We start from the raw sequence: 144,179 nt of genomic DNA on the forward strand, positions 1-144,179 counted from the left end.
TGCTCAGAGAGACAGAGAGAGAGACGGGGGCGGTGGGGCTCACCCGGACCTGTTGACCCGGAGCCATGTGCAGAAAATAGAAATTCATTATCTATTATCCACTGCGCTTTAGACCGACCATCGTCATGGTGGAGCGTCTTTAATTTATTCCGATAAGCAGTCACATGACATGGACCATATATTTTAAACACCGTGCGCACCGCATAGTTAATAACCTCGTTAAATCATTAACTGCTATCACAGTGAACGTAATCGTAATAATCTGTGCTGTTTCTGTGTGTTTGGACACAAACTGTCAGGATTTTTCGATGATTATCATGTTTACTTTAAAGTTCTTTCTCCCCCTTTTTTCATTTCTCAACAAACAAATCTGAAGCTGAAAGCCTCACATTGAATGAAATCAGTGATAGATTAAGGTATCTGTGCAAAGACGCAATCCTTTCGTCTTCACGTTGAGATCAGTTTTCTTTTATCTGCCACATCTGATTGCATTCCGGTCATTTTTTTGTCGTGATAATTCTTCTGATAACACAGAATAAAAGCAACAGTTAATAGGGAGAACACATGTGGCTTTCTCTTACCTTTTCAGACATCAAAGAGCGTGTCTACAGTTGTTCAGGAGAAGAAAAAGCCCAGTAATCCGTAAATCAAAGCTCTACTTTCCAAATTCTTTCCCCCCTCCTCTTTGCTCCCTGTAACTCCGAGCGATTGCCCTCAAACCCAAATCAAATATCCGTCCAGGAGCATTCCTGTGTTCAAAGCACTCCAGCTGAATGTCTTCTTATCCGGTTTGTGTTTTCTGGTTGCCACCGAAAAACAAGAAAAAATGTATACGATAGTTTAATCACTGCAAGAGGGAGAGGAAATTTACTGATGAAATGGACACCTGCGCGCATCAAAACCGGATTCGACGGTGCGCCTCAGGAAACCCACTCGTCTTTCATCTCTTCTCTCTTGCCCAGTCTTATTTTCCCCCGCTCCTGTGATCACCGAAACGGAGAGATCAACACTGATGAAGGGCCCCCAGATCGTGTCCAAGTTGAGCAGGAGAGCAGTAACGCTTCCATCAGTGCAGACTAACGCGCTGCGCCCTGAAAACTGGAGAGGTTAAAGGCTGTGATCAGTGCCGCCGCACCGGGAAATATCCGAAACCTTTAACAGGAGTAAAGACGGACTACAAGACATGACGGAGCAGCTCCTGATAACCCCCCCCCGTGTGTGCTCACACCATTTCCACTTCCAATTCCCGCACGACCCCGCCACGAGCCTCTTCACAATGATGTCCTCTGATGAATTCCAGGCAAAGCAGCGAACCCCCCCCCCCCCCCCCCGACGACTCTTGGGTTTAATCTGCCGTCTCCCTGCGGGACTCGTCTCTCCAAACTCGGGGAATTCCTCAACTGAGGCGCAGAAAAAAAAAAACTACAAAAAAACAAACAAAAACAAAAAACTGGGAGCCAGTTTAACCTTGTCGCACAAGAGAGCGCAGCAGAGACTCGAACCTGCCTGGTGCGACTGTTCGGTGGGTCCCCCGTGCAGATTTTTAAAGCCGTGGGGGTTTCACAGTTTGCTCAGGCCATGTCTGAGCGTACGCACATACAACATCGGCGGGCTCGTGGTTGATTTTTTCTCAAGCAAAAGAAATGAAAACCCTTCAATGAGACTGACAGCTTCTAAAGCCGGGCACCGCTTTCCTGTGATTCATGTGTGATCGGGAGGAAAGCAGAGCCTTGTTTTTTCTCCACATGTTAACGAACAGATGTTCCATCTCAGAGTCTCTTGCTTTAATACAATAAAGTTGGAATATATATGTATATATATATATATAGTTGTAATGTGGTTTTGCTTGTGTTTGTCCGCGCCAGTGTTTTCGCTGAAAGATACAGGTGGAAACCACAAAGAAGGAAAAAAAACAACAACTGGGGGCCTTTGAGGTGTCGCAAATGAATATTTTAAAGGGGGCGTGTGTGCGCGTGCGTGGCAGAGACAGCGAGACACAGCGAGAGAGAGGGAGACGTGGGAATCAAGCTGCGTGTTTTTGCGCGCAACAGTGAGAAGGTGAGTGACAAAGAAGGGTGGAAGTGAGCGCAGAGTCGCAGATTGGAAGATCAGCACCAAAGACAGCGACGGGTTAAAACGATGTTGTGCCAAAAAGTGATTCCCGATGTTTTTATATATTTTTTAATGGCTATTATTTTTGCTTATACTAGTAAAAAGAATTTACAAATTTATGAATGGGTTATGTATAGAATAAAGAAATGGCATATTCTGCACTTATCTTTGTGACTCCCTGTTACTGCATTTTTTTGGTACTTAAAATGTCTTTATTGAACTGTAATGTATTTTTTTCAATCTCTGCTGTCATCTTGCCTCAGTCTCTCTTGAAAAACACATTTTTAACGTAAGTGATACTTTTTGAATGGCTAAATAAACTAAATATAACTGTCACTTTGCCAAAAACCAATAACAGCTTCTACCTTGTCACGGGGATGCCCTTTCTGGCTCAAAATAACCTGATATCCTACATGAGAGGTTTATTTGACCCATTTTTGACAGATTATAGGTCAACAGCTAATTTATAACAGGTCTAATCCCAGCAATTACTTTTTTGGCACCAGCACTCTGGCTTTACTGATTCACTCCCCTTTGATTCCCTAAAATATGTGTAAGAAGACCATCTTGCCTGTCGGATTGTTTACTGATGTTAATCAGTAACCAACAAGCAATAAAACACACTACAAAGGGCTAATTTCTTTGAGGAGATTGGAAGCTGGTGGTAAAGGTCACAGTTAGGAGAGAAAAGATCAAACCATCTGTCACTCTTTGTGCCATTTCTAATGAGCAGATCACTTGATTTTTCACATCTGAGATGATTTCTGTAGAAATCCTTTCAAACTGCTCCATTACTGTCCAAGTCAGATAGATACTGACCATCAGCAGACAGACGTAGACAAATGAGAGTAAAAAGCTCAGGGATTACTTTATGCTATCAAAAATGTTGCATTGAAAATTGATTTGTGAGCAGTGTATGATGTGAAGATTTATGATTGTCCTGAGATGCTTTCGATGTCAAAGATGCCTTTTACATAATAAATGCACATCTCCTTTATTTTAATGCTAAGTATAAGCAAAAGCAATGGCAAGAACTCTTGCACTTTGTTTGTAATTCATTTCTTGCAGGTTGTTTTTAAAAGCTGCAGTGAGAGTACCGACTGGGATTAGAAAGAGAGAGCATATTTCTCCCGCACTGTCTTCTCTTTGTTGCTAAACCCATATCAAATTTAAAATCCTGATCCTCACATACAAGGTTTTGAATAATCAGGCCCCATCTTATCCTAATGACATTGTAGTACCATATCACCCCAACAGAGCTCTTCATTCTCAGACAATGGTCTTACTTGTAAATCCTAAAGTATTTAAAAGTAGATGGGAGGCAGAGCCTTCAGCTTTCAGGGGCCTCGTCTGTACAACAAGCTCGTTGTTTGGATTCAGAAACCTGCTCTGCTTTTAAGATTAGGCTTGAAAATATACTTTTTGGTTAAGTTTATAGTTAGGGCCGGATCAGGTGACCCAGAACCCTCCCATCATTAGTTATTACTAATCTCTGACTCTCTTCCATAGTGTGTCTTTTGTCCTGTCTTCCTCCTCTCACCCCCAACCGGTCAGCAGATAGATGCTCCCCCCTGAGCCTGGCTCTGCTGGAGCTTTCTTCCTGGTAAATGGGAGTTTTTCCATCCCACTGTTGCCTCGCTTTTTTCTTTTTATCATTTCAGGACATTTGCTTTGCAGTATAGTATCTTGAGGTGACTGTTGTTGTGATTTTGCACCCGATACAATGAATTGAATAAAATGAATGAACTGAAGTGAAGTAAAGTGAATTGAAATGAACTGAATTTTCCACTGATACTGCTGCTGGTGGTACTGGTGTGGTGATCGAGGCTACATTTGGACAGAATAAGAACTGGACTTCTTTCAAATCAAAAGTTTGGGTAATCATAACAAGCAAATACTGATGGCACAAACAATCTGTAGGCTGCATCATGAATCATCAGTGATTGTCTTACAGTAGCTCCTCCACTATTGACATCAGTGGTTCAGACTTGAGGCCCAGAAATGTTTCAGTGACGCTGCATAAAAGGGTAACAGCAGAAACGATGCTCCTGCTGTTATCTTCTTCTGATGTTTCGTTATGGTTTCTGACTGTTTGTGAGACTTTTCCTTGTTGACTCTGCCTCGTGATCATGTGCGTTAAATACGAGCTTGCATCACTACAGGTTGTTTCGAGGCGGTGGGAATGGTGCACGCAACAATATTGTCACACTGCAGGCAGTTATTTCCTTAATGAAATTTTTTAATGTCCTTTGTGCTTGTCTGTGTGATCTGAGGTGTTTTTGCTCTGTTCTTCTCTTGTGGCAGTGGTGGTAAAAATTGTAATTAAGCTAATAAGCTAAGAAAATGATTTCTTTCTAGTTGAAAATTCAGTTGCCAACCACCGCTGAATGGTAAAGCTACCTCGCAAAGTGACTGCAGCAACACTCCTTTATTTGGCAGAAATTTATCATATACTAATACGGGCTGTTGTAGACATTATGATCCTGTCTAACACTTGACAATGTACAACTTTGCACTCTGGAACAGAAAACCTGTTTAATGTCCCCTATAGGACAAAGGCTTGGCTGAGGATGTGCCCGATTTCCTGATAAATAACCCGGACATTTAATTCACAAGGTGCTGAGGTTTTTGTCTTTCGAAATTAAGTTTCTCTGTTTTCAGACTAAAACTGCCAACTTCTCAGTATTTCAAGAGATGCCTCATCTTGTCCCTGCCTACTTGCATTTTAAGCTGTTCAGTAACGAATGACACTGAGTTATGAGTAAATGCAGGGAGTCAAAACACATTACACTCCGCTGCCAGTAAAGCCGATGGCACGTCTGGGGATCGTGCCAGAGATCTGTCTTTTGTTGCAGAGGCTCATAGAACGACAGCACTGTACAGAAGACTTGCTAACAAATGTGTAGGTCTTGCTGATTTAATCAGATTTTAACATTACTCTTTTTGTTTTGCAGTATTGAGATAAATGTGCACCTGAAGTCCACAAGAAATACATTTTGGTGATTGTGCACAGCAAATATGAAGCTGTTAGCTTAGTTTAGCCCAAAGACTAGCAATGGGGAGAAAAGCCTGAAGTACCACCTGCAATCTTGCTTTGTATATAAGTGCATCACATTTTGTTACCCTTTTCTTGATCTGTCAAAGTTCTGGGCTAACTAAAGGCATCAAAGAACAGGAGAAATGCATGCTACACATCGATGCAGAGATGCTGGGACAACCAAGTGTTGGGTATTATATTTTTTTTGAAGGCTCCCAGCCTTTTGTCCTAAAAAAAAAGTAATTAAGTAATAGTTAAACAATTAAATGATAACAAGGTTCCTATTTTCAACCACTTACCAAAACAAAATATTTTTACAGTAACACTTTATAACCGCGAATAAGGCACAAGTACCCTGTACTTACATGCAATTTGCAGGCAACAAGTCAGGTTTTTGCAAGAAACAATGAAACAAGTACACTGTAAGTACCCTGTACTTTCTGGGGCATGGGTCATGTTAAGGAGTGACTAAGGTGCAAGTACCCTCTACTTATGTACAATTTGCAGGAAAGTATAGGGTACAAAAGATGTAAGATGGTGAAATTTTGTTTGTTTTTCCAGATATTTATCATGAAATAACCCAGTATTTGAAATTATGTAATTTAATTTAATGTAATTATTTTATTGTTTCCTGCAAAAACCTGACTTGGTAAACAAAATTACAGGTAATTACAGGCTACTTGTGCCTTATTTGCCGGTCGTGTGTTACCCATCAGGAAAGCATAGATCATGTGAGCAGAAGGATCGTCTCTTTATAACCTGTGATACAATTTGATGCTTTTCTTACAACCGAAGGAGTTGCCCCCTGCTGGCAACTGGGAATAATGCACAATTAATGCACTTTCATATACAGTCTATAGAAGCTGCAACTAAGCAAATAATTCTAGATGAAAATGTCTCTGGCACTTTACATCTTTCCATTGGCTGTTTCCCAATGGCTGGTTGACTGTTTTCCAGTTGGTTATGGAAAGATGAGATATATTTAAAAAGATACAGAACCTGATAATATAATATATTTTAATCTTAGCTGCAGAAAATTCTGCTTACAGCAAAAAGTTTGAGGTCTGAACCTCTTGGTTATGGCTCTGTGTGGGCTTTAAATGTCTGCAGTGAGCCTGTAGATGCTCCAGGGTCTTTCCAATGCCCAAGACATGCATATCAGATTAGGCAGTTAAGGAAATTGATGTGTGTATGGATACCAAAATCTAGGAGATTTTCTTTTTCCCCACAGCAGGCATTGAGCTCTCTTTACCAGCACACATCTTTCTTTATCTCACACGCAGCTGCTCTCAGAAACCCACAGTGAAGCTCAGCACAGGTGGCAGCGTGGTTTATCAAGCTCATATTGGATTTCACCTTGTCCCTCGCTACTGCAAACACAACAAGGAAGGTCAAGTGGCCTCCAAGACAATGGACCATAATTCTACCTCTGGAGGCAAAGCAGTCGTTGTGCATCTCAGTCACGTTCATGCTCTCAGCTTAATGTCCACTTGTCTCTTTTTACAGTCAGGTCTGCATGCATAAATGTGAGGTGACCAGAATGAGGTGACACTGAAATATGGTAAGCAGCACGAAGATTCGCTCAAATTGATTTTTCTTTTAGGCATTCTGCACATGATTGTCTACAGCAGGCTTACAACAGGAGGAACAGAAGAATAATCTAAAAGCAGCTGTTGGCAAGACTAATTAAATTTTACTGACAACAACCAGAAAAAAACCCGGATGTCACAAAACACGGTTATTGTTTTCAGGCTGAATGGTCATCTGTATGTTTGACTTGCTCTCATCTTGCCAAACTCTGATTGGTCGGTGTTATTTTTATAAGAAGAAGAGCACTATGCCGACAACCTTCCTTAGTTATGGTGTGTGTTTGCGTATGCGGTCCTGTGTGTTGTTTGTGATCTTACACGCCCTCCTTCATCCCTTCTGTTTTCCCTCACCCTCCAACTGGTAGCATCAGATGGCTGCCCCTCCCTAAGCTCGGTTCTGCCGGAGGTCTTCCTGTTAAATCGTCTGATCGTTGGAGTTCTACACTGAATATTTTAGGCCCTATCTCACAATATAAAGGACTGAACTGTTGTTCTGAACTGGTGCCATATAAAATGAAAAAATGATTTGAACTGAAATGGGAGTGTGGAAATGTAAATTTTGATTCAGTGTTGGACTTATTGACACAGTGTCAAAGTAGCCATCGGGCGCTGAATTTAGTTAAAAATGAAATAACATTTCACCAGTTTGCATTGACAGCTCCAACATCAACAGCAGCTGTCAGAGCGAGCTTGATGTGAAGCCTCCTGTTTCATCAAAGCAGAAAATGGCATCATAATAAATATTCAGTTCAATTCAATTTTATTTAGATTGCAACAAATCACAATGCTTTATATTGTGAGGTAAAGACCCTATGACAATACATATTCTAGAATAACACTATCAACTGAGTTCATGGTCTAACTCCACTTTGTTTTGCACACATATACAGTTCCTGTATGATAAGTGCTTTTCTCACATAATGAAAATCCATAAAAGGTGTCACAATCGGGCGAATTACACACAGTAATTCGGCGTGCCCGTGTGGCGTGCTGGTTAGACCCAAACGCGGTGAAGGCTAGCGGTGGGTTGGAACAGACACGCAGTTATTCCAGTAATGATCAGTGCACGAAGCGTGGCTTCGGAACTGGCGTTACAGACGGAGAGCGAGTGGAGCCGGGATGAGAAAAAGGATCGAAGGGAAAAACACTCACAGTTGCTGAATCAGGCGGAGACTGACATCGGCAAAGTTTCGGAGCTCCTGACACGAAGAGAACGATGTCTGAGCGGCGAACAGGTGGGTGGCATCTCTTTTAAACCCGGCCCTGTGATCAGCTGATCACGGGCCCTTCAAAGGGCGAGAGACCGGTGGCAGAAGAGACGTGAAGGTTATGAGACAGCTCAGCCCACAACAGGTAACGAGGCCAAGGCGACGGTTGGGCGGAGATGAAGCACCTCAAGAAGCGCCCCAACTGTTGATTGGTCCGTTCAACCTGCCCATTGGTCTGAGGGTGATAGCCGGACGAGAGGCTGGGAGACGCTCCAATCAGGTGGCAAAAGGCTTTCCAGAACCTGGCGGTGAACTGGGGCCCCCTGTCGGAGACTATGTCCTTGGGGAACCCGTGAAGCCGGACGACATGGTCCAAGAGGAGCTCGGCTGTCCGTTTGGCGGAAGGGAGACCGGGAGAGGATGGTGTCAAGACCGTCCACGGATGGGAGGCCGGTAACAAAGTCAAAGCCGACATGGGACCAGGGACGTCCTGGCACGGGGAGAGGGCGAAGGTCGCCAGCAGGAGGCTGAGTGGAGGACTTGGCCCGAGCACAGGTGTCACAGGCAGAAACGAATTCACGGACGTCCCGAGTCATGGAGGGCCACCAGAAGGCACGACAGAGGAGTTGGAGGGTCCTGTCAGGCCCCGGGTGACCAGAGAGCGGGGATGAGTGAGCCCAGAGCAAGGCCTCCCGACGGCACCGGGATGGTACATAGAGCCTCCCAGCAGGGGTGTCAGGCGGAGGTGGTTCGGCGGTCAGGGCATCCCGGATAGAGTCCTCCAAGGGCCACCGAAGGGGGGCAGCGAAGCAATGAGAAGGTAGGATAGGTCCAGGGTCTGACGTGAGGCCATCCTGGGCGAACTGTCTGGAGAGAGCGTCCGCCTTAGCGTTCTTGGAACCAGGGCGGTAGGCGAGGTGGAAATTGTAAGGCTCAAAGAATAAGGCCCAACGGGCCTGCCTTGGGTTGAGCTGCTTGGCAGAACGAATATGGATCAGGTTCTGATGATCAGTCCAGATCAGAAAAGGTTCTTTCGCTCCCAGGAGCCAATGCCGCCACTCTTCTAAGGCCCACTTGATGGCCAGGAGTTCTCGGTCTCCGACACCGTGCCGTTGCTGCGTGGGAGAAAATTTACTTGAGAAATAGCAGCATGGGTGAAGTTTTCCATCCGGGCCGTGTTGAGAAAGCACGGCGCCAGCGCCAACATCGGAGGCATCCACCTCCACCACAAAATCTCTGGCAGGATCAGGGTGGAGCAGGACGGGGGCCGTAGTGAATCGGTGGATAAGGTCTTGGAATACCTGTTTTGCACCTGGGGAGAGGCAGAAGTGCTTAGGCAGGTTAGCTGGTTTAGTGAGGGATGTCAGTGGGGCGACAACGGTGCTGAAGTTACGGATAAAGCGCAGATAGAAATTGGCAAAGGCCAGGAAGCTCTGTAGCTGCTTAAGGCTGGAGGGCTGAGGCCACTGGGTCACAGCTTGGACCTTTTGCGGGTCCATGGTCAGGCCATCGGAGGAGATGGTGAAGCCTAGGAAGGTGGTGGACCGCTGATGGAAAGCACACTTCTCCAGTTTGCAGAACAGCTGGTACTCAAGCAGCCTGCTCAGCACAGCCCTCACATGGCGAATATGGTCCACTTCAGTGCGGGAGTAGATCAAGATGTCGTCTAGATAAGCAAACACCCATCGGCCTAGCATATCCCGCAAGACATCGTTGATCAGATGTTGGAAGACAGCAGGGCTGTTACAGAGGCCGAAGGGCATCACCAGGTACTCCCAGTGCCCGTTAGGGGTGATGAAGGCCGTCTTCCATTCATCCCCTTCCCTAATGCGCACCAAATTGTAGGCGCTGCGTAGATCTAGTTTGGTGAAGATGCAGGCCTGGGAGAGGGAATCGAGTGTGGTGGATAGCAGAGGAAGAGGATGGCGGTTCTTGACAGTGACTTTATTCAAGCCCCGATAATCTATGCATCCCGCCATCTTTCTTCTTGACAAAGAAGAATCCAGCAGCAGCAGGAGAGGTAGAAGGGTGAATAAAGCCCTGTTGGAGAGCCTTAGCAACGTACTCCTCCGTGGCCTTATTCTCTGCGGGTGACAGAGAGAACAGGCGACCACGAGGAGGGACCGCTCCCGGGAGGAGCTCGATGGCCATGTCGTAGGAGCGAGGAGGAGGTAGAGTAGAGGCTCGCCTCTTACTGAAGACCTCAGATAGATCGTGGTAAGCTGGAGGGATCTTATCCAGATCAATGGGCTCCGGGGGTGAGGCCTCTCCTGACTTTGAGTTCTTTTGGGTCCGAGAGAGAAGACAAAGGCGTGGACACTGGGGACCCCAATCCAGGATCTGGCAGGAAGACCAGGAGATGTGGGGGTCATGTTGACGGAACCAGGGGTATCCAAGGATGAGAGGAGAGGACGTGGCCGAGACTACTAGAAACCGGACCTCCTCCTGATGATCTCCAATAGACATGCGAACCGGCTGGGTCTGGAACTGGATCGGGTAGGGTTGGAGGGGTCGCCCGTCTATTGAGGTCACCGGGAGAAATCGATCAACGGAAGTTAACGGAATGCGAAGTCGAGAGGCTAGCTTTTGGTCGATGAAGTTCTCAGCGGCTCCGGTGTCCAGGAGGGCTTCAGATGAGAACTGTTGGTGTTTCAGGTGAAATATTACTGGTAACAGAAAACGAGAGGGGTCAGAGGAGTGGGAAGGGCCAGGTGGGACTCACCCGCAGTCTACCTGGCGTCGTCGTTTCCCGGACGTAGCGGCCACTGGGGACGACGGTGTCGAGCTGATCCACAGTAGGCGCAGAGACCCTCACGCCAGCGTCTCTCTCTCCTCTTTGGAGAGTCTACCCAGCTGCATGGGCTCCTCGCTGGATGTACTGCTTGGGCTAGCAGCGGCTCCTTCAGAGGGGGGAGGAGGCTGCGAAGATGTGGCCCTCTGAGACTGGAAGGGTTTGAAGGCCCGAGGGGTGTGGCGAGGCCGCGACATCCCTCGTTGGTCAATCTTCAGGGCGAGGTCCACGGCCTCATCCAGAGTTTTTGGGGCCTCACGGCCGGTCATCTCATCTCAGATGTAATCAGCCAGTCCCTCCAGAAAAATGGAGCGTAGAGAAGCGTCTCCCCACTTTAGCTTAGCGGCCAGGGTACGGAATTGGGAGGCAAAGTGACAGACGGGTCGACTACCCTGGTGTAAATGAAGCAGCTGTGACTCCACTTCCACTTCACTGCTCGGGGGAACAAACGTCTTTTTTAATTCCTCCACAAACAGGGCATAGTCATTGCAAGCTGCAGATTTATTGTTGTAGAGAGCCGCGGCCCATTCCTGAGCCTGGCCAGACAAGAGAGAGGTTAACATTGCAACTTTTGCATGGGCGGTGGCGTATTTAGTGGGCTGACATTCAAACAGCATGTCTAAAGTGGCGAGCAAACCATCAGGCCGGCCATCAACTCCGTTCCACTTATCTGGTAGTCCGCTCTGGGGCTCCGCGCTCACTGGCGCTGGCTGACGTTGCAGCGAGGTGACGGAAGTGGAAAGTTGGAGGACAGTTATGGTGAGAGACTCCATTTTTGTGCTCATCCGATCCACCACACCGCGAAGATATAGTACTTCGGCTTTCAGCTGTTCGAATTCCGCTGGGTCTATATGAGGCTCAGACATCCTGTCACGATCGGGTGAATTACACACAGTAATTTGGCGTGTCCGTGTGGCCCAAACGCGGCGAAGGCTAGCGGTGGGTTGGAACAGACACGCAGTTATTCCAGTAACGATCAGTGCACGAAGCGTGGCTTCGGAACTGGCGTTACAGACGGAGAGCGAGTGGAGCCGGGATGAGAAAAAGGATCGAAGGGAAAAACACTCACAGTTGCTGAATCAGGCGGAGACTGACGTCGGCAAAGTTTCGGAGCTCCTAACACGAAGAGAACGATGTCTGAGCAGCGAACAGGTGGGTGGCGTCTCTTTTAAACCCGGCCCCGTGATCAGCTGATCACCAGCTGACAAAAGGACATGTCCTTATCGGAGACTAGCTGTGTCTTTGCTGTCTATTGGGTCACCCGTTCACCCAGTGACCACACCCTTTCATCGTGAAATCTCAAACAGACGAGTGTTTTAAGACTGCATCAGCTTGACTCACGTATATTGAGGCAAAGTATCTGTTCAATAGTTCTTCTAGTCACTACTGTAGCTACTAAAGCTCAGTGGTTACAGAGTCTATCTGTCTATTTAGTTTCTGTCTCTTTTTAACGCTCTTTTCTACATGACTGTCTTCTACCACATTTAAGCCATTAACTAAAGGATTTTCATCAAGGAAGCTGTTGTACATTAACTTTGGTCTTATTACACTGTGGTCAGTGTGGCCTTACAAGTTAGCAGGACCACCATTAGTAAGACATTGTCAAGTCTGTTCCTATGTAACAAATCGCATAGCTGTTACCAGTGCCCAAGGCCAGCGAGAGAAGATCTACTCCAGAGATGTTCAGCGAGAGCAATAACACCCACAGTAAATGTTTCTGACATCATGGTGGAAGATGGGAGAAAATTCGTATCAAGTTAAAATCTGAAAAGTTCTCTGCAACCTTGGAGGAAGCAGATTTGTAAATAAACAAGTGAGTTATAAAACCAACATGTGAAAGAATGAAACATGTATGACTACTGCTGCTACTATAACTACAGAATATGGTCATTTTGAATAAGACATGAATTTGTGCTTAATAATGTCAAATAAAGAAATAATGTACTAATATGCGTGAAAAAGACAGTTAATTGTACATATATATTTATATATAAATGTGAGGTTGGGGCTCTTGAAGGGTGAGAAACTATGTTGACAGATGCAGGATGTAGACAGCCTGATGGACCATTGAGCAGCCTCAGCAGGAGGATCTTTTTGAATTGAATGAGCCTGTTCCTGTCCCAACCCACTCGTGGTTCCGCCTCAGTTGCAGTGACCTTGCTGCTCATGTATCCTCAAGAACGAGATCTATTCATACAGCAACAGAAGAAAGAAAGCAAAAAAGAAAGAAAAAGAAAGAAAAAGGTGGCATACAGTCACGGTTCAAAGACTGCACATAAGGGGGATTTAGGACATCTATTCAGGTGGGCTCGTGTATGCCGTCAAATCCTGTATCAAAAAGTTACTTGCTTGTACTTTGACCTTTGTAAAATGAACATATTGTTCCAGAGCTACTTTTGCATTCAAGACCACAGAGAATGATTTTTTAGACACAGTACAAATGAAGATCAGTCAAAAAATAGACTTTCATCAATGCAATTCTGACTGAAAAATCAATGACAGTCACAAGGACAGTTAAAAACATTACTTGTTTTTAAGGTCAGTTTTCACTCAAAATCTTCCCTCAAAACACAGCGTAGCTATGCACTATTCCAGAAACACGAGATTATGTTGTAACACATCTTCAGATGGGTTCGAGTGCAGCTTCTTTTTGTTTTTGTTGCTTGCTCTTGGTTGTGTCCACTTGTACTGTGTGCTCTGTGATTTGAGCTCAAAGGTCAGTGGGAACAAGCTGACATAACTTTTTTCTGTGAAGAATGAAGAATAGTTGGGTCTCCTGATAACACAGTAGCAGTTTTTTTCTATCTACTACAGATTCCTGCCTAGAAATCTGTAGTAGATGTTTCTAGTAATTTTAATTTTTTTTTAAAATACAGGGAGTGCATAATTATTAGGCAACTTCCTTTCCTTTGGCAAAATGGGTCAAAAGAAGGACTTGACAGGCTCAGAAAAGTCAAAAATAGTGAGATATCTTGCAGAGGGATGCAGCAGTCTCAAAATTGCAAAGCTTCTGAAGCGTGATCATCGAACAATCAAGCGTTTTATTCAAAATAGTCAACAGGGTCGCAAGAAGCGTGTGGAAAAACCAAGGCGCAAAATAACTGCCCATGAACTGAGAAAAGTCAAGCGTGCAGCTGCCAAGATGCCACTTGCCACCAGTTTGGCCATATTTCAGAGCTGCAACATCACTGGAGTGCCCAAAAGCACAAGGTGTGCAATACTCAGAGACATGGCCAAGGTAAGAAAGGCTGAAAGACGACCACCACTGAATAAGACACACAAGCTGAAACGTCAAGACTGGGCCAAGAAATATCTCAAGACTGGTTTTTCTAAGGTTTTATGGACTGATGAAATGAGAGTGAGTCTTGATGGGCCAGATGGATGGGCCCGTGGCTGGATTGGTAAAGGGCAGAGAGCTCCAGTCCGACTCAGACGCCAGCAAGGTGGAGGTGGAGTACTGGTTTGGGCTGGTATCATCAAAGATGAGCTCGTGGGGCCTTTTCGGGTTGAGGATGGAGTCAAGCTCAACTCCCAGTCCTACTGCCAGTTTCTGGAAGACACCTTCTTCAAGCAGTGGTACAGGAAGAAGTCTGCATCCTTCAAGAAAAACATGATTTCCATGCAGGACAATGCTCCATCACACACGTCCAAGTACTCCACAGTGTGGCTGGCAAGAAAGGGTATAAAAGAAGAAAAACTAATGGCATGGCCTCCTTGTTCACCTGATCTGAACCCCATTGAGAACCTGTGGTCCATCATCAAATGTGAGATTTACAAGGAGGGAAAACAGTGCACCTCTCTGAACAGTGTCTGGGAGGCTGTGGTTGCTGCTGCACGCAATGTTGATGGTGAACAGATCAAAACACTGACAGAATCCATGGATGGCAGGCTTTTGAGTGTCCTTGCAAAGAAAGGTGGCTATATTGGTCGCTGATTTGTTTTTGTTTTGTTTTTGAATGTCAGAAATGTATATTTGTGAATGTGGAGATGTTATATTGGTTTCACTGGTAAAAATAAATAATTGAAATGGGTATATATTTGTTTTTTGTTAAGTTGCCTAATAATTATGCACAGTAATAGTCACCTGCACACACAGATATCCCCCTAAAATAGCTAAAACTAAAAACAAACTAAAAACTACTTCCAAAAACATTCAGCTTTGATATTAATGAGTTTTTTGGGTTCATTGAGAACATGGTTGTTGTTCAATAATAAAATTATTCCTCAAAAATACAACTTGCTTAATAATTCTGCACTCCCTGTATATGCTTTTTCACCTTGAATTTCTTGCCCCGGTTGATACTGCCAACACTGAGTTCTACAGCAGTCTGAATTACCTGGTGTGTTGGAGGTGCGTTGTTGTGGCAATGGATGCAGTGCTTATTGCAAACTTTTGAAAACACTGTTTTCACTTGTGCTTTAAGTGGTCGATAAAACTAAAACAGTATCAAACATTCATCAGCACTTTCTACTATTAACGTTTTTAAGTGCTTGCAAACATATATGTCTAATCAGCCAAACACCTGACCACAACTCATTGCAAACCTGGTCAAGACAACCTGCTGAAGTTCAAAGTGATCAATGGGAGGAAAAAGATACCAGGCGGACTGGTCTGAGTAATTCAGGAACTGTTTTCCTTCAACCATCTCAAGAGTTTACAGAGAAGGGTCTGAAAAAGCGAAAATATCAGGTAAGCAGCAGTTCTCTAGTGAAAATGCCTTGTTGATGCCACAGGTCAGAGGAGAATGGCTGGACTGCTTTGAGCTGATAGGAAGGCGACAGTAATTCAACAAAGTAATTAATTTAACATTCAACTTTAAAGAACTGTATGTGCAATCCCTACTATTAAAATCAACATTAATATATTCCTTCCATGGGGACAAATTCATCCAAACACAAGCATCGGCTCCAGCTAATAAAATAGATTAAACTTTGGGTTTAGCGCACCTTTGTTCAGCTGAATTCATTACATCTCCACCATAAAGAGGCAAAAACCTGAAACTCGTTCCTCTTCTCAAGACTGTCAGTTTCTGCTGCTCTGTCCCTTCTGTTCTAATGACACTACACTGAGATCATTGGGTAGATAATTAAATGTGAGCCTCATTCATCCCCTTGGTGCTCTCCAGGCCCTGATGGTACATTTGTGTCTGCGTCTGGTCTTTGTCCATCTGTCTCTCTGGTTGTTCTTTCTTGCAGCAGGGGAGGGGATGACTCCTAGCTGTACAAGCCCCAACACACCTATGGCTTAAAACAGCTTCTCATGAGAGTGAAAGAGACAACACAAAATGACTAGACACTTAGTTTTTCTGTGCAGTTTAATGATTGTGAGAGGTATATGTACAGTTTTTGCCTCAAAAGCCGATCTCCACACGAAGAAAGAAGGGTTGCATTTCAGTACAGTTCAGAAGTTTCATTATTGAGCTTTTAACTAGTGTGCTGCACAGCAAGCTTATAGCTATTGTTAATTCCTGAACCTTGTCCTTTGTTGTGCTTTTACAGTCACAATGCAAAAATAACATTTACAACTTTCAATCACATAAAACCATCATAAACTATGAATACAAAACTACAAGAAATACACAGCGTAAAATACAGCATGAGACTGACAGACAGAGAATTTATAATGATTAATAATTAGAATGACTGCAGCTCTGATTTACCTTTAACCAACCTTTGACCTTTACTGTAAAGGTCTCTTACATAATCAATGTAATCATTGTGATTTTAATTGATGTCAAGGCTTCATGGAAAATGCTGATTTTCCAAATTTAAATCTACAACGTAGATGTGGTAGGTTGTTGTTCCTCTGGCTTAAAACACCTAGAAGACACGTTTCTGTTCAAATTTGGACAAAAACTGAGAACATCAGCAAAATGAAAGTTACATGAATATGTCATTAGCATTATAAATGTTACCTCTAGCTGTATTCCTCTATACTTGACCTTAAAAAGTTTGTTCCCCCTCCCTTGAATTAAGCCACAGGTTTGATCACAACTCTTCCATCATGTTCGACCTCGACAGATTTTTGCAGTGCTGTCCGGTTGCTTTGTGGTTGGAAAATTGATGTTTAAAATCAGCTCTATGAGTTTTTAGCCTTCAGATACAAGATATTTGCATTTGAATATGTGTTCCCAAAGGTCTGTGTCAGTGATTTGTGCGAGATGGGGAAACTGCAGTCCCATTCACAGTGGGCAGGAGCTTGGATAAGAGAATGATTTGCTAACATGAAGCACAGCTATTGTTGTTTGCTGCTCTGATAATATTTTACGGCAGATAATCATTTCTCCAACATCAAGAACACAGTTACTTAAATCATACATTGTTTTTGTTGTTGTTGTTGTTTTATATGAGTGAGATGGATTAGCATGCTGCTGTCCTTGTGACATCTTATAATTCTTGTTATCAGCTTCTATGTTCACACAGATAGATCAACAAGACACCCTCAGAACACTATGATGTTTGAATGGACACTTGTTTTAAATTTTGCCCACACACATACACCACGTGTACAGAAGCTTAAAGCCCAGCCAACTGCAGACTCATCGACACCTACAGACTTGGCCTACCTGAAGCAGTGCACACGGAATGTGTGCATCAACACACACACACACACACACACACACACACACACACACACACACACACACACACACACACACACACACACACACACACACACGGTTAAATGGTGCTTTGCAGTAATGCTGGCAGGCCAAGTGTTGAGGTTGCTCTGTACTCAGCAGTACTGCATTTTTTTCCCCACTGCCAGCCAAAGCTCGACACTTCTGTCCTTAGGTGTGTGTGTGTGTGTGTGTGTGTGTGTGTGTGTGTGTGTGTGTGTGTGTGTGTGTGTGTGTGTGTGTGTGTGTGAGAGAGGGATACAGATAACTCTTGCCTTTGTCTCTGAACATCTGGCAACACACACTTTACAGTAAACACCTGCATGCTGACACATATTTTATTCATCATGTCACATATACAGGGTATCATAAAGGGAAAACACACATATGTTAATAGCTACATTAGTATGCACAATGCTTCTTTGTCCAATTTGGAGGAAATGGACGTGTTCCAAGGTCTGCTACTCGGCTGTGTAGCCCAGATTAGTGGCCTCTGACTGGGCTGCAATGGCAGAGAGAGCTGCCTCATCACCCAGGAGCTCCAGGGGAGCTGCAGGCCTCTGAGCTTCCCTAAAAAAACTCATCCTGTATAGGAGAGTGTCTGTCTTTCCACTGGCAAGTGAGGAGACTGATGCTCTTTTGTGCTTGTGATGATACTTTAATGGCCAATTATAACAAGTGCGCAGGGTTTTGGCCTGATTTGCTGAGACATCTTGGCGGGCACACAACTCCATGTTCACTGTGCATATCTATCGTCCTGTCTTTCTGCTCTGCTGTAAATCCTGAACTTGAACTGACGGCCTATATGCCGAAGCTCTGCCAGCATTCAGTACACACCAAGATCGTGGCAGCAGCTTTACTTTTGTAGCAAATCATATGAATTTATAAAGTAGAGTACGATATCGTCAGGGTTTAACAATTTATAAAGTCATTACGGGTCAGACAGCAACTTCTGTACTTAAAAAAATATTAACAATGTCTATAACTGTTTTTAAGACAGAAAAAAATTGTTCTATATAGATAAACTAGTTTGTCTTCAGATAGTTTTGCTGCTCTCAGAATTCAGACGGCACTGAGTAAACGCTCTCTCCAGCCCTTCAGTTCATTTTTAGCACAAATGAGCAGCAAACAGCTGGACTAAGCATGTGCATGCTGCAGGCACTTTCTTGATTGCACATTAGAGGATTCTGGTTGGGCATTTACTTCTTATTGCCATTTTGGACCAAATATATTGGTTTTGTCCATGTGGCTTTGTTCGCTGTTTACATACCCAAAGCCAGCATTTTTTTCCCTTGAGTGAAAAATACTGTGTAATTCCCACTCCCACTTTTTCATTGACCCTTTTTCTTTTTATTCTTTCTTCTTTTTCTTTTCTTTCTGCAGCTTCTCTCCAGTGGTTGTTGTTGTTTTTGTTGTTGTTTTTTAAATAACTGTCTGCTTTCCCCTATCCACAGAAATTAACTCTATTTATCTACTCTAACCTTTTACTCTCTTCGTTCTTTGCCTTCTCCTTCCCTGGACTCACAGTGCTGTAAATGAGCTGACAGAGAGAGCTCGAAGGAGAGGGACTAAGCTCCAAGCGCCAATCTGGTCTCAGCTCAAATGTCAACCAGTCTAAAACACACATGCACACACACACAAACAGAAACTTTTCCTCCCACCCTCTTCTACCTCCGTCCTGCCTGTCTATTCTTTTTTCATATTCTCTCCCCTCCCCACACTCCTCCTCTTTTTTAAGCTCTCCCTCTCCCACCCCTGCTATTCTGTCTCTCTTGACATTTAACAGTCTGCACTCATCTGCTCTCTAATTTCTTGTCATCTCCTGCAATCTAGCTATCTAAAGGGAGGTTAAGGATGAGCGTTAAAATAGACAGGACGGGGTCGAGACAAGTGATGCTGACATTTGCTGGCGTGTTCAGAGCTGCTTCGGCGGGTGTAAATGGAGCTGATGATTTGACGCAGCTGAGCGATCATTATGGGACCAACAAGTCTTCCAGCTGAATGATGGCATAGGGAGATATTAACGTGATTCCACTTTTTAGGAGTGAGAAAGTGTAGGTATGGTGATGACACAAATAACCAACGCTAAACACATGTTAGAAAGCTCCATTTTGGAGGTTACCACTATGCAAAGGAGGACAGTTCCATGGGGTTAAACTTTGATGACAAAGGCTTTTATAAACACAGATTGGAGCTCTGAATTCTTCCAGATATCTAGATCCCTGGAGCACTGGACATTAAATGGTCCTTAATGGAGCTGCCTGCTCCCCATAGTGTTGTCCTAGTGGACCCCTGTGAGAACGGGGCAGTTAAGTTTCTCTTCACACTCTAACCAGGCACCTGTATCGCCAAAAGTATTCCCAGTAGAACACTTCTGTGTTGTACAATATCCCAGTTTGATTCTCCCAAAATGTTGTGTAGTTCATGTCTGAAAGACATGCAAAATATTAATGGGCATGTCAAGTCTGTGTGAGGCTGACAAAGAAAGTCCAAAAAGGTTAAAGCCATCAGAAACCTCCACTCTGTTTCAGCAACTCAGATACTCACAGTCAGCATAAATCATTTTGCCTTACTCTGGAGCTGTTAAGATTGTTAAGGCCTAAAGGCCTAAAGATCAATCAGCATCCTCCTAGCAACATCTGGTCGCTAAATGTGTGTTCCCCAACCAGTTGGTAAGTGGTTGCAGGAAGTTGCCTGATATCTCTAGGTGAAAATGGTCACTGCACTAAAAACCTTTTTGTAGTTTGCATGAAAGACTTGTCTGAAAACATTTGCTAATTAACCACCGAGTGGTAGTGAAACTTTCGAAGTAAAGTCTTAAATAATCAGGCTCTATCATATCTTCAAGATGTCATACCACCATATTATTCTAATACAGAACATCACACTCAGGCACGCTCAGCAAAAATGGAGGCAGACGCTTCAGCTGTCAGGCCTCTCTCCTGTGTAATGCTAATGTTGTTGACTAATTGTTTTTGTGAAAACTATGATGATAACTAAAAAAAACTAATGCATGAGGACAAGAACTATGATGAAATGTACTGATACCTTCATCAAAGAAAAATAACCAGATGAAAATGTTTTCACTTCCTGTTAAAAGGGAGTTTTTTCCTTTCCACGATCACAAAGTCCTTCTTGTTGGGGTTTTCTTCCAAATACGGTATGGTTTCCCTCACAGTGTAAATCACCTTAAGGTGACTGTTTAGTGATTTGGCGCTCTATAAATAAACCTGAATTGAGTTGATTTAAAAATGAAGCCTTACTGCTGAAACCAACATGTTGCAAAAGGCAGCTTTAGCTCTTACTGCTTACTGAGTACTTGCTGAGTGTTTGCAGACAAGTCAGCATCTTCCATACAAACTGCTGCAATAAGCTAGCAACCAAAGCAATTAAAAGTTGGGTTTTACCTCAGCACTGCAAACCTTCCATCAGCATTCTGAACCTCCAACTGGTTCGGGAATCCTAATTTTTCCATAGCAACTGGTGACAGCCAGGCAGTCGCCAACCAGTCTTCACAGACAAGTTTGTTTAAATCACTGTTTAATAGGTCAGCTTCATCTCAGTCATGAGGAGGGGTGAACATTTCCAGGGTTTAAATACAGAACTTCTAGGATACTAATGTGTTTTGTGTATTCAATAAAATAAGTGGGCCAGATCTACACATAAGTCTAAAAATCTAAGACCATTTAAATGTTCTGCTCCTCTCTTAAAAATACAATGACTTAAAAAATCAATAGTTGATCTCACTTGGCTGAAATATATGTAGTGATAATAATAAATGCACATTTTGTAGTGAAGCATATTGTGGAGGCATTTTTGTCTGTGACTTTTCACATTTCTTCTTTTTTTTAACACAACGTATTCCAAACATTACATTGTGCATTTACAGGACTTGGTCTAAAACACCCATGTGACTATGTTTACATTCAGCAATGTGCTTTTACAGCGAGTTTTAAGTGCGGTGGCATTGTGGAGCAGGGTGCTTCTTGGGGTGGGCATCGGTGCTGTGCGATGGGGGGATGGAGGCCCTCTAGGCAGGCCAACTCATGTGGACGTGCCATCTGGTGCCCCTGGCAAACAAGGGCAACAGCATGACCTGGACTGTACAGACGGACATATTAAGCATGGAAAGCTCAACACACAGAACAAACACAGTGATCAGCGGTTTTTAGAGTGGTAAAAATCATATTAACAATGACTTAGTTTTGATTTTCATCATGTGTGTCGTTCTACAATTCTTTCTAACAAACAGATTTGTAAAAAATATTTCACCAAACTTCACCACTGACAACCAAAGAGTCTCGAATGGACTGGGTAGTTTAGCACAGCAACACCTCTTGACTTCTTCAGTGGTGGTTCAGTAGCTGCCTCTCAAGTGACCAAACTGTGATAGTGAAAAGTGTGTGTGTATATGTGTGTTTGTCTGAGAGTCAGAAAGAAGAGCGATAGAGTGTGAATTGATCAAGGACCTCGATGTGTACGTGTGTGTGTTTGAATCAGGGGCACTCCTTCAAGGCTGGTGGCTGTTAGGTGCGCAGCAGCGTGCCCAGCGGTGTGACATCATTACCCTGTCGAGCATGATGGACAGGCTGGCCTCTGTGTTTGTGTTTTCCCCTCTACCAGAGTGCTGATTGAAAGCCTGTTTCACACATCTCTGACTTTTGAGCTCCAGCGCTCCACTGACCCCTGCTGATCAGTGCCAGTAACGTCGCAAAGCTGTGCCGCCCCCTCAGAATTCATCACTTATACACAATGTCTGATAGTATTCCCCGATATTATCTTCACCACTGCCTATATTAAATAAATAAAATGTTATTTTATATATTTAAATAATAGTTTTAAGTTAGTTTGCTTAAATTTATATATCTCCTGCCATCACTTCTACATCCAAAGACATCCAAAGCTACAGGGATCAGCTGAACTTGTGCCATTCAAGTGTGCAACTCGGAGACAAAAGAAGTTTTGACAATTTGAAGGATTTCATTCCCTCAAAATTGGATAATATTATGCCAGTAGGGAAGTCTGTGGGCACCTCTTTGACATTCATTTGTTCTCTCAGTGTGATGTGGGTGGAAAGGAGGGAAATGGTTTCAACTATCATCAGAGAACTTTTCCCCCTGCATGATGTGCTCTCTTGCTGCTATTTACAGAAGTCTTTCATTTGGGCAAAGAGGGAAAAGTGTGTCACAAATTGTAGAAAATTGGAGCTCTTTTCCTCTGCAGCCCCATTGTTAAAAACAATTTTGGCTAAAAATGTGCTTTACATGCAACACTTGCATGCTGCAAATTAAGCCACGGGCTAAACCTACTCACACGTTTAATGACTGTGAGGCTGTCTAAAAAAGGGGCTCATTTTTCAATATTTCTTCCAACAGGTGTTCAAAAACCTCTTCCTCCTCAAAAGGAAGCCACGTATAGTACAGTCTGCAGGAAACTTACAACCACTACTGCTACCAGTACTGCTAATAATAATAATGATAATGATCCAATAAAGTGTATATAGTATTTAGTTCTGCAAAATCTCACCACAGTCTTTTACACAGAGCACAGAAGTAGTCTGTTGGGGGGTTTCCCATAATGCACTGAGTATTTCTTCTTCACTATTCTCTTCTCCCTCACTATGTGTTTATACACCACTATGCATTTAATTATTATTTATTATATTTCTATGGCTCTTTTCCACAGTGTCTGTTGTCCTGTCTTCCTCCCCTCCCTGAGCCTTTTTCTGACAGATGTTTTTTTTGTTTTGTTAGAAAGGAGTTTTTCCTTCCCACTGTCACCAGCTGCTTGCTTGCAGGAAGTTGTTTGATTGCTCAGGTTTTCTCCTTACAATATAAGATGCCTCAAGACAGCTGTTGTTGTGATTTGTGACTGAATTGAATAAGTGGCCGACCAATATTATGTGTTAACATGTAACAGCACCTGTCAGGCTGTAATAACCATGTCAGGGGAGCTATTAGATGTCACCTGATCACATCCTGCAGGGATGATAGCCTGATCTGTGCCTTCTTTTCCATTTGCCAGTCAAATAAACAAACAAACCGAGAAATAAGATGAGCAAAAACCCAACTTGTCACCAGACTATAATCACTGGTTTCTATATGACGTGAAACAGTATAAAAATACTGATGACAGGAAGTTCAGTTCCACTGATCTTTCAGAGACGGTCGGTTCACATTAATAAACCTCCACCCTTATGTCAGCACACTGGTAAGTGAAAACAATTACAGCTGAGCAAAGCAAAGCTGTAATTGCACTGAAAAAAATAATAATGCCAGGTTGTGCTCGACTTTTGTCAATGCTGCTGGCCAACTTTGATGTGCAGCACAGACATCACCTATAGGCCAGCTTCCATTACATTTTGCTAATGTACCGCTTCATTATTTTTTACAGTTCCATTGTAATGAGCATTAAATTGTACTGAAAGAAGACACTTATTCACTTGTTGGAGAGTCAATCAGGCTTAATTTACTTTTGCACATCTATGTACACATTGGGGTTTTTTTCACTGTTAAATAAACCAATTTGATTTAGCTGTACCTGACTCTTTATTCCTTTGAAATTTACATCAGGAATGGCAAGAGCCATGGTCATTCTTAACACAAAAGCCCATTTCATACATTAATCAGGTGGCACTGAAGCTTTAGGGCCAAACACGTCCCAGGTCATTTACTTCTATAAAAGTGTAAAAGATTATCTTAGATTGGCCTGAGTGACATTAAACATGTATGACAACACAGCTCATCATTAAGCTGCACTTCTTGGTGGTAGATAAGTATCCAATGATGCTACAAAGCCTGGCAACCCCCCCCCTTAGCTGAGTTCAATGTCTATAAACAAAGGCCTGAAGATGTGCAGGCTTTTGGCCAGCGTCTAAAGAGACTTTAATGGGAGGGAAAGAGGAGAAAATGTTCTCTCTGTCACTGTGTGGGTATATCTGAATGACTTTAATTTACTAGATTATACAAGCAGACAGTGGTACATATGCATAAGTTATCCAATAACCCTTTTTGTCTTCCTTAAAAAGGTTTATGAGATGCTGAAATGTCATTCCCATTTTCATCTCTAATTAAATGAATTATTTTAATGCACTTTTTATTGAACTTCTAAAAAACTCTGCCTCACTCTACACTGGCACACAGTTTCAAAAATGGGTTTTAAAAGTGTTTAATGCTTTATGAAACCTGATTCACAACTGTATTTGAATGCACTGTTTTTAAACTCCACTGCGTTTTTTGTGTATTGTGTCTTTCTGCTGCTTCATTATCTGTCGCTGCTTGGTCTGCACAGTAATTTGATTTGTGAACACTGTTTTAGGAACCTTTATCACTGGCTTCTTGCCTTTAAGGCTTTTTTCTGCACAGTTGTATCTGTTCTGATCTGCGTCAACCTCAAGCTGCTCCGTTGGTCCCGTAGTCGCTCTGCACCAGTGTTTTGTTCTCATTTTGTTTTCTGTTTGTTTCATGCTCTCTTTGATTGCACTCTCAAAACCAATTTCCTCATCCCTGCCCCTACAGAAATACGTGCTTAACTGTGTTTGACAGCAAAAGACCAGTTTTTGTTTCTGCTTCATCGTTTTTGCTTTAAGAGTCAATTTTGAGTGATTGTGCAAACTGACCCTTAATAAATGCCTGATAGGTTATTAATGGACTGCTCGGTTAGTAGATGGCACAGTGATGTTTACACCCACTTCTGAAAAAAATAAAATAAAATGAGATTACATAATTGTGTTTCTCTGCTAAGAGCAAGAAACTCATTAGCCTCCCTCACTTCATCTTTTTACTTCATCTTCTTCTTGTCACTTCAATTTTCTGTCTCCATTTTCTCGCTTTCTCTGCTCTTGATCTCTTTCAGCTCCTTGTTATTCCCACTCCTTATCTGCATCTGTACAAACCATCAGCTGCTCTAACAAGTATTCAAATCACCCAAACACATCACATTGAGTCAGACGTGCTTGTGTGGGGCTGCTGTTCTGTACTGATGCAAAGTGGAAAACTTAAGACCTAATTAGATATTGTTCTTATTGTTTAGAGCTATAACTTTTTTTTTTCATCAATGTTGCTCCTCTGCCTGATCAAGAGCAGCGTTTATTGCCTTTCCATTGAAAAACAGATTTGTTCCGGTGCCTAAAAGGTGGCAGAAGTTGGATCTGCTGATGTCCATGGCTGTTACGTGGGCTCATTCTTACTCTACACATGAGCTGGCACGATAAGAAAAGACATTTTAGAAGATCTCCAGAGCAAGCCACCTCCCTGACCATACATGCACTGCCTGTGTCCTTAAACCCACTTATTCCTCTGTTGAAGTCTCAACTAGCCCTGTTAAAAACACGTAGCCCACATTGTTTTACTTAATTTACATCAGCACGGGCACTGCACTTCATTTTAATTGAATGCATGTAATATCTGACTCGTGTAGTGGAGTGGAGTATTTCTAAATGACCCATCAATCAATTAGCTTATCCAGCCAGGATGTGGTGGGGCTCAAGCTCCAGCTGTCACCAAGGTGAGTTGATCACACATATAGGACCAACACGGAGACGCAGTAAGCATCTACAACCAAAAGCTTTATCACATATGTTTTTGGCATTGGAAAAAGGCCACACAGGCACAGCGAGATCAGTAACATCAGTTCTATTTTGATCATTTTGATTTCATTTTTAATATGAAAACCTTCAAATTTCTAAATATAAATAATACTGATTATAATAATAATAGGTGAAATTAAACACAGGTTTATTTTTAACAGAGAAAACTGATTGTGAGAAAGACCACAGGAACACTCACGTTTCTCAAAATGTATTTCGTTATTAATATGAATTATTAATATGAGTTATTTCATTTTTAATATGAAAACCTTCAAATTTCTAAATATAAATAATACTGATTAACCATCAAGCCTTAAGCCAATTCTGATTGTCTTTCTTTCCTGTGACTTTTGGGATCACATCTGGTCTCAAATCACGGCGATGAACCCAATCCCCTCAGATGGTATATGACATGCTGAGCAGTTTAGTATTTCAGTATGGCACTGACAGTCCTCATTCTACAAATCACAGCTGTCAGTAGCACCTCTATTTCCCCTGGTGTGTGTGCTTAGGTGCTTTACTTATACAAGCCTACGTCTGTGTCTGCTGCGCTCCCCGGCACTCCATCATCCCCCTCCACTCACTCTGAATCAGCCTCTGTCTGCGTGTCACAGAGATGAGATGAATATGCATCATATTAAAATTAGGGCCATTTCCGCACTGGTTGCAATAGCCAGACCCATGTGGAAACTGTTGCCATGGTGACAAGCATATTAAAAATAACAAAAATAAAAACCTGCAAACATTAATAAAACCTATATGAAGGATTTGAACTTTAGAACAAAATCACTCAAGATTTGACTTATTAAGAAAAGAGTATATTTGACTTTGGTTCAGGAGAAGTCAGGTAGCATTACTGTTAAAAAGTACTAAAGACGCTCTTCAAGTTTCTGCACATCTGTCTCATGGACTGTTGGTGGTCTTGCCCCACAGCAACCATATATTTCAAAGCTGTTTAAACCCAAAGTATTAAAGTTTTTGAGTTTTTGATGTATGTGGGGGAAGGTGATGCTGACAGAGACAGACAGGTTCTCATCCATCATTATGTCCAGAATAATACCAGAACACTGAAGAGCAGCGGATGGACTCTTTATGAGGCAAAAATATAGGGATATTTTGCAGGAAGGTCAGGGTCAGCAAACACTGAGTGCCTCCCACTGTCTTGGAGGAGGTCCTAAATCTGAAGGACAATGTTGGCTGACAATGTTGGAGGGTAGGGGTTCAAGGTAAGTGTCAAAGAGGGAGTCAAGACAAAAGATTTGAAATAGTTTCTAAGTAACAATAATGGATTGAGTTTATATAGCGCTTTTTAAGGCACCCAAAGCGCTTTACAATGCCACTATTCATTCACTCTCACATTCACACACTGGTGGAGGCAAGCTACAGTTGCAGCCACAGCTGCCCTGGGGAAGACTGACAGAAGCGAGGCTGCCATATCGCGCCATCGGCACCTCTGGCCAACACCAGAGTGGGGTAAAGCGTCTTGCCCAGGACAGAGAGCATCGACCCGGGAATCGAACCAGCGACCTTCCGGTTACAGATGCGGTTCCCAACCCCCAGAGCCACGGTCGCCCGCAAAATGTAACAGAAACACCAAGAAACATTGATGGAAGAAAAAGAGAGCCTTAACACATACATAGCTGTGGTACAATGTCTACCCCCCAAGATGAGCCCGATCTGATATCGCGGTGGTGCTGTTCTCGCATCATTGTAATAATGATGGTCAGCCTCATAAGTCTTTACTTGTGATGGTTTAGAAGATCCTGCAATAGAGATCCCTGTTCAAAATTAAACTGAGTGGAGATGGCTTCTAAAAAAATGTCTGGGCGATAAGCTTCATTTCTTCAAGCCCCTCCTGTTTCTTGTCCTTTTGGAGAACCTGCACTGCAGGCATTTCAGTCATTTGAGCAACACTAATAAACAAATAAAAAGTGAAGCAGCAATGATTTCAATAAGCAATGCCACCACTGTCATGCTTACAGCAAAAAATATCAAAGGAAAGCATCATCGAGACATGCAACCAAAGACAGCCTGCAGTTTCTTATATACAATGACACTTTGCTAGGCAACACAGTGTTGCTGATGAGTTTATCCATCAGGGACTTTCTGTTTACTCACCTGCCTTGAGGCACATTTCCTCTCCTCATTCATTCTCAGTGCAAAATAAAACCATTCAGCCTCTCCCCATCCCTTATCACTTCACGCAGTTTGAGAAAACTTTTAAATAATGTGCTGTGCAGCCACAACAGTGACACCTATTAACCTACAGGGCAGCAATGAAATGGAAAATCATTTACTTACATCATTTGAGTTTCAATATAGTCTTTCTCATAAACAAGATTAGCATAGTAAAGATTATACACAGTTCAGAATTAATAACGAATAATTAGTGTTTTCCTCTCTCATAATAGGTTAGAGGAATAGAAACAACTAATATGTGTACATGCTACGGTGCTGCTTGATCTGTCCATGCTTTTGGTATGTTGTCCTCAATCATATTGAGAAAAGTAAAATAAAATATGTTTATCTGCTAAAAATGGCAATTTTTTGCCCACTGCTAGGCAACATGGTGATGTAAAAAAAACTGATATGGAGAATAACACTAAGGGGGGGATTTAGGTGTATCTGGATGTTATACTTCTCAGACAGTGTAATGTGTTGTTGATGATGTTTAGCAGAGCTTCTACTCTCCCTTTATGTTTATTTAGCCAATCAGTGGATGATCTTCTAGTTTACTGAACAGCAACAGAGCATCAAGTGTGTCAAACAGGCGCACATTTGGAGACTCCCAGTGCTGGAGAACAACAGAGTCCACAGACCAGGTGCAACTGTGACCTTTTATACACAGAAAATTTGTTTATAAGACCCAAGCTCGGTTGACACTGAGTACTTTTGATTTGATGATAAAAGTTGCATTTTTCAACAGAATAATGTATACTGGCGTTTCTTTTCCTAGCAGATTATGTTTGATGTCCCTTGATGTTTAACTAGCTGATGGCAGCAACTGTCCATTTAATGTCTGGGAGATGGTGCAAGTAATTCTGGTATAGGGCAAATCAAATATAGAGAGACTATATTGCCAAGACTGTGCAGTCAATGATCCAAATCATTGAACTCAGGTGTTCAAATGTCTTCCACGGCCACAGGTGTATAAAATCAAGCGTGGTACCGTGATAGGATGCTACCTGTGCAGAAAGTCCAGTCCTGAAATAGATATTCCACAGTCAGCTGTTAGTGGTATTGCAACAAACTGGAAGTGATTGGGAACAACAGCAACGACAACAGCAACGCATCCACAAAGTGGTAGATGACATAAAATTACCGAGGGGAGTTAGTGAATGCTGAGGCACATAGTGGGCAGAGATCACCAGCTTTCTGCAGAGTCAATCGCTGCAGACCTCCAAACTTCATGTTGCCTTTAGATTAGCTAAAGAACAGTGTGTAGAGAGGTGAATGGTATTGGTTTCCATGGCTGAGCAGGTGCATTCCAAGCTCTACATCACTATATCAAAGTTCAATGAAAAGGGCTGGATGCAGTGGTGTAAAGCGTGCTGCCCTATACTCCAGAGCAGTGAACATGTGTTCTTTTAAATAAAAGTCCACTTCTCCATCTTACAACTCTGGTTTTGGTGGTTGCTAGAACAATACTTGTCTGACTGCACTCTGCCAAGTGTAATGTTTGGTGTTGGGGGGATTATGGTGTGGGGTTGTGGGGGAGCTGTGGTTGATTCCTTAGTTTCAGTTCAAGGAACAGGACATTTTGGAAAAGTTTCATGTTCCCAACTTTGTGGGACCAGTTTGGAGATGGCCCCTTCCTGTTCTAGTATGACTACACAGCAGTGTACAAGTAAGATCCATAAAGACGGATGGGTGGATGGATTTGGTGTGGAAGAACTTGACTGGCCTGCAGAGTCCTGACCTTAACCCGATAGAGCACATTTGGGATGAATTAGAGCAGAAGCGAGCCAGGGCTTCTCGTCCAGCATCATTGCCTGACCTCATGAATGCGCTTCTGGAAGAATTGTCAAAAATTCCCATAAACACTCCTAAACCTTGAGGAAAGCCTTTGCAGAAGAGTTGAAGCTGTTAAAGCTGCAAAGGCGGGGCCAACATCATATTAAACCCTATTGATTAAGAATGGGATGTTACTCAAGTCCATATGGGTGTGAAGGAAGACGCATTAAAAAATACACGTCACTATTACGCCATCCTCATAGACAGATTCCAGAAACTTCCAGGCCTTAGTTGGGATTAGTTTTTTATTTCTGATCCATAACTTCTTGCTGATATAAAGCTTGACAAAAGATAACCATCACATACTAAAACAGAGCAATGGACTGCAAAGTTAAGTGATTTACCACCATGAGGCAAATAAAGGGTCCAATATTTTATCAGCCTCTTTTTATAAGAGCCCACTCATCATCCAAATCATCATTCATCACATTAAACTTTAATCATTTCAGAGGAGTCAATTCTTTCATGAAGATTTATGACGTTTAAATTGTAACAACAGGCTCCGATGTGCCATTTTTTGATTTTAAGCATGCATTAGAGATACTACCACGATTATTTCTGTTGTGTACAAGTTTCACTTAAGGGAACAGGAACTGTCAACAATCTGAATGTAAGAAGGAATTTTGTTGTGCTGAGACTAACTGATGGCCGTGCTGTTTTTAAATCCTGCTGGGACTCTTTTTGTTTTCAGGTTTTTTTTTTAGATTTCCAAGAAAACTGCTCATCAAAGCACTCAAAATCTTCCCTTTCTCCTCACTCTCTCCCCTCCTCCTCACAGAAGCCGAGGAGATTTAAGCGAGGTAAACTGAATGAAATGTGATGTGTGCTCACAGAATATTTATCATGCATCTCCGTCTCTCTGTCAAATACATTTATCTCTTCCTCTTCTAGGTGCGCTCACTCAGTCACCCTCCAGATTCTGAAGTACCTCAACACCTAAAAGATGCGACAGTCACCAAGCACGAATGCACACAGACACACACACACAGTCATGGGCATCATGCAGAGTTAACAGGCCCATTAATGCTGAATGGCAGCTCCACATTGAGCCATGTACAAGTCCTTTCCATCTTTGAAAACAGAGCTTTATGAGCTCTGTCATGAAACTAGATGGGATATTTCAGGGCCCAGGCCATTAAATGCAGTCAACAGTGTGTCGCACACACAAACAAATACATACACATGCAGGGACACACACTCCACCCACGCAAACACAATGCCTTATTACACCTGTACCCCCTTTGTTTTTCTTGATCCTGCATAATAAGCTGCAAAACAACAGATCCATGTACAGCTGCAGGTCACCTTGGAAACAGCTACCAAATGATTCTTTCGGCATTATAAAAATAAATAAATTAAAAAATCATGCACATAAGCATCTGCAAGGTTGCTTGGAGTCCATTTATCAGCCCCCTCATGGTAGGAATGCCGATTCTTTTTTCAGTTTTTTAAAACCACATTTTCTTTTCATTCTAGACGCAGGATGAAATCCCCGGCTAACACCACATGGGGATCTGAGCATCCATGGCAGGCCAACCACTGAGACCGACTGTGAATATCAGAGTGAGAGACAGAGACAGGAAAACCAACAGTGTGTTGGTGGCGGCAGAATCTGCTTGCTTTGGCCCTAGCTGCATTTCCATATCTACTCTACTTTAGCACTTTCTTTCTGTTAGGCTATCTGTACTGTCTGCCCTTCTCTTTGTAGCATACCAAGTGCTTTTAGTTGCAAATCACACACTTTAACTATACATTCACACAGTGCTGCAACCGCTTTATCTACCTCACATCCATGGCCTATTTACAATCACCAATTAACCTAAAATGGACATCTCTAGACAGAGGAAACAAACGTAGGCCGAGGAGAACGTGCAAAATCCAAACAGAAAGGCCTCAGCTGGGATTTGAACCAGGAGTCTTCTTACTGTGAGACAATTGTAATAACCATGCATAACTGTGCGCTCATTTTTGCATCAAGTTACCATCTCTCAGGCACCCTGGGACTTCTGTATGACCTCTGTATGCGCACCATATAAGATCTCTTTGTTTCACTCTTCCAGTGTTTGGAGATTTGACCCTTCTAAGAGCAGAAGACCCCTGTCTCTGCAGGAGCCTGGGCAAATGTGTTGAGATCACAAAATTAAAAATTCCCTTGAACTCTGTCACCACTTTTGGATTGAACAGTTTTAGTTTCAGATTCTTATTAAATCCATAGTTTCTATTGATTTGACCCACACTAGTGGCTCAAAAATCACCTGAATGGATAACTAAGCCATCTATCCAGGTTAATGTAAAATAAAAAAGCCTGAGGTTGTAAAAGTAGAAATCACCTGTACAAGATTATACATTTTTAAATGTATCCATTTTGGTGTTTTTTTAGTCACTTCAAGCTAAAAAAAAAAAAAAAAGAAGAAGAAGAAGAAAAAAAAGCTATTTTAAAAAAGCTATTCAAGGATTTTTATTTTGTTATTTTTTTACTGCTTTAAAAAATCATTAAAATTGGCAGCACAGTCGTTAGCACTGTTGCCTCACAGCAAGAAGGTCCTGAGATCACTTCCACCGCCAGGCCGAGGCCTTTCTGTGTAGAGTTTGCATGTTCTCTCTGGCTTCCTCCAGCGTTAGAAAGACATGGAGTTAGAAGGAAAAGGTTGGTTGGAAACTCTAAATTGCCCGTGGGTGTGAATGGTTGTCTTTGTCTATGCGTTAGCCCTGTGACAGACTGGCGAACTGTCCAGGGTGTACCCTGCCTCTCACCCTAAAACAGCTCAGATATACCTGGGACAACCAGCACAAAAAACAGTACATATGTGGTTACCATTTGAAGTATTCTGATGACTTTTATTGCAAAGTTCTTTTCTTCTCCCCAGCTTTTCCAATGAGTGCATTTCAGAGCTCCTAGCAGCAGCATGAGCTGATTTGGTAGCATCAGTCCTCTTTATTCTCTGACTCTTTGGCTCCGTCTTGTAGTTATTTGACATTTTATTGTCATTTCTATCAGACACCACGGTGGTGCCCTTTAAAAGGACAGAGACAAATCACTGCATCCATCAGTGCAGCGATTTCATGCCACTTGAGCTTGGCATCTTTGCTCTCACCAGCCAATCCAAGCGAATAAAAAGGTGGCCAGATAGCATCACAAGAGATATAATAGCAGCAGAACAGTGAGTGCCCCAGTGCTAAGGCACAGATTTTGTGCTTCAAGGATGGAAATGAAAAAGCTCAATCAGGCTGAATTGTATGCATATCTGTGACATCATACACCTGAAAACTATTCAGAATTTAACTTAATCTGCATCTAAGAAAGATACTGACATGTCAATTGTCATTGACAAATTTTCTCCTCCTACCTAATCCTACTCTCCTCTCATTCTTCCATATATGCAGTGAAATAACACAATATATTTTAGATAAATTATTTGGCTTGAAGTGAAAATTGGTAAATTGGGAGGCCTCTCTTGCCAGTAAATTGACTATTTTCTCATATTCTTATTACCTAAAATCATATTAAACGCAAATAAGCACAATAAAAATGATCTGGTTCATGATCTGCAGTGTCACTTTTTGTTTCTCTGAGTTTGTGTCTATAATGGTCTTTACTGATTTGAAAAACATCTCGACCTCCATGCGTTTTTTTCCTGAAGTCTGCTGCCACCATGTGGCAAACACAGAGCAACACTCAGTCTTTACATTTTGAAAACACATCCACTACAGATGTCGAAGAGGACCAAGAAAAGATTTCTATTATGCCACAGTATGGTCATCTCAGGCACACAGTTCTGGCTTAAAGGAAGGATGGTTTTAAAGAAAAGGAGAGGATAAACTAATTGACTTTACCAAAGCCCACCCTAAGGTAAAAGAGTTATTTGGAACTATGAATCATGCAAAGCTTCTAGAGTTGGTGCCTGTGACTGACTGGTTTTTTCGACAGCAGGACTTACAGCTTCACATTTTCAACATATGTCCACACTTCAGGAAGCAGAGGGAAGGGTGAGGCAGAAAGGATTTTCCCAAAATTGAAAATTGTGGAAGTGGAGGCAGACAGAGCTGTCAGCAGATGATGTGGAGGAAGGTGGTGGAAGCTCAGAGGAAGACATACCAGCTTCTGAGAAGCCATGGACAATGTGATGGCACCTGCCATCTGATTCCAGTATGGATAGAAAAATAGGAAAAACAATGTAATTTAGGCCTCTGAAGTTTTGCATAAGAAAAGAAATGTCAGAGCACACAAACCAGAGCATACTGCTCATCTCTGAAGGCAGCATTAAAACTGAAAACATTCTGGAGCATATATGTTCACACCATGACTCAGATAACCAAGATATCCCAGTTATACCCAAATCATTCTTCAAGATTATGTAGTCCATTAAGGCAACAAATGATCATGATGTCCCTAATAAGGTAGAAAAAATAAAGCCTTCTGTCAGCTATGTAAAGAGTGGTCAAGAGTGGAGCCACAAGGAATAATTCCACCAGGAGTAGACACAGTCGGAACACACAGCAAAACGATGACTCAAAGGACAAGGGGGCATGAAGGCAGTAAATATAAATGATAATAAGGCTAGGGGAAACAGATCAGGTATAACAAGACAAAGGAATATAAGGCACAGGTGAGAAAAAACTACCAATGTAAAACAGGAAGTATCTAAATGGAGATGACAAATTAAAACATACAAACCTGACACAGCGGGGCACAGAGGGAAACTAGGACAAACAACAACAGACTATACAAACATGCCAAACAAGAATAAACAATGAACATTAAAGATTAACAAAGGCTCTTTAATTATTGCACTTGTCACTCAGTTATTTCTCAGAGCTCACGTCTCCTGCCAAGTTCATTGTTATAGCATTGTCAGCTGGGAAACAAAATAATTTCACATGTAAATACAGTGAAACACATGCATGGTGTTTGTGAGAGCATCGGCTGCACCACAGCAGACGCTCCAGCTGTGGGGAAAAGTTCAAACCACAGTTCACCTGCTGGAGAAATGTTTAATAGATGCATCAGTGGAAAACTTGACAGAAGCTAAACTTCCCCTGTTGAGTTTGCAGCTGAGGTAGACTGATAAAATGTCAGTGCCTCTGTGGCTTTCTTTGATATACTAATATTGTTGATATGGTTCGATCTGCTACGGCAAAGTCTGCGACTAGTGATGTTTTTATTCTCTGATGGGTTAAGCATTTGATTTTCTTCTGCAAATCCCCGTCCTTTCTATTTGCACCTTTGTCAGATTGAAGTCAATGCTTTCATCTCTTTGTCATGTTTCTCTGTGAACACTGTGTATTTAGCGAATAGCTCTTAGCCAACAATCAACCACAATAATAAAAGCACCGGCAGATGAAGTGAATACTTCTGATCATCTTTTGAAGGACATAGTTCTGCGGGGGAACCCCTAACATTCATGTGGATGGTAGTTTAACAGGCACTGCCTACCTCAGCAATGCAGCCAAACAGCACACCTTTATGGGACATTCCACAGTCACAGGAGAGTGCACCCTACCAGGAAAACAAAGGCTAAAATCCAAGGATGTCATCTCATCTATCCAGCCTAACCACTATATACTCTGTATATCTTCTAATGTGCATTTTAGGACATGTTACCAACTTTTAGATCATACTGTCAGGGAGCTGGGTCCGTGACTCAGCATTTACAGTTAGGTTGTATTTTTGATTTCTTATGTTATATAGAAAGAATTTGAAGTTCTGGTGTTATTATTAGTTAGGGACTAGTTGAGTTTTAGTTTAGTCAGTGTTACCATCCATGCTCCCTGGTTTATTTGTCATGTTTCCTGTCCAGTCTGTCATGTGTTTCATGTGTGTGTGTGTCCATGTTGTCAAGCTTGTGTGTCATGTCTACGTTCTATTATGTTTCCTGTTATATTTTGAAAGTCTTGTGTTCCCATGGTCAGTGTGTTTAGGTCAGGTTTTGTTATTTGGCTTACATGTGCTGGAAGACTGAGTCAGCTGAGTGCCAGAGTTTCTTCTCAATCAAATACAATTCAAAAACGCATTAAAGAGCTCTGTCTGTGAAAAAGCATTTTTAAAGCAAACTATTCTGCATGCTAGGTGAAAAAAATGTGACAATTAATGTGACAGAAAATCCATTTTAATGTGACGGGGAATTTACCACTTAGACAGTCTGACCATTAGGGATTTTACAGGCTGAGGAAAAAAGGGGAAAAATACATAGTTTCAAGTTAATGCCAAAATACGCTTTATCAGAAATGTCATACAAATACCACAAACTGAGTAAAGACCTTGAATGAGGCTTACCAGGGCAACAGGGACCATAGAAGGGGGATTTGGCACATGCGCACAACACACACTAAAACCGAGCACCAAAGTACTGCATAATAAAGGTCAAGCTATTACTGGTCAACAGCAGGCAGTCCTGTTCAGCGAAGAGGAAAAATGAAAATGTGTAAAATTACTGTCAGCTGGATTTAGTTAATGTCAGCTTGGCTTAATATTCATGATACTCAACTATTATGATGAAAGCAACAAAAACACTTGGACTTCAACCAATATACAAGCTTGTTGGGGCCCTAACAAAACATCTGCAGGGGGCCTTCAGCATTGGTTGGTCCAACCATTGTTTAATGTAGAGGCTAAGCCTATGCTTGTAGCCACTGAAGTGTTTAGTGGCCAGTTTGACGCGATGCCACTGTTATGAATGAAAACCCAATAACTCAAGTGTTGCTTATCCTGTCAGCTTAAGCATGCATTGCTCACCATTGATTGCATTTGCTGTTCCACAGTTCACCTTAATATCCAACATTATCCAACATAAATCACAACAGTACAGCGGTCACAAACTGTTTGGTCCCTCCAAACAACAATAGAATAGAATAGAATAGCTTTTTATTGTCACTGTTACAAGAACAATGAAAGGCAGTTTGGCATTTCTCCACGTGTGTGAAGTACACAATAGCGTAAGTATTTACACAATAACAGACAAATTTACATTTACACAAGAAGATATGTACAAGTTATACATACACCTGCAAACATACACGCAGATACACAAATATATATATATGTGTGTATATATACATATATGCATCCGTACATGCCTACACACACACATATTTCCACATACACGCTTACATCTATATACATACACATACATGCCATCTAAGTAGCAGGTGCATTGAGAGGTGCAGTGTGATCAGTGAGTGTCCAGGGTGCGAGAGGTCTTTGATGATGATGCTGGCTTTCTGCTGAAGTCTGCCAGTATAGATGTCTCTGAGGGGGGTTAGTGAGGTGCCGATTGCCCGCTCTGCTGCCCTCATCACCCGCTGCAGTTTCCTCTTGTCCTCCACGGTGCAGCAGTTGAACCAGAGTATGCAGCAGTAATGTCAGAAGGCTCTCGATGGTGGAGCGGTAGAAGTTTACTAGCAGTCTTTGGGGTAATTGGGCCTGACGTAGTTTCCTGAGGAAGTACAGCCTTTGTTGTGCTTTCCCTACCTGGTGGGAGATGTTTGTGGACCAGGTAAGGTCGGCCGAGATGTGGACTCCGAGGAACTTAAAGCTTTCTACCTCCTCCCCATCAATGTAGAGGGTAGAGTGCTCAGATCGCTTTGTTCTTCTGCAGTCGATTACATCTCCTTGGTCTTGGCTGTGTTCAGATGCAGGTTGTTGTCATCACACCATTGCTTCAGATGCTGAACCTGCTCTCTGTAGGCTGAATCATCGTTGTTGTCGATCAGTCCTATGATGGTGGTGTCATCAGCAAATTTTATAATGGTGTTACTGGTGTGGATTGGTGAACAGTCATGGGTGAAAAGTGAGTATAATTACACCCTAATTAAATCGAATTAAATCTAATGAAATCACCCTAATTAAATCCTTAAATACAACCTTTACAAACACAAAAAGCAAAACTTAGCGACACACATAAGGTAATAAACAGACCATGTATAAAACACACATATACAAATATATTAAAAGTGTTGTTAGTCTGTCTTAGTTCCAGCTGTGTTCCCACCTATTGCCCATCCTCTCATTATCCTGTGTGTATTTTAGTCCTCAGTCTCTTTCCCTGGACTCTGTAGTTTCCATGTTATCTAGTTTCCAGTACCCAGTTTCTTCCTTGTTAGAGTTTTTACTTTATTTTATTTTTATTTAGTTTGAGTTTCCAAGTTGAGCAATAAAGCTGGCTTCTTAAGTTCATTCCCTTGTCTCAGAGGCCATATCTGACACCAAGTGCCACTAACCCATCCTCTCTTACCTGGCAGTCCTCAGGTCCATTGCTTGCTTGCCTGCCTTGTCTGGTGGAAAACCTCTGACATGAGAAACACAGAGAATCCACAAAATAAACTTGGCATACAATGACAAGCTGTGTAGATCCAAGGAGAAGCAGCAATGGCCACATTAAAAAAACAAAGCTGTTATTGTGCAAATTTCAAGTAGAACCAGACAAAACTAACTCTGCGTAATGAAGCAACCTGTGAAACCAGAGTGAGGAAAGAGTAACAAAGCAACACCAGCCAAAGAAAGACAAAATAAAAATGAAATACTTCTACTTCTTCTTCTACTTCTACACTACTGTGCTTAAAATGTCATGGGTGCAACCACAAGCCAGCCATAGTATGTCGGTGAACGCACTTGTTACAACACCTCAGGCACTTGTGACAGACAGAGACTTAAATAAATAAACAAATAACTTTATCACAGCTGAAGGGCTGCCTGTCTGCTTCAGCTGGGAAAAGGCCAGTGTTGTGCTTTTTTAACCTTATTTTTAGTCTTTGTTTATATAGGTAAACAGACTTTAGGCAACATGATTTATAGTTACATATAAAATAATGACCTACATATTTTATCTATATTATAATAAATCCAGTTGATTTTGACTGTTTGCAGTAACTTTATAGAATTATAATATTTTCTTTGCTGCGTTTTTTTTGCCCGACCTCTCCAAAAACCCCAGACATTTTAAATGTCAATGAGACATTTAGCCTAGAAAAATAAAGATATATAAAAGTCACTTGCCAAAAAGTGATTGCAGTATTTACTTTGTGATGGGAATATTTTTTCTGGCTGATCACAGGGAGCACACCAGCTCTGGGACAAGCAAATTAGGCGAATGAGTGAGGGAGGGGGAAACCTACCTGATTACAGCCCAGAGAAATGCTTCTCAGTAACTCACAGGTGAGCAAGCTCCAGCAAACAGTGAGGTGAACAAAATGGACATGTGACCTGATCAACTATGGTAAGTTAAAAAAAAAAGAAACTAAAAAAAAAACTAAAGAAGTCTTTCAAACATCCAGTAACTATAGATTTGATAGATTTGTTTTTGGTGACCATCTTTATTACCACTAAAGTCACATGGTGTGGGTAAAGGTTGAAGAGAGCTATTAATACTCAGCTGCAGCACAGATGAGCATTAATAAAGGAGCATTAAAATTCAGCTGTCGTACACTGACATGTCTTTCACTTTATATTGTTAATTGACGCCGAGCCTGAGCTCCTATCTGTTTGTTTGCATCTCTGCACTGTGTGTATTTCAGTGCGTGTGAGTGTATGCTGGCCAGAGGTGACAGTGTGTTTCCTGTGAACTGACAGGGAGTTCGTCATCTCTCTTTGTAAATTTGTCACTTCTCTTCGTAAGCCGCATGAACTCAGCTCTGTCTGGAGAACAGTACAAAGGCGGGTGAGTAAACCCAACATTTTTGGCTCTTTGATGAGGTACTTGACAGGTCGTCATTTTGAGTTATGGCCAGCTGCCCTTCTGTTTTCCAAGCAGCCGCATTGCTCCTGATTCTCTGAAGACACATTGCACAGCCCTTCAAATAACACTGTTTGTGTGTGTGTGTGTGTGTGTGTGTGGACAAAATTCAAGGTGAGAACTTGTGCTTTACGGGCACTTAAAGGATTTTGTTGTAGAGGTGCTAACACAGGTTGTGGTCTGGAAGGACGCAAGGGAAAAGACATAGCGACTGTCCTTGATTGAGTGGGGAATTATTCCGTCCATTAAGATACTAGAAGAGCACCAACTGATGTCAGTGCAATGTTTCTTTTGATTTTGACTTACACACGTCTGTTTTCCCAGCTCGTTAATCATTTCATCTGAACACACTGGAGTACTTCTAACCTTTTGTTTCTTCATCTCTTCTTAGGTTTGTCTACGATGGAGGCTACGGCCAAGTTTGACTTTGAAGCTAAAGCGGAGGATGACCTGAGCTTCAAAAGAGGAGACTGCTTGAAAGTAAGGATCACACACACACACAGACATGCAAACACTTCCTTGGTTTGTTTTTAGCAACATCGCTCTTCACAAAAGTCATAAAAAGTTGTCAGCATACAAAAACATTCAAATGACCGATTTTATATATATGTTGAGTATAAAGCAGAGTATTTCCATGTAGATTAGTGTTTTATCACTCTTGTGTAACAATGGTGCACTGTACTATTCACTGAAGCGCTCTTCAGTTCTCTGTGCAGCCAACCACGACTGCATCCTGCTGCTTAAGTCCGAGTTTCCTTCCTGTTTACATTGCCATTGCAACAAAATCTTTATATCTTCTTGACAGAATCACAAAGTAAAATCATATAGCAGAGGTGAACGCACAGATAACATCAAACTAGCAGACAAACAGCTACAATGACTCAACGCAGCTTTCACACATCGCTTTTGTTAACTCAGCACCTTGCTGAAGCATTAGTTCATGTATCTACACCTGCAAACTTAATTTGGGTGCTTTATTGTTATAATACGTTTCAAACTATGTGAACAATGGAAAAACATTTCGATGTTGTTCCGGTGTAAACCTCTCAGAAAAGCTGTTAAAAGTGAGGTCTCCTGTAAAAAGGTGTTGGGTTTTGTAACCCGCTGCAGGGCGAGCCAATTTTATTTGTGCACTGCAGCATTTAGCTCATGTAAATCCACTGCACCCGGCATTAAAACACTTCCATCGGTGTATTGGTGTATAGCAGGTGGATATACACAAAAGGTATACAAGGAAATGGATCAGCAAAAACTCAGCCTCTAAATAACTCTCACAAACACCCACAGCTATCTCACACAGGCAAACCACAACACACACACACACAGAACTAATCATAACTGAGAGAAAAAATATTCTCAGTTTCTACAGTGTAGGCCATCTGGTACTTTGGCCTAGAAAATGGCTTAAAAGGACCCATCTATATCTATATCTATATCTATATCTATAAACACTACTATAAAGCTTTACTGGAACACTTGAACATCACAGTAAAACACAAAGTCTCTACATAACCATGCATCTTCAGGGAAACTTAAAGCACGGTTAGTGCACGTGACAGTGACAACCAATACACTTGAAGAAGTAACAAGACAACCCCCAAATAAAATGGTTTTGCAGGCAATTTCTCCGTAGCTCCCCTGAATTTTCCTAGAGTTTTGCCTTTTTATTCGTTTCCTTGTCACTGCTGATAGCACCAGACAATACCTGCAGCACATTCAGGTTGTACATGTAGTCTGACTCTTACAGGAGGGAAGTGTTGCTGTGTCTTCCAGCACAGTCTCAGGAGTGTAGAAGGAGATACAAGGAGACAGGCTGTTACACGAGGACAGTGTTGGACAAGTTACTTGAAAAAAGTAATTAGTTACTAATTACTGATTACTTATCCAAGAGGGTAATCCTGTTACTTTACTGATTATTTATTTTCCAAAGTAATTAGTTACATTATTACTTAGTTACTTTAAAAAAACATGATACACAACCTGAACATTTTATAAAGCAATAGACCTTTCAGACCAATTCTATTTTTTCTATATAGTCCATGATATAAAATTGAATCAAATAAATGTCTCCTTTTAAAACTTTTTTATTAGTTTAATCTTTAAATTTTATGCACATTGCATCAAGCAATGTGCATAAAAATATGCATATAAATATTCCAGCATATAAGATAAAACAATGTTTTGTGTTTACACTCACTTTTTCCAACAGACTCAATTAAAACACAACAAAAAATAAACAAAATCGAAGATTCAGCCGCACTGAGTCCTGTTGCTCTTAAATCTATTTTCACCTGTTTAGCAGCAGTGGGGCGGGTGGAGGCTGCAGCGATCATGTCAGTGGGGGGATCTGGGGGTTTCTCTGGGAATTTCACATTCCCATGGCGGCTTGCTAGGTACTTGCTCTGATTTGAAGTTAAATTTTTTGCTGTAGAAAAGTTTTTTCCCACACAGAGTGTACAGCTAATGTTAATGTTTTTGTCACTTTTTACAGAATCAAACTCAAAGTAATGTCAGTACTTCCAAGCTTTAAACGCTGCATGGTCGTTCTCTCTCACACACTCCATATAATCCATTGTTGATCTGTTGCTGCCACAGACGTCACATGCTCGTATGTCATTTTCATGAGACACTCTCACAAACAAAATCATGATTAAGTAATGCATGCAATAGTAATCCCTTACTTTACTCGTTAATAAGATTACAGTTACTGCCCATCTCTGCACAGGAAGATCTGAATAGGGTCACAGAAGGGCATCAGCCCAGCAGCACGACCCTTATGTGCTCCTTTCTGTGAGGCGCAACAGGAGGACAGTAGTGTTTTTTTGATACGGGCAACATGGGCGGTTGCCCGGGGTGGCATCATGGGCGGCACCGATCGGTGTTCTCACTGCCATTTGCGCGGAGTAAGGACGCCCTCTGTTTGGGAGGTGCTGCTGAAGTCAAAGTAAACTTTATTGTCATCTCCGCTATATACAGTAAGTATATAGAGAGACGAGATGACGAGGCTTCAGTTACAGCAGTGCAAGTAAAGAAACAATAAATATAAGAAGACTAAGAAAATAAATATACACTTTAGGACCAGGGGTAAAGGGATCAATAAGAATTTAAAGTTTATAATTTACAGTTTGATGATTTAAAGTCTCACACACAACCTGTCGATAGGGGAGGGGGCCCGGCTGCTTCCAAATAGAGCACATTTCATTCATAATGTTGTAAATCCAAGCCCATTATGTATTCATGATTTGAATCCTGGGTTGTGCGAAATCCCAAAAATAAACCCTAGACAAAGTGAATCTGGGAACTAAGGTGTAGGTCCATTAGGTTATGTTGTGGTGATCCTCGGGTTGGGGGAAGGGTGTTCATACTGGATTGCAAAATTAAAACCAATGGAAGACGGAAAAGAAAAGTTCAAAGCCATCAGGTTTTCAGTTTAGAAAAAAGAGAAAAGAAGAGGAGGAGAAATTAGCAAAAGATACAGGTAAGCAGATGTGTCACTGGATAATGGCAGGTCATCCTGAAACAATCAGAATCATATTAAGAATATTTTATTAATCCCTAAGGAAATTATGTGGGTTACAGTTGCTCCAAGAAGAAATGGTAAAAATAGTAACAGTAACAGACTAAACTCCAAACAACACATTATGTTACAGATTTTACACATTTAAGAAATTAGCACTAATATATCAGATCACTCAATTATAAATATCAAGGATTAACAGAGGTGATTATAAATAAATATGAAGAAAATTGACAAGAATATTACGGAGTAGAAAAGCGCATGTGTGAAAAGGTTGTAACTACTGCAGTGTTTACAGTGTGTTAGATGGAGGTGTTGTACAGGGAGATGGCCACGGGCAGAAATGACTTCCTGTGTCATTCAGTGGTGCTTTTCGGTAATCTCAGTCTCTCACTGAACGTGCTCCTGTGAGTAGTCAGTACGTCATGGAGGGGGTGGGAATTGTTGATTTGTCCTATTCTCATTGTATAATGAATTATAATGCCTGTTTGTTAGCTGTTTGCATACTATGCATACTCTCTCTCTCTCTTCATATATATATATACCGCCACTGCAGGAGGAACACTGCCAATGAAATTACCTCCAGTGGGACACTCGAGTCCATATTTCTGCCACACTGTTAGGAGCAGAGCCCAGTGTCATTAAGTGAGAACCTGTGTTCACAGACCAGGACCATGCAACTTGATTGGCATTCACCAGAGATCAGTATAACTGTAGCTTGAGTGTCTGTGATATTATTTTCAGTTGTACTCCAAAATCTGCATTATGTATTGTCAGAGTTTAGTTGGCAGCACACAGGGATCTGCAAATAAGTGGAAAGCTGTGAGTATACACCAGTAAGTGACAACTTTAGCAAAACTGGCCTAATATAGTGGAGAACCCTCTTGTGGCACTGAACTAGAATTGTTCTATCGGCACATGGACACAAAACTGTTGTTCAAGACAGGATAACAGAGGATCCTTTGGGTCCTGTGGGTCGTGGGGTGGGTCCCACTTTGATCACGGTTATTTAGCTGAATCCCCTAGATGCCTGGATCATCTCCAGTTGAGCAGTTTTGGACTGTTGTCATTACTATGGAGGGTGTGGTTGGTTTGCAGCAGTGTATAATCAGGTGATAGGTAAACAAAATCCATTTGAATAAATGTCAACAACCAGTGTTTCCCAGCAGAATCATTAATGTTCACATCACCTGTCAGTGAATTTAAGCTTGTGGCTGATTGGTGGACATGTATGCATGCTGATGCACAGAGATCAGGCATTGCTCCGGGTGGGAGTGGCTGTTTCACCATTTTAACACACTTCATTTTGGCATAATTAGAGTTATTATTTTTTATTTTATATTATGTGGCTTTTGTATGTTTGTCATATTAATTTTATCATTAAGTAAATTAGTTTAAATGTTTAATAATAGATAATATGTGAAAATGTTTCTGATCACTTTTTTTATTTTTCCCCCAAAATACAAATTGTTCAAATTGTTATGTATTTAATGTACCTAATAAGGTCATAATAAAATAATGCGATATTTAGAATCCCTATATATTATTCCCTATTGCCTGTATGTTGTCAATACTAACAATGGCAGTAAAAAACATAGATTTCAACAGCTTTATGGAGAATTATTATTACTTTGACCTTCAGACCAATCTATTAACCTTAAAGGAAAGGTCAGAGGTCAAATGTGACATAAATCCTTATATCGTACTTTCTATATGTTGGCAATAAACACCACTTGTAATAATCATAGTGTTTTTAAGTAATAAGACTTTTTGTTTGTTTTTGACCAATAAATCATGATGCTGGCCTCACAGACAGATTTTAATGGATCGTTAACATGATCTGACTGTTTTCATGTATGTGTGTTGTGTGATTGTGTAAATTAGATTCTGCAAACATCTGGGAACTGGTACAGAGCAGAGCACAACGGAGCTATGGGCTTTGTCCCAAAAAACTATATCGACATTCACATCCCCAGGTAAAACCATGTTTTCATATGTTTTTTTTTTCCAAATTAACCTCCTTCTAGCTTCTGTATTTACGTATTTACACCTGTTAATAATTTCAAAGTACATTATGTAGCTGACTTACATTTACTTATTTTGCTTACTTACTTTGGCATGTGATCACTTTATCCTATATTGTTTCTTGCCAGCAAATTATGCATTTTTACCACCTCAGCTCCTTCAGCACCATCAGGTTTTGTGTCACTGCTTGAACTTTATGTTTCCTGCTCCCCATCTCCTACGTCTGTTCTCCCCTGTCTCCTTAATAACTCCAGCTGGTATCAGGAAAACACCAGTCGCACTGACGCCCAGGAGATACTGATGTCACAGCCCGTGGGGGCCTTTCTCATACGAAGCAGCCGAAAACCAGCTCCAGGCGACTTCTCCATCTCTGTCAGGTGCATTTAGCATGTTTGAGTTTGCAGGTTATCTTTACCCCACTAACTAAAAATCGTGTATTCAGACTGATTAATCTATGTGCCTAACAACTGCTAACAGCTAGACTATTAACATTTGCAATTCTGTGCCAACTCTACACGTTTGCTGTTCTTCCATTTCACAAACATTATATATATCTAACAGTGTGCAGTGTAGTTTAAAAGAGGCAAATGTTTCTTCAAATGGAGTCACACAGGGTCACTGTGAGGGGGAGCGTCGCCCACTGGTGGTGCCTTTCATGTAGGAATGTAGTGACTCAGCCTTTGTCTGGGGTTTCCACAGAGCTCCTATCTTTCCAGTTTTTGGAGAAATATCTCACATATTTAACATGCCTTCTCCCCTTTGCAAGACATGACATGTAGTCTTGTATTTAGGGTGAAGAAATTACAGTAGACATGAATGGCTCGCTTTTGTCTATAGTGGTTATCATGTTGGCTTCCAGTACAGCAATTTACACAGTGTGTGTGTGTGTGTTTATTTTTTGTCCCGCACCTTTATTTTGCTTTGCATGTTCACTGCTCACCATTTAAGTTTGTTCTTCTCGGAATTCTTTTTTTGTCGGTGTTTCTCACCGTCACACAGTTGTGGGCAAGAGTAAGTATGAATATGTGCTAATTAAGAGTCAACCACTTCCTTCAGACGATTCACTTTCGTTCTTTCTCTAAAACTTACCTGCTTGCAGCAGTCTGATATTGATGAGCTAATCTTTTAAGGTCCAGACCGATACTACTAAAATGATGAATACCTGAGGCATTCAAATTTTATATTGAAACAAAACTTGTCTTTAAGGTCTTTTTTGTATGCTTGCCATAGGTTGATCAATGTTTTCTCTTTTACTGCACTGTTGAGTGCTGATGCAATATAGTAGCAGCATATATTTGTGTGTGTGTGTGCGTGTCCGTGCGTGTGTGTGTGTGTGTGTGTGTGTGTGTGTGTGTGTGTGTGTGTGTGTGTGAGTGCGAGTGTGTCAGCGTGTGTGTGTGTGTGCATGCATGCATGTCTGTGCTCTAAATTGTTAATCAGACAACAGCGAACCCTCTGAGCAAATGATTGAATATTTAATTTTGAAATAAAAACTTTATGTAACTATTATAATTATAATTACAATTATAAAGATGTTTCATCTTTTAGATTTGCATACATTGTTTTATTCACCTCATCTACCTGTCTCCCTCTGTGTGGCTAGTTGCTGCAATGAGATAGTGGCTGTTTGTTTGAGGACAAAAGAAAAAAAACACTCTGGCCCAATTACAAAGTAGTAGTTTCCTTTATGTGTGAGGGACACTCAACAGCTGCTGGGTAAGTTTTAACTTGCTAATACCAGGCTGAAATTTTGCCTTCTGAATGGACAAAGTGTTGGAAACATTCAAAGTTTTTCATTACACTGACACAATAGCACAGTTGCTGTACATTTCTTGGCTGCACTTCCATGATGTGAATCTCCCTTTCCACCACTTGCCAAAGATGCTCTGCTAGGTTGAACTCTGATGACTGTGGAGGCCATTTGAGTACAGTGAACGCACTGTCATGTTCAAGAAACCAGTGCGTGATGATTTCATGGCGTGTTATTCTGCTTGAAGCACTCGTCAGAAAATGGGTACACTATGGTCATAAAAGGATGGATATGGTCAGGAACAATACTCAGACAGGCTGCCTGGTGTGGTCTTCTGCTGCTGTAGCCCATATGTTTCATGGTTTAATGACTTCTGTGCTCAGAGACATTCTGGTCATAAGTGGTTATTTGAGTTACCGTTGCCTTCCTAATAGCTTGGAGCTCCACTCCACCCAGAGAACAGCAGCTCACTGGATTCTTTCTCTTTTTCAGAACATTTTCTGTAAATGCTAGAGATGCACACCAACGATCATGCCATGTTCAAAGTGACATAAATCCCATTTCTTCCCCATTCTGATCCTCAGAACAGCAGCAGGTTGTTTTAATCATGTCTAATTGCTTAAATACTTTCTGCTGCGGCACTGTGATTGACTGAAAAGATACTTGTACTAATGAGCAGATGAATAGGAGTACCTAATAAAATGGCTGGTGAGGGTATAACAGCACAATGTCTCACATTTTTTTAAGGATGGAACAAACATAAGTAGTCATTGTAGTCATCAATGAAGTCATTGTAGTACATGGAATGAAATACGGAAATGCAGATAAAAAGGATCCTACTTTTCATCTTATACCCTTTTAGACATCCAGCAGATGTTCAGCACTTCAGGGTGATGCGTGACAGCAGAGGGCAGTACTACCTGTGGTCAGAAAAGTTTCCCTCACTCAATCAGCTGGTGGAATACTATAAAAAAAAATCCATCTCCAAACAGAGTCTACTATTGCTCAAAGAGACGCAAAAAGAGGTAAGGGCTAAAGATTGAAACCTGCCTGGAAACGTACACAGTCATTGTGTCATTATTAGTGCTGTCACTATCTGGTGCTGTCAGTGGATTTAACAGGAGTCACAGAATGACAAGGTAGCCATAAGGGAAACGCTAACGTGACTTGTTTATGCCCCAACAGGAAAGAGGAGACTCAAATAAGCTTCTACCTCCTCATCCTATTTTTCCACGTTCTGACCGTGCGCCTTCTCCAGCACCACGACAGGTACACAACTCTGTGCGTAAGTCTGTGGTTACACTGATGACTGTGGACTTGCGATCTGTGAAATGTGTGTAAGATGCAGTGTCTCCCTGTCCATATAGACTGTGTGACTGTACAGTTTCAGTTTCAGGCGTGCATGCACAACTTTTAGTCAGAGTAGTTAAGTCTTTGACCTTTGATTTGCTGTACACTTTTATGTAAATGCCAACTTCTAAGGAGCCTAGAATAACAATTATAATAAGCCCCAGTGGGCATTTTTAAATTACATTTGGCTCTTCTTTGCCCAAATTCAGACAGGTCTGTCTCTTTAAATCTCTGCACATAGTAAATAAAACTTTGAAAATTGGGCTGAAAATTAGCCAGTGACAGTGAGCTGATAACATATAGAGTACTGATAAGTTTCTATCTTCCTCTGTTGTATCTAGCGCAAAACCTCCCACACAACGCAGGTCAGAGCCATTTACGATTTCAAGGCAGAAGAGGCGGACGAGCTGGAGTTCAGTGCAGGGGATATCATTGAGGTTTTGGAGGTCTCTGACCAGACCTGGTGGAAAGGTCAGCTAAGGGGCAAAAAAGGCCTTTTCCCCTCCAACTACACCAAACCCATCTGAGAGGACGGCCCACAGGCAAACATCTGTAAAACTACTGCAACTTTTTTAGTCAAACATCTAATGCTGGTTTTGTTTGTGTTTTTGAGATTAAATTTCAAACTTAGAGCAACTCAAAACTGCTAGCAGGAAAAGGCTCACCAATACACCAAACATGAGAGTTTTTAATTTTCATCATGTCAAGGATAGCGTTCATGTTTGTCATTGACAAGACATAAAAAGCCCAAGTCAAGATAAAAACATGTTTTTTTCTGTTTTTTAATGAAAAAGTATTTCATGTATCGATCTGTCCTGCCCAGTGGTGATGTCTAATTCAGTGCTATTTGGAAAAGTATATAAGTTTCAATTGTAAGGTACCTAATGCTATTATTTCTGAAAGAAATCATCCATTTACAAATGCATTTTATGCATGATAAGTGTCACCGCATGAACGCTACTCTGTAAACTTTTTTTTGTCAGCCTTATGATTAAGTTTGTTGTACTTTTTGATCACATCGTGGTGTTGGATTCCTAACAAGGCCCACGTTTTAGTACTGTAATTTATGAACTTTTGAAGTTGTTGCTGATTGCTCAGACTCCACACAACAAAAAGGTATTGTGCAGACATATTATAAGTAAACCATCCAGAGGGTTCAGTCATGTGTGTGTCCATGTCTGAAAAGTAATAAAAGCATTTTAGGACACTCTGACGTCTAAAAGTAAAAGTTATTGTGTGTCATGTCCCATATACTAATAATAAAGCAGATCTGTATTTCAGTATTCGGTTGTGACCAGAGTATTTTAAGAACAACACAAATGTGTTTTAGACATTCTCAAAATAGCCCCTAGAAGTTGTTTCACTTTATTTAGGGCATATGACACTGCTTATCTTGTTTGGCCCACATATAAAGTGCGTGTTTGTTCGGTTTATTACCTGGGCTGACCTTATCAAGGCTGCTAAGAAAGAAAAGAAAACTCCCAATAGCTTCAGAGTACGTGTTTCTATAGCTCTCGGGACAAACGTGTGCTGCATTCAATGTCTGTGTGTAATTTGGTCAATCTGACTGAAAGCAGAAATCTTTTCAAATCAAATCAAATCAAATCACTTTTTATTGTCACATCACATGTGCAGGCACACTGGCACAGCACATGCGAGTGAAATTCTTGTGTGCGAGCCCCACAAGCAACAGAGATGTGCAAACACAACAACACAAACGAGCAAAATACAAGAATTCATCCTCACTTTTAAATTTAAAAATGTATATTATTAATCATATTCATTTCTAAGACTCTCTGGATGTGTTTTGGCATGATTTGGGCCTCCACAATGAAAATTCCAAAACGAAAGTTACACAAAGGTTTTCACAGACGTTAACGCCCATTGCAGTGCGTCGTCTTCGTCATTCCAATGGCAAGTGAAGAGTCCAAAGTCTCGGCTCAATCTCGGTGAGAATTCCGGTCAGGTGAGAAAAGTTTCCCAGTTTTATTGTAGTCTACCTGTATGTAGGTGTCACTCAGCAAACCCTGCTCGGGGTTAAGAAAGCTTCTGACCTTTATTGGTGCTAACCGCGAAAGCCACCATGGCCGAATCCCAGCTCACGGTGATGGAGGACGGGCGCATAGGAGTCAAAGTCCCGGAGACCAAGCCGGAGTTTTACTATAGTGAAGAGCAGCGAACCGCTGTAGAACTGCTGCTGAAGGAGGGCGATGGCGCCTTCAAAACAAGACTTAAAGAGGACAATACGAAGGACTTTCTGTCTGCCAGGGAAGTCAAGCTATTAACGAACACTTTCAGACCGTACGACTCAGGGGATGACAGCAAGGCATCCACCTCCGGGTCGGAGCAGGGCGCCACCGGCACCGATGCGGATTCAGGGGTCCACTCCACCTACTGGCCCCAGATGTCGGACACAGAGGTGCCGCCGCTGGATATCGGGTGGCCCAGCGGGGCTTATTTCAAAGGGGTGACCCGGGTTTCTGTGCACACACACCCGCCCAAAGACAACGGACCGCACATTAAGGAGGTGGTGCGACGGCTCATCCAAGAGGCTAGCAAGGTGAGGAGTGTGGGTCCGATTCAACCCGTTTAAAAGTTTATGGCTAATAACGGGCATCCTTATAAATTCATAACGATCATAGTCTTATGTCAGTCTATGATAGTACTTTAAATACAACCAGTAACATGGGCAATACTAAAAATGTGGAGTACATTTACGATAATTAATCACATTTCTGCTAATAGGTAGTTAGTCGGTAAAGATTAATTGCCTGTTAGAAGACGAGTGTCCAATGCTGCAAGTTTTGGTATCGATCAGATACCAGAATTTGGTAAGCCACAGGGCTGATCAATACTTGAACATTGAACATGTAGCGAAGAGCAATGTATAATTATGAGAGATGTCAGTTTTTTGGTTCTGTTTTAGATCTGGAAAAAGGAAAAAGAGGCAAGCAGGTTCAGAATGCAGAGCTCAAAAGGCTAGTTTGGTTATGGTTGTAGACATGATTTATTTTTTCTTTTAGTTAGTTTTTTCTTTTAAAAAGATAATTTGGCTTGCAAACTATGATCATACGAAAATACCCAAATGAGACTGAGAATAGGTGGAGGGCGGGAATAGTGCAGGTGATTGTTTGCTGTGATTGGCAGTAGCTAATGCAAAATTGACATTAATAATACATACACAAACATAGGTGGGTAGTAACTGTGTAACAAATGGATCCAGGGTGCTCTAACAACCTCCAGCACTTGTGTATGTTTTTCATCAGATAGACTGCAGGAATTTGTTCTAGTTAAACAGGCTCTGTGTGGGAAACTTTAAAGCTTTTATTTAAAATGAGGGCTCAGAATCATGAAACTCAAGCCCGGTAAAGAAATGTGAAACCACTGTCCACGCTCTTTTTTTGTAGTGTGATAAAACTACAAGGCTGCTGCTCTTTGCAGTGTCCCGTAGATCTAGCTCCACAGGGGTCAGGGAGGGGGGAACACCAGTTTGAGTGATTAATAGCTCCTCACATAGCAACTAAAGGCTTGAAGTGGGTCTTTAAATGTGAGTTGGTGATAGTCATGTTTACTCATAGGGTGCCGGATCTACGCTGAGTCATCTGTTCCGTGCTCAGTCTACAATGCAGTGACAGGCTTTGCTGTGCACTCGCTTCCTTAGTATTTCTCTTTAAAAGTGGGTCAGGGAGGGCTGCAGGAACATGTCACATAATCACCCTGGGTTTTGTGACTTGTGCAACTTTTCTCAGCTTTTCTTTGAAATTCCCGGTCTTTCCTTTTCACAACACCCCTTTCCTTCTTCCTGGGTACAGATCAGGTAGTGGAGGTAGTAAAAACAGGATCTCTGGCTCTTAACAGAATGACAAACTACCTTGTTTCCTGGTTGCCCTGCCTACTGTTCTTTCATTTGATAAAGTAAGACATTGTTTAGTAGTTCACTCCCTCTTTTCACAATTTGCCATACCGAGACCTTTGGGTGTTTTCCAAACTTGGCAGATCAAGAAGACAAACAGTTAAACAGTAGGTGCTTTAGGATTGGTGTACATGAGCAAAAAGTACATAAAAAAGACAAGCAAAAATAACACTCAAGATAGAATAGAATAGAATAGAATTCAACTTTATTGTCATTGCACATGCACAGGTACAGGGCAACGAAATGCAGTTTGCATCCATCCAGAAGTGCTTTAGTGATATAGATATATTACAATATATATTAGCAATAATATAGATATGTGAGTATATTACAGAAATGGGTCTATTATGGTATGTTATAATGTACACGGTATGAAGTATGTTGTGAATATTCTATAACTATAAGTATGTACAGGCTGTAGTGAGTACAAGCTATGTACAGGATATGAACAGGATATAAATATGAAAAACTATACAGAATATGAAATAAATAACTTTACAGAATCTGGGATATACAGCTATACAGAAATGGGAACTATGCAAGTTGTAAACAGTTGTAGGATTAAAGATTATCGAATGTACAGAATGATTATTTACACAGAGCTATACAGTAGTGCAGTTAAGATAAGTGAGGGTGTAGATAGTTTCTACAGAGGCTATATAAAGTGCTAGTGGTTGTGAGTGGTGGTTCAGTCCATGTTATTATTGTGTGTTTGAGGGTACAGTTGTCCATTGTGGGGGTGTGTATGTTCAGTGCATGAGTTTAACGTGGGTCAGATGTCAGGAGGCAGAGTTCAGGAGTCTGACAGCTGTGGGGAAGAAGCTGTTCCGGTACCTGGTGGTCTTAGTCCGGAGGCTCCTGTGGCGCCTCCCAGAGGGCAGGAGGGTGAAGAGTCCATGTGATGGGTGACTGGGGTCTTTGATGATTTTCCCAGCCCTTTTCAGACACCGCTTCCTGTAGATGTCTTTTATGGCAGGAAGTGGTGCTCCGGCGATGCGCTGGGCAGTTTTCACGACCCTCTGCAACGCCTTCCGGTCCGAGGCAGAGCAGTTCCCGTACCAGACTGTTATACAGTTGGTCAGGATGCTCTCGATGGTGCAGCGATAGAAGTTCACCAGGATGTCTGAGGACAGGTGGTTCTTCCTCAGAGTCCTCAAGAAGAAGAGGCGCTGGTGAGCCTTCTTGACCAGCTTGGAGCAGTTGGTCGTCCAGGTGAGATCCTGGGAGATGTGGACTCCCAGGAACTTGAAGCTGCTCACACGCTCCACAGCCGTCCCCTTAATGTGGATGGGTGGATGTGGGTCAGCATTCCTCCTGTAGTCCACGATGAGCTCCTTGGTCTTCTCGGTGTTAAGCAGCAGGTTGTTTCTGTCGCACCACTCAGCCAGACGATCCACCTCCTCCCTGTAGGCGGCCTCATCGTTGTCACTGATGAGGCCAATCACCGTGGTGTCATCTGCAAACTTAATGATGGTGTTGGAACCATCAGCAGGTCTGCAGTCGTGGGTGAAGAGGGAGTAGAGGAAAGGGCTCATCACACAGCCTTGTGGTACACCGGTGTTCATTGTGATGGTAGATGAGCAGCGGTTATCCAGCCGGACATGTTGGGGGCGGTTGGTCAGGAAGTCCAGTAACCATTTGCAGATGAGGGAACTGATACCCAGGTCTGTCAGTTTCCTGATGAGTTGTGAGGGGTGGATTGTATTGAATGCTGAACTGAAGTCTATAAACAGCATTCTGGCGTAGTGCATTGCGATGGAGACTGCATCCTCTGTGCTCCTGTTCCGGCGGTATGCGAATTAGTGGGGGTCCAGGGTGGGGGGGGACAGGATTTGAAGTGTGCTAGGACCAGTCGCTCTAAGCACTTAGTGATGATGGGATAACACATGTTGACCAACCAGTTCTTCAGATACTAACTTGTTTGCATGTGAACAGTGATTTAGTTTTTGGTTTTTATTTGTTTTAGTGATTCTTTCATTTTTCTTTCTGATGGGATGAAAGAAAAATGAAAACATACACAAGTGCTGGAGGTTGTTTGATTCCTAACTGTCCTCAAGTCTCAGCCTGTATCTCTGCTGTTGAGCTTTCAGGTTGGCTCAGCATTTTTCTGTAGTGAGACCATGAGTGGAAACACCAGGCCTTTTCTGTCTAACAGAGGAACATTTGTTGCAGATTTAAAGATACATTTTTTCCATGACTTTGCTTTTCAAGGACGACGAAACAGTCAAATAATAAACATTTCCATACTCTCCACCTCTGCCTTGCACGTAACATGTCCATTCATGTTTGAAAGGACCGTGTCTTGTTTTTTGCCCTCCCTTGGGCTGTGTGGACTTTACATAAAACTTGTGGTTTAGTATGGTGCCTTTATGTGTTTTTCTCATAAATCTGACTCAACAGGGATTATGTTGTACTGATTTATTCAGAGGCAGAATCAGAATTGGGTTTAATGGCCACGTTTGTGTACACATGCAAGAAATTAGGCTCCACTTTTTTTCTTGCTCTCAGTGTAAACAGAACAGGCAGGGCAGACAACAGCAACGTGACACAGGCATATTCATATATGCTGAATAAATTATGGAATAACGGCTATTGTATAATATACACGCAGATGTCTGGTTGCTTTGGTATACAGTGTTCTGTAGCACCTACAAGGGGGCAGGAGTTGGAACAGGTTGTGTACAGGGTGTGATGGGTCTGCAACCGAGGATTTGCAGGATCTAGTGTAGACCTACATTGATGGTATTGTCCACTGACCTGTTTGACTGGAAAGCAAACTGCAGAAGGTCGATTCCACTAGTTGACCTTCTGCAGATTGTGATGTCCTGCAGGTATGTTAACACCAGGGTGACAGCTCTACAGCATTTAACCAAGTTATAGGGGGTTTCTTGGAGACAGCGATGACTGGAGTACTTGAAACAGCAGGGGACTGCATATAGCTCCAGGGATCTGTTTAAGGTCAGTGTAAAGATGGGGGCTAGCTGGTCAGTGCAGACTTTGAGGCCAGAGGGAGACGCACAGTTTAGGGCTGGTGCCCTTCTGGTCTCATGAGTTGGTCAGGTGTTAGAAAGGATGGGTGAGGGGCTGGCACGGGGGAGTTGGTTGTGTGATGTGGCGGGAGAGGGTGAAGGGTGTAAAGGCAGGATTGTTACACCTGAATAAACACATGCAGGTCCCCTGTCATCTGTAGTTGGTGGTATCCTGGAGACCCACACCGACACAAGGTCATTGGCTGAAACCTGTGTTTGTTTTTTCTGTATATCATGTTCACGTCGATATAAATGTGAAATATACATGGTGTAATTATTTAGCCTTTTTTTCAATGAACTGTTAGTAGTTGGGTTTTTTTCTATTGTGGCACTCTGTCTTCCTTCTTTGTGTTTGAGTGTGTGCATTTTTCCTCCATTGAATTAAAATATGTTTAATGGGACAGTACCATTATAAAATAATAATGTATTCACTTTTCAGATGTTACTGATACTTACTCAACGTCATTTTTTTATTTTGCTCACTTCATCCAAATAGTGCACAGATGACAAAATCAGCTTCACAAATGTTCTTTACCAAAACAAGTTTTATCCGATAAGGGGAATATCATTTTCTGTTTTAATTATGGCCTAACAAGAAAATATTTTTTGAAAGGAAATTGTCCTTTTGATAACTGAGATCAAAGGTAAAACTTTATTGCAATCCTAAAATTAGTTTTAAAGTGTTTCGACACACTTCTGCAAACCATGATATGTACAACAATCACAATGTGTAATACGTCAAGGACTTTTATTGTGAAAAGAACTAACACAAACAAGAGGAAACCAGCAAATCTAAGGACCCCAAAGCGCTTTACACTACATTCAGTCATTCACCCATTCACACACACATTCACACACTGGTGGTGGCAAGCTACATTGTAGCCACAGCTGCCCTATTAGGGAAACTACCATCGAGAACATCTCTAAAAAAACAATTTTTGCTAGAAAATTATGAGTGTTGTGTAATGTGTCCCTTTTTTCTGTTTGTTCTGTCTCTGTGTGACAGCAACACTGTTCAAGTCTGCTTGCTACTAACCAGTTACCCACAACCCTCCACCATCTTCAACTGGAGTTTTTGTTAATCCACAATATGAGAAACTCGGCTTAGAGACGGCTGGTCCTTGTATTCTTTGTTGTTAAAGAGTATATGGGGAGAGCATGATTTATTAATGTACTTAAGAAGGTTTACATGCTCCTCCTTTCACAAGCACAGAAAAGTCAGGGTTGGATAAACACTGAGCACTCTGAAGCCGGAGCTCACAGTGATTATACTTGCACATACACAGACTTCAGTATTTTGGCTATGTTTTACATAAAAAGACACACTTTAATGATTGCTATGCAGATGTTAGGTGGCCTTTTGGTAACACCTTGTGCATCATAGGATGCATCATAGGAATTTAGCCTAAGAAAGACATTTCCAAATTGTGTTGAGCACAAAGCAATTAATTGTCTTAAGTGTCTTTTTCACTTTGATTCCTAGCTCAGCCTTAAGAATATGAATATATCTGTAAGCACAATGTCAGATTAAGTCACTGTGTCAACAGTTCATGCTGTGACCTGTCAGAGAAGATAATGCCCTCTGCACAGTATGCTAACTAGTTACAGCTTGTCGCCTAAACTATGTGGGCTGTATGTAAATATTAAGCTGCCAAGAATTTCACTGTCACACCCGCAACAACAACAACAACAACAATAAACACACAGTTAGTCCTGTCTTCATAGTCCTTTGCAGGCAACGTAAACCAAAAGCTTTCTATATCATGTCAAATGAATCAGTTGAAACAATTGCAAGGCAGTAGTAACCCCAATGCCCTCAGTGTAAAATGTTAATGGACACAATAATGAACATGGCACATAACAACAACATGTGACCATTGAATGTTGCTTGAAAACCATTAGAGAAACATAGAAACATTGTGCTATTAATAAATCCACTGGTCAGCTTGTTTTGTCTCTAAAACTATTTCCAGTTGAGGCGCACTCTGTCGCTGTGGGCAAACATGACAGGACGTGTTGAAGAACAAGACTTTTGTGATTCTGTACTAGTCACAAGGTGGTTTAGAGGATAGGTGTTCTGCCAGGATGTACCTCCTCGACTAATTCCAGCGTACTCACAGAACAGAAAGAGCTTTATGGGTCAGTGACAGACCTAAATTCCCCAGATGATCTTATTTTGTTGTTACAAGATTTTATCTGTGTGATCTGTCAGTCTGAGTGGAACACAGCCGGAGGATAACACAGTGGCTTCCCCCACTCTTATTGGACTAGCAGCTAAGACTCTTTCATAAGGCCCAGCAGTGCCTTCAAGGTTGGTGTATTAACAGGTGGCAAAGTGCTTCAGCTAGACAGATTAGCTTCACCTCATGGTTCCTTTGTTAGGTTTGTTGGAGTCATTCTGCCCTCAAGCAATGTACTGATTTTTGTCCCATCCTCCTATAGAGAGGTAACATGGAGGAGTAGCTGACAGTGAACTTAAGCGGAGATTCAGGTTTCTCAAATGTTGCAACATTTTTTTTTCTCTCTGTGTTGCTGACTTGTTGGTGCACCTTTGTTTCTGCCAAGGGGTTATTAATTTAAAGTGCTGTAAGGGGTTAAAAGAACGTGTGGCAGTCCATAACACAAAGAGACAGACAAATGTTCATGCTCACATTCACTCCTATAGCCAATTTAGAATCATCAGTTATCCTGACATACTTTGGAGAGTACTCCACACAGTCACGGGGAGAACCACCAATCTCCACACTGAAATGCCCCAGCCGGCCGGCCTTGGAATTGAACTCAGGCCCTTCGGGTGCTGGATATAAAATACTAATGCTTATTTCTCCTGCAGGTGATCGCCATAGTAATGGACATCCTCACAGACATCCACATCCTACAGGACCTGATGGATGCAGCGTCACGTCGCATGGTGCCTGTTTACATTTTGTTGGATGAGCAAGGTGTGCCGCACTTCTTGGACATGTGCTCCAGGCTGCAGATTGGCTCACAACACCTTCGGGTAAGACTATACTTTTAGACAGTATATCAGCGACGCAGAGAAAAATAATAACCTCATAATCTGAGCTTATTTTAAAGAGTTGCGTCTTCTAGTGTAGGTTCAGTTATTCAGAGGGTCATGGATTGTTTTATTGGTTTGTTTGTAACAGCACTATTGTTGCTTTTTTGCTTGTTTTTTTCTGGATAAATTAACTCAATAATTTGGTTCAACTCAATAATTCATGTCACAACCAATAACCGTTGTCAAATATTGCCTAAACTGAAAGGGCAGTCTTGTAATCCCACTTTACTTTGATATAAATGATGGCGACATCACAGAAAAATCTGATTTCATCACTGATGCAGAATTTCAAAGTGCATCAGTGCCGTCATTAAATAGTTAACTTTGTGAACGCAGGTACAAAATAACACACATCCTAGTAATGAAATGACCAAATCTGACATGCTATTTTCACCACTGTATTAAAGCAGTTATACATAGAAGTGTCCCATTAGTTAAATTATTAATTGTTTCCACTTATGTCTTGAACTCACACAAAATCAGTAACAGAATTGGAAAGGACACCTATTATAGAGCAATCAAGTGTATCCTTCTCCTCCATATTTAGCTGTAGGAGATTTTGGGGTTCAGGTGTAGCCAGGAGTTATCTCGAGAATGCACTTCGTTCAAGACGTAACTGGTTTCATGTGCTGATCAATAATTACTGTGTGATTATAAATGGAGATAAAATTTAAAAAGCTAACAAAAGGCTAAATCGTCACTCCCCAGTGGTTTTAAAATTAACTTTCAGCTGATGTGGCTCAATTGTCCTCTTCAGCTGATTGTATATCTGGATGTGGCCCAAGACCATCAAACTTGATTGGTCAAAAGTAGTAAAACGACTTGCTTAAAGATTGGACGATTGAATCAGTTGCTAGGATTGCTGAGCCACATATTTCGTAGGCAGCCAGTAGGAGGTTTGGGTGGACTGATTTTTAAGAGTATGGCTGTAAAAATCAAACTATGTGCTGCTTCCATCAAAAAGATTGTTAAACTGCCTGCGTCTTGACATTGTTGGTTATGTTCTCATCCTCATCCTGACCCTGTGTCGTTGCAGAACATCAGAGCCAGAACGCTTCAGGGAACTGGTTTCAATTTGTCGTTTGGCAGGCTGCCTGGTTCACTCTGTAATAAATACATGCTGGTAGATGGGGACAAAGTTGTGTTCGGTTCCTACAGGTGAGGAGGAAATATTGTGCAAAATGTTCCATTAAACGTAATAATCTGAGTTTAAGTAATTTTATCTGCCGCTGTGTATAAGATTAGAGACTGATAACTTGGGTTCCTTTTGTCAAATGATGTGAGTGAAAGACTCAGACTGTCTCTGAATACTTTCATCATTCTTGGATATAATTCTTCACTTTCTCTTTTAAGAGAGCAATAATCACTCTGATGCCATTTGTGTGTTAATTCTATTTTAAGACTTACTGTAAAGACATGCTTGTGTCTCTTAATTGGCAGTTGTAGCAGCATTCTTGTAACCATGCACGCTTAACATTTTAGTGGCTTCATTGTGCCATGACGTGCACTGAGTCATGTCGTACTGCATTAAAGTCTAACAAAGCACCAAGTGTAGCGCGATCTGGTCAGAAGAGACATGCAGCTAGATAAGTGGATAAGCAGGTGTTTATCCACTTATCTGAATACGGTTGATTTACTTTTGATTGTGTATACACACACACACACACACACACACACACACACACACACACACACACACACACACACACACACACACACACCTATCTATCTATCTATCTATCTATCTATCTATCTATCTATCTATCTATCTATCTATCTATCTATCTATCTATCTATCCAGCCAGCCAACCTAACTTGTCTGTCTTTGAGCTGTGATTCATGCCTCTGTAGATTATCTGCTGTGCTATTGTTCAGGCTGGTCTTTTCTAGCCTGAGTACAAAATGTAGCTTTCGTTTTATGACAGCCTCCATCAATAGCTCTGCTAAATTCTGTGTAGGATTGAGACATTAATTATTCTGTTTGTGTTTGGACTTTTGTAGATGATCTCTATAGGCAGCTTGTTATGCTAGCATGGGTGACCTCATTTTAGGGGAGTACATTTAGCGGTTGTTTAAATATTTTAACCTGGACAAAAAAGGTCATCAACTAACTTTGTTCTGGTAGCATGCTAATGATACTGCTAATGCTTTTAATCAGAAAAATGATGATCAAAGCCATAGGAATGTGGTTGTAGTCTGTTTGATACCTGCTTACTGTGCTAGAGACACGGAGATTTTCCATAGAGAATATGCTCGTTCCTAACTGTTAATGCTGTGTCCTCCCAGCTTCTCCTGGTGCACGTCTCGCATGGACCGAAACATGATCACTGTGATGACGGGACAGCCAGTCGACTTCTTTGACCGGGACTTCCGTGAGCTGTATGCCATCTCTGAGAAAATGAACCTCTACAAAGAGTTTCACGTCAGCCCTCCTGCTGCCCAGGTGGCCTCCACAGTTCGCTCTAAACCGAGTACCAAACGCCCGCCATTAGCAGCAACCACATCCCGCTTCCAGGTTAGCTTAGGGGATTCACGGAATAATGAAATCCAGGTCCCAGCACACAAATATTACAACCCTAAATACGCACTAGCGTTTGGGGATACTCCCCGTCCAACAGGATCTCTGCGCGAACCCAAGAGGGGTTCAGGTCTGGCTGAGGTTCCCGAGGAGGCAGATTCGGGGAGCCCACGGTTGGCCAGCAGCGAGAAGATGGATCGATTGAGTCCGCTGCCGGCAGAATCCCCAGGCGAAAGCTTCAAGAGGACAAATGGAGTCAAGTCAGACATAAAAAGCCGTCCCACACTAAGGCAGAGACTTTTTAAGAGGAAATCTCAGAATAAACTTCCTGTTAACACAGAACCTGTACCCCCAGAAACTAAACAGGATGAGGAGAATGAGGATAACTGCGAAGTGGTTGTGTTATCTCCATCCAAAGTTAGTAAGAAGCCGTCTAGACTGGGACGGAAGTCAATGTCTCAGCAAACTGTCAATGCCTCACATGACAATATGAGTAAGTCACGAATATTAGCTTGTATATGAAGATTTAATCTGCAATGAACACATTTTAATCCAATGAATTATAACCTGTAATCTAACCTGAGTGATGTGAAGAGGTTGAGGGTAATGTAATCATTTCTCTATTTTCTTTTTCCTGACAGGTTTAAAAAGTCAACATAAAGGAAGGTGTAAAGTGAGCTGAAGCTGCCCATCTCCACAGAAGACAAAATGACTTTAGTCACATGAACATTAACATCACGTTTGATTGTGCTGAAGAATTTTACCCAGCGTCTCACAGAGAGACAAGATAAAATCATTTTGTTGTTTGGTGCCAAATGTACAATAAATGCGTTTTAAGTTTTATATGATATGTTAGAATGCAGATTGGGTTAATAAGAGATTTTGTTATGAGCACTTTCATCGTGTTTTGCTTTGAACACTGTTAGCTTCCAGGTTCTTCTCTTCTGGACACTGAATGTACAGTTTTAAGGTGGATCAACGTGAGAAGCCTGTCTGTCAAAGAGTGAAAGAAATCATCTAAGCTGTCAAAAGTTGTCTTTACATTCCAAATGTAACACAGCGGGAAATTTAAATCCCACCAGATGTGGGGCTATTTGTCACTCTTAACCACACACATTCACCTCAGCCATGCACTACGAAGCGAGTTTAGCATAACCATGGTGTCTTTCCATTACATCCACTTACCCTTAAATCAGTAACCAAGATATGCTTTCACATGAACGTTTGCATGAAGGTGTTGGTGCTGACAGCATCTCACCAATCAGATGGATAAGTAATGGCAACACAGTTAAGCACATGATAGAGGCTCAAAGCAGCACAGCTGCTACAGACAAAGCAGCAGTGTGATCATGTGTTAAATGAAAAGCTGTGTGCAGTAGTTCAGTATTAAATGTTCTGTATGGACGTTTGTGTGCTTGAAATAGTTCAGTGTGAGTGGAAGAGAGCTGCAGTATTAATAAAGTTTAGCCTGTTTGAATCAAGGAAGGAAAACTGGCACCAGTGTGAGTTAACATACAAGTATCACAGCTCTCATTAGGTTAGTCTGAATAAATAAATATAAAATCAGAAGTCAAACTCAGACTTTGACTACATGCAGCGTCCACTACAAATAGGAAGCACAGTAAAATAGTTGTGAAAATGTTTGCAGCCAATAAAAAACAATCAAAAACCCCCCAAGGAATAAAGTTTTGTTTAATAATCTATATTTCTTACTGCGTTTTGGGGAAACGGAAAAACTTCAGACACTCCTACAGTCCATGCACAGACGCTCCACAGGATCTTCCAGGAATGGATATGGAATAAATTGGTCAGAAAGCGGTGATTTCATAGCTGTAATAAGCTCTAATCCAGCTGCAAGTTAGGTTAGGTTACTATGGCAGTATACCCCAATAAGAAGAGAAGCGTTTTCATAGTACAGAAAACCCAGGATGGACACTGAACCTATGAAATCCTGCTTCACAATGCAGGCCACAGTTCAGATTGATAGCCACTCATGGTCAGCCCAAAGCAGGATATTATTAGACAGTGAATGAGTTTAGGCCCGGATTACAGTTTAAATATTATACTACTTACATACTTTTTGTTTCATGTTGCAACTCTATAATAAATATTGCCTTTTATTCAGTTCTAGAAGTGAGGAAATTGTCATGTAAAAACAAATTGCAGCAATACAGAAAAAGCATAAAAATGTTCATAAGTAAAAGTCTCTGAACAGGCATAAATTTGAGTGCAGCTTCCTCTAGTGGTGATGCGCAGGTACTAGTCTATAATTTGTCCTTTCAAAGTCTCAACCGTGAAATAATTGCCAGAAAATTGTTTTTTATTTTTTTGCAAATGCAGAAAAATGAGTGTTTATTGAGCCTTTTGAAAAAAAATAAAAACATTTCCATACAATATTTTTGCTACATCTGCAATTTATTTTTAATTTTGTATACATATATCCATATACATCCATAAATTATTGCTGTTGTTGCAGTTTATGACTTATAAATGATGCAGAAGTTTGAAAAACTCACAAAAAGTCATCTACAAAATATGATACACTTGCTACAGGGTTAGGATGAGGGGCAAAAACTAGTGACTGTATTACATAAACCGTCCGCTGGGTGCCGCCATTGCTTCTCCCTCTGGTTCTCTTATCGGTTAGCGTTTGCTAACCACTCGGAAAGAAAAAGAGGAACCACAGGCCTGATGACAAACTCGGGGCTGAGTTGAGGGTAGTGTGAGGGAGGTTAGGCTCGGGCTGGGGGTGGGAGGGTTGATGGTTGGTGTAACACTAAAAGCAGTAAAACAGGAAGTCAAGGCTGCAGCAGGAAGAGGTGTTCTCACACACTTTGTGTTGCCAGTGCACAAGGATGAAAATACATTGTTTCCTGTCACTTGCATATTCATGCTTCCTTTAAAGCCCTTCGTGTTTATTTGTTTTCAACAGACATTTAGACACTTCAGTCCATTCAGGTGTGCAGATTTAGAGTACTGCTTTTGTGCATTTTGCCTTGAGCACGAGGCTGATGTTCATAGTTTGATGTAAACATAAATGTTTGATTTACTCAATACAAAGATTGAAGGGATGCACGTTATCATAACCATAACAACAAGTGTAAATATGACGTTCTGTATATTCATCATGTTATCTCAATTACTGATGAAGCAGTAACCATTAATTGTTGAGTTTTCTGCTATCATTAATGATCAGAATTAAAGACAAACTAATGATCATAATCACACCAAAATTCATTCCTGTCATTACTTAGCCTGCACTGTGAACCGAAGCCTTGGCTATGAAGTCAAAATGCACCTGTTGGTTTAAGCATATGAGTACAACACAAATAATATTATGTTGTAAACATAATAAACATTTCCACATTCTATAGGTATAATCTATATGTTAGCTTTTAATGATAAGTTTTAAGTACTAATCTGAATTGTTTCCAGTTTTACTCTGGACTATGATGCTCACAGACGATGCTGTGATCTGAAAGTGAGCGTAGGGAGCAGGTGGAATGGTAAATTTTTATATAACACCTTAATACTCAAAGCACTTTATACAACATGCCTTATTCACCCACTTTTTCATATGCTTAAGTTCTGGCTGTCTAACATTCATGCATATTCATACTCTGATGAATGCATCAGAGAGCAACTTTCAGTATCTTGCACAAGGATGCTTTGACATGCATACTGGAGCAGCCAGGGGTACTATTAGCAGATGACCTGCTTTACTTCCTGAGCTACAGCCACCCCAGAGCGAACCTGGTTGTATGCTGTGCAGAAAAAAGAAATGAAAGTCAGCAGACGTGAGACAGAATATGTGTGTGTGAGAAGACCTGGTGTAACAGTGAAGCTGCAAGGAGAAGCTGTAATGAAGAGAACAGGTTTAAATGCATTGGGTTGACCATTCAAATCAATGGACAGTGCCCAAGATAGGTGAAGAAGAGCGTGTAGGCAGGGTGGAATGGGTGGAGACAAGTGTCAGGGGTCATTTATGAAAGAAATATAGCAGCAAGGTTGAGTCGGTCACTCTGAAGCCAAGCTGGAGGTGGAAGAAATGAAGCTGTAAAAGAGCTTCGCTGGGAGTGACCAGGATGGACTAGATTAGAAATGAGCACATCAGAGGGACAGCTCATCTTGAGCAGTTTGGAGACAAAGTTAGAGGCATGGCTGAGAGGAAAAAAGTCTAAACAATTGATAGAATAGCTGCATGTTACAGGAGAGTCATTTACAAGTTTTATGGTTGTGAATCATCAAGCTTGTTCCTCATGATTTTTTTTTTTAAATCTGGGCCATGAAAAAGGATGGTTTTGACAAAATTCTCACACACACAAGCCTGCCACATCAAACCACAGAGGTGGTTTTAGGTGCTTCACCCAAGGATGTAAACCAAACATATCAGCATACAAAATAAATATGAGGAAGTAAGGTGTGGCTGAATGGTTTCAGTGCGTATTCAACCGAAAACACAGCTGTCAAGATCAAAGCATGAAAACAAAATCCTCCTTTTTAATACAAACGCATCGATAAACACTTTTTTTTTATTAAATAATCATTTCGTGAGAGCATAAAAAATAAAGTACTTACAGTGATCAAACATATGCAGTATACAGACTGACACAAAACACAATGAATGGTTAAATGATTTCAATTTACACAGTAAATTTGTTACAAAGCGGATATAAAATGCATGTTCCTATTGCACTGTCCTTTCAATTTACATGACAAAAACATATTAACATGCATTTGATGTGACTGTATAAGATCCAAACAACTGAAAAACATATTTACATACGTGAAAATGATTCTGTACAAACTAGACACTTCAACAGGTCACTGAGATAACACCATACCCACCAATGGATTTGCAGTAAAACTTAAAGCTGTCCACCAGAGAGAAATAAAATCACCCTATAAATGTCCGCTTCTGAGCACTATGAGAACTGAGTAAGACGCTGTGCCCTACGCGCGCCTTTTAATAGCATTCAAGGAACTGCTGAGACATCACATGTTTAATTTTTCTTCCTTAGCTGAGATACTTGGTTAGGTGAAAATCAAACCAAAAAAACCATCTTCTCACTGCAGAGAGGAAAACAAGTGCAGTAAACACACACACTGTCAAATGTGTTAACCTAAACCGAGATATCTCCTCGTGTGGGCCCAGAGAATTTGTTGCCAAGCGCTCCTTTGCCCGCCGTGCTGATGCCATGAACAACACAAATGAGTCATTTTTTCACCCCTGACACTGTGTTTCTCAGTCTATGAAAGGAGAAGTGGAAAGGGAAGTCTCTTTTTTAGTCTAAACCACCACCGTCAGTGTGTTTCTGAAGCCTCCATTGCCCTTTTGTTGCAGGGTGGTTAAAATGATTTTCAAAAGAAATTACAATCCACAGTGCACGGTGGAGTGAGCTGAACATTCACGAGGTCGGATCCTGCTCTCCTGAGTCCTGGGGAGTTTGGTGTATCACCTTTTTCTTACGGACTGAGACCAAGTCGTAGAACGGATCCTTGGTGATACTTGCCCTATTTGAAGATAGAAAAAAGGCTGACATTAGCTTATAGGAGGTTAACAAAAGCTCATATAACAATATACAGTTAAATAACAATACATAACTATGTATTGCTCTTGGCTTATTGAAGAACATATTTTCCATAGGCATTCGGATTAATCCTGGTATAGGCAGAAGTTTATTGTTTCATTGGTTTAAAGCAGTGTCCTCAGTGCTAATGCTGCTGTTCCAAAATGCACCAGGGTGCTGATTTCAAACTAAAGCTACATGAGTCAGACATAAAACGCTGGCACTAGTGAACAAAGACATGCATCTTCCATTAGAGAGACTCTCTCTGAAACTGCTGAAAACCAAAATATAGCTAAAAGAAGAGTCAGCAACAAGCATGACTGCAACCAAGTACTAGTGGTTAGAGTGGGAGACTGATCCAAATACCAGCAGAACTTTATAATAATGTCTATTTAGCGTTATTGAGGTATAAGCAAGTGCTTAATACATCAGTTATACATCATTGTTCCTCTTTAGTATGCCATTTATGAATATAGCTTTATTACTATGAGTAATGATTATGATTATTACTGGGAATAATAGCTGTACATAGTTACATGGTGTAACAATAACACATGGATAAATAAACAAATCTGTAATGACATACTAAGGAGGAGTAATGATATATAAATGACGAATTAAGCACTTGCTAATATCTTACTTACACCTTACAAATGCTTAATATTGAGACATTTTAACAAAGTGCTATGAAAACTGTCTGAAACATTTAATGTTGACTGTCAAATCTATTTTATTTACAGCCTACATGAAAACATGAAAAGCTGAAAAAGTGTGATTTCTTATCTTAATTATTATGAGAATTAAAAATCACAGTGACCTTATTGGTCGTTAAAATGTGTTCAGTTCAGAAATTGGTGATGATTCATCTCATAAGTCATACTGCACTCCTCTTGCCTACATAAGCTGCCTTCAGTGTTGCTCTTAGTATCGGCAATAGTGGCTCTCTAGATACTTGGTGTCAGATCAATAACAAAACTTCGCAGTATTGCACAGCATTGATACTAATCCTTTGTGTGCTTGTGTTGTACTTGCAGCGCTGCCTCTAAATAACCAGGAACCAAATGTGTGTTTTATCAACAACTTTGTTAGCAAATAATGAGATAAGACTGGCTGTTTTGTGAACATCCGGCGTGAATAGCATATTAAGCTTCATTGACCTAATTGAAAGAAGTGCGTGTAAGTGTGTGTGTGTGTGTGTGTGTGTGTGTGTGTGTGTGTGTGGTCTGACCTGATGGCCTCAATCCAGGAATCTCTCTCTTCTGCGCTGGAGGCACAGATTGTGTAGGACTGGTGCTTCCCCTCCACCACCCTGCCATCCGTCTCTGTCTTACATGCTTTGATCTTCTGCCCTCGACTGTTGGGGTTGTACAGCTCCAGACAGTACTACACGATGCAAGACCATCAACATGAAAGTCACTCTTAGAAACTATCAGTTTATCAACTTGCAGAATGTGTTTGTGTTCTGCTTGAACAGCTGACAAGATCTTACCGGTTTACGAGGGTAATGCACTTCTCTAACACAGAGATTCTCCAGGGGGATGATGCCTCGGGGCTCTTTATCCTACAGGCAGATCCAAAAGACATTTATTGATGAGTCAGGTGGGTAAAAAAACAAAAAAAAATGTAGAGATGAGAATAAAAAAAATGTTACCAATGTCAGAAAAAAAGGGAAGCAGAAAAGATAGGGATAGATACCTGATATAAGATTATTAAGTGACACTTTTACCGGAAATAACATCACATTTTGGTTTTCAAAGCCTGAGTAACACCACATAACTCACTGAGAATTTGGTCAATCTTCAAAGGTTAAAGACATTAATGTGTCATTTTTATCTGTAACATTAGGCAAGAAAAAAAAGCCACGTAATAAAACATGGGCGTTTTCAGCACAACCGTCTCTATGGTTACGTTCCAGTTAGGTTTTCATAACTACAACTTCGATGTCAGTGATATGTAAAAAAAAACTGATTAAACCCTACCACCTATGATGCCATTCACCTGATTCATCAAAAGAGCTTAGCAACAGCTAGAGAAGGACAAATATACAGTGACAGCATGATGAGTTTGACAGAGGCCTTACAGTGGTGTACTCGAAGTAGTAGAGGCAGTTGTCTGTCAGAATGAACCATCGCCTCTTCCACGTCTTAACTCGACCTCCTAAAATAGAGAGACAACAAAAATGTGGGCTGTTGGTTGGGGATATTATGTCACTTACGTGCAAGCACGCATGAGAATCTTCCAGTATTGGGTCATTCTCTCCGTGCTTCCTCTGTACTTTCCTGTTTGTGTAGCAAATTACTAAGATGTGATGCCACACAGCAGGGCAAAGCACGCTTAACATAAAAAAAAGTCCACTGTTTAAGCATGTTTTCTGGGTGGGATTTTACCAAGTTTGAGGAGCCATCCTTCTCTGTCGGGGTTGAAGAAGGTGTGAGTCAGATCATTCCCATCGTCCTCTGGGATTTTGAAGGGCTCGTTGCGTATGCTCTCGTACAGTTTCTGTGCGTAGAGAGAGTGAAATGAAATGCAACCATTAAATGAATTGCAGGTGAATATAAAATATGATCCTGAGCCTCCTGTAACCCGCTGACGGCCTCGACTGACCTGTGGGTGGAAGATTGGCATGAGAGAACCTGGATGTTTTCATGTCTGTGTGTGTTTCAGTTCCACATTAGTGGCGACTATGAAATACAGGTATTACTTTCTCGAGGAGGAAAGGAACTGTGTGGTTTTACTTTTTGTTACAAATACTGTAATAAATAATATTATTGTTAGCTTCTGTTTCATTTTGACGTTTACCAGTCAATGACTTAAAAAAAAACTTTTAACACAATCTCTTCTTGTTCACCTTCCTCTTATTATTCACAATATGAGCTAGCCGTTTCTTTTACATCACTAGGGAGCTGAAAATGTGTGGTGAATGTATGCAGAGGCTAAAATGTTAGCTGTGTGTCCATTTAGGTAATTGCTTCTTGGCGTCTACGTGGGCGCTGTGATTGTGTTTTTGAGAGGTTCTCACCGACAGCAGATCATTGGGTAGGTCCTCTCCATTGTTGATGCCTCTGTTCATGGAGATGAAACGCTCCAGAGTGGTTTTGTCCTTCACGTTGGGGTTGTGAAGGCTCGTGTTCAACATGATGATGGCAAAAGACAGGATGTAGCACGTGTCTGGGGTTAAGAGGAAGATGCACACGCACACAAAGAATAAGAGGAAGCCTGAACCAGTGTTTCACATATGCATTTTTGGTACTGAATAGAGAAATACAGAATCAGTGACAAGGAGAAAGCACAAAAAAAAGTAGAAAGGAAGACGTGAATATCAAAAATACAAAGATGGTGTGGTAATTAAAAAAAAACAACCTCCGCTCTCTCACACACAGTCTCAAACAGGAAGTATGAATATAGAATGCATATTGAAGCCCACCAGTTGACTGGAAGACATCGAGGTTGCAGTCGCAGTAGCGGGTGGCGAAGGCCTCCATCATACGGTCAATCTTCTGAGCTTCACCAGGCAGACGGAAACTCCACAGAAACTGTCTGTCACATACACACCGCAAAGGCAGAACACCTCAGTATGTTAACAATACACGTGAAGCTGTTTATCAGCAAGTAGACAGGAGACGCACTGTCTGTCTGTAGCAAGTCTCAAAGTCTGGACTTTATAGCTGCTTTTTGTGCTGAAGGACTGATTAACAGCAGATCGGTCAGTGTGACCTGTGGTGGAGTCATCTATACAGCATGTTAACATCAGCATACAAGGACAGGAAATGTTACATTTAATGTGAGAATCAAGTTTGGCTGTTCTGCTTGTGAAATTCTGACAAATTTCATCTTCAACACTTGGGTTGGAATTGCTTGGTCATCAGGGAAAGTTATTAATATACTCTAATTTTGCCAAGTTTGGTCATTATGAGTTGTGGCCATATGGGAAGGGCTCGTTACATGAGTTCAGAGAAGTGTTCTCCATCAAAATAGCTGTATGAAAATATAGTTTCACATTTGCATTGGTTATGTCCTCTTTTTAGGTTCATTTTACATGTCAGTTAAGTTTGTGTCATGGGTGCCTTTATACAGTCAGGCATTGAAGTAGATCAAATAACTAAAGGAATCAAGTCATTCACTGGCTTCTCCATGTGTCTGTGCCCTGCAAATAACACAGTAAGAACTCATTTCAGATGTATTGTATCTTTAGAACAATGTGGTTTAGAGCGGACCTGTGTCAGAAATAGCTGCTGTAAAATGAAAGGGTGAGACTCTAAGCACCGTGGTTCTTATTTCTCCTTTACTTTTTGTTTTAAAATTATTTGTCAGTTCCTTTTCAAGGTGAATTTTACTTGATCCTAACAAGGTCAAGGAAAGGAGGGATAACCAGACAGGATAACCCCGATGACATCACTGTTACTGTGCAACATTAGGTAGATTTTCTTTTTGACTTCTCAAAATGCCTGGAAGCATAATAAACAACAGTAAATAACTGTTTCCATCCTGAGTATTTATCACCAGGATGACTAACCTTATACATTTTTTTTGTTTTGGATAAAGGACATTTTAATTTGCTACACAATCTTAACATTTTTGATCAATACCCTTTTCTTTGGAAATCAAAATTTTACAAATATTTTTGGAATACTTTTTTTCCTCCATACCACCGTCGTCATTTGCAATCTAAATCTGCCTGTCTCTGTAGCAAAAGGTTTGGAGTAATTTTACTGCTCCTGATACCTCTGAGTGAACATTGGGCCTGTCCACACTGTGAACAAGTTATATATAGCTGCTTGTCTGATAACAGTTACAGTTTAGTGACTGTGGAAAGACTTTCTGATTACATATTACTCTTTTTCTCTGTTTTTGCTCATAAATAAGTGCAAATATTACAATGTAGGTACATTTAAACTTCAATTATGCCCTTCTATGGCCTTTTGTCTTTGTTTAGCAGTTAAAAGGTCAAGTCTGCAAGTCTACATTTAGTCAGGTTCCTATTGGTGTTATCCATTATACTATTACATATGTGTATGCAAACATCCTTGTAAAATGATCATGAAGAAAAATTGTGTTTATGACACAGCAGATGAAGAGGGGCTGACCTGAGAGCCTGGACCAGGTTGAGGTCGGAGAACTCGTGCAGCTCCACAAAAGCCTTCAGGGTCTGAAGGTGGAGTTCTTCCCTGTGGGGCGGAGTGTGAGGGAAAAGGCATGAAACAAAAGAAAAGTTTTCACCTTTTCCATACAAGACCTATCCTAACTTATCCTGTGTTTTAGCCTCCTCACGCTCTGATTCTACACCTTTTCATTTCCTTCACTCCCATCCTCATTGCCTCCCTTCTACTGCCGTCTGCACACTCCCTGGCCTCACTCACCTTTCTCCAAGGAATTCTCCAATGGCTGTCTTGTTGAGTCCTTCTTCCTTGTAGAGAAACTCAGCGATGGATTGAGCACTTCCATCCAGCAGCTTAATCTCCAACAAGTAGTTGATTCCCTGCAAGCAAGCAGATCATTTCACAGAAGTTCACATTTGGGCTCTATTTGTCCTCACCACTAAAACTGCACAGGTAAGGAGAATTTTTAGCTTCTGACATAGCACTTAAAATATGCACAGGAACACATGCGCTGCCTGCTGTGGCTAATGTGTGCTACTTTCACAATGATCTCATCTCATGCTGGTAAAACACAGCAAGTTCACAGCATCTGTAATCCTAATTCCTTAAATTCAGTTATCTCTTCCTCTTTCTCCTCGATACTGTGCTTGAAGAGGAAAACAATGTTTAGCATTTAGTTATTGCCTGCATGCAGCTACATGCTGCCTTAATTCTCTTCTGTGTAATCCAACGTTGATTACACATTGATTGTCATGTTTATATTACTTTAGACTGCCTATGGTTCAAAGTGGAACACTGTTATATAAGTGTGTCAAGTTATATTAAGTTGTAGTAAAGTTAAGCTAAACAAAAAAGAAAGTAAACCATGACAAGAATTATTCATTGTATCAGTAGTTGCAAACATTTGCACGCACAGCAGTCATAACTTTGACCTCCAAGCAAAACCACAGAAACTCTGGTGTGGGCCAGGGTGTCTGTTCTGTTCACAGACACGGCGGCCCCTTCAGTATGACACACATGAAAGTTAATACAAGCTGCTGTGCTGGAGGAAGGTGCTCAGCTGCAAAAGCTCAGACAGCGAAATGCAAAAAGGCTTTTTTGTTTGTTTGTTTTTTAATTCTTCATAACAAATGGTTATTCCTTGTCGAGTATGTTGATCCAGCTTACCTTTTTAGGGTCCATGTTGAATTTCTTCTTCCCATTTGCAAATTGTTTGTTTTTCTCTATTGCTTTGCTGAAAAATCAACAATAATGAGAAAAATGTCAGTCGTGGACAAAAGTCTTACACTTGTTCTTTTTCATTTTCTTTGCACACATGCTCGGTGCAAAACAACTGCACAGGATTGCATGTGTAGCCTTCTTGAAGGACATTTGAATGTTGGCTGTCTTTTTTTCCATTCTTTATCAAGATGATCCCAAACTGCTTTAATAATGTTGAGGTCCAGCCTCAGTGGAGGCCAATTCATGAATGATAGTGCTTCATTGTATATTTTGTCTATCCAGGTTTGTTTTACTGCACTGTCAGTTTGTTGGGATAATACACTTTCCAGATGGTATTGCATGGTGGATCAAAACCTGACAATACTTTTCTGCATTCATAATTCCTGCAGTTTTGAAAAGAATCCGTCACCCCTGTCTGAAATGCAGTCCTAAACCAGGTCAGAGCCTCCACTATAGCCGTAGAGACTCATTGTTGTGCCTCCTTTCTTATTTCCCGCATACATACTGACATTCAAACTTTAACCATGACCATGACCTGTTTTCACTGATTTTCAGTCCAGGTCTTTTCTCCTAGTTTCCCTTCCTTAAGAATGACTTCTTGACAGACACGCCTCCACAGAGACCATTTCTGAAGCAGCTTCACCAAAGAGTAGATAGTCGGTGTAGTCGATGTGTCAGTTGTGTTGTTTTTTTCCTATTTCTTAAGGACATGACAGTACTGTCATCTGCTGTAGATTGTCTTTCAGGCCTCAACTTCCTCTTTTTTCCTCGACTTTTTCAGTTTCCTCAAATTGCTTTAAGGATATGATGCATGCCATGCCGAGATCGTGACAGATGGCCGCCCCTCCCTGAGCCTGGTTCTTCCAGAGATTTATTCCTGTTAAAAGGGAATTTTTCCTTCACACTGTTGCCAAGTGCTTGCTCATAGAAGGTTCCCTGATTGTTGGGGTTCTCTTTGTATCATCTTATGGTCTTTACCTTACAATATAAAACACCTTGAGGCAACAGTTGTTGTGATTTTGCACTTTAAAGATAGAATAGAATAGAATTGAACTGAATTGAATTGAGATATGCCATGCTGTTGATGGGACAGGACAGAGAATAAGTGAAAAAGCAGCCAATTTCTAATGAAAAACTTTAAAAGACTTCAGAAAGCTCGGAGAACCACTGCAAAAGTTTGGCTCTTTGGAAGCAAAATATGACTAAATTACACCTGCCTCAAGCCTTTTGCACAGTACTGTAAAATTAACATCATTAGTCCATAATTATTTTTTTGGAAGTTGCACAATATGGCACATTTGATGCAATATATACATCCGAGACTCATTGGTTGCAACAGGTTTCATGCATCTCATTCTATTGACTATCAGCCTAGTTTGGATCAGTGATTGTAATTAGGGGGGAAGTGTTGCATAATTTTGCCCACAACTGTGAAACAAAAAACTGTTTTCTCATCAAAAAAAATAGCTAATCAATATGTTATAAGTGGAAAACTCTTTTCAAGTGTTAGTAATCATTGGAAGAAGAGAAACTTGTTTGAAAGGCACTGTGTCACTGAGTCATGTAAGACATTTACATGTTTTTTGTCAGTGGCATTGTGTAGGTGTTCTAAATACACGACAAAGAAACCTCCGTGCATGATGCAGGTGTAGGGTTTTTCCCATTTTGCACAAAAAAAACAAAAAGAGTCTACTTACTTTTCTTCTGCAGACTCAAAACTGAGTATTTCTGCCATCACATTGTCTATCTCCATTTTTAACTTCTGGAAAAGACAGAGAGAAAGAAAAGTATTTTATATTGTTTAAAAAAACGTGAAAAACACGAAAACACAAAAATAAGTGCAATGATTGTATAAACTTTTTTTTTATAAGAGTGCCATATTGATGGAAGATCACCCAGGGGCCCCAATCCTTCTCACCTTTTTTTTTTTTGAAACATTATGCTTCTTTTTTCACATTTTATTTTTTTAATAATGCAAGAATTGTTGTTATGGTGATCAGGTGTTCAAGCCTTAACAAAATTAACCTGCTTTTCATTTACACATGGAGTAAAATAACATAAAGATCTGCTGAAGATGCATCTCAGGTTCATTTGAAACTGGTGCTGCTACCATGAGGTGAAAAGACAAATGACACTTTATTAATTCTGTCTGTGGTGGTGGGAGCGAGGGGCCATATAAAATCTGCCCTAGGGCTGTTATTGGCCCCTGGACTGGACCTTGGACATGCCTGGTATATGTATACAGGTTACCTGGATATCATCCAGAAGGTCTTTTTTATATGTCTTGATGGTTTTGATCTCCATCTTCTCTTCTGGTGTAAAATCTGAGGAAACTAAACATACAGTGGAACAATATAATTCCAGCAATTCCAACAACAAGTTCTTCAAATACAACAATATCTACTGTAAAACAAATGTGCAGAACGGAGCTGTTCTTGAATAATTTGAATGATAATTTGCATATTGAAAATGTGGAGTATATTTAAAAACAACCACAACACAGGGAAGATGGCTTCTCTGGAAGATATGTGAGACAGGTGCTGTGGTTTTTTCATGAATGATTTCTGTCACCACAAAACAGTACTGTGAATATTTTTCTCGAAAACAGAGACACTCGCAAATCCATGATGAGTTTTCTCATATTTCCATTCCATTAAACAGAAACAGAGCCATAGCATGACTTTTTTTTTTTTTAATGATCATTAATTCTAAGGAAGAAAATAGTATTTGGAAATTTGCTCGGTTATAGATAATATTTTACCGTATTATGATTTTAGATTCAATTATCAGTTGCATGTGGTCATTGCGTCACAGGGGTTAGTTATCTTAATGACCCAGAGTTTCCTTCATCTTCACATTGTAGTGATAGACTGTTTTCCACTGGGGAAACTTGAGGGCCCCTTTTAGAGCAGCCCCCACACTTTTGCGCTTTGTCTGCACCTGTAGGAGAATTTCCAAACCAGGCTCTGGAGGAGAAAAAAGGCGCCTCCACTGGAAACAGCTGCTTCTGACTGTCTTTCAAATACCTCTGGGTATGGATCAGTACTGATCAGTTTTAAACTCAAACATGGCTATCAGTTTGCCATATAAACACACGTAATAAACAGCAAATCAACAACCACATTCATTTGCCTCACTCCTGTTCCATGTTACAAACTTGAATGTGACAGAAACATGAAGAAGCTGTGGCCAGCTTAGGCGGGGGTTATACTTTCTCACAGTCACAACTGTACGAGGGTCCTCTTGGGACTGAACAGCCCTTTTCCTACGCCCACAACTGAGCATAATTGAAACATTACTGCAAAGCCTCAGAAACAAAAAAGAGGCACCATTACTCTTACCATTTCTATAAATGTTCATGCCAACTCACAACTCTCTGCTGTAGAAACATGTCTAATGATAGCCAGTGTCACCCGCCTTCACATATTCAAGGGCCAGTGTTAATATCAAGGTAAGGTCAATTTTTAGTAAGGCGCAATTTATTTATTTTTTTAATTCTTTGTGCACTTTGAATTTTGTCTTTGTGGCTTTATTTGTAGCAGTGTCAGTTTGCAAAGCAGCTCCATTGCAGCTCACCGAAGTTGCATCATCTTAAAACAGCACTGACCTCCTGTTTGGCTTAAAAATGAATCATTAACGAAAGCGTCATACCATTTGGTGGTTTACCCAACATCCTCTCTCGGCAAATTCCATTTAATTTTCTCTGTATTTGTGTTTTACATGGATAAAGACAAAATTAAACACCTGTTCTTTAGATTTTAGAAAATGAAGAGACGTAACTTTAAAAAAACAACAACAACAGCAAAGCAACATATTTTTATCATCAGCATAGATGATGAGATGTTATGATAAGCAAAGCAAAGTGTATGCACTCTGGTTCCTCAGCAGCATTCAGGCCATACTGACCTTTTTTTTTTTTTTTTACATTGATCCTTTGAGAAAATAAATATTTTTTAGAATATTTAAAGCTAAAAGACTGCTAACTGCCAATACTTCCTGTAGAGATATGTTGTTTGCTGTTAATGATGTGACCACAGCGCTTCCACTTCCCCACCCTTCCTTTACACATCTTGTGCAACAAAGCTGACAGGCTTAAATCATTGGAGCCTTTGTTTAGGTAATTTAGATACCGAATTACCAATCTGAAAAATAACCGCTGACTTTAAGTTACGTTTTTAAGTAGTTTAGGCATCTTTGCAACTTCCTTTTTAATGTTACAGTCGGTGACGTGCATGTGAATGTGAGTCTCTTCCCCATTTCAGCTGCTAAGACCCACAATGTATGACCACAAGGTTAAACAGTGAGAAGTGGTATATGCTGAAGTGTACAACCATCACTAAAACGTTCCACCAGCTATTCTCAGCATGCATTGAAGGTTTGCACCAGTAATAGCAGTATTTATTTCTAATGATTTGTCTTCAAATTACAGCTGTTTAGTTAGAAACATGACAGTGTGAAACTTGAAGCTTCCCTATAAAACAGCTGGGTAACTTTTTAAGATCCAATTCATGTCATAAGGTCAAGCGTCTTTATAATAAGAGTATCACACATCAGGAGTATACTAAAAGACAATTATGAAGGTAAATTGCATGAAAGAGCCTTTTAATTTTAAATATCCAGTGACAGTCTCTGAAAATCACACCTACATTTAAATATCAATAATTTAAACGATCCCGTTCTCTGTAAATATGAACTAAATAAATACATATTAAAATCAGTAATAAAAAGGCAACTAAACCAAGTCTTACCCATTTGGCAATCAGTCATTTATATCCAAGGATAGAGGGGAAAAGAATCAGTACAAAAACAGCTAAACAAAGTCGATGTATCAAGGTACGCAGGCTGCCTTGGCACACAGTGAATTAACAGCTGAATGAAGTGGATGCTGTCTTTCAACTCCACCTCTTCCCCATCTGTCACAATACCACTCATACACGAGACCGCAAACAGGTCAGCCTTCAAAATAAAAGGGTTAATAAACGAATTTGTCAGAGATTTAATTTGATCAAAGAGGGTCTTTTTTTTTCATGTTTCATTTCAGGATGCAAGAAGTCAACTTTTCCATTTATGTTTTTAAACGCATATTAACAGAAACAGTCGGGGTAAAACACAGGTGTAAAAAAGAAAAGAAAAGAAAAAAACTCTTTTGCACAGGTTTGTGGACCTGAGATATCTGCAAATATCTTCCACTGTTATGTAGTTGAATCTTCGAGTGTTTTCTGTACGTCAAAGCTGAAAAAACTAGCTAGGAGACGAGTTTGGAAAGCATTACTATCATGTTATCATATGATGAGGTGAGCCACGAAGCCTTGAGATATATTTATCGCAATTACAGGTGACTTTATTTAACTAAAATGTGATACCTTTATTTTGAAGGCTGTGTGGCTTTCCTGCTCTGCTTAACGTAGTGTACTCTCTCTCTCGGGCTGATTTGACAGCTGAAAGCTCGCACTGTTGAAAAACCAACAAGTAGTTAACGGGTTGAATTTTGCATGTTGCATCCTGCCAAGGTAACCATACACAAATTGAGGTTTTACAGCAGTTTAAACACACTTTGGAAACGGAAGTAAAATTATTCAAGGAATTATTCAGGAGGAAAAAATAGCATGTGAATATAAAGTCCTCATAATTAAACCTGACATTATAACTATTATAAAAGCGAGGTGTTAATGTGTATTCTGAATAATGTTTTTTTTTTTTCAAAAAAAGTGATGTGAGAAGTCGAACAAATGTAAGAAAAACAATAGTTTAAATAGCTGTGAAAGATAAAGGAAGAGCAACTGTGCTGTACAAGCTCAGGGTTTTAAACGTGAGTCAATAGCAAAAACTGTTGCTAAAGTGCCATCTAGTGGTTGGAGATGAACATCACAAATGCTGTTGTATGAAGGCGTGTTTTTGTCTTGCTTAATGGAAATAGTTCAGCATTTGCCGTCATCTTACAGCTTCCTGGAAACAGTATCTTTGGGCCAGGTATTGTTGATCTAATGCTTATAAACATTTAGTAGTATCTCTGAAGAAAATCTAGACTGGTTTCAAGCAGAGTATTACACCGAAAAAAAGCCCTTTCAAGAGGTTTTAATGACAGGCTTTTAACTGTTTGGGGTAACTGAGGGCTCTCTCTGTTTATATGATTGCCTTGGGGTCATTTTGGTGGTGGTCAGAGGGCCCGGTGGCGCCAGTGTCCGGCAGCCTCGCCTCTGTCAGTGCGCCCCAGGGTGGCTGTGGCTACAATGTAGCTTGCCATCACCAGTGTGTGAATGTGTGTGTGAATGGGTGGATGACTGGTTGTGTAAAGTGCTTTGGGGTCCTTAGGGACTAGAAAAGCGCTATACAAATACGGGCCATTTACCATTTTTTAAAAAACACAACTTCTCCTTACTTTGCATTGCAGATGATCTACAACTATGTCTGCCTATACAAACCATGTTGCTTCATCACCTGCAAACTGTACACAATGCAGCAGCTTGTCTTTTGAGAGGAAAGAAACAGGATGATTACAACAGCATTGCACCATCACAAGACCCACCTCAAAACGCCATTTTTTATTTTAAGACTACAGTGAGGCCAAAAAACTAGTTCATGCTTTTATTACTTCTAGGCTCAACTATTATAATTCTCTCATAGTACTCATAGGCTGTACTAATGATCCAACATGCTTCAGCTGCTTCTGATTTTTGGGGTTTCTCTGTTTTCTTTGTATTATTCTAAAGACTTACCTTACAATATAAAGTACATATATAAATAAAACTGCACCTACTGCACCCTACTACTGAACTTTTATAGCCATACACCCCGACTACATCAATGATGTCTATGAACCAACTGCTCTTGTAGATTCTTAAATGTAGGCGTAAAAATGGGAGGTGAGAGAGTCTTTTTAGTGGTGGCCTCTAATCTTTGGATCAACCTACCTTTTCACATAAGAGATGCCCAGTCACCCAAATATTTTAAAACACCTAAAAAAAACCTACTTATTCTTGTTGGTACAGTATATCCTGGCCTTTATTGTGCAAGCACGGTCTTGTTTGTTTCTATTGTTTTATTTGATGGTATTTTTTAAATTTATTAGAGTTCATGATTTATTGTGTTTTTCAGGGCATGTTTATTGTTGATTTGTATTGTTACAAGCTGGAGAACTCAGGAGTGGACCATCACCCCACTACATGGATACTGGACTACCTCACTGACCGACCACAGTATGTGAGAACTCAGGGCTGTATGTCGGACAGGGTCTTCTGCAGTACGGGGGCCGCACAGGGAACTGTTCTGGCTCTGTTCCTCTTCATCATCTACACTGCAGACTTCTCCCACAACTCCACCCAGTGCTTCCTGCAGAAGTTCTCTGTTGACTCTGCAATAGTCGGCCTCAGTGTTGACATTGTGGAGGACTATAAATACCTTGGAGTACACATTGACAATAAACTGGACTGGGCTAAAAACACCACAGCACTTTACAGGAAGGGCCAGAGTCGTCTCTATTTTTTGAGGCGACTGAGGTCCTTCAACATCTGCCAGAAAATGCTGAGGATTTTCTATGAGTCTGTGGTGGCCAGTGCGATCCTCTATGCTGTTGCATGCTGGGGGAGCAGGCTGAGGGTCGCAGATGCCAACAGACTTAATAAACTGATCCGTAAGGCCAGCAATGTTGTGGGGATGGAGCTGGACTCCCTCAAGGTGGTGTCGGAGAGGCGGATGCTGTCCAAGATAAAGACAATGTTGGATAACACCTCCCACCCACTCCATGACATGTTGGTCAGTCACAGGAGCTCGTTCAGTGAGAGACTGAGATTACCGAAAAGCACCACTGAACGACACAGGAAATCATTCCTGCCTGTGGCCATCTCCACTTAACACACTGTTTGCTGCTACAACTACACATGTTTCTTTTCCAAATATTTATTTATAAGTGACTTATGTATGTATGTATGTATATATATGTATATATTGTACTATTCTTAGTTAGCGTATTGTCTGTCTTGTCTTAATGTTGGTTTAAAATGGAGCACTGTAACAAAAAATAATTTCCCCCAGGGATCAATAAAGTATTCTGATTCTGATTCTGATTCTGATTCTCATCTCTGATGGGGACGACAAGGAGTACAGAGAACTGACCCACAACTTTGTGGACTGGTGCCAGCAGAACTACCTCCAGATCAACACTAATAAAATATAAGGCACAAACATCCTCCACTACAACCACTAAACATTCAAGGTATGGACATTGAGGCTGTGGACAGCTACAGGTACCTTGGTGTTTATCTGAACAATAAACTGGACTGGACTCATAATTCAGATGCCTTCTACAGAAAAGGGCAGAGCAGGCTGTACCTGCTGCAGAGACTCAGGTCTTTTGGAGTGAAGGGCCACTCCTTCTATGTCTCTGTGGTGGCCTCAGCCACCTTTTACAGGGTGGTCTGCTGGGATGGCAACATCTCTGCCGGGGACAGGAAGAGACTGAAAAGGCTTTTCTGGAGAGCCAGTTGTGTTCAAGGATGCCCTCTGGAGCCAGTGGAGGTGGTGAGTGATAGAAGAATGGTTGCCAAGCTGTCATCCCTGTTAGACAACATCTCCCACCCAATGGAGGAGACTCTGACAGCACTGAGCAGCTCCTTCAGTGGGAGACTGCGGCACCCACGATGCGGGACGGAGAGATTTCGCAGGTCTTTCCTCCCCTTCTGCTGTCAGACTCCACAACAAAGACTTCAACTGATCAAGCACACACATCCACACATGTGCAATAACACTAAGTGCAATACTCTTTATCTGACAACATTGTATTTTACTCAGTTGTATATGGTATTTGTATTCTATTTCTATTCTATTAGATAGTATTTTATTCTATTAAATTCTATTATGTACAGTATTTTTATTCTCATTCTTTTGGAGATTATGTATCGAAATTTCAGGAGAGGGACCACACCTCCAAACACGCTCCTTCTGGCTGTCATCTATATAGGTTCCCCCAGTTCTGCAAGCTGTTCATTCTCGTTTACGTGCCCCTCCCTCCCTTCTTTTTCTCCATTCTTTAACTTCTTCGCTTCTATTTAGTTCATGGGGATCTGCCAGGCCTGGGAGCCATCGCCAGTCCCCTTCGAGGCCTTCCCCAAACCGCAGCTCAATTCATGTCAAAGCCATTCACCTTTACCTACTAAAACGCTGTCAAACCTAAAGATGAGGACGTGGCCCAGCTAGTGAAGTTATCTTATTCTATTCCTGTGTTTTTCTAATTTTTGCTATGTAACTTTGCACTGTCCACTTTCTGCTTTAACAAAACAAATTTCCCACATGTGGGACTAATAAGGGTTTTATCTTATCTTATCTTATCTTATCTTGTGTATATATTTTGTATTGCGTTCATGTGCATTACTTGTTGTTTTAAATCTTTAAAAAAGTAAATTTGAACTTGACTAGATGCATGTTTTTGGATTATGATGAGGTGGGAGTGCCCATGCATACATTAGGACAGCATTTAGGATGCTGGGTTAGCATCACAATACCACATTTACAGACACATAACTTGAAGTTAACCGACAATAAACACTTATTTTCAGGTGGGTACTTGTATCACTCACACTGTGAGGACATACATGTCTTTTATAGTATCAGGAGTGCACCAGGAGGGATAACAAGGTTTAATGTTGTTTTAAGATGAAGGTAACCATTAGACACATACTGCAGAAAACACCAGGAAGTGAATGTGAGTAAGTGTTATGTTGTGTAAACCAAGGGAAATGTGTGAGTGCATGTCTTTAATTAATGAGGTTTATGGAATTCAATCTTTTATAGTAAATTGAAATTTGAGGTAGATTAATTTTAACTTCCATATGTTCCGGACATGCTGGTCTGCATTTACTGAATGGTAAATGCCCAAAAGAAGAGGAAGTTTAAAATAAAGCTCTTATTGTTCGCAGAACCTTCCTCTTTGTAGCCATTTCACAGCTTCTTCTCTCTTGCAACAGAGACTGCTTTTCAACACCCTTCACACTAGTTTTTTTATGGGTGTCTTATTGGTATTGGTATCTTTTCAGCTTAAGGTCTGTTGTTTGAAAGAAAAAAAGAACAAAACAGGAAGAAGGCGATGAGTGCAAAAATGAAGGGAGAGAGGCTGAGTAAGAAAAAAAAGAAGCAGCAAAAGAAGGGGGAGGGAGGTGTGCAACAATTTCCTGTAGTTGCATGCTCTTCAGCGTCTCTCGGCCTTCCTCTCTGAGTCTGTTTCAGAGTGAAGAGCACAGACGAAGCTGAGCGGAACAGGATGCAGGCTATCAAATGTGTGGTCGTGGGAGATGGGTATGCTATTATTTTACTAATTTTAACCAGTGTGTTATAAATTAAAGGGGCCTTCAAGCTTTGAATTACACAGTGGTCGCCCAGCTGACGCATAAATGGGGATTGGCCCCAGGCTCTGAATTTCAGGGTAATCAGATAGAGCTGTCAAAGGTTGTCACATGGTAGGAGCAACAGTTTGATCCACTTCAGCGAGATTACTGTGCGGTTCAGCGTAAAAGTGTAAAAGAAACTTCTGTACTTGTGTTTTATGTCCAGTGTTAACATGTAGATCTTAAGGTGTGTATTTGACAGCGGTGATTCACACTGAGCGCGCTGGATGAGCCATGCAGGCCACAACATGCAGGAAAATGCTTTAAAGCAGCAGAACTCCTCTTCAAAGATGAAAATCCGATAGATGCCACAAAGATCAGTTGAGAAAATACAAACAAAGTGGGAAAAAAGTATGACTAAAAAAAGAAGAGGCAATAAAGAAGCAGAAGCTCAAACGTGTAAATGATTAACCTCATTGTGTTTTTGACATCTGAAAAGTTGTTGAATTTATTTGCCCTAAAGGGTGAAATGTGCTCGCGTAAGAAGTTTGGATGAGCCACCGTCTGCCATCAAATGCGTTTATCGTTGAAGGTGGGGCAAAATGGCTGGCTGTTAAAGTGAAGGGAATTGTAAAGCGGAAGTTCTACAGTTGTTTCTCAAAAATAGTTCAGTAAACACTTTAACACATGCAGTTCACCATCCAGAGGTAGCACACGGGTACTGCAGCGTGTGTGCAGAGCTTCCTGGTGTGTGACACTGATTTAAAAAAAATGCAGAGAGAGAAGCCGTAACAGTGACGTGTGTAAATATTTGGAAAGGGAAACATGTGGTGTTGGCTCTATTTCATTTACCACGCTACATTTACATAAAACCCTTTTTTTAAATTGAAAGCCTTTGATTGTCAGCTAATGAAAAAGACCTTGCATGAAAAATAACAGTTCAAGTGATTTAAACAAATCCAAAACATGATTTAAGTTTTGACATTTAAAAAAATTAATTGTGTGTTTTCTCAAATATTCTTTGTAGTGTTCAAAACAAGCATCAATTATTGGCTGTTGACAGGAGACCAACAGTAGTCAGGTTTTATGTTAACCATACTTTGATAATTTTTTTGTTGTGTTTAAATAACTTGTTTTGTTGTTTTTCTTAAGAAGCTGTTTTTTAGTAGCTGCCAATCAAAAGCTTCCATTAAAAAAAGGTTTTATGTAATTTAAGTGTGCTAAAGTCAATAAAGACAGTTCACTAAAAAGAAGTGACAAAATGTGTAAAACAAACAAACAAGCATTAGTAATAATAAGTCACTGACGTGAAAATATGCTGCTACAATAAACACTGCAGAGGTAAACATGCTGAACTTTTTGTAGATCTTGTTTCATTACTTCTGACTCCGCTCCAGAACTTGACCTAGATTTCAGTTCCGCCTTTATTACTTGTTTCTTTACAACTAGTGCTGTGTACAAACTAGTACTGCAAATTTTACAATCCAGATACCAAGTAAATACAGGGTCAGTACTGCGGATACCAATACTCGCACTTTTAACCTATAAGGAAAGCCTATATAGGTAAGTGCAGTGTATCACGACTTATGAGACATGCCATTATTAATTTGCAAATTCTAAAAACATTTGAATGATTTTTACTTTCCACAATAATTAGAAAAAACAAGAAAACACACCTTTTAGTTTCTCGTGAATTTTCAAACTGGGTTTTTTGGAGACCCAGAATTTACTGTTCATGTCTCAAAAGCACGTTGGGTCAGCTTCTGTTATTAAATATTCTATAGGGTACAAATAAAATAGACTTGCAGTCAACACAAACAGGTTTAGACCTTTTTTAATAGGTTGTTTAAGGAATATTATGTCATGTGCAAAAGAAATAATTTATTTAACAGATTCAGTGGACTACAGACTGAACTTAAAGCACTTAATCAATCTGATACCAATATCTGTGTCTGTATCAATATTTGGATTAATTCGTTCACCTCTATTAAAAACACAACACTAAGACAAAGGCAGTCAGTTCACTTCAGTGGGTTACACAAGCAGGAGGAAGAGCTTGGAGATGTGCCCAGTTTTACACCTGCGTCCATATGAATAAAAGGAAATATTGTGAAAAGGTTTTCAAAATGTTGCCTTTTAAAATATTTGAAAGCTACATTGCAAATACCCAGCCAGCCCTTTGGAAAGTCTGTATCGTTTCATGTGACAGCCAGAAAGCTAATGATGGTGGTGGTAATTTCCACATTTATTTCTCATTTTTGATCACCTCTGCTAGGCGCTAACAGTGTATATATAGATACATACACACAGTAGTTAAACTTAACTGCTGATGGAGAAGAGGAAGTCGGTTTCATGTTGTAGGGAAGTCCGCTTCAAGAGTCGTGGTATTTACAGTTTAACAGCACAAGCATTTAAATGCAATCAGAGCTCATCAGCTGTGTTGCAAAATCCATCTTCTTTAACCCATTTTACTCCACAAATAAGAGTTTTAAATAAGAAATAATTATTTGAAATAATAATAAATAATTTCAAATAAGAACAACAGAAGTAATGTGAATGATTTAAGCGTATGGTTTAATTAGCAGCCAAGTTAATGAACATCCTACAGTCTGATGACTGACTCATTAAAACCTTACAAAACAAACAGGTGCGTTTAAAGGCAAATGGGGCAGTGGGTTATAAATGTTAAATTAAATATAACACTAGAAAGAAAATAAATTTGGAGAGCCACACCACAGCTATTTGTATTGTACATAATTTGACAGGTTTTCAAGATAGTCCTTGAAAAGTAGAGATGACAGCAGCTAACTTGCTGTTTTTCAAAGAAAGCATCATTAATGTGCCTGAACTGAAATAAAATGAAGTTTCTGTCTATTGTGATTCTTATAGCGAAGTCGCTTTTTCTCGGAAAAAGCTAGCGTTCTGTTGCTTTCTGCTGGCAGGTCAGTTAAGGACAGAAACACGTCCCTGTGCAAGTGTATATAAACATTTCTGAAACTTACATGGGTGTATAAGCAGTAGCTGGTTGTGGTGGTTGAAGCTGACCTCTGTCAGGAAATTGTCTGCTGCTGCTGTTTTCATGCCTGAAGTCAAAATGTCGGATGTTAGAAAGTGGCTCGTGGTGCTGTCACATTCCTAAAACTCAGAGAAAGACAATTTACCACTGGTTGCTGCACATACAACATTTTTAAGGACTTGTGAGCATCCCGGTGAAGGTGGAAGCCCAGATTTGTACTTCTTGTTATATTAGACAGTCTCTTGCATGCCTTCTTTCCTGTCTTCCTTCTCTCACCCCAACCGGTCGCAGCAGATGGCCCCGCCCCTCCCTGAGCCTGGTTCTGCTGGAGGTTTCTTCCTGTTAAAAGGGAGTTTTTCCTTCCCACTGTCACCAAAGTGCTTGCTCATAGGGGGTCACATGATTGCTGGGTTTTTCTCTGTGTGTATTATTGTAGGATCTACCTTACAATATAAAGCACCTTGAAGCGACTGTTGTTGTGATTTCATGCTGTATAAATAAAATTGAATTTAATTGACTTCTCCTGCTAAAGTGAGTGCTGAGTTAGCAATTATATGTGTTAGTCCCCATAGGGAAATAGTTCCTCTGCATTTAACCCATTCACGCAGTGAAGCAGTGGGCAGCCACCAATGCAGCGCCCGGGGAGCAGTGTGTAGGGACAGTACCTTGCTCAGGGGTACCTTAGGGTAGCCGTTCAGTGGAGTTGAACCCCCGACCTTCCGATCATGGGGCCACCACTCTACCTACTGAGCTATATGACAATTAAAGCACAACAGTTATACAGCTACAGATATAATTTGTAAAATAAAGTAAACCTAATGAGTAACAAAAAAGTCAAGCCCCCTTTGAGAAATTAAAGTTTACTCAGTTTTATTTTTTCTTACATGCAGTTGTAGAGCTATGCAGCTAGCTAACTGACACCATTTGGCCTCAGTCTGGTTGAAACCATTCATCACCATATATTCACTTTTTATTCTTTTTAGACGGGACCAAAAGAAATGAAATGTCACAATAGGTTAAAACGATAGGATAAAACATGTTCATGGAAAAGCAGATTATGAAGCAGACAGAGAGAGATGTGAGGCAGAAATCTTTTTTCTTTCCTTTTTTTTGAAAGCTCGGTGTGGCCAGTTCCTGTTTTCAGCTCAAACCGATGCTTCTGAAACAGCGCGGTTCCTTTTTGACTCACACACGACCACAAAGCACACGCATGTAATGCTATACTTATGAGACCCTTTAGTGGCATTATTTAATGTGTGACCCACATCCCTGACTCAACCTCTGCATTCGACCTAAACCCTGTTTTAACCTTAACAGTGAGACTAAATCTTAAACCCACACGAGCCTTTGGAAAAAGTTACAAACTGACAACATTTCATCAGACTCGACCTCTAAAACTCAGAGTTGTCCTCACAAAGACAGAAATGCTCACAGGCACTCTGACGCTTATCTGCGTTGCTCATATCACTACTGAGTCATCTCGTCAGCAGGGCTGGTCTTTTTTAAAATGCTAACTTTTGGAATGACTGTCATTTTGTAGTTTCTGTGTCATGCATTTTTTTTTCTAGTCAGAACATATTTGGATTTTATAATTAATAAAAAATTTAATTCACTAGCCACAAAGTATAAAAGTTTGTTGTTGTTGTTGTTGTTATTAATGTTGGTGCTGAAAAACACTAAAATATATACTCAGTACACTTGTACTATAACACTAAGCAGCCATGAAAGTAAAGAAACGTGCTAACAAGTGCACCCACAGATCCCTCAATGGAAGCGTCAGTTGATAATAATGATGTGTCATCCCTTCCATATTTTTGTATAACTACTTTTAATAATATACAATATAATAATAATACTTAAAAGAATTAAATATGAAAACCAAAAATTATTTTGTATATGAGAAATATGCCAACATGTTTATTTGATTTACATATTAAACATAAAAAGGTTTTTGGGGGGAGAGAATGGGGGAAGCTCAATTTCTTCTGTCTGATAATAGTTCAAAGTTCCACAAAATTATTAATCTTATTGTGGGATTTTAAAATATTTCTATTGTGTTAATGTGGTTTGAGTAAAAGGTGGGAGTATGTGAGAGTTTCGAGCAAAACCATCGAGAAGACCAGTATAAACCTGCTTTATTTGACAAACGCTTGTACGTCACAAATGTCTTTTATGGCACAGAGTCACAGGCAGACTGAGAAAAAAGGACGAGCTGATGGTTTCCTTGCAGACTGGATTTGCTTGGTTATTTATGTAAGCAAAAAAAAAAGAAGGTTATTTATCAATAAGTGTGATAAAGACTGATCCAATCAGGGGTTCTGATCTCCGTCTGTCAGATAAGAGACTCTACAGAATTCTGTTTATTTATTTATTAACCTTTATTTAACCAGGAAAAGTCCCATTGAGATTAAAAACCTCTTTTTCAAGGGAGTCCTGGCCAAGAGGCGACAACACGTTGAAATTTGATGAAACAAAAAGACTGAAGCCACTCCTCCTAGCTTATGACCAATCAGATGTATCCAGAGTGTAATCAACATGAAATATGAGTGCTGCAGTGAAACCAGGCCTCGAGTTCTTTGTGCTGCTGTTGAAAATGCTGGCAGCAAATCTGTGGAAACTAAATAAGAAGCAGGCTAGCTGATACTTGCTGGATCACCTTGCAGGCAGCCATGCAGTTTCATCACTGTGGATGTTGGGACAAGCTGAACACAGATCACTGAATTTCTGCAAATTAGAAACACAAAAACACTGTTTACAGATGTCAGCGTGCCCATGAAATCTGTATTTGTTGAATGTTTTGTTTTTGACCGTGACAGTATTTTCGAACAATGACGTCAACAAAGGAACTGGGGGAGTTGCTCACAGAGTAAATATAATGCACTTCCAGAAAACATTTAAACTTGGAGTGTGACTGATGTGTATAAGCGTGCATATTGCATCATCTCCTGTCAGTACTATATATTTTTTTCTTTATATATATATACATATATATATATATATATATATATATATATATATATATATATATATATGGAATAGCAACATTTACTGTCTCTTGTGTTTTTTTCTTGTCATTCTCTATGTCTCTTTCCTGACTTCTCTTTGTCTTTTTACTTGTGTTATACAGAGCTGTGGGTAAAACATGTCTTCTCATCAGTTACACAACCAATGCCTTCCCCGGAGAGTACATTCCTACTGTGTGAGTACTACAAACAAACATCTACACACACAGAAATACAGACATAAACACTTTCGCGGTCTCTCTGTGAGGCACCTACAGGTACATGCGCATGTCTTCATTGATCAGTTGTGCACTGTGTCAGGACACACGGACAAATATTATAGAGAAGATGCACACATGTGCTGCAGTCCATCTGGAGATGTCTGACTGTAACACAGGCAGGTTTGGGCTGGCAGCAGCCTGCAGGTTATTAAAACATATTTGTGGTTCAAAGCGTGTTTGATCAAACGTCAGCTGCTTTCTGCACACGGTGAAAGAAAAGAGGAAAGAAGTGAGATGGGCTTTTCTTTTTTTAAAACAATAAATATCGCTGTGCACCTGAGGTCCTGACAGTCAAGTACTAGAGTGTTGTATGTCCATGCAACACAATAGTTTTGCTACATTTTGAATGGACATTTGAACAGCTTAATGTAAAATTCAGTTAAATATGAATCTAATATGTGAAGTATATTTAAATGCATTGTTTTTATATAAACTAACCTTCTCCATAGTAAATGTTTAAAAAAGATAACAATATTACTCGATTAGCAACTGTTTTTCAAATCCAATCTGATCCATTTTCCTGTATACATTTATTTATTTTTATTTCCTGTTTATTGTAAATATTCTTGAGGTTTGGGCAATTGGTTTAAAACACTATACAACCTTTTTGGCCATTAAGTCTCATTAATCACTTTGCTTGTTGTTTCTACAGTTTTACAAACCAAAATTAAAAGTTTTAATTGGCAAATTAATAATTAGCACAATCTATAATGTAAACAGTCAGAAATTTAAGCCCAACTTGGAATATGCAGGACATTAGAAATTGAAAGAAATATTGAAAGAAATAAAATGAATATTTCTACAATGATCAGCACTTTTACTTCAGCAAAAAATTGAATGCTTCTTCCACCAGTGGGTGCTGGTGCCTACTTCAAACTTTCACATAAAATAAAAAAAATAAAACCATATAAAGGAACACAGTCCATAAATATTACATGTAAGCCATATTAGAATGAAGGCAATAAAAGATCTAGGGAAGCACAATAAATGATTATTAGACAGGTTATATTAAACCTCAGATCTTCAGTGATGTAATGCTGCACTCTGCAACATGAAGGACCAGAACTTCATAAAAATGACTATGAGTCATCACATTTACTTCTTCAGGTGCAACTATTTAGCAACATGTGAACCCACCGTATATTAAACTGGAAACCCAGAAATATAAACACCAACATTGAGAAATTAAACTGTTATGCTTCTTTGTGACCACACGAGGGCAGCCCTGCCTTATTATGTGTCATTGTCGTGTTGAGGCTGTGTGCAGGCAGTAGTGATGGCAAGGAGGACCCAATGTGCAGACACTCGGACCCAGAAAGTAAACTCAAACTCAGTTTTATTGCTAGATGGCAAACAGAGAACTGGCAAAACTGAGAATACAAAAACTAAACTGAAAATAACAACAACCTGAACTGGCAGACGGACAGATAGAAAACACAGCATGAAATGAGGGTAGATCGCGACACAAGAACACTAAAACTCTAAAAAGAAAACACACAGAGAACCTAAACTAAGAATAATCCTATAAGCCATTAGGCAAAGCTAGAATATAATGAAATAAACAAAATCAAAGAGCCAAAAACACAAAACACTGGGTCGACGACCCAGGCACCCTAACAGTTATGCTCTTATACTAGACATGGTTAATATGACTTGTGTGTCAAACTAACCAAAGTAATGTTGTTGGTTGATGTTTTCGTGAACAGTGATATTTCAAGTATGGTTGTAGTTTTTTCCCCCATTATAGGAGTTTAACTGGTTAAACAATCAGTGAACTGAAGGATTGTTTAATTAATAAATAACCAATGAAATGAAAGGCTGCCTGAGACTGGTTGACCAATCGTTGACCTTCTCTTCTCTCCCCACAGATTCGACAATTATTCAGCTAATGTGATGGTGGACAGCAAGCCGGTCAACCTGGGCCTCTGGGATACAGCTGGACAGGAAGATTATGACAGGCTCCGCCCACTGTCCTACCCACAGACGGTACAGAATCACACATACACACACAAAGCACTCGTACAGCTCATTAGAACAAGGGGGTTTTAACATTATGTGTTATAAACAATGTGTATCATATGTACCACTTACTTTCATGCTTTTAGCCATGAGATAACTACGATAAACACACAACATGTGGTAGAGTAGCTGAAGTAGTTGTTTTACATTTAACCTGATCTTCTCCACAGTAGAAACGAAACATAATTTCGTCCTTTCGAAATAAATATTTCAAGTCAGCACTTGTGAAACTGCATTCTCAAGGACATTTCAAAAAACCTTTGTCCCTAATAAAATAGCCAACTTTAATAGATCCAAAACGTCCAAAACAGGAGTTACGCTTAGTTTTCAGTAAGGACACAGGGGTCTGAATCCAGTGTTAGACCATTTTTATTAGTTTCTTTATTAGTTATCATGAGTTATTAGTCAAGTTTATGACTTTATGACTTGCAGTTTAGTTTTGCAAGTTTCTGTTTATTTGGGTTTAGGCACCATGACTAATTGATTAGTTTTAGGTTAATATAGACCTTCTGTCAGTATTACAAAACTTGCCAAAAGTGATGAGTGCTGCTCAGTCTGATATCTGCCCAGATGTCTGAAAAGAAGAAACAGTAGAAAAATCAAGAAAATACATGGAAAACATGTTGTTTATTGTAAATATAAATGTTATAATAAATATAAACAAATGCAAGCAAGATATGCTTTCTTCCAGATGTAATGTGGAAAGCATTTCAATTTTGTGAGAACTCAACTTTTAGAGCTTGGCAAGAAGTAATGGACATAAAGTTACACAGACAGAACTTATATAACATGTCAGCTAATTAAAACTGCAGCAGCTATTCTAATTCTTTGTCTCCTTGTCTCTCCATCCAGGATGTTTTCCTAATCTGCTTCTCCCTGGTTAGCCCGGCATCCTATGAGAACGTCAGAGCTAAGGTGAGTTTTGGCTGTTTTTTATGAGGCCTGTCTCTCAGCTGCCAAGGAACAAAATGTAAAAAGGAACAAAAGGAACAGAAATATGCAAATTTCTAACTGTGTTTTATTAAAACTTCCACAGTTGGTTAAATATTAGCATGGTAAGACGCTGAAAATAAAGTGACTGAAAGAAACAGCAGTAGATCTCATCAGGCAATACCCCAAAACTCCATGGAAATAGCTGCTTTGTGAGCAAGCTACTCCACAACACAGATTTACCAGTCATAGCCCACAACAATCACTGGCTTGTGGTTTACCTGAGAAAATAAGAGGGAGGAGAAAAATAGTAATTTATTATAGAGAAAAATAATAGGTACTTGGATAAAGAAATGGAGGAAAAACCCAAACAGATCTGAAAATAAATATGAATGAATGATTGATGCTGTGTGTGAGAGTTGGATGATGTATTTCTCTCATTTCATAGCATTGTTTTTCGTGTTAAGCCTTCATCCACCTTTCTGTAACACCTGGCATCAGAGCTTCATCTCCCTCCACCTTTGATTCTGTTTTTTGCCTCTAACACGTTCCTTGATTTTGCGTGTTCCCCTTTCTTGCCTCTTATTTAGTTTTCCTTTACTCTGTATTCTGCCAGTGGTACCCTGAGGTCCGTCACCACTGCCCCTCCACGCCCATCATCCTGGTTGGCACTAAGCTGGATCTGAGGGATGAAAAGGATACCATTGAGAAACTGAAGGACAAGAAGCTGGCGCCTATCACCTATCCACAGGGCCTAGCTCTGGCTAAGGAGATAGGTCAGTCACTCTTACTTTATTTGCTTGAAAAGCACTTTAAGATTTGAAGCTCTCCTCACCAGTGAAGATATGAAACTAGCAGATGAAGATGCTAGAGAACTTTGTAGCCTGACTGCCTCTGCAAATTTTTGTTATTCCCCTCATTTCCTGGCATCACAGTAAAAGTATAGTAGCTGTAGTTGACTATAGTGTTCTTTGAAAGTTGAACTTATTCTTCTCCACTACCAGCAAACCTTTCTTCTCTTACTTTGTCTTTGTAGTTCTTTCTCTTCTTTTATTAACATATATGTGTCTTCGCATGTATAGATGCAGTCAAATACCTGGAGTGCTCAGCCTTGACCCAGCGTGGTCTGAAGACTGTGTTTGATGAGGCCATTCGTGCCGTCCTCTGCCCTCAGCCCGCCAAGGTCAAGAAGAAGCCCTGCTCGCTGCTGTAAACGGTACGACTGAATAAAACACAGAGGAAGAGGAGGAAGAGAGATTAGACGTTTGAGAGAAGAGAGAAACAAAGTTAACTCGCTCATTAAATCAACACATAAAGTAGAGTAGAGGTTTGAGGGCTTCTTTTCTTTTCTTTGAACATAAGTCTGAAGCTATTCAATCAAGCCTTTTATTTGTCACATGCAATGTTTACACATCTGCAGTGAAATATTACACAACCCCCCCCCCCCCCCCCCCCCCCCCCCCGAACATACATACATATCAGCTCCAGCCTTGAGACCACAGCTGACACTGATATGGTAGCTGCATGAAATGATGGTGGTTTTCCTTTAGTGCGAACAACTGCATGTCAATTTCACAGTTGGTCTAACAGTCCGTCACTGGTCTCTCAGTCTCCCGTTGGAGAGCTTCTCTGAGATGTTATCAATCTTGTGCTCAGAGAGCAGAGACTGCCGTGAGCTTCTCCAAGATCTTATCCGTGCTGCGTTCAATGAGCCCATTTTGAGAAGTCACGACCCGTCCCATCATTTCCATCATAGCGGGCAGCCTTGTGGGGTTTTGAAAAGCCAATTCTGCTATCTTTGATAAGGCAGGGCCAAGCCAACTCCGAACAACAAGAACCCTGTTATCGTGGTTCCGAAAAGGTAGATGTCTACAATGTTCTCGATTGACAGTCCCGCCAGGCACACGACCCTCCAGTTCCTCCACCTGTCCATTGTGTATCCGGCAGGAAAGGACACTCGGACTTACTCAAGCCCAGGCTTCTCGTTGAGAAGAGGGTGTCAATTGCAATCAGGGACCAGTTGTTCAAATCCATAATTCCTCTTTTAGGTTGTAACAGACCGTGAGAGTCATCCAGGGCAAAAGTAGAAAAGTAGACGAGACTAGACAAGGACATTGAGAAGCCAAGCAGGAAAGAGAAGGAAGAGGGAGAGGAGAAAAGTGCGACTGCCTTCGTCCAGAGCCAAACGAGAAAGGAAACTGTAGACACTTATCACTAAGAGGTGATTCAGAAGTTTGTTCTTGCACATATAATGGACAGAAACATTAAAGAGAAAAGAAAAGACATAAATGAACACAACACAAGACAGAAAAGTTTCACATGCTTTGTACTCAATTTCATTTTTTTGCAGAGGAAAAATAAATTTGTCCTGAATATTGTTGGAGTAATTTTGTCCCACAGGCATCAATTTAACCCCATGATTTATGTGACCTTTGTTTTAGATTCTCACAGGAGCACAGAAGAAGAGAAAAGGACTGCAGACCCTGAAGAATATATGCAAATCTGCCATGTCTCTAATGTATATCTACAACTTTAAACAAAACAAAAAACCAAACAATGTATGGTGTGCAGGTTTGCTATTGTTTTAGAAATGCCAACGAGCTCTTCAGTCCAAATCCAGACGCTGCCCAGACAGGATTTCTTTGTAAAATATATCAGTTTAGAGATTATAGACCCTTTGAGTTTAAGTGTAAGTCTGAGAGCAGCATGCTGCCTTCATCTAAAGTACTGCCAACAATATATATGTGTTTCATGAAACCTAAAATAAAAATAACTTTTGTAACTGAAATAAACACAGTGTTTCAGTATGATTTGTTCACTGTGCTGTTTTCAGGGTGATGAATGTAAGGAGCAGAAATGGTCGTTTGTGAGGAAGCAAGCAACAAGCAAACTTGTGTCTGAATAAGATTTATTAACAAATGTATTATTTGTTGTGCTATTAAAATAAAAATAAAACATTTGATTGCACAAAAGATTCACATTATTTCTCCACAACATGTGACCTTTTGGATTGAATGCCTATACTCAACTATGGGGGATATATAATTCTCATTTTGATACAGCTGCTGATATCGCCTATACTCTATCCTTATTTACATATTGTGGAGAACAGCATCTTTTTCTGGTGGTGAGTTGAAAATGTTCAGACTCAAACAGCACTTTCAGTTTTGCAGTTTAATGTTTGACCAGCTTTTTTTGCCAAAACACCTTCATGTTTCAATCATTTTAGTAATCCTGCGAACAGTTAATCATGTCACATGGTGCTCAAGTCTTCAGCTGTGATTTTATTTGTTATTTAATTAATACAGTTTAATGTCTTATAATATAGATAGCTACACAGGCATACAGAGAGATTGTTTACTTTATTAATCCCCAGTGCGACTGAAGATTAAACTGAATATAAAGCATTTAAAAGAAGCTCAATCTTAAACTCATAACAGAACAGTAATGTTAGTCCATATAAAACTGATGTGGAATATTTTCCTCTTGAATTATTAGGTTAACTTTGATATTTTGTGGTTAGTTTGCCAGGATGATGACTGTCATCCTCTCTGCCTTTCTGCAAGAGGCTCCATATGCCGCTGTTCTAGTGGATACTGTAAAAATAAATAAGCAATGAATTATGATAATACATTATCATTAAACTCTTAACTATACAGTAGTAGTAAAAAATATTTTACTACTTTCCAAATATCAATGAAAGTATAGGCATTCATGTAATAATAATAATAATAATAATAATAATAATAATAATAATGAACATGAATTATGTTTCATTCACAAAATATTTTCTCTTGCCAGTTAGTATTGTATTGTAGTGGTATTGTAATTTTCAGGAGACTGACAGTAACAGAAATTAATTCCATAGACAAGAAATCAACATGGACGTGGACCGCCACACTGCAAAACATTTGGTAATTTTTTCTGAATGGTTTATAGTTATGACCCTATTAAGGATACACAGAAGACAATGGACGAATGGACAAAATAAAGCATGTAGAGTACTTTTCAAATTCTTTTTGGTGTTTGCTCAAATATGGGACCTTAAATAATTTTTTTTTAATAATATAATTTAACTAGACCATACCTAGAATTTTTTTGTGGTACATTTCCCTGATGACAGATCCTGATTTAATTTCATGGTTGGAAGGACCAGGAAAAATTCTAAAAATTGTTTGAGTTGAGACAAAATGACCCTATTAGCAAATCACCATCGGTTTAAGAAAGGACACAAAAAAATTCAGTTAACATACAAAATCTGATATGAAAGAGGCAACACACAGTCTAACTCTTTTGTTTTTATGTTGCATAATACAGAGAAAAACTGTTTTTACGACACTAATGATGCCAGTAACAGTCGCTGTTGGGGAGGACAGTTTACACTGAGCATGTGCAGTTTAAAGATGCCTTTTATTTTTAAGGAGGAAACCATCCTGAGCTGCTAGCTGTCCAGTTTAAAATCTATAGTGAAGCACTTTCTGATGTCTTCTTATTCCTTTTCAGTATTGTGGATGTTTTGTTCAATATTTCCTTTTTGATGTTTGTTTACCAGCCGTATTGGTATCAATATTTCCTGTTATTTAGCCGTAAATAGCCATTGTAGTGTCTTTGATTGAGATATGACTTATCGATCGTATTGATAATTTACGGAGAGCTTAGAGATGGATATCTGTGTAAGTAATGGCACAGCTTTTTTCCCCTTTTTTGTTTTTAGAATTAGGATTTTAAGAAAAGAAAAACAATTAAACCGTAGCTGAATCTGATCAGAGGAAAAGAGGTATCCGTCAGCTGTGACGCTGCGTTCTCGTTGATCTCCTTGAGATCTGAATGACATCAAACTTATTTTTGAAGTTTGCATTTACCCTGTTGTATTAAAAGAATACCTAAAGTTTCTTTTCCATTAGAGAATTTTTTGTTAACCTGTTTACTGGTCTTGATTATGCATCAAGTCAGAATCTGAAATTCATTTTTTTTAAAAAGGACGTAAAAACTCCCACGTTTTACAGCGTCGGCTATGCGGAGGCTGCCAGGCGTCGTATTTACACACCCATGGATGTTTAACTGTATTTATTGCGTACAAATAAATGTGAAATAAAGATAGCTTAAATGGAACAAGACTCTGTTTTAACACTTAATTCCTGCATCCACCTGTTTAAAATATATTATTTTAAAATAATGTGTTACATGACTACACAGAAGGATGTTTCAGCTCAGTATATAGCAAATAGAAAAAATATAAATAATTCTTAATTTTAAAATAAACATTAATCTGATTATTAAAAAAAATTATTGGACAAAAAGTACATGGAAAAAAGAACTCGGTGAAATGGAAAAAATAAAGTTCAATATCTTGAAAATCAAATAGAATACAAGCTTTGTTTTCTTCCTTGTTTTCTGTATTTATCTGTTTGTATAAGACAAACAGTTTATCATAAGTAACTGAAAGTCTTTCGGCTCTTCGAAGAAAAACTGATGGAATCCAACAAATAAACATAACTAAAAACTGCAGCCTCAAAAGTAAAACTCATTTGTTGCTGATAACGAACGCAAATCCAAAGTGTTGTTGTTCCCACCCCAGAGCAGCAGGTGGCAGCAGCACGATACAAAGGAACTGTACTGTACTGGGATTTCTGTTCGTTTTTGTTTTTATTTTCCAAAAGAAGAAGCTGTTTTTAACGTAAACTGTTGATTATAGAGTTTTTTGTTGCAGTTTGACCTTCAGCTGAACTTAATGTTGGGTTTCTATTGATTTTAGAGAAGCTATTCGCTGAGAGGTTGTCATAATTCATGCGTGAAAGGGTTAAAACATATCCTTTGTTTCATTTTTTAGTGAAACTCTGGTAGAGTAGCTTTGAAACTGATAATTCAGCATATACTAAAAAATAAAGCCTTTTCTTACAGTATATTTGTGTGTATTTTATTTTGCAATATTTCTAATTACCACACTTAAAAGTGAACAGCCTATAATGCTATCATGACTCATCACTCAAACGCATCTTTTTCTCTCCGTTTTGGCCTTCCGTCCACACTGAGACAGCGTTTTCGGTCAAGGAAAGCGCAGCGTTTTGAAAACGCTCTCCAAAGCGTATACATTTGACGCCGTTTTCGCATAGCATTGTGGAAAGCGAACTGGAGCCTTTTTAAAAACAATGACACATTGTAGACTACGTCCACACATACACGGGTATTTCTGAAAACTGAGATTTTTCGTTTTTTTTTAAAATCCCATTCACACCTCAACACCAAAAACGAAGGAAAATGCTGCCAGGAGCATGCCAAAGCAACAGGTGGCGCTATATTCCTAACCGTGTAGAAATGTTGGCCAATCAGATGTCTAGACGCCTGGGCGGGAAAGAGTAAACAAAGATGGCGGCGCAAAGAAGCAGAACCGAGTACTATGTGTGGAGGGACCGTAACTGTCTGTGTATGTAAGCATTTAAACACTACAGAGAGTAAAATTAACAGTATTTTGTCTAAGTCCGCCATTGTAGAAATTAATTTCACCGAAACAATAACTTGGCGCACAGTGTGACGTCAAAAAAGGCGCACACCTTTGACCCTGCGTTTTCTCCGTTTTCCTTGTCCATAGTAAACGCAAAAACGGAGTTCTTGAAAATCTCCACCCAGGCAGGAATTTTTAAAACTCTCCGTTTTCAGTGGACGAAAGGTACAAACGCATAGATAAATCTACGTTTTCAAAAATACCCATACATGTGGATATAGCCTAGTCAAGTGATGCAATCATGTGATAAATTGTGACAGCCCCGTTAAAGATTAATATCAGTTTGTACATCCTCCAGATAGCTTTTCTTCAAATTCTTTAATTCTCAATCGCTTTTGTAACTTTGTACTTTTGTATTACTTGCAGCAACAACTCCACCTCATTGTTAGTCCATTTAAAAAACTAGTCGCTTTTCCTTTTCATTTTGCTGCATGTTTCAAAGAGCCGGAAAGTAAATAAACGGCAGACAGAAATGAGGCAGGTCGAGTCACCTTGCGTTTCACGCATGCGCAGTGCTGGAACAACTCTGTCAAAACGGTAGTTTGGACACGAGCATTTTCAGACAAAAACACCTTTTTCAAATTGATCCGGCCTAGTGTGACGTAAGATCACAGGCCGTTCCAATGACGTCACCAATCACCACACTTCAAAGCACAAAGCCTGCGTTGTCACAGTAACGCATTCTGCGATAGGAGGTCATATATAGGAGTGAACTTGACTCTCACACAGCCTTAACTGTCTGTCTGTCCTCATGTCTGCAGTGCTGCTGTCTCCTGTCACCCTGCATGTTTCTAAGGTTAGTTTTCTCCATATTTATATTGTTCTTGTAGTTTTTGTCCTCTGGTTTTTGTCCTTGAGGTTTGAATATATGTGTGTGTGTGTGTGTGTGTGTTTGTGTGTGTTTGTGTGTGTAAATATATATATATATATATATATATGTATATGTTTTTTGTCCACAGATGAGGTTTGAAGTGTCTGTGTGGTGCAGCTGGTCTGGTCTGTCTCTGTACAGTCGAGGCTGCACCCACCCATAAAACGGTGGAGGCTCACCAGGACATGCACACCTCACAAGTTCCCGGCTCTCTCGACTCGGTTGAAGACGGGTTTCTTGGAGAAGGGGAGGGCAGTGAGGCACAGTCCCCCGTCCCCACTTTCTTGCACTGAGGTCTGTTTGTTGCAAATATTTTTCACTTTGTTGAATTCTCCCAATTCTTTGAATCTTTGGGCTGAAGGAAGGACAATACTCGGTGTATCAATGCTCAATCAACAATCATTTATTTCCATACAATTCAACAATAAGAGCATTACAACGTCCGGACGGGAGAGATGCTACCAGAGGGTCAGGCACATGTCTCAGAATGGTGACGGGTTGCTCAGCTTTTTATAGTCTCTAGTGGCCCCCAGCTAGTCGTAAAAGCCAAAACATCACATTTTTTCTCTGTTACAGCGCCTAAGTTATGACCTCGGCAGTTGTTTCTCTGCTTTCTGTAAGGTGGGGGTGTGGAATGTGGTCTGTCTATCTCCCCTGTCTTTAGACACAGAGTCTCCTGCTTACAACCTTCTCTTCATGATTCAACAATTAAGCATGTCAAGAAAACAGTGTAACACATTCCCAGCAGATCAAGGATACAGAGTGATGCACATTTATCTAATGAACTAATATGTGAATATGTTCTGTTAACTCAAAAGTATAATGAGAACTAAACTACATACAGCTCACACACTCTATATTAAAGGGTATAATGTGATCTACAGCAGTATTCTAATTCAACTACTTTGATTACATATATAAGGTAACATATAATAACAGAATAATCTAATAACTTGTTTTTATGTCTTATCATGTTTATATGTGTATTTATGTCTTGTATTGCTGGTAAGTAACTTTCTTGCACTGATGTCTGTTTGTTGCAAATATCTTTGACTTGTTTTTATGTCTTATCATGTTTATATGTGTATTTATGTCTTGTAATGTTTATGTGTGTATTTATGTCTTGTATTGCAGGTAAGTAACTTTCTTGCACTGAGTTTTTTTTGTTGCAAATATCTTTGATTTGTTTTTATGTCTTGTAATGTTTATATGTGTATTTATGTCTTGTATTGCTGGTAAGAAACTTTCTTGCACTAAGGTCTGTTTGTTGCAAATATCTTTGACTTGTTTTTATGTCTTGTAATGTTTATATGTGTATTTATGTCTTGTATTGCTGGTAAGTAACTTTCTTGCACTGAGGTCTGTTTGTTGCAAATATTTTGCACTTGTTTTTATGTCTTGTAATGTTTATATGTGTATTTATGTCTTGTATTGCTGGTAAGTAACTTTCTTGCACTGAGGTCTGTTTGTTGCAAATATTTTGCACTTGTTTTTATGTCTTGTAATGTTTATATGTGTATTTATGTCTTGTATTGCTGGTAAGTAACTTTCTTGCACTGAGGTCTGTTTGTTGCAAATATTTTTCACTTGTTTTTATGTCTTGTAATGTTTATATGTGTATTTATGTCTTGTATTGCTGGTAAGTAACTTTCTTGCACTGAGGTCTGTTTGTTGCAAATATCTTTGACTTGTTTTTATGTCTTGTAATGTTTATGTGTGTATTTATGTCTTGTATTGCTGGTAAGTAACTTTCTTGCACTGAGTTTTGTTTGTTGCAAATATCTTTGACTTGTTTTTATGTCTTGTAATGTTTATATGTGTATTTATGTCTTGTATTGCTGGTAAGTAACTTTCTTGCACTGAGTTTTTTTTGTTGCAAATATCTTTGATTTGTTTTTATGTCTTATCATGTTTATATGTGTATTTATGTCTTGTATTGCTGGTAAGTAACTTTATTGCACTGAGGTCTGTTTGTTGCAAATATCTTTGACTTGTTTTTATGTCTTGTAATCTTTATGTGTGTATTTATGTCTTGTATTGCTGGTAAGTAACTTTCTTGCGCTGAGTTTTGTTTGTTGCAAATATCTTTGATTTGTTTTTATGTCTTGTAATCTTTATGTGTGTATTTATGTCTTGTATTGCTGGTAAGTAACTTTCTTGCACTGAGGTCTGTTTGTTGCAAATATCTTTGACTTGTTTTTATGTCTTATCATGTTTATATGTGTATTTATGTCTTGTATTGCTGGTAAGTAACTTTATTGCACTGAGGTCTTTTTGTTGCAAATATCTTTGACTTGTTTTTATGTCTTATCATGTTTATATGTGTATTTATGTCTTGTATTGCTGGTAAGTAACTTTATTGCACTGAGGTCTGTTTGTTGCAAATATCTTTGACTTGTTTTTATGTCTTGTAATGTTTATGTGTGTATTTATGTCTTGTATTGCTGGTAAGTAACTTTCTTGCACTGAGTTTTGTTTGTTGCAAATATCTTTGACTTGTTTTTATGTCTTATCATGTTTATATGTGTATTTATGTCTTGTATTGCTGGTAAGTAACTTTCTTGCACTGAGTTTTGTTTGTTGCAAATATCTTTGACTTGTTTTTATGTCTTATCATGTTTATATGTGTATTTATGTCTTGTATTGCTGGTAAGTAACTTTCTTGCACTGAGGTCTGTTTGTTGCAAATATCTTTGACTTGTTTTTATGTCTTATCATGTTTATATGTGTATTTATGTCTTGTAATGTTTATATGTGTATTTATGTCTTGTATTGCAGGTAAGTAACGTTCTTGCACTGAGGTCTGTTTGTTGCAAATATCTTTGACTTGTTTTTATGTCTTATCATGTTTATATGTGTATTTATGTCTTGTATTGCAGGTAAGTAACTTTCTTGCACTGAGTTTTTTTTGTTGCAAATATCTTTGATTTGTTCTTATGTCTTGTAATGTTTATATGTGTATTTATGTCTTGTATTGCTGGTAAGAAACTTTCTTGCACTGAGGTCTGTTTATTGCAAATATCTTTGACCTGTTTTTATGTCTTATAATGTTTATGTGTGTATTTTTGTCTTATATTGCTGGTAAGTAACTTTCTTGCACTGAGTTTTTTCTGTTTATTGCAAATATCTTTGACCTGTTTTTATGTCTTATAATGTTTATGTGTGTATTTATGTCTGGTATTGCTGTTAAATGTGTATTTATGTCTTGTATTGCTGTTAAGTAACTTTCTTGCACTGAGGTCTGTTTATTATAAATATCTTTGACCTGTTTTTATGTCTTGTAATGTTTATGTGTGTATTTTTGTCTTATATTGCTGGTAAGTAACTTTCTTGCACTGAGTTTTTTCTGTTTATTGCAAATATCTTTGACCTGTTTTTATGTCTTTTAATGTTTATGTGTGTATGTATGTCTTCAATTGCTGTTAAGTAACTTTCTTGCACTGAGGTCTGTTTGTTGCAAATATCTTTGACCTGTTTTTATGTCTTATAATGTTTATGTGTGTATTTATGTCTTGTAATGATTATGTGTGTATGTATGTCTTGCATTGCTGGTAAGTAACTTTCTTGCACTGAGGTCTGTTTGTTGCAAATATCTTTGACTTGCTTTTATGTCTTGTAATGTTTATGTGTGTATTTATGTCTTGTATTGCTGGTAAGTAACTTTCTTGCACTGAGGTCTGTTTATTGCAAATATCTTTGACCTGTTTTTATGTCTTGTAATGTTTATGTGTGTATTTATGTCTTGTATTGCTGGTAAGTAACTTTCTTGCACTGAGGTCTGTTTATTGCAAATATCTTTGACTTGTTTTTATGTCTTTTAATGTTTATGTGTGTATGTATGTCTTCAATTGCTCTTAAGTAAATTTCTTGCACTGAGGTCTGTTTATTGCAAATATCTTTGACCTGTTTTTATGTCTTATAATGTTTATATTTGTACTTATGTCTTGTATTGCTGGTAAGTAACTTTCTTGCACTGAGGTCTGTTTATTGCGAATATCTTTGAGTTGTTTTTATGTCTTTTAATGTTTATGTCTGTATGTATGTCTTCAATTGCTCTTAAGTAACTTTCTTGCACTGAGGTCTTTTTGTTGCAAATATCTTTGACTTGTTTTTATGTCTTATAATGTTTATGTCTGTATGTATGTCTTCAATTGCTGTTAAGTAACTTTCTTGCACTGAGGTCTGTTTGTTGCAAATATCTTTGAGTTGTTTTTATGTCTTTTAATGTTTATGTCTGTATGTATGTCTTCAATTGCTCTTAAGTAACTTTCTTGCACTGAGGTCTGTTTGTTGCAAATATCTTTGACCTGTTTTTATGTCTTATAATGTTTATATTTGTACTTATGTGTTGCATTGCTGGTAAGTAACTTTCTTGCACTGAGGTCTGTTTGTTGCAAATATCTTTGACCTGTTTTTATGTCTTATAATGTTTATATTTGTACTTATGTGTTGCATTGCTGGTAAGTAACTTTCTTGCACTGAGGTCTGTTTGTTGCAAATATCTTTGACTTGTTTTTATGTCTTATCATGTTTATATGTGTATTTATGTCTTGTATTGCTGGTAAGTAACTTTATTGCACTGAGGTCTGTTTGTTGCAAATATCTTTGACTTGTTTTTATGTCTTGTAATCTTTATGTGTGTATTTATGTCTTGTATTGCTGGTAAGTAACTTTCTTGCACTGAGGTCTGTTTATTGCAAATATCTTTGACCTGTTTTTATATCTTGTAATGTTTATGTGTGTATTTATGTCTTGTATTGCTGGTAAGTAACTTTCTTGCACTGAGGTCTGTTTATTGCAAATATCTTTGACCTGTTTTTATGTCTTGTAATGTTTATGTGTGTATTTATGTCTTGTATTGCTGGTAAGTAACTTTCTTGCACTGAGGTCTGTTTGTTGCAAATATCTTTGACTTGCTTTTATGTTTTATAATGTTTATGTTTGTATTTATGTCTTGTATTGCTGGTAAGTAACTTTCTTGCACTGAGGTCTGTTTATTGCAAATATCTTTGACCTGTTTTTATGTCTTGTAATGTTTATGTGTGTATGTATGTCTTCAATTGCTCTTAAGTAAATTTCTTGCACTGAGGTCTGTTTATTGCAAATATCTTTGACCTGTTTTTATGTCTTATAATGTTTATATTTGTACTTATGTCTTGTATTGCTGGTAAGTAACTTTCTTGCACTGAGGTCTGTTTGTTGCAAATATCTTTGACTTGTTTTTATGTCTTATAATGTTTATGTCTGTATGTATGTCTTCAATTGCTGTTAAGTAACTTTCTTGCACTGAGGTTTGTTTGTTCCAAATATCTTTGACTTGTTTTTATGTCTTATAATGTTTATGTCTGTATGTATGTCTTCAATTGCTGTTAAGTAACTTTCTTGCACTGAGGTCTGTTTGTTGCAAATATCTTTGACCTGTTTTTATGTCTTATAATGTTTATGTGTGTATTTATGTCTTCAATTGCTGTTAAGTAACTTTCTTGCACTGAGGTCTGTTTGTTGCAAATATCTTTGACTTGTTTTTATGTCTTATCATGTTTATGTGTGTATTTATGTCTTGTATTGCTGGTAAGTAACTTTATTGCACTGAGTTTTGTTTGTTGCAAATATCTTTGACTTGTTTTTATGTCTTGTAATCTTTATGTGTGTATTTATGTCTTGTATTGCTGGTAAGTAACTTTCTTGCACTGAGGTCTGTTTGTTGCAAATATCTTTGACTTGTTTTTATGTCTTGTAATGTTTATGTGTGTATTTATGTCTTGTATTGCTGGTAAGTAACTTTATTGCACTGAGGTCTGTTTGTTGCAAATATCTTTGACTTGTTTTTATGTCTTGTAATGTTTATGTGTGTATTTATGTCTTGTATTGCTGGTAAGTAACTTTCTTGCACTGAGGTCTGTTTGTTGCAAATATCTTTGACTTGTTTTTATGTCTTGTAATGTTTATGTGTGTATTTATGTCTTGTATTGCTGGTAAGTAACTTTATTGCACTGAGTTTTTTTTGTTGCAAATGTCTTTGATTTGTTTTTATGTCTTATCATGTTTATATGTGTATTTATGTCTTGTATTGCTGGTAAATAATTTTATTGCACTGAGGTCTGTTTGTTGCAAATATCTTTGACTTGTTTTTATGTCTTGTAATCTTTATGTGTGTATTTATGTCTTGTATTGCTGGTAAGTAACTTTCTTGCACTGAGGTCTGTTTGTTGCAAATATCTTTGACTTGTTTTTATGTCTTGTAATGTTTATGTGTGTATTTATGTCTTGTATTGCTGGTAAGTAACTTTCTTGCACTGAGTTTTTTTTGTTGCAAATATCTTTGATTTGTTTTTATGTCTTATCATGTTTATATGTGTATTTATGTCTTGTATTGCTGGTAAGTAACTTTCTTGCACTGAGGTCTGTTTGTTGCAAATATCTTTGACTTGTTTTTATGTCTTGTAATGTTTATGTGTGTATTTATGTCTTGTATTGCTGGTAAGTAACTTTCTTGCACTGAGTTTTGTTTGTTGCAAATATCTTTGACTTGTTTTTATGTCTTATCATGTTTATATGTGTATTTATGTCTTGTATTGCTGGTAAGTAACTTTCTTGCACTGAGTTTTTTTTGTTGCAAATATCTTTGATTTGTTTTTATGTCTTATCATGTTTATATGTGTATTTATGTCTTGTATTGCTGGTAAGTAACTTTATTGCACTGAGGTCTGTTTGTTGCAAATATCTTTGACTTGTTTTTATGTCTTGTAATCTTTATGTGTGTATTTATGTCTTGTATTGCTGGTAAGTAACTTTCTTGCACTGAGGTCTGTTTGTTGCAAATATCTTTGACTTGTTTTTATGTCTTATCATGTTTATATGTGTATTTATGTCTTGTATTGCTGGTAAGTAACTTTCTTGCACTGAGCTGTATTTGTTGCAAATATCTTTGACTTGTTTTTATGTCTTGTAATGTTTATGTGTGTATTTATGTCTTCAATTGCTGTTAAGTAACTTTCTTGCACTGAGGTCTGTTTATTGCAAATATCTTTGACCTGTTTTTATGTCTTGTAATGTTTATGTGTGTATTTATGTCTGGTATTGCTGGTAAGTAACTTTATTGCACTGAGGTCTGTTTGTTGCAAATATCTTTGACTTGTTTTTATGTCTTATCATGTTTATATGTGTATTTATGTCTTGTATTGCTGGTAAGTAACTTTATTGCACTGAGGTCTGTTTGTTGCAAATATCTTTGACTTGTTTTTATGTCTTGTAATCTTTATGTGTGTATTTATGTCTTGTATTGCTGGTAAGTAACTTTCTTGCACTGAGGTCTGTTTGTTGCAAATATCTTTGACTTGTTTTTATGTCTTGTAATGATTATGTGTGTATGTATGTCTTGTATTGCTGGTAAGTAACTTTCTTGCACTGAGGTCTGTTTATTGCAAATATCTTTGACCTGTTTTTATGTCTTGTAATGTTTATGTGTGTATGTATGTCTTCAATTGCTCTTAAGTAAATTTCTTGCACTGAGGTCTGTTTATTGCAAATATCTTTGACCTGTTTTTATGTCTTATAATGTTTATATTTGTACTTATGTCTTGTATTGCTGGTAAGTAACTTTCTTGCACTGAGGTCTGTTTGTTGCAAATATCTTTGACTTGTTTTTATGTCTTATAATGTTTATGTCTGTATGTATGTCTTCAATTGCTGTTAAGTAACTTTCTTGCACTGAGGTTTGTTTGTTCCAAATATCTTTGACTTGTTTTTATGTCTTATAATGTTTATGTCTGTATGTATGTCTTCAATTGCTGTTAAATAACTTTCTTGCACTGAGGTCTGTTTGTTGCAAATATCTTTGACCTGTTTTTATGTCTTATAATGTTTATGTGTGTATTTATGTCTTCAATTGCTGTTAAGTAACTTTCTTGCACTGAGGTCTGTTTGTTGCAAATATCTTTGACCTGTTTTTATTTCTTCTAATGTTTATGTGTGTATTTATGTCTTGTATTGCTGGTAAGTAACTTTCTTGCACTGAGTTTTTTTTGTTGCAAATATCTTTGATTTGTTTTTATGTCTTATCATGTTTATGTTTGTATTTATGTCTTGTATTACTGGTAAGTAACTTTATTGCACTGAGGTCTGTTTGTTGCAAATATCTTTGACTTGTTTTTATGTCTTCTAATGTTTATGTGTGTATTTATGTCTTGTATTGCTGGTAAGTAACTTTATTGCACTGAGGTCTGTTTGTTGCAAATATCTTTGACTTGTTTTTATGTCTTGTAATCTTTATGTGTGTATTTATGTCTTGTATTGCTGGTAAGTAACTTTCTTGCGCTGAGTTTTGTTTGTTGCAAATATCTTTGATTTGTTTTTATGTCTTGTAATCTTTATGTGTGTATTTATGTCTTGTATTGCTGGTAAGTAACTTTCTTGCACTGAGGTCTGTTTGTTGCAAATATCTTTGACTTGTTTTTATGTCTTATCATGTTTATATGTGTATTTATGTCTTGTATTGCTGGTAAGTAACTTTATTGCACTGAGGTCTTTTTGTTGCAAATATCTTTGACTTGTTTTTATGTCTTATCATGTTTATATGTGTATTTATGTCTTGTATTGCTGGTAAGTAACTTTATTGCACTGAGGTCTGTTTGTTGCAAATATCTTTGACTTGTTTTTATGTCTTGTAATGTTTATGTGTGTATTTATGTCTTGTATTGCTGGTAAGTAACTTTCTTGCACTGAGTTTTGTTTGTTGCAAATATCTTTGACTTGTTTTTATGTCTTATCATGTTTATATGTGTATTTATGTCTTGTATTGCTGGTAAGTAACTTTCTTGCACTGAGGTCTGTTTGTTGCAAATATCTTTGACTTGTTTTTATGTCTTATCATGTTTATATGTGTATTTATGTCTTGTAATGTTTATATGTGTATTTATGTCTTGTATTGCAGGTAAGTAACGTTCTTGCACTGAGGTCTGTTTGTTGCAAATATCTTTGACTTGTTTTTATGTCTTATCATGTTTATATGTGTATTTATGTTTTGTATTGCAGGTAAGTAACTTTCTTGCACTGAGTTTTTTTTGTTGCAAATATCTTTGATTTGTTCTTATGTCTTGTAATGTTTATATGTGTATTTATGTCTTGCATTGCTGGTAAGAAACTTTCTTGCACTGAGGTCTGTTTATTGCAAATATCTTTGACCTGTTTTTATGTCTTATAATGTTTATGTGTGTATTTATGTCTGGTATTGCTGTTAAATGTGTATTTATGTCTTGTATTGCTGGTAAGTAACTTTCTTGCACTGAGGTCTGTTTGTTGCAAATATCTTTGACTTGTTTTTATGTCTTGTAATGTTTATGTGTGTATTTATGTCTTGTATTGCTGGTAAGTAACTTTCTTGCACTGAGTTTTGTTTGTTGCAAATATCTTTGACTTGTTTTTATGTCTTATCATGTTTATATGTGTATTTATGTCTTGTATTGCTGGTAAGTAACTTTCTTGCACTGAGGTCTGTTTGTTGCAAATATCTTTGACTTGTTTTTATGTCTTATCATGTTTATATGTGTATTTATGTCTTGTAATGTTTATATGTGTATTTATGTCTTGTATTGCAGGTAAGTAACGTTCTTGCACTGAGGTCTGTTTGTTGCAAATATCTTTGACTTGTTTTTATGTCTTATCATGTTTATATGTGTATTTATGTTTTGTATTGCAGGTAAGTAACTTTCTTGCACTGAGTTTTTTTTGTTGCAAATATCTTTGATTTGTTCTTATGTCTTGTAATGTTTATATGTGTATTTATGTCTTGCATTGCTGGTAAGAAACTTTCTTGCACTGAGGTCTGTTTATTGCAAATATCTTTGACCTGTTTTTATGTCTTATAATGTTTATGTGTGTATTTATGTCTGGTATTGCTGTTAAATGTGTATTTATGTCTTGTATTGCTGGTAAGTAACTTTCTTGCACTGAGGTCTGTTTGTTGCAAATATCTTTGACTTGTTTTTATGTCTTGTAATGTTTATGTGTGTATTTATGTCTTGTATTGCTGGTAAGTAACTTTCTTGCACTGAGTTTTGTTTGTTGCAAATATCTTTGACTTGTTTTTATGTCTTATCATGTTTATATGTGTATTTATGTCTTGTATTGCTGGTAAGTAACTTTCTTGCACTGAGGTCTGTTTGTTGCAAATATCTTTGACTTGTTTTTATGTCTTGTAATGTATATATGTGTATTTATGTCTTGTATTGCTGGTAAGTAACTTTCTTGCACTGAGTTTTTTTTGTTGCAAATATCTTTGATTTGTTTTTATGTCTTATCATGTTTATATGTGTATTTATGTCTTGTATTGCTGGTAAGTAACTTTATTGCACTGAGGTCTGTTTGTTGCAAATATCTTTGACTTGTTTTTATGTCTTGTAATCTTTATGTGTGTATTTATGTCTTGTATTGCTGGTAAGTAACTTTCTTGCACTGAGGTCTGTTTGTTGCAAATATCTTTGACTTGTTTTTATGTCTTGTAATGTTTATGTGTGTATTTATGTCTTGTATTGCTGGTAAGTAACTTTCTTGCACTGAGTTTTGTTTGTTGCAAATATCTTTGACTTGTTTTTATGTCTTGTAATGTTTATGTGTGTATTTATGTCTTGTATTGCTGGTAAGTAACTTTCTTGCACTGAGGTCTGTTTGTTGCAAATATCTTTGACTTGTTTTTATGTCTTGTAATGTTTATGTGTGTATTTATGTCTTGTATTGCAGGTAAGTAACTTTCTTGCACTGAGTTTTTTTTGTTGCAAATATCTTTGATTTGTTTTTATGTCTTATCATGTTTATATGTGTATTTATGTCTTGTATTGCTGGTAAGTAACTTTCTTGCACTGAGGTCTGTTTGTTGCAAATATCTTTGACTTGTTTTTATGTCTTGTAATGTTTATGTGTGTATTTATGTCTTGTATTGCAGGTAAGTAACTTTCTTGCACTGAGTTTTGTTTGTTGCAAATATCTTTGACTTGTTTTTATGTCTTATCATGTTTATATGTGTATTTATGTCTTGTATTGCTGGTAAGTAACTTTCTTGCACTGAGGTCTGTTTGTTGCAAATATCTTTGACTTGTTTTTATGTCTTGTAATGTTTATGTGTGTATTTATGTCTTGTATTGCTGGTAAGTAACTTTCTTGCACCTAGGTCTGTTTGTTGCAAATATCTTTGACTTGTTTTTATGTCTTGTAATGTTTATATGTGTATTTATGTCTTGTATTGCTGGTAAGAAACTTTCTTGCACTTAGGTCTGTTTATTGGAAATATCTTTGATTTGTTTTTATGTCTTATCATGTTTATATGTGTATTTATGTCTTGTATTGCTGGTAAGTAACTTTCTTGCACTGAGCTCTATTTGTTGCAAATATCTTTGACTTGTTTTTATGTCTTGTAATGTTTATGTGTGTATTTATGTCTTCAATTGCTGTTAAGTAACTTTCTTGCACTGAGGTCTGTTTATTGCAAATATCTTTGACCTGTTTTTATGTCTTGTAATGTTTATGTGTGTATTTATGTCTGGTATTGCTGGTAAGTAACTTTATTGCACTGAGGTCTGTTTGTTGCAAATATCTTTGACTTGTTTTTATGTCTTATCATGTTTATATGTGTATTTATGTCTTGTATTGCTGGTAAGTAACTTTATTGCACTGAGGTCTGTTTGTTGCAAATATCTTTGACTTGTTTTTATGTCTTGTAATCTTTATGTGTGTATTTATGTCTTGTATTGCTGGTAAGTAACTTTCTTGCACTGAGGTCTGTTTGTTGCAAATATCTTTGACTTGCTTTTATGTTTTATAATGTTTATGTTTGTATTTATGTCTTGTATTGCTGGTAAGTAACTTTCTTGCACTGAGGTCTGTTTATTGCAAATATCTTTGACCTGTTTTTATGTCTTGTAATGTTTATGTGTGTATGTATGTCTTCAATTGCTCTTAAGTAAATTTCTTGCACTGAGGTCTGTTTATTGCAAATATCTTTGACCTGTTTTTATGTCTTATAATGTTTATATTTGTACTTATGTCTTGTATTGCTGGTAAGTAACTTTCTTGCACTGAGGTCTGTTTGTTGCAAATATCTTTGACTTGTTTTTATGTCTTATAATGTTTATGTGTGTATTTATGTCTTCAATTGCTGTTAAGTAACTTTCTTGCACTGAGGTCTGTTTGTTGCAAATATCTTTGACCTGTTTTTATGTCTTCTAATGTTTATGTGTGTATTTATGTCTTGTATTGCTGGTAAGTAACTTTCTTGCACTGAGTTTTTTTTGTTGCAAATATCTTTGATTTGTTTTTATGTCTTATCATGTTTATGTTTGTATTTATGTCTTGTATTACTGGTAAGTAACTTTATTGCACTGAGGTCTGTTTGTTGCAAATATCTTTGACTTGTTTTTATGTCTTCTAATGTTTATGTGTGTATTTATGTCTTGTATTGCTGGTAAGTAACTTTATTGCACTGAGGTCTGTTTGTTGCAAATATCTTTGACTTGTTTTTATGTCTTGTAATCTTTATGTGTGTATTTATGTCTTGTATTGCTGGTAAGTAACTTTCTTGCGCTGAGTTTTGTTTGTTGCAAATATCTTTGATTTGTTTTTATGTCTTGTAATCTTTATGTGTGTATTTATGTCTTGTATTGCTGGTAAGTAACTTTCTTGCACTGAGGTCTGTTTGTTGCAAATATCTTTGACTTGTTTTTATGTCTTATCATGTTTATATGTGTATTTATGTCTTGTATTGCTGGTAAGTAACTTTATTGCACTGAGGTCTTTTTGTTGCAAATATCTTTGACTTGTTTTTATGTCTTATCATGTTTATATGTGTATTTATGTCTTGTATTGCTGGTAAGTAACTTTATTGCACTGAGGTCTGTTTGTTGCAAATATCTTTGACTTGTTTTTATGTCTTGTAATGTTTATGTGTGTATTTATGTCTTGTATTGCTGGTAAGTAACTTTCTTGCACTGAGTTTTGTTTGTTGCAAATATCTTTGACTTGTTTTTATGTCTTATCATGTTTATATGTGTATTTATGTCTTGTATTGCTGGTAAGTAACTTTCTTGCACTGAGGTCTGTTTGTTGCAAATATCTTTGACTTGTTTTTATGTCTTATCATGTTTATATGTGTATTTATGTCTTGTAATGTTTATATGTGTATTTATGTCTTGTATTGCAGGTAAGTAACGTTCTTGCACTGAGGTCTGTTTGTTGCAAATATCTTTGACTTGTTTTTATGTCTTATCATGTTTATATGTGTATTTATGTCTTGTATTGCTGGTAAGTAACTTTCTTGCACTGAGTTTTTTTTGTTGCAAATATCTTTGATTTGTTCTTATGTCTTGTAATGTTTATATGTGTATTTATGTCTTGTATTGCTGGTAAGAAACTTTCTTGCACTGAGGTCTGTTTATTGCAAATATCTTTGACCTGTTTTTATGTCTTATAATGTTTATGTGTGTATTTTTGTCTTATATTGCTGGTAAGTAACTTTCTTGCACTGAGGTCTGTTTGTTGCAAATATCTTTGACCTGTTTTTATGTCTTGTAATGTTTATGTGTGTATTTTTGTCTTATATTGCTGGTAAGTAACTTTCTTGCACTGAGTTTTTTCTGTTTATTGCAAATATCTTTGACCTGTTTTTATGTCTTGTAATGATTATATGTGTATTTATGTCTTGTATTGCTGGTAAGTAACTTTCTTGCACTGAGGTCTGTTTGTTGCAAATATCTTTGACTTGCTTTTATGTTTTATAATGTTTATGTGTGTATTTATGTCTTGTATTGCTGGTAAGTAACTTTCTTGCACTGAGGTCTGTTTATTGCAAATATCTTTGACCTGTTTTTATATCTTGTAATGTTTATGTGTGTATTTATGTCTTGTATTGCTGGTAAGTAACTTTCTTGCACTGAGGTCTGTTTGTTGCAAATATCTTTGACTTGTTTTTATGTCTTGTAATGTTTATATGTGTATTTATGTCTTGTATTGCTGGTAAGTAACTTTCTTGCACTGAGTTTTTTTTGTTGCAAATATCTTTGATTTGTTTTTATGTCTTATCATGTTTATATGTGTATTTATGTCTTGTATTGCTGGTAAGTAACTTTATTGCACTGAGGTCTGTTTGTTGCAAATATCTTTGACTTGTTTTTATGTCTTGTAATCTTTATGTGTGTATTTATGTCTTGTATTGCTGGTAAGTAACTTTCTTGCACTGAGGTCTGTTTGTTGCAAATATCTTTGACTTGTTTTTATGTCTTGTAATGTTTATGTGTGTATTTATGTCTTGTATTGCTGGTAAGTAACTTTCTTGCACTGAGTTTTGTTTGTTGCAAATATCTTTGACTTGTTTTTATGTCTTATCATGTTTATATGTGTATTTATGTCTTGTATTGCTGGTAAGTAACTTTCTTGCACTGAGGTCTGTTTGTTGCAAATATCTTTGACTTGTTTTTATGTCTTGTAATGTATATATGTGTATTTATGTCTTGTATTGCTGGTAAGTAACTTTCTTGCACTGAGTTTTTTTTGTTGCAAATATCTTTGACTTGTTTTTATGTCTTATCATGTTTATATGTGTATTTATGTCTTGTATTGCTGGTAAGTAACTTTCTTGCACTGAGGTCTGTTTGTTGCAAATATCTTTGACTTGTTTTTATGTCTTGTAATGTTTATGTGTGTATTTATGTCTTGTATTGCAGGTAAGTAACTTTCTTGCACTGAGTTTTTTTTGTTGCAAATATCTTTGATTTGTTTTTATGTCTTATCATGTTTATATGTGTATTTATGTCTTGTATTGCTGGTAAGTAACTTTCTTGCACTGAGCTCTATTTGTTGCAAATATCTTTGACTTGTTTTTATGTCTTGTAATGTTTATGTGTGTATTTATGTCTTCAATTGCTGTTAAGTAACTTTCTTGCACTGAGGTCTGTTTATTGCAAATATCTTTGACCTGTTTTTATGTCTTATAATGTTTATGTGTGTATTTATGTCTGGTATTGCTGGTAAGTAACTTTATTGCACTGAGGTCTGTTTGTTGCAAATATCTTTGACTTGTTTTTATGGCTTATCATGTTTATATGTGTATTTATGTCTTGTATTGCTGGTAAGTAACTTTCTTGCACTGAGGTCTGTTTATTGCAAATATCTTTGACCTGTTTTTATATCTTGTAATGTTTATGTGTGTATTTATGTCTTGTATTGCTGGTAAGTAACTTTCTTGCACTGAGGTCTGTTTATTGCAAATATCTTTGACCTGTTTTTATGTCTTCTAATGTTTATGTGTGTATTTATGTGTTGTATTGCTGGTAAGTAACTTTCTTGCACTGAGGTCTGTTTATTGCAAATATCTTTGACCTGTTTTTATGTCTTGTAATGTTTATGTGTGTATGTATGTCTTCAATTGCTCTTAAGTAAATTTCTTGCACTGAGGTCTGTTTATTGCAAATATCTTTGACCTGTTTTTATGTCTTATAATGTTTATATTTGTACTTATGTCTTGTATTGCTGGTAAGTAACTTTCTTGCACTGAGGTCTGTTTGTTGCAAATATCTTTGACTTGTTTTTATGTCTTATAATGTTTATGTCTGTATGTATGTCTTCAATTGCTGTTAAGTAACTTTCTTGCACTGAGGTTTGTTTGTTCCAAATATCTTTGACTTGTTTTTATGTCTTATAATGTTTATGTCTGTATGTATGTCTTCAATTGCTGTTAAGTAACTTTCTTGCACTGAGGTCTGTTTGTTGCAAATATCTTTGACCTGTTTTTATGTCTTCTAATGTTTATGTGTGTATTTATGTCTTGTATTGCTGGTAAGTAACTTTCTTGCACTGAGTTTTTTTTGTTGCAAATATCTTTGATTTGTTTTTATGTCTTATCATGTTTATATGTGTATTTATGTCTTGTATTGCTGGTAAGTAACTTTATTGCACTGAGTTTTGTTTGTTGCAAATATCTTTGACTTGTTTTTATGTCTTGTAATCTTTATGTGTGTATTTATGTCTTGTATTGCTGGTAAGTAACTTTCTTGCACTGAGGTCTGTTTGTTGCAAATATCTTTGACTTGTTTTTATGTCTTGTAATGTTTATATGGATATTTATGTCTTGTATTGCTGGTAAGTAACTTTCTTGCACTGAGTTTTTTTTTGTTGCAAATATCTTTGATTTGTTTTTATGTCTTATCATGTTTATATGTGTATTTATGTCTTGTATTGCTGGTAAGTAACTTTATTGCACTGAGGTCTGTTTGTTGCAAATATCTTTGACTTGTTTTTATGTCTTATAATCTTTATGTGTGTATTTATGTCTTGTATTGCTGGTAAGTAACTTTCTTGCACTGAGGTCTGTTTGTTGCAAATATCTTTGACTTGTTTTTATGTCTTGTAATGTTTATGTGTGTATTTATGTCTTGTATTGCTGGTAAGTAACTTTCTTGCACTGAGTTTTTTTTGTTGCAAATATCTTTGATTTGTTTTTATGTCTTATCATGTTTATATGTGTATTTATGTCTTGTATTGCTGGTAAGTAACTTTCTTGCACTGAGGTCTGTTTGTTGCAAATATCTTTGACTTGTTTTTATGTCTTGTAATGTTTATGTGTGTATTTATGTCTTGTATTGCTGGTAAGTAACTTTCTTGCACTGAGTTTTGTTTGTTGCAAATATCTTTGACTTGTTTTTATGTCTTGTAATGTATATATGTGTATTTATGTCTTGTATTGCTGGTAAGTAACTTTCTTGCACTGAGTTTTTTTTGTTGCAAATATCTTTGATTTGTTTTTATGTCTTATCATGTTTATATGTGTATTTATGTCTTGTATTGCTGGTAAGTAACTTTATTGCACTGAGGTCTGTTTGTTGCAAATATCTTTGACTTGTTTTTATGTCTTGTAATCTTTATGTGTGTATTTATGTCTTGTATTGCTGGTAAGTAACTTTCTTGCACTGAGGTCTGTTTGTTGCAAATATCTTTGACTTGTTTTTATGTCTTGTAATGTTTATGTGTGTATTTATGTCTTGTATTGCTGGTAAGTAACTTTCTTGCACTGAGTTTTGTTTGTTGCAAATATCTTTGACTTGTTTTTATGTCTTATCATGTTTATATGTGTATTTATGTCTTGTATTGCTGGTAAGTAACTTTCTTGCACTGAGGTCTGTTTGTTGCAAATATCTTTGACTTGTTTTTATGTCTTGTAATGTTTATGTGTGTATTTATGTCTTGTATTGCAGGTAAGTAACTTTCTTGCACTGAGTTTTTTTTGTTGCAAATATCTTTGATTTGTTTTTATGTCTTATCATGTTTATATGTGTATTTATGTCTTGTATTGCTGGTAAGTAACTTTATTGCACTGAGTTTTGTTTGTTGCAAATATCTTTGACTTGTTTTTATGTCTTGTAATCTTTATGTGTGTATTTATGTCTTGTATTGCTGGTAAGTAACTTTCTTGCACTGAGGTCTGTTTGTTGCAAATATCTTTGACTTGTTTTTATGTCTTGTAATGTTTATGTGTGTATTTATGTCTTGTATTGCTGGTAAGTAACTTTATTGCACTGAGGTCTGTTTGTTGCAAATATCTTTGACTTGTTTTTATGTCTTGTAATGTTTATATGTGTATTTATGTCTTGTATTGCTGGTAAGTAACTTTCTTGCACTGAGTTTTTTTTTGTTGCAAATATCTTTGATTTGTTTTTATGTCTTATCATGTTTATATGTGTATTTATGTCTTGTATTGCTGGTAAGTAACTTTATTGCACTGAGGTCTGTTTGTTGCAAATATCTTTGACTTGTTTTTATGTCTTATAATCTTTATGTGTGTATTTATGTCTTGTATTGCTGGTAAGTAACTTTCTTGCACTGAGGTCTGTTTGTTGCAAATATCTTTGACTTGTTTTTATGTCTTGTAATGTTTATGTGTGTATTTATGTCTTGTATTGCTGGTAAGTAACTTTCTTGCACTGAGTTTTTTTTGTTGCAAATATCTTTGATTTGTTTTTATGTCTTATCATGTTTATATGTGTATTTATGTCTTGTATTGCTGGTAAGTAACTTTCTTGCACTGAGGTCTGTTTGTTGCAAATATCTTTGACTTGTTTTTATGTCTTGTAATGTTTATATGTGTATTTATGTCTTGTATTGCTGGTAAGTAACTTTCTTGCACTGAGTTTTTTTTTGTTGCAAATATCTTTGATTTGTTTTTATGTCTTATCATGTTTATATGTGTATTTATGTCTTGTATTGCTGGTAAGTAACTTTATTGCACTGAGGTCTGTTTGTTGCAAATATCTTTGACTTGTTTTTATGTCTTATAATCTTTATGTGTGTATTTATGTCTTGTATTGCTGGTAAGTAACTTTCTTGCACTGAGGTCTGTTTGTTGCAAATATCTTTGACTTGTTTTTATGTCTTGTAATGTTTATGTGTGTATTTATGTCTTGTATTGCTGGTAAGTAACTTTCTTGCACTGAGTTTTTTTTGTTGCAAATATCTTTGATTTGTTTTTATGTCTTATCATGTTTATATGTGTATTTATGTCTTGTATTGCTGGTAAGTAACTTTCTTGCACTGAGTTTTGTTTGTTGCAAATATCTTTGACTTGTTTTTATGTCTTATCATGTTTATATGTGTATTTATGTCTTGTATTGCTGGTAAGTAACTTTCTTGCACTGAGGTCTGTTTGTTGCAAATATCTTTGACTTGTTTTTATGTCTTGTAATGTATATATGTGTATTTATGTCTTGTATTGCTGGTAAGTAACTTTCTTGCACTGAGTTTTTTTTGTTGCAAATATCTTTGACTTGTTTTTATGTCTTATCATGTTTATATGTGTATTTATGTCTTGTATTGCTGGTAAGTAACTTTCTTGCACTGAGGTCTGTTTGTTGCAAATATCTTTGACTTGTTTTTATGTCTTGTAATGTATATATGTGTATTTATGTCTTGTATTGCTGGTAAGTAACTTTCTTGCACTGAGTTTTTTTTGTTGCAAATATCTTTGATTTGTTTTTATGTCTTATCATGTTTATATGTGTATTTATGTCTTGTATTGCTGGTAAGTAACTTTATTGCACTGAGGTCTGTTTGTTGCAAATATCTTTGACTTGTTTTTATGTCTTGTAATCTTTATGTGTGTATTTATGTCTTGTATTGCTGGTAAGTAACTTTCTTGCACTGAGGTCTGTTTGTTGCAAATATCTTTGACTTGTTTTTATGTCTTGTAATGTTTATGTGTGTATTTATGTCTTGTATTGCTGGTAAGTAACTTTCTTGCACTGAGTTTTGTTTGTTGCAAATATCTTTGACTTGTTTTTATGTCTTATCATGTTTATATGTGTATTTATGTCTTGTATTGCTGGTAAGTAACTTTCTTGCACTGAGGTCTGTTTGTTGCAAATATCTTTGACTTGTTTTTATGTCTTGTAATGTTTATGTGTGTATTTATGTCTTGTATTGCAGGTAAGTAACTTTCTTGCACTGAGTTTTTTTTGTTGCAAATATCTTTGATTTGTTTTTATGTCTTGTAATGTTTATATGTGTATTTATGTCTTGTATTGCTGGTAAGTAACTTTCTTGCACTGAGCTCTATTTGTTGCAAATATCTTTGACTTGTTTTTATGTCTTGTAATGTTTATGTGTGTATTTATGTCTTCAATTGCTGTTAAGTAACTTTCTTGCACTGAGGTCTGTTTATTGCAAATATCTTTGACCTGTTTTTATGTCTTATAATGTTTATATTTGTACTTATGTCTTGTATTGCTGGTAAGTAACTTTCTTGCACTGAGGTCTGTTTGTTGCAAATATCTTTGACTTGTTTTTATGTCTTATAATGTTTATGTCTGTATGTATGTCTTCAATTGCTGTTAAGTAACTTTCTTGCACTGAGGTCTGTTTGTTGCAAATATCTTTGACCTGTTTTTATGTCTTATAATGTTTATATTTGTACTTATGTGTTGCATTGCTGGTAAGTAACTTTCTTGCACTGAGGTCTGTTTGTTGCAAATATCTTTGACTTGCTTTTATGTTTTATAATGTTTATGTGTGTATTTATGTCTTGTATTGCTGGTAAGTAACTTTCTTGCACTGAGGTCTGTTTGTTGGAAATATCTTTGACTTGCTTTTATGTCTTATAATGTTTATGTGTGTATTTATGTCTTGTATTGCTGGTAAGTAACTTTCTTGCACTGAGGTCTGTTTGTTGGAAATATCTTTGACTTGCTTTTATGTCTTATAATGTTTATGTGTGTATTTATGTCTGGTATTGCTGTTAAATGTGTATTTATGTCTTGTATTGCTGGTAAGTAACTTTCTTGCACTGAGGTCTGTTTATTGCGAATATCTTTGACTTGTTTTTATGTCTTGTAATGTTTATGTGTTTATGTATGTCTTCAATTGCTCTTAAGTAACTTTCTTGCACTGAGGTCTGTTTGTTGCAAATATCTTTCATTTGTTTTTATGTCTTATAATGTTTATGTCTGTATGTATGTCTTCAATTGCTGTTAAGTAACTTTCTTGCACTGAGGTCTGTTTGTTGCAAATATCTTTGACCTGTTTTTATGTCTTATAATGTTTATATTTGTACTTATGTGTTGCATTGCTGGTAAGTAACTTTCTTGCACTGAGGTCTGTTTGTTGCAAATATCTTTGACTTGTTTTTATGTCTTTTAATGTTTATGTCTGTATGTATGTCTTGTAATGATTATGTGTGTATTTTTGTCTTGTATTGCTGGTAAGTAACTTTCTTGCACTGAGGTCTGTTTGTTGCAAATATCTTTGACTTGCTTTTATGTTTTATAATGTTTATGTGTGTATTTATGTCTTGTATTGCTGGTAAGTAACTTTCTTGCACTGAGGTCTGTTTGTTGCAAATATCTTTGACTTGTTTTTATGTCTTATAATGTTTATGTCTGTATGTATGTCTTCAATTGCTGTTAAGTAACTTTCTTGCACTGAGGTCTGTTTGTTGCAAATATCTTTGACTTGTTTTTATGTCTTATAATGTTTATGTGTGTATTTATGTCTTCAATTGCTGTTAAGTAACTTTCTTGCACTGAGGTCTGTTTGTTGCAAATATCTTTGACTTGCTTTTATGTTTTATAATGTTTATGTGTGTATTTATGTCTTGTATTGCTGGTAAGTAACTTTCTTGCACTGAGGTCTGTTTGTTGCAAATATCTTTGACCTGTTTTTATGTCTTATAATGTTTATATTTGTACTTATGTCTTGTATTGCTGGTAAGTAACTTTCTTGCACTGAGGTCTGTTTGTTGCAAATATCTTTGCCCTGTTTTTATGTCTTATAATGTTTATATTTGTACTTATGTCTTGTATTGCTGGTAAGTAACTTTCTTGCACTGAGGTCTGTTTGTTGCAAATATCTTTGACCTGTTTTTATGTCTTTTAATGTTTATGTGTGTATTTTTGTCTTGTATTGCTGGTAAGTAACTTTCTTGCACTGAGGTCTGTTTGTTGCAAATTTCTTTGACTTGTTTTTATGTCTTATATTGTTTATGTCTTTTAATGTTTATGTGTGTATTTATGTCTTCAATTGCTGTTAAGTAACTTTCTTGCACTGAGGTCTGTTTGTTGCAAATATCTTTGACTTTTTTTTATGTCTTGTAATGTTTATGTGTGTATTTATGTCTTGTATTGCTGGTAAGTAACTTTCTTGCACTGAGTTTTGTTTGTTGCAAATATCTTTGACTTGTTTTTATGTCTTCTAATGTTTATGTGTGTATTTATGTCTTGTATTGCTGGTAAGTAACTTTCTTGCACTGAGTTTTTTTTGTTGCAAATATCTTTGATTTGTTTTTATGTCTTATCATGTTTATATGTGTATTTATGTCTTGTATTGCTGGTAAGTAACTTTATTGCACTGAGGTCTGTTTGTTGCAAATATTTTGCACTTGTTTTTATGTCTTGTAATGTTTATATGTGTATTTATGTCTTGTATTGCTGGTAAGTAACTTTCTTGCACTGAGGTCTGTTTGTTGCAAATATCTTTGACTTGTTTTTATGTCTTGTAATGTTTATATGTGTATTTATGTCTTGTATTGCTGGTAAGTAACTTTCTCGCACTGAGTTTTTTTTGTTGCAAATATCTTTGATTTGTTTTTATGTCTTATCATGTTTATATGTGTATTTATGTCTTGTATTGCTGGTAAGTAACTTTATTGCACTGAGGTCTGTTTGTTGCAAATATCTTTGACTTGTTTTTATGTCTTGTAATCTTTATGTGTGTATTTATGTCTTGTATTGCTGGTAAGTAACTTTCTTGCACTGAGGTCTGTTTGTTGCAAATATCTTTGACTTGTTTTTATGTCTTATCATGTTTATATGTGTATTTATGTCTTGTATTGCTGGTAAGTAACTTTATTGCACTGAGGTCTTTTTGTTGCAAATATCTTTGACTTGTTTTTATGTCTTATCATGTTTATATGTGTATTTATGTCTTGTATTGCTGGTAAGTAACTTTATTGCACTGAGGTCTGTTTGTTGCAAATATCTTTGACTTGTTTTTATGTCTTGTAATGTTTATGTGTGTATTTATGTCTTGTATTGCTGGTAAGTAACTTTCTTGCACTGAGTTTTGTTTGTTGCAAATATCTTTGACTTGTTTTTATGTCTTATCATGTTTATATGTGTATTTATGTCTTGTATTGCTGGTAAGTAACTTTCTTGCACTGAGGTCTGTTTGTTGCAAATATCTTTGACTTGTTTTTATGTCTTATCATGTTTATATGTGTATTTATGTCTTGTAATGTTTATATGTGTATTTTTGTCTTGTATTGCTGGTAAGTAACGTTCTTGCACTGAGGTCTGTTTGTTGCAAATATCTTTGACTTGTTTTTATGTCTTATCATGTTTATATGTGTATTTATGTCTTGTATTGCAGGTAAGTAACTTTCTTGCACTGAGTTTTTTTTGTTGCAAATATCTTTGATTTGTTCTTATGTCTTGTAATGTTTATATGTGTATTTATGTCTTGTATTGCTGGTAAGAAACTTTCTTGCACTGAGGTCTGTTTATTGCAAATATCTTTGACCTGTTTTTATGTCTTATAATGTTTATGTGTGTATTTATGTCTGGTATTGCTGTTAAATGTGTATTTATGTCTTGTATTGCTGCTAAGTAACTTTCTTGCACTGAGGTCTGTTTATTGCAAATATCTTTGACCTGTTTTTATGTCTTGTAATGTTTATGTGTGTATTTTTGTCTTATATTGCTGGTAAGTAACTTTCTTGCACTGAGGTCTGTTTGTTGCAAATATCTTTGACCTGTTTTTATGTCTTATAATGTTTATGTGTGTATTTATGTCTTGTAATGATTATGTGTGTATGTATGTCTTGCATTGCTGGTAAGTAACTTTCTTGCACTGAGGTCTGTTTATTGCAAATATCTTTGACCTGTTTTTATGTCTTGTAATGTTTATGTGTGTATTTATGTCTTGTATTGCTGGTAAGTAACTTTCTTGCACTGAGGTCTGTTTGTTGCAAATATCTTTGACTTGTTTTTATGTCTTCTAATGTTTATGTGTGTATTTATGTCTTGTAATGATTATGTGTGTATGTATGTCTTGCATTGCTGGTAAGTAACTTTCTTGCACTGAGGTCTGTTTATTGCAAATATCTTTGACTTGTTTTTATGTCTTCTAATGTTTATGTGTGTATTTATGTCTTGTATTGCTGGTAAGTAACTTTCTTGCACTGAGGTCTGTTTGTTGCAAATATCTTTGACTTGCTTTTATGTTTTATAATGTTTATGTGTGTATTTATGTCTTGTATTGCTGGTAAGTAACTTTCTTGCACTGAGGTCTGTTTATTGCAAATATCTTTGACCTGTTTTTATGTCTTGTAATGTTTATGTGTGTATTTATGTCTTGTATTGCTGGTAAGTAACTTTCTTGCACTGAGGTCTGTTTATTGCAAATATCTTTGACTTGTTTTTATGTCTTTTAATGTTTATGTGTGTATGTATGTCTTCAATTGCTCTTAAGTAAATTTCTTGCACTGAGGTCTGTTTATTGCAAATATCTTTGACCTGTTTTTATGTCTTATAATGTTTATATTTGTACTTATGTCTTGTATTGCTGGTAAGTAACTTTCTTGCACTGAGGTCTGTTTATTGCGAATATCTTTGAGTTGTTTTTATGTCTTTTAATGTTTATGTCTGTATGTATGTCTTCAATTGCTCTTAAGTAACTTTCTTGCACTGAGGTCTGTTTGTTGCAAATATCTTTGACCTGTTTTTATGTCTTATAATGTTTATATTTGTACTTATGTGTTGCATTGCTGGTAAGTAACTTTCTTGCACTGAGGTCTGTTTGTTGCAAATATCTTTGACTTGTTTTTATGTCTTCTAATGTTTATGTCTGTATGTATGTCTTCAATTGCTGGTAAGTAACTTTCTTGCACTGAGGTCTGTTTATTGCAAATATCTTTGACCTGTTTTTATGTCTTGTAATGTTTATGTGTGTATTTATGTCTTGTATTGCTGGTAAGTAACTTTCTTGCACTGAGGTCTGTTTATTGCAAATATCTTTGACCTGTTTTTATGTCTTGTAATGTTTATGTGTGTATTTATGTCTTGTATTGCTGGTAAGTAACTTTCTTGCACTGAGGTCTGTTTGTTGCAAATATCTTTGACTTGCTTTTATGTTTTATAATGTTTATGTTTGTATTTATGTCTTGTATTGCTGGTAAGTAACTTTCTTGCACTGAGGTCTGTTTATTGCAAATATCTTTGACCTGTTTTTATGTCTTGTAATGTTTATGTGTGTATGTATGTCTTCAATTGCTCTTAAGTAAATTTCTTGCACTGAGGTCTGTTTATTGCAAATATCTTTGACCTGTTTTTATGTCTTATAATGTTTATATTTGTACTTATGTCTTGTATTGCTGGTAAGTAACTTTCTTGCACTGAGGTCTGTTTGTTGCAAATATCTTTGACTTGTTTTTATGTCTTATAATGTTTATGTCTGTATGTATGTCTTCAATTGCTGTTAAGTAACTTTCTTGCACTGAGGTCTGTTTGTTGCAAATATCTTTGACCTGTTTTTATGTCTTATAATGTTTATGTCTGTATGTATGTCTTCAATTGCTGTTAAGTAACTTTCTTGCACTGAGGTCTGTTTGTTGCAAATATCTTTGACTTGTTTTTATGTCTTATAATGTTTATGTCTGTATGTATGTCTTCAGTTGCTGTTAAGTAACTTTCTTGCACTGAGGTCTGTTTGTTGCAAATATCTTTGACTTGTGTTTATGTCTTCTAATGTTTATGTGTGTATTTATGTCTTGTATTGCTGGTAAGTAACTTTCTTGCACTGAGTTTTTTTTGTTGCAAATATCTTTGATTTGTTTTTATGTCTTATCATGTTTATATGTGTATTTATGTCTTGTATTGCTGGTAAGTAACTTTATTGCACTGAGTTTTGTTTGTTGGAAATATCTTTGACTTGTTTTTATGTCTTGTAATGTTTATATGTGTATTTATGTCTTGTATTGCTGGTAAGTAACTTTCTTGCACTGAGGTCTGTTTGTTGCAAATATCTTTGACTTGTTTTTATGTCTTGTAATGTTTATGTGTGTATTTATGTCTTGTATTGCTGGTAAGTAACTTTATTGCACTGAGGTCTGTTTGTTGCAAATATCTTTGACTTGTTTTTATGTCTTGTAATGTTTATATGTGTATTTATGTCTTGTATTGCTGGTAAGTAACTTTCTTGCACTGAGTTTTGTTTGTTGCAAATATCTTTGACTTGTTTTTATGTCTTATCATGTTTATATGTGTATTTATGTCTTGTATTGCTGGTAAGTAACTTTCTTGCACTGAGGTCTGTTTGTTGCAAATATCTTTGACTTGTTTTTATGTCTTGTAATGTTTATGTGTGTATTTATGTCTTGTATTGCTGGTAAGTAACTTTCTTGCACTGAGGTCTGTTTGTTGCAAATATCTTTGACTTGTTTTTATGTCTTGTAATGTTTATGTGTGTATTTATGTCTTGTATTGCTGGTAAGTAACTTTCTTGCACTGAGTTTTGTTTGTTGCAAATATCTTTGACTTGTTTTTATGTCTTATCATGTTTATATGTGTATTTATGTCTTGTATTGCTGGTAAGTAACTTTCTTGCACTGAGGTCTGTTTGTTGCAAATATCTTTGACTTGTTTTTATGTCTTGTAATGTTTATGTGTGTATTTATGTCTTGTATTGCAGGTAAGTAACTTTCTTGCACTGAGTTTTTTTTGTTGCAAATATCTTTGATTTGTTTTTATGTCTTATCATGTTTATATGTGTATTTATGTCTTGTATTGCTGGTAAGTAACTTTCTTGCACTGAGGTCTGTTTGTTGCAAATATCTTTGACTTGTTTTTATGTCTTGTAATGTTTATATGTGTATTTATGTCTTGTATTGCTGGTAAGAAACTTTCTTGCACTTAGGTCTGTTTATTGGAAATATCTTTGACCTGTTTTTATGTCTTATAATGTTTATATTTGTACTTATGTCTTGTATTGCTGGTAAGTAACTTTCTTGCACTGAGCTCTATTTGTTGCAAATATCTTTGACTTGTTTTTATGTCTTGTAATGTTTATGTGTGTATTTATGTCTTCAATTGCTGTTAAGTAACTTTCTTGCACTGAGGTCTGTTTATTGCAAATATCTTTGACCTGTTTTTATGTCTTATAATGTTTATGTGTGTATTTATGTCTGGTATTGCTGTTAAATGTGTATTTATGTCTTGTATTGCTGGTAAGTAACTTTCTTGCACTGAGGTCTGTTTATTGCAAATATCTTTGACCTGTTTTTATGTCTTGTAATGTTTATGTGTGTATTTTTGTCTTATATTGCTGGTAAGTAACTTTCTTGCACTGAGGTCTGTTTATTGCGAATATCTTTGAGTTGTTTTTATGTCTTTTAATGTTTATGTGTGTATGTATGTCTTGTATTGCTGTTAAGTAACTTTCTTGCACTGAGGTCTGTTTGTTGCAAATATCTTTGACCTGTTTTTATGTCTTATAATGTTTATATTTGTACTTATGTGTTGCATTGCTGGTAAGTAACTTTCTTGCACTGAGGTCTGTTTGTTGCAAATATCTTTGACTTGTTTTTATGTCTTCTAATGTTTTTGTGTGTATTTATGTCTTGTAATGATTATGTGTGTATGTATGTCTTGTATTGCTGGTAAGTAACTTTCTTGCACTGAGGTCTGTTTATTGCAAATATCTTTGACCTGTTTTTATGTCTTGTAATGTTTATGTGTGTATTTATGTCTTGTATTGCTGGTAAGTAACTTTCTTGCACTGAGGTCTGTTTATTGCAAATATCTTTGACCTGTTTTTATGTCTTGTAATGTTTATGTGTGTATTTATGTCTTGTATTGCTGGTAAGTAACTTTCTTGCACTGAGGTCTGTTTGTTGCAAATATCTTTGACTTGCTTTTATGTTTTGTAATGTTTATGTGTGTATTTATGTCTTGTATTGCTGGTAAGTAACTTTCTTGCACTGAGGTCTGTTTATTGCAAATATCTTTGACTTGTTTTTATGTCTTTTAATGTTTATGTGTGTATGTATGTCTTCAATTGCTCTTAAGTAAATTTCTTGCACTGAGGTCTGTTTATTGCAAATATCTTTGACCTGTTTTTATGTCTTATAATGTTTATATTTGTACTTATGTCTTGTATTGCTGGTAAGTAACTTTCTTGCACTGAGGTCTGTTTGTTGCAAATATCTTTGACTTGTTTTTATGTCTTATAATGTTTATGTCTGTATGTATGTCTTCAATTGCTGTTAAGTAACTTTCTTGCACTGAGGTCTGTTTGTTGCAAATATCTTTGACCTGTTTTTATGTCTTATAATGTTTATATTTGTACTTATGTGTTGCATTGCTGGTAAGTAACTTTCTTGCACTGAGGTCTGTTTGTTGCAAATATCTTTGACTTGCTTTTATGTTTTATAATGTTTATGTGTGTATTTATGTCTTGTATTGCTGGTAAGTAACTTTCTTGCACTGAGGTCTGTTTGTTGGAAATATCTTTGACTTGCTTTTATGTCTTATAATGTTTATGTGTGTATTTATGTCTGGTATTGCTGTTAAATGTGTATTTATGTCTTGTATTGCTGGTAAGTAACTTTCTTGCACTGAGGTCTGTTTATTGCGAATATCTTTGACTTGTTTTTATGTCTTGTAATGTTTATGTGTTTATGTATGTCTTCAATTGCTCTTAAGTAACTTTCTTGCACTGAGGTCTGTTTGTTGCAAATATCTTTCATTTGTTTTTATGTCTTATAATGTTTATGTCTGTATGTATGTCTTCAATTGCTGTTAAGTAACTTTCTTGCACTGAGGTCTGTTTGTTGCAAATATCTTTGACCTGTTTTTATGTCTTATAATGTTTATATTTGTACTTATGTGTTGCATTGCTGGTAAGTAACTTTCTTGCACTGAGGTCTGTTTGTTGCAAATATCTTTGACTTGTTTTTATGTCTTTTAATGTTTATGTCTGTATGTATGTCTTGTAATGATTATGTGTGTATTTATGTCTTGTATTGCTGGTAAGTAACTTTCTTGCACTGAGGTCTGTTTGTTGCAAATATCTTTGACTTGCTTTTATGTTTTATAATGTTTATGTGTGTATTTATGTCTTGTATTGCTGGTAAGTAACTTTCTTGCACTGAGGTCTGTTTGTTGCAAATATCTTTGACTTGTTTTTATGTCTTATAATGTTTATGTCTGTATGTATGTCTTCAATTGCTGTTAAGTAACTTTCTTGCACTGAGGTCTGTTTGTTGCAAATATCTTTGACTTGTTTTTATGTCTTGTAATCTTTATGTGTGTATTTATGTCTTGTATTGCTGGTAAGTAACTTTCTTGCACTGAGTTTTGTTTGTTGCAAATATCTTTGACTTGTTTTTATGTCTTCTAATGTTTATGTGTGTATTTATGTCTTGTATTGCTGGTAAGTAACTTTCTTGCACTGAGTTTTTTTTGTTGCAAATATCTTTGATTTGTTTTTATGTCTTGTAATGTTTATGTGTGTATTTATGTCTTGTATTGCTGGTAAGTAACTTTATTGCACTGAGTTTTGTTTGTTGCAAATATCTTTGACTTGTTTTTATGTCTTGTAATGTTTATGTGTGTATTTATGTCTTGTATTGCTGGTAAGTAACTTTCTTGCACTGAGGTCTGTTTGTTGCAAATATCTTTGACCTGTTTTTATGTCTTATAATGTTTATATTTGTACTTATGTCTTGTATTGCTGCTAAGTAACTTTCTTGCACTGAGGTCTGTTTATTGCAAATATCTTTGACTTGCTTTTATGTTTTATAATGTTTATGTGTGTATTTATGTCTTGTATTGCTGGTAAGTAACTTTCTTGCACTGAGGTCTGTTTGTTGGAAATATCTTTGACTTGCTTTTATGTCTTATAATGTTTATGTGTGTATTTATGTCTGGTATTGCTGTTAAATGTGTATTTATGTCTTGTATTGCTGGTAAGTAACTTTCTTGCACTGAGGTCTGTTTATTGCGAATATCTTTGAGTTGTTTTTATGTCTTGTAATGTTTATGTGTTTATGTATGTCTTCAATTGCTCTTAAGTAACTTTCTTGCACTGAGGTCTGTTTGTTGCAAATATCTTTCATTTGTTTTTATGTCTTATAATGTTTATGTCTGTATGTATGTCTTCAATTGCTGTTAAGTAACTTTCTTGCACTGAGGTCTGTTTGTTGCAAATATCTTTGACCTGTTTTTATGTCTTATAATGTTTATATTTGTACTTATGTGTTGCATTGCTGGTAAGTAACTTTCTTGCACTGAGGTCTGTTTGTTGCAAATATCTTTGACTTGTTTTTATGTCTTTTAATGTTTATGTCTGTATGTATGTCTTGTAATGATTATGTGTGTATTTATGTCTTGTATTGCTGGTAAGTAACTTTCTTGCACTGAGGTCTGTTTGTTGCAAATATCTTTGACCTGTTTTTATGTCTTATAATGTTTATGTGTGTATTTATGTCTTCAATTGCTGTTAAGTAACTTTCTTGCACTGAGGTCTGTTTGTTGCAAATATCTTTGACCTGTTTTTATGTCTTATAATGTTTATGTGTGTATTTATGTCTTCAATTGCTGTTAAGTAACTTTCTTGCACTGAGGTCTGTTTGTTGCAAATATCTTTGACTTGTTTTTATGTCTTGTAATCTTTATGTGTGTATTTATGTCTTGTATTGCTGGTAAGTAACTTTCTTGCACTGAGTTTTTTTTGTTGCAAATATCTTTGATTTGTTTTTATGTCTTATCATGTTTATATGTGTATTTATGTCTTGTATTGCTGGTAAGTAACTTTATTGCACTGAGTTTTGTTTGTTGCAAATATCTTTGACTTGTTTTTATGTCTTGTAATGTTTATGTGTGTATTTATGTCTTGTATTGCTGGTAAGTAACTTTCTTGCACTGAGGTCTGTTTGTTGCAAATATCTTTGACTTGTTTTTATGTCTTGTAATGTTTATATGTGTATTTATGTCTTGTATTGCTGGTAAGTAACTTTCTTGCACTGAGTTTTTTTTGTTGCAAATATCTTTGATTTGTTTTTATGTCTTATCATGTTTATATGTGTATTTATGTGTTGCATTACTGGTAAGTAACTTTCTTGCACTGGAGTCTGTTTATTGCAAATATCTTTGACCTGTTTTTATTTCTTGTAATTTTTTATCTGTGTATTTATGTCTTCAATTGCTGGTAAGTAACTTTCTTGCACTGAGGTCTGTTTGTTGCAAATATCTTTGACCTGTTTTTATGTCTTGTAATTTTTTATCTGTGTATTTATGTCTTGTATTGCTGGTAAGTAACTTTCTTGCACTGAGGTCTGTTTGTTGCAAATATCTTTGACCTGTTTTTATGTCTTATAATGTTTATGTCTGTATGTATGTCTTCAATTGCTGGTAAGTAACTTTCTTGCACTGAGGTCTGTTTGTTGCAAATATCTTTGACTTGTTTTTATGTCTTATAATGTTTATGTGTGTATTTATGTCTTGTATTGCTGGTAAGTAACTTTCTTGCACTGAGGTCTGTTTATTGCAAATATCTTTGACCTGTTTTTATGTCTTGTAATGTTTATGTGTGTATTTATGTCTTGTATTGCTGGTAAGTAACTTTCTTGCACTGAGGTCTGTTTGTTGCAAATATCTTTGACTTGCTTTTATGTTTTGTAATGTTTATGTGTGTATTTATGTCTTGTATTGCTGGTAAGTAACTTTCTTGCACTGAGGTCTGTTTATTGCAAATATCTTTGACTTGTTTTTATGTCTTTTAATGTTTATGTGTGTATGTATGTCTTCAATTGCTCTTAAGTAAATTTCTTGCACTGAGGTCTGTTTATTGCAAATATCTTTGACCTGTTTTTATGTCTTATAATGTTTATATTTGTACTTATGTCTTGTATTGCTGGTAAGTAACTTTCTTGCACTGAGGTCTGTTTGTTGCAAATATCTTTGACTTGTTTTTATGTCTTATAATGTTTATGTCTGTATGTATGTCTTCAATTGCTGTTAAGTAACTTTCTTGCACTGAGGTCTGTTTATTGCAAATATCTTTGACCTGTTTTTATGTCTTATAATGTTTATATTTGTACTTATGTGTTGCATTGCTGGTAAGTAACTTTCTTGCACTGAGGTCTGTTTGTTGCAAATATCTTTGACCTGTTTTTATGTTTTATAATGTTTATGTGTGTATTTATGTCTTGTATTGCTGGTAAGTAACTTTCTTGCACCTAGGTCTGTTTGTTGGAAATATCTTTGACTTGCTTTTATGTCTTATAATGTTTATGTGTGTATTTATGTCTGGTATTGCTGTTAAATGTGTATTTATGTCTTGTATTGCTGGTAAGTAACTTTCTTGCACTGAGGTCTGTTTATTGCGAATATCTTTGACTTGTTTTTATGTCTTTTAATGTTTATGTCTGTATGTATGTCTTGTAATGATTATGTGTGTATTTATGTCTTGTATTGCTGGTAAGTAACTTTCTTGCACTGAGGTCTGTTTGTTGCAAATATCTTTGACTTGCTTTTATGTTTTATAATGTTTATGTGTGTATTTATGTCTTGTATTGCTGGTAAGTAACTTTCTTGCACTGAGGTCTGTTTTTTGCAAATATCTTTGACTTGTTTTTATGTCTTATAATGTTTATGTGTGTATTTATGTCTTCAATTGCTGTTAAGTAACTTTCTTGCACTGAGGTCTGTTTGTTGCAAATATCTTTGACTTGTTTTTATGTCTTATAATGTTTATGTGTGTATTTATATCTTCAATTGCTGTTAAGTAACTTTCTTGCACTGAGGTCTGTTTGTTGCAAATATCTTTGACTTGTTTTTATGTCTTGTAATCTTTATGTGTGTATTTATGTCTTGTATTGCTGGTAAGTAACTTTCTTGCACTGAGTTTTGTTTGTTGCAAATATCTTTGACTTGTTTTTATGTCTTCTAATGTTTATGTGTGTATTTATGTCTTGTATTGCTGGTAAGTAACTTTCTTGCACTGAGTTTTTTTTGTTGCAAATATCTTTGATTTGTTTTTATGTCTTATCATGTTTATATGTGTATTTATGTCTTGTATTGCTGGTAAGTAACTTTATTGCACTGAGTTTTGTTTGTTGCAAATATCTTTGACTTGTTTTTATGTCTTGTAATGTTTATGTGTGTATTTATGTCTTGTATTGCTGGTAAGTAACTTTCTTGCACTGAGTTTTTTTTGTTGCAAATATCTTTGATTTGTTTTTATGTCTTATCATGTTTATATGTGTATTTATGTGTTGCATTACTGGTAAGTAACTTTCTTGCACTGGGGTCTGTTTATTGCAAATATCTTTGACCTGTTTTTATGTCTTGTAATTTTTTATCTGTGTATTTATGTCTTCAATTGCTGGTAAGTAACTTTCTTGCACTGAGGTCTGTTTGTTGCAAATATCTTTGACCTGTTTTTATGTCTTATAATGTTTATATTTGTACTTATGTCTTGTATTGCTGCTAAGTAACTTTCTTGCACTGAGGTCTGTTTATTGCAAATATCTTTGACCTGTTTTTATGTCTTATAATGTTTATATTTGTACTTATGTGTTGCATTGCTGGTAAGTAACTTTCTTGCACTGAGGTCTGTTTGTTGCAAATATCTTTGACTTGCTTTTATGTTTTATAATGTTTATGTGTGTATTTATGTCTTGTATTGCTGGTAAGTAACTTTCTTGCACTGAGGTCTGTTTGTTGGAAATATCTTTGACTTGCTTTTATGTCTTATAATGTTTATGTGTGTATTTATGTCTGGTATTGCTGTTAAATGTGTATTTATGTCTTCAATTGCTGGTAAGTAACTTTCTTGCACTGAGGTCTGTTTATTGCAAATATCTTTGACCTGTTTTTATGTCTTATACTGTTTATGTGTGTATGTATGTCTTCAATTGCTGTTAAGTAACTTTCTTGCACTGAGGTCTGTTTGTTGAAAATATCTTTGACCTGTTTTTATGTCTTATAATGTTTATATTTGTACTTATGTGTTGCATTGCTGGTAAGTAACTTTCTTGCACTGAGGTCTGTTTGTTGCAAATATCTTTGACTTGTTTTTATGTCTTTTAATGTTTATGTCTGTATGTATGTTTTGTAATGATTATGTGTGTATTTATGTCTTGTATTGCTGGTAAGTAACTTTCTTGCACTGAGGTCTGTTTGTTGCAAATATCTTTGACTTGCTTTTATGTTTTATAATGTTTATGTGTGTATTTATGTCTTGTATTGCTGGTAAGTAACTTTCTTGCACTGAGGTCTGTTTGTTGCAAATATCTTTGACCTGTTTTTATGTCTTATAATGTTTATGTGTGTATTTATGTCTTCAATTGCTGTTAAGTAACTTTCTTGCACTGAGGTCTGTTTGTTGCAAATATCTTTGACTTGTTTTTATGTCTTGTAATCTTTATGTGTGTATTTATGTCTTGTATTGCTGGTAAGTAACTTTCTTGCACTGAGTTTTTTTTGTTGCAAATATCTTTGATTTGTTTTTATGTCTTATCATGTTTATATGTGTATTTATGTCTTGTATTGCTGGTAAGTAACTTTCTTGCACTGAGGTCTGTTTGTTGCAAATATCTTTGACTTGTTTTTATGTCTTGTAATGTTTATATGTGTATTTATGTCTTGTATTGCTGGTAAGTAACTTTCTTGCACTGAGTTTTTTTTGTTGCAAATATCTTTGATTTGTTTTTATGTCTTATCATGTTTATATGTGTATTTATGTCTTGCATTACTGGTAAGTAACTTTCTTGCACCGGAGTCTGTTTATTGCAAATATCTTTGACCTGTTTTTATGTCTTGTAATTTTTTATCTGTGTATTTATGTCTTCAATTGCTGGTAAGTAACTTTCTTGCACTGAGGTCTGTTTGTTGCAAATATCTTTGACCTGTTTTTATGTCTTGTAATTTTTTATCTGTGTATTTATGTCTTCAATTGCTGGTAAGTAACTTTCTTGCACTGAGGTCTGTTTGTTGCAAATATCTTTGACTTGTTTTTATGTCTTATAATGTTTATGTCTGTATGTATGTCTTCAATTGCTGGTAAGTAACTTTCTTGCACTGAGGTCTGTTTGTTGCAAATATCTTTGACCTGTTTTTATGTCTTATAATGTTTATGTCTGTATGTATGTCTTCAATTGCTGTTAAGTAACTTTCTTGCACTGAGGACTGTTTGTTGCAAATATCTTTGACTTGCTTTTATGTCTTATAATGTTTATGTGTGTATTTATGTTTTGTATTGCTGTTAAGTAACTTTCTTGCACTGAGGTCTGTTTGTTGCAAATATCTTTGACCTGCTTTTATGTTTTATAATGTTTATGTGTGTATTTATGTTTTGTATTGCTGTTAAGTAACTTTCTTGCACTGAGGTCTGTTTGTTGCAAATATCTTTGACCTGCTTTTATGTTTTATAATGTTTATGTGTGTATTTATGTTTTGTATTGCTGTTAAGTAACTTTCTTGCACTGAGGTCTGTTTGTTGCAAATATCTTTGACCTGTTTTTATGTCTTGTAATTTTTTATGTGTGTATTTATGTCTTGTATTGCTGGTAAGTAACTTTCTTGCACTGAGGTCTGTTTGTTGCAAATATCTTTGACCTGTTTTTATGTCTTGTAAGTTTTTTATGTGTGTATTTATGTCTTGTATTGCTGGTAAGTAACTTTCTTGCACTGAGGTCTGTTTATTGCAAATATCTTTGACCTGTTTTTATGTCTTTTAATGTTTATGTGTGTATGTATGTCTTCAATTGCTCTTAAGTAAATTTCTTGCACTGAGGTCTGTTTGTTGCAAATATCTTTGACTTGTTTTTATGTCTTATAATGTTTATATGTGTATTTATGTCTTGTATTGCTGGTAAGTAACTTTCTTGCACTGAGTTTTTTTTGTTGCAAATATCTTTGATTTGTTTTTATGTCTTATCATGTTTATATGTGTATTTATGTCTTGCATTACTGGTAAGTAACTTTCTTGCACTGGAGTCTGTTTATTGCAAATATCTTTGACCTGTTTTTATGTCTTGTAATTTTTTATCTGTGTATTTATGTCTTCAATTGCTGGTAAGTAACTTTCTTGCACTGAGGTCTGTTTGTTGCAAATATCTTTAACTTGTTTTTATGTCTTATAATGTTTATGTCTGTATGTATGTCTTCAATTGCTGGTAAGTAACTTTCTTGCACTGAGGTCTGTTTGTTGCAAATATCTTTGACCTGTTTTTATGTCTTATAATGTTTATGTCTGTATGTATGTCTTCAATTGCTGTTAAGTAACTTTCTTGCACTGAGGACTGTTTGTTGCAAATATCTTTGACTTGCTTTTATGTCTTATAATGTTTATGTGTGTATTTATGTTTTGTATTGCTGTTAAGTAACTTTCTTGCACTGAGGTCTGTTTGTTGCAAATATCTTTGACCTGCTTTTATGTTTTATAATGTTTATGTGTGTATTTATGTTTTGTATTGCTGTTAAGTAACTTTCTTGCACTGAGGTCTGTTTGTTGCAAATATCTTTGACCTGCTTTTATGTTTTATAATGTTTATGTGTGTATTTATGTTTTGTATTGCTGTTAAGTAACTTTCTTGCACTGAGGTCTGTTTGTTGCAAATATCTTTGACCTGCTTTTATGTTTTATAATGTTTATGTGTGTATTTATGTTTTGTATTGCTGTTAAGTAACTTTCTTGCACTGAGGTCTGTTTGTTGCAAATATCTTTGACCTGTTTTTATGTCTTGTAATTTTTTATGTGTGTATTTATGTCTTGTATTGCTGGTAAGTAACTTTCTTGCACTGAGGTCTGTTTGTTGCAAATATCTTTGACCTGTTTTTATGTCTTGTAAGTTTTTTATGTGTGTATTTATGTCTTGTATTGCTGGTAAGTAACTTTCTTGCACTGAGGTCTGTTTATTGCAAATATCTTTGATCTGTTTTTATGTCTTTTAATGTTTATGTGTGTATGTATGTCTTCAATTGCTCTTAAGTAAATTTCTTCCACTGAGGTCTGTTTGTTGCAAATATCTTTGACCTGTTTTTATGTCTTATAATGTTTATATTTTTACTTATGTCTTGTATTGCTGGTAAGTAACTTTCTTGCACTGAGGTCTGTTTGTTGCAAATATCTTTGACTTGTTTTTATGTCTTATAATGTTTATGTCTGTATGTATGTCTTCAATTGCTGTTAAGTAACTTTCTTGCACTGAGGTCTGTTTGTTGCAAATATCTTTGACTTGTTTTTATGTCTTATAATGTTTATGTCTGTATGTATGTCTTCAATTGCTGTTAAGTAACTTTCTTGCACTGAGGTCTGTTTGTTGCAAATATCTTTGACTTGTTTTTATGTCTTATAATGTTTATATTTGTACTTATGTCTTGCATTGCTGGTAAGTAACTTTCTTGCACTGAGGTCTGTTTGTTGGAAATATCTTTGACGTGCTTTTATGTCTTATAATGTTTATGTGTGTATTTATGTCTGGTATTGCTGGTAAGTAACTTTCTTGCACTGAGGTCTGTTTGTTGCAAATATCTTTGACTTGTTTTTATGTCTTATAATGTTTATGTCTGTATGTATGTCTTGTATTGCTGGTAAGTAACTTTCTTGCACTGAGGTCTGTTTGTTGCAAATATCTTTGACCTGTTTTTATGTCTTATAATGTTTATATTTGTACTTATGTCTTGTATTGCTGGTAAGTAACTTTCTTGCACTGAGGTCTGTTTGTTGCAAATATCTTTGACCTGTTTTTATGTCTTATAATGTTTATATTTGTACTTATGTCTTGTATTGCTGGTAAGTAACTTTCTTGCACTGAGGACTGTTTGTTGCAAATATCTTTGACTTGCTTTTATGTCTTATAATGTTTATGTGTGTATTTATGTCTTGTATTGCTGGTAAGTAACTTTCTTGCACTGAGGTCTGTTTGTTGCAAATATCTTTGACCTGTTTTTATGTCTTGTAATGTTTATATTTGTACTTATGTCTTGTATTGCTGGTAAGTAACTTTCTTGCACTGAGGTCTGTTTGTTGCAAATATCTTTGACCTGTTTTTATGTCTTATAATGTTTATATTTGTACTTATGTCTTGTATTGCTGGTAAGTAACTTTCTTGCACTGAGGTCTGTTTGCTGCAAATATCTTTGACTTGCTTTTATGTTTTATAATGTTTATGTGTCTATTTATGTCTTGTATTGCTGGTAAGTAACTTTCTTGCACTGAGGTCTGTTTGTTGCAAATATCTTTGACCTGTTTTTATGTCTTGTAATGTTTATGTCTGTATTTATGTCTTGTATTGGTGGTAAGTAACTTTCTTGCACTGAGGTCTGTTTATTGCGAATATCTTTGACCTGTTTTTATGTCTTGTAATGTTTATGTCTCTATGTATGTCTTCAATTGCTGTTAAGTAACTTTCTTGCACTGAGGTCTGTTTGTTGCAAATATCTTTGACCTGTTTTTATGTCTTATAATGTTTATATTTGTACTTATGTCTTGTATTGCTGGTAAGTAACTTTCTTGCACTTAGGTCTGTTTATTGCAAATATCTTTGACCTGTTTTTATGTCTTATAATGTTTATATTTGTACTTATGTCTTGTATTGCTGGTAAGTAACTTTCTTGCACTGAGGTCTGTTTGTTGCAAATATCTTTGACGTGTTTTTATGTCTTATAATGTTTATATTTGTACTTATTTGTTGTATTGTTGGTAAGTAACTTTCTTGCACTGAGGTCTGTTTATTGCAAATATCTTTGACTTGTTTTTATGTCTTATAATGTTTATATTTGTACTTATGTCTTGTATTGCTGGTAAGTAACTTTCTTGCACTGAGGTCTGTTTGTTGCAAATATCTTTGCCCTGTTTTTATGTCTTGTAATGTTTATGTGTGTATTTATGTCTTGTATTGCTGGTAAGTAACTTTCTGGCACTGAGGTCTGTTTGTTGCAAATATATTTGACCTGTTTTCATGTCTTGTAATGTTTATGTCTGTATTTATGTCTTGTATTGCTGGTAAGTAACTTTCTTGCACTGAGGTCTGTTTATTGCGAATATCTTTGACTTGTTTTTATGTCTTTTAATGTTTATGTCTGTATGTATGTCTTCAATTGCTGTTAAGTAACTTTCTTGCACTGAGGTCTGTTTGTTGCAAATATCTTTGACTTGTTTTTATGTCTTATAATGTTTATGTCTGTATGTATGTCTTCAATTGCTGTTAAGTAACTTTCTTGCACTGAGGTCTGTTTGTTGCAAATATCTTTGACCTGTTTTTATGTCTTATAATGTTTATATTTGTACTTATGTCTTGTATTGCTGGTAAGTAACTTTCTTGCACTGAGGTCTGTTTATTGCAAATATCTTTGACTTGTTTTTATGTCTTATAATGTTTATATTTGTACTTATGTGTTGCATTGCTGGTAAGTAACTTTCTTGTACTGAGGACTGTTTGTTGCAAATATCTTTGACTTGCTTTTATGTCTTATAATGTTTATGTGTGTATTTATGTCTTCAATTGCTGTTAAGTAACTTTCTTGCACTGAGGTCTGTTTGTTGCAAATATCTTTGACCTGTTTTTATGTCTTATAATGTTTATATTTGTACTTATGTGTTGCATTACTGGTAAGTAACTTTCTTGCACTGAGGTCTGTTTATTGCAAATATCTTTGACCTGTTTTTATGTCTTGTAATGTTTATGTGTGTATTTATGTCTTATATTGCTGGTAAGTAACTTTCTTGCACTGAGGTCTGTTTGTTGCAAATATCTTTGACTTGCTTTTATGTTTTATAATGTTTATGTGTGTATTTATGTCTTGTATTGCTGGTAAGTAACTTTCTTGCACTGAGGTCTGTTTATTGCAAATATCTTTGACTTGTTTTTATGTCTTGTAATGTTTATGTGTGTATTTTTGTCTTATATTGCTGGTAAGTAACTTTCTTGCACTGAGGTCTGTTTGTTGCAAATATCTTTGACCTGTTTTTATGTCTTATAATGTTTATATTTTTACTTATGTCTTGTATTGCTGGTAAGTAACTTTCTTGCACTTAGGTCTGTTTATTGCAAATATCTTTGACCTGTTTTTATGTCTTATAATGTTTATATTTGTACTTATGTCTTGTATTGCTGGTAAGTAACTTTCTTGCACTGAGGTCTGTTTGTTGCAAATATCTTTGACTTGTTTTTATGTCTTATAATGTTTATGTCTGTATGTATGTCTTGTATTGCTGGTAAGTAACTTTCTTGCACTGAGGTCTGTTTGTTGCAAATATCTTTGACTTGTTTTTATGTCTTATAATGTTTATATTTGTACTTATGTCTTGCATTGCTGGTAAGTAACTTTCTTGCACTGAGGTCTGTTTGTTGGAAATATCTTTGACGTGCTTTTATGTCTTATAATGTTTATGTGTGTATTTATGTCTGGTATTGCTGTTAAATGGGTATTTATGTCTTGTATTGCTGGTAAGTAACTTTCTTGCACTGAGGTCTGTTTGTTGCAAATATCTTTGACTTGTTTTTATGTCTTATAATGTTTATGTCTGTATGTATGTCTTGTATTGCTGGTAAGTAACTTTCTTGCACTGAGGTCTGTTTGTTGCAAATATCTTTGACCTGTTTTTATGTCTTATAATGTTTATATTTGTACTTATGTCTTGTATTGCTGGTAAGTAACTTTCTTGCACTGAGGTCTGTTTGTTGCAAATATCTTTGACCTGTTTTTATGTCTTATAATGTTTATATTTGTACTTATGTCTTGTATTGCTGGTAAGTAACTTTCTTGCACTGAGGACTGTTTGTTGCAATTATCTTTGACTTGCTTTTATGTCTTATAATGTTTATGTGTGTATTTATGTCTTGTATTGCTGTTAAGTAACTTTCTTGCACTGAGGTCTGTTTGCTGCAAATATCTTTGACCTGTTTTTATGTCTTGTAATGTTTATGTCTGTATTTATGTCTTGTATTGGTGGTAAGTAACTTTCTTGCACTGAGGTCTGTTTATTGCGAATATCTTTGACTTGTTTTTATGTCTTTTAATGTTTATGTCTGTATGTATGTCTTCAATTGCTGTTAAGTAACTTTCTTGCACTGAGGTCTGTTTGTTGCAAATATCTTTGACCTGTTTTTATGTCTTATAATGTTTATATTTGTACTTATGTGTTGTATTGCTGGTAAGTAACTTTCTTGCACTTAGGTCTGTTTATTGCAAATATCTTTGACCTGTTTTTATGTCTTATAATGTTTATATTTGTACTTATGTCTTGTATTGCTGGTAAGTAACTTTCTTGCACTGAGGACTGTTTGTTGCAAATATCTTTGACTTGCTTTTATGTCTTATAATGTTTATGTGTGTATTTATGTCTTGTATTGCTGGTAAGTAACTTTCTTGCACTGAGGTCTGTTTGTTGCAAATATCTTTGACCTGTTTTTATGTCTTGTAATGTTTATATTTGTACTTATGTCTTGTATTGCTGGTAAGTAACTTTCTTGCACTGAGGTCTGTTTGTTGCAAATATCTTTGACCTGTTTTTATGTCTTATAATGTTTATATTTGTACTTATGTCTTGTATTGCTGGTAAGTAACTTTCTTGCACTGAGGACTGTTTGTTGCAAATATCTTTGATTTGCTTTTATGTCTTATAATGTTTATGTGTGTATTTATGTCTTGTATTGCTGGTAAGTAACTTTCTTGCACTGAGGTCTGTTTGTTGCAAATATCTTTGACCTGTTTTTATGTCTTGTAATGTTTATGTCTGTATTTATGTCTTGTATTGGTGGTAAGTAACTTTCTTGCACTGAGGTCTGTTTATTGCGAATATCTTTGACTTGTTTTTATGTCTTTTAATGTTTATGTCTGTATGTATGTCTTCAATTGCTGTTAAGTAACTTTCTTGCACTGAGGTCTGTTTATTGCAAATATCTTTGACTTGTTTTTATGTCTTATAATGTTTATATTTGTACTTATGTCTTGTATTGTTGGTAAGTAACTTTCTTGCACTGAGGTCTGTTTATTGCAAATATCTTTGACTTGTTTTTATGTCTTATAATGTTTATATTTGTACTTATGTCTTGTATTGCTGGTAAGTAACTTTCTTGCACTGAGGTCTGTTTGTTGCAAATATCTTTGCCCTGTTTTTATGTCTTGTAATGTTTATGTCTGTATTTATGTCTTGTATTGCTGGTAAGTAACTTTCTGGCACTGAGGTCTGTTTGTTGCAAATATATTTGACCTGTTTTCATGTCTTGTAATGTTTATGTCTGTATTTATGTCTTGTATTGCTGGTAAGTAACTTTCTTGCACTGAGGTCTGTTTATTGCGAATATCTTTGACTTGTTTTTATGTCTTTTAATGTTTATGTCTGTATGTATGTCTTCAATTGCTGTTAAGTAACTTTCTTGCACTGAGGTCTGTTTGTTGCAAATATCTTTGACTTGTTTTTATGTCTTATAATGTTTATGTCTGTATGTATGTCTTCAATTGCTGTTAAGTAACTTTCTTGCACTGAGGTCTGTTTGTTGCAAATATCTTTGACCTGTTTTTATGTCTTATAATGTTTATATTTGTACTTATGTCTTCAATTGCTGTTAAGTAACTTTCTTGCACTGAGGTCTGTTTGTTGCAAATATCTTTGACCTGTTTTTATGTCTTGTAATTTTTTATGTGTGTATTTATGTCTTGTATTGCTGGTAAGTAACTTTCTTGTACTGAGGACTGTTTGTTGCAAATATCTTTGACTTGCTTTTATGTCTTATAATGTTTATGTGTGTATTTATGTCTTCAATTGCTGTTAAGTAACTTTCTTGCACTGAGGTCTGTTTGTTGCAAATATCTTTGACCTGTTTTTATGTCTTGTAATTTTTTATGTGTGTATTTATGTCTTGTATTGCTGGTAAGTAACTTTCTTGCACTGAGGTCTGTTTGTTGCAAATATCTTTGACCTGTTTTTATATCTTATAATGTTTATATTTGTACTTATGTGTTGCATTACTGGTAAGTAACTTTCTTGCACTGGGGTCTGTTTATTGCAAATATCTTTGACCTGTTTTTATGTCTTGTAATGTTTATGTGTGTATTTATGTCTTATATTGCTGGTAAGTAACTTTCTTGCACTGAGGTCTGTTTATTGCAAATATCTTTGACCTGTTTTTATGTGTTATAATGTTTATGTGTGTATGTATGTCTTCAATTGCTCTTAAGTAACTTTCTTGCACTGAGGTCTGTTTGTTGCAAATATCTTTGACTTGCTTTTATGTTTTATAATGTTTATGTGTGTATTTATGTCTTGTATTGCTGGTAAGTAACTTTCTTGCACTGAGGTCTGTTTATTGCAAATATCTTTGACTTGTTTTTATGTCTTGTAATGTTTATGTGTGTATTTATGTCTTGTATTGCTGGTAAGTAACTTTCTTGCACTGAGGTCTGTTTGTTGCAAATATCTTTGACCTGTTTTTATGTCTTATAATGTTTATATTTTTACTTATGTCTTGTATTGCTGGTAAGTAACTTTCTTGCACTTAGGTCTGTTTATTGCAAATATCTTTGACCTGTTTTTATGTCTTATAATGTTTATATTTGTACTTATGTCTTGTATTGCTGGTAAGTAACTTTCTTGCACTGAGGTCTGTTTGTTGCAAATATCTTTGACTTGTTTTTATGTCTTATAATGTTTATGTCTGTATGTATGTCTTCAATTGCTGTTAAGTAACTTTCTTGCACTGAGGTCTGTTTGTTGCAAATATCTTTGACTTGTTTTTATGTCTTATAATGTTTATATTTGTACTTATGTCTTGCATTGCTGGTAAGTAACTTTCTTGCACTGAGGTCTGTTTGTTGGAAATATCTTTGACGTGCTTTTATGTCTTATAATGTTTATGTGTGTATTTATGTCTGGTATTGCTGTTAAATGGGTATTTATGTCTTGTATTGCTGGTAAGTAACTTTCTTGCACTGAGGTCTGTTTGTTGCAAATATCTTTGACTTGTTTTTATGTCTTATAATGTTTATATTTGTACTTATGTCTTGCATTGCTGGTAAGTAACTTTCTTGCACTGAGGTCTGTTTGTTGGAAATATCTTTGACGTGCTTTTATGTCTTATAATGTTTATGTGTGTATTTATGTCTGGTATTGCTGTTAAATGGGTATTTATGTCTTGTATTGCTGGTAAGTAACTTTCTTGCACTGAGGTCTGTTTGTTGCAAATATCTTTGACCTGTTTTTATGTCTTATAATGTTTATATTTGTACTTATGTCTTGTATTGCTGGTAAGTAACTTTATTGCACTGAGGTCTGTTTGTTGCAAATATCTTTGACCTGTTTTTATGTCTTATAATGTTTATATTTGTACTTATGTCTTGTATTGCTGGTAAGTAACTTTCTTGCACTGAGGACTGTTTGTTGCAAATATCTTTGACTTGCTTTTATGTCTTATAATGTTTATGTGTGTATTTATGTCTTGTATTGCTGTTAAGTAACTTTCTTGCACTGAGGTCTGTTTGCTGCAAATATCTTTGACTTGCTTTTATGTTTTATAATGTTTATGTGTCTATTTATGTCTTGTATTGCTGGTAAGTAACTTTCTTGCACTGAGGTCTGTTTGTTGCAAATATCTTTGACCTGTTTTTATGTCTTGTAATGTTTATGTCTGTATTTATGTCTTGTATTGGTGGTAAGTAACTTTCTTGCACTGAGGTCTGTTTATTGCGAATATCTTTGACTTGTTTTTATGTCTTTTAATGTTTATGTCTGTATGTATGTCTTCAATTGCTGTTAAGTAACTTTCTTGCACTGAGGTCTGTTTGTTGCAAATATCTTTGACCTGTTTTTATGTCTTATAATGTTTATATTTGTACTTATGTGTTGTATTGCTGGTAAGTAACTTTCTTGCACTTAGGTCTGTTTATTGCAAATATCTTTGACCTGTTTTTATGTCTTATAATGTTTATATTTGTACTTATGTCTTGTATTGCTGGTAAGTAACTTTCTTGCACTGAGG

General features: G+C 37.4%; 4 protein-coding genes across 5 annotated transcripts; 3 read left to right on the forward strand and 1 right to left on the reverse strand.

The window, feature by feature from the left end:
* Nucleotides 1–39,499: 39,499 nt before the first annotated feature.
* Nucleotides 39,500–49,564, forward strand: grap2b (GRB2 related adaptor protein 2b). Its single transcript, XM_004571290.2, has 7 exons — nt 39,500–39,611; nt 40,078–40,166; nt 45,088–45,179; nt 45,483–45,605; nt 47,841–48,003; nt 48,164–48,247; nt 48,670–49,564. The coding sequence occupies exons 2-7, from the start codon at nt 40,089–40,091 to the stop codon at nt 48,853–48,855; spliced, it is 726 nt and encodes a 241-aa protein (XP_004571347.1). The 5' UTR covers nt 39,500–39,611; nt 40,078–40,088; the 3' UTR covers nt 48,856–49,564.
* A 673-nt stretch (nt 49,565–50,237) lies between these two features.
* On the forward strand, nt 50,238–61,740 carry fam83fb (family with sequence similarity 83 member Fb). Its single transcript, XM_004571291.2, has 5 exons — nt 50,238–50,888; nt 58,104–58,271; nt 59,368–59,489; nt 60,618–61,342; nt 61,491–61,740. Exons 1-5 carry the CDS (start codon nt 50,412–50,414, stop codon nt 61,529–61,531), a joined length of 1,533 nt encoding a protein of 510 aa, XP_004571348.2. The 5' UTR covers nt 50,238–50,411; the 3' UTR covers nt 61,532–61,740.
* Nucleotides 61,741–65,363: 3,623 nt separating this feature from the next.
* On the reverse strand, nt 65,364–77,599 carry cyth4b (cytohesin 4b). Its single transcript, XM_004571292.2, has 13 exons — nt 77,485–77,599; nt 74,987–75,069; nt 74,434–74,498; nt 72,683–72,749; nt 71,777–71,895; nt 71,504–71,584; nt 69,844–69,956; nt 69,439–69,587; nt 68,807–68,918; nt 68,500–68,576; nt 67,909–67,980; nt 67,648–67,802; nt 65,364–66,363 (listed from the first exon to the last, which is right to left on the reverse strand). The coding sequence occupies exons 1-13, from the start codon at nt 77,501–77,503 to the stop codon at nt 66,258–66,260; spliced, it is 1,218 nt and encodes a 405-aa protein (XP_004571349.1). The 5' UTR covers nt 77,504–77,599; the 3' UTR covers nt 65,364–66,257.
* A 5,296-nt stretch (nt 77,600–82,895) lies between these two features.
* On the forward strand, nt 82,896–95,272 carry rac2 (Rac family small GTPase 2). 2 transcript variants are annotated; one of them, XM_014411479.3, is made up of 7 exons: nt 82,896–83,023; nt 89,196–89,267; nt 91,220–91,337; nt 92,223–92,285; nt 92,917–93,076; nt 93,383–93,516; nt 94,742–95,272. In XM_014411479.3, exons 1-6 carry the CDS (start codon nt 82,989–82,991, stop codon nt 93,511–93,513), a joined length of 579 nt encoding a protein of 192 aa, XP_014266965.1. In that variant the 5' UTR covers nt 82,896–82,988; the 3' UTR covers nt 93,514–93,516; nt 94,742–95,272. The 2 variants fall into 2 exon arrangements, with proteins under 2 accessions (XP_014266965.1, XP_076740749.1); XM_076884634.1 differs by lacking the exon at nt 94,742–95,272 and having other exon boundaries at nt 92,917–93,080; nt 93,383–93,513.
* Nucleotides 95,273–144,179: the final 48,907 nt, after the last annotated feature.

This window comes from Maylandia zebra, linkage group LG6, assembly GCF_041146795.1.
Source record: "Maylandia zebra isolate NMK-2024a linkage group LG6, Mzebra_GT3a, whole genome shotgun sequence".
Taxonomy (NCBI): domain Eukaryota; kingdom Metazoa; phylum Chordata; class Actinopteri; order Cichliformes; family Cichlidae; genus Maylandia; species Maylandia zebra.

Coding starts and splice junctions, on each gene's coding strand:
- grap2b (XM_004571290.2), top strand. CDS start 40,089: ATGGAGGCTACGGCCAAGTTTGACTTTGAAGCTAAAGCGGAGGATGAC. Junction 40,167..45,087: donor AAAGAGGAGACTGCTTGAAA/GTAAGGATCACA, acceptor TGTGTAAATTAG/ATTCTGCAAACATCTGGGAA. Junction 45,180..45,482: donor ATCGACATTCACATCCCCAG/GTAAAACCATGT, acceptor TAATAACTCCAG/CTGGTATCAGGAAAACACCA.
- cyth4b (XM_004571292.2), bottom strand. Junction 68,577..68,806: donor AGGATGGCTCCTCAAACTTG/GTAAAATCCCAC, acceptor TCTCTATTTTAG/GAGGTCGAGTTAAGACGTGG. Junction 67,803..67,908: donor TGCATTACCCTCGTAAACCG/GTAAGATCTTGT, acceptor TGCATCGTGTAG/TACTGTCTGGAGCTGTACAA.
- fam83fb (XM_004571291.2), top strand. CDS start 50,412: ATGGCCGAATCCCAGCTCACGGTGATGGAGGACGGGCGCATAGGAGTC. Junction 50,889..58,103: donor TCATCCAAGAGGCTAGCAAG/GTGAGGAGTGTG, acceptor TTTCTCCTGCAG/GTGATCGCCATAGTAATGGA. Junction 59,490..60,617: donor GTTGTGTTCGGTTCCTACAG/GTGAGGAGGAAA, acceptor GTGTCCTCCCAG/CTTCTCCTGGTGCACGTCTC.
- rac2 (XM_014411479.3), top strand. CDS start 82,989: ATGCAGGCTATCAAATGTGTGGTCGTGGGAGATGG. Junction 92,286..92,916: donor ATGAGAACGTCAGAGCTAAG/GTGAGTTTTGGC, acceptor GTATTCTGCCAG/TGGTACCCTGAGGTCCGTCA. Junction 93,077..93,382: donor AGCTCTGGCTAAGGAGATAG/GTCAGTCACTCT, acceptor TCGCATGTATAG/ATGCAGTCAAATACCTGGAG.